The 137,881-nt window shown below is 51.0% G+C and overlaps 9 protein-coding genes and 3 long non-coding RNA genes across 13 annotated transcripts; 9 read left to right on the forward strand and 3 right to left on the reverse strand.

Moving 5' to 3' along the window:
• Nucleotides 1-7,726: 7,726 nt before the first annotated feature.
• Nucleotides 7,727-14,318, reverse strand: LOC123807702. Its single transcript, XR_006783687.1, has 3 exons — nucleotides 14,011-14,318; nucleotides 11,306-11,397; nucleotides 7,727-8,454 (listed from the first exon to the last, which is right to left on the reverse strand). It is a non-coding gene; the product is annotated as an uncharacterized LOC123807702 (long non-coding RNA).
• Nucleotides 14,319-17,094: 2,776 nt separating this feature from the next.
• Nucleotides 17,095-20,109, reverse strand: LOC123807625. The gene is made up of 3 exons (XR_006783678.1): nucleotides 20,047-20,109; nucleotides 19,493-19,584; nucleotides 17,095-17,317 (listed from the first exon to the last, which is right to left on the reverse strand). It is a non-coding gene; the product is annotated as an uncharacterized LOC123807625 (long non-coding RNA).
• A 5,462-nt stretch (nucleotides 20,110-25,571) lies between these two features.
• LOC123807619 lies at nucleotides 25,572-33,079 on the reverse strand. Of its 2 annotated transcripts, XR_006783676.1 has the most exons (4): nucleotides 31,291-33,079; nucleotides 26,813-26,896; nucleotides 26,449-26,584; nucleotides 25,572-26,091 (listed from the first exon to the last, which is right to left on the reverse strand). It is a non-coding gene; the product is annotated as an uncharacterized LOC123807619 (long non-coding RNA). The 2 variants fall into 2 exon arrangements; XR_006783677.1 differs by lacking the exon at nucleotides 26,449-26,584.
• A 3,809-nt stretch (nucleotides 33,080-36,888) lies between these two features.
• LOC123807636 (neutrophil defensin 6-like) lies at nucleotides 36,889-37,774 on the forward strand. Its single transcript, XM_045821647.1, has 2 exons — nucleotides 36,889-37,139; nucleotides 37,534-37,774. Exons 1-2 carry the CDS (start codon nucleotides 36,947-36,949, stop codon nucleotides 37,644-37,646), a joined length of 306 nt encoding a protein of 101 aa, XP_045677603.1. The 5' UTR covers nucleotides 36,889-36,946; the 3' UTR covers nucleotides 37,647-37,774.
• A 3,759-nt stretch (nucleotides 37,775-41,533) lies between these two features.
• LOC123807648 (defensin-5-like) lies at nucleotides 41,534-42,424 on the forward strand. Its single transcript, XM_045821685.1, has 2 exons — nucleotides 41,534-41,784; nucleotides 42,186-42,424. The coding sequence occupies exons 1-2, from the start codon at nucleotides 41,589-41,591 to the stop codon at nucleotides 42,299-42,301; spliced, it is 312 nt and encodes a 103-aa protein (XP_045677641.1). The 5' UTR covers nucleotides 41,534-41,588; the 3' UTR covers nucleotides 42,302-42,424.
• A 2,133-nt stretch (nucleotides 42,425-44,557) lies between these two features.
• On the forward strand, nucleotides 44,558-45,440 carry LOC123807643 (alpha-defensin 1-like). Its single transcript, XM_045821675.1, has 2 exons — nucleotides 44,558-44,815; nucleotides 45,214-45,440. The coding sequence occupies exons 1-2, from the start codon at nucleotides 44,620-44,622 to the stop codon at nucleotides 45,327-45,329; spliced, it is 312 nt and encodes a 103-aa protein (XP_045677631.1). The 5' UTR covers nucleotides 44,558-44,619; the 3' UTR covers nucleotides 45,330-45,440.
• Nucleotides 45,441-55,617: 10,177 nt separating this feature from the next.
• Nucleotides 55,618-56,289, forward strand: LOC123807450 (defensin-6-like). The gene is made up of 2 exons (XM_045821267.1): nucleotides 55,618-55,813; nucleotides 56,174-56,289. The coding sequence occupies exons 1-2, from the start codon at nucleotides 55,618-55,620 to the stop codon at nucleotides 56,287-56,289; spliced, it is 312 nt and encodes a 103-aa protein (XP_045677223.1).
• Nucleotides 56,290-75,263: 18,974 nt separating this feature from the next.
• Nucleotides 75,264-76,208, forward strand: LOC123807710 (alpha-defensin 1-like). The gene is made up of 2 exons (XM_045821771.1): nucleotides 75,264-75,489; nucleotides 75,882-76,208. The coding sequence occupies exons 1-2, from the start codon at nucleotides 75,294-75,296 to the stop codon at nucleotides 76,085-76,087; spliced, it is 402 nt and encodes a 133-aa protein (XP_045677727.1). The 5' UTR covers nucleotides 75,264-75,293; the 3' UTR covers nucleotides 76,088-76,208.
• A 4,923-nt stretch (nucleotides 76,209-81,131) lies between these two features.
• On the forward strand, nucleotides 81,132-82,104 carry LOC123807671 (alpha-defensin 1-like). The gene is made up of 2 exons (XM_045821717.1): nucleotides 81,132-81,389; nucleotides 81,781-82,104. The coding sequence occupies exons 1-2, from the start codon at nucleotides 81,179-81,181 to the stop codon at nucleotides 81,894-81,896; spliced, it is 327 nt and encodes a 108-aa protein (XP_045677673.1). The 5' UTR covers nucleotides 81,132-81,178; the 3' UTR covers nucleotides 81,897-82,104.
• Nucleotides 82,105-85,690: 3,586 nt separating this feature from the next.
• On the forward strand, nucleotides 85,691-86,604 carry LOC123807680 (alpha-defensin 1-like). The gene is made up of 2 exons (XM_045821722.1): nucleotides 85,691-85,932; nucleotides 86,325-86,604. Exons 1-2 carry the CDS (start codon nucleotides 85,737-85,739, stop codon nucleotides 86,480-86,482), a joined length of 354 nt encoding a protein of 117 aa, XP_045677678.1. The 5' UTR covers nucleotides 85,691-85,736; the 3' UTR covers nucleotides 86,483-86,604.
• Nucleotides 86,605-90,249: 3,645 nt separating this feature from the next.
• On the forward strand, nucleotides 90,250-91,140 carry LOC123807678 (alpha-defensin 1-like). Its single transcript, XM_045821720.1, has 2 exons — nucleotides 90,250-90,498; nucleotides 90,889-91,140. The coding sequence occupies exons 1-2, from the start codon at nucleotides 90,303-90,305 to the stop codon at nucleotides 91,020-91,022; spliced, it is 330 nt and encodes a 109-aa protein (XP_045677676.1). The 5' UTR covers nucleotides 90,250-90,302; the 3' UTR covers nucleotides 91,023-91,140.
• Nucleotides 91,141-113,581: 22,441 nt separating this feature from the next.
• DEFB1 (defensin beta 1) lies at nucleotides 113,582-124,676 on the forward strand. The gene is made up of 2 exons (XM_045821159.1): nucleotides 113,582-113,839; nucleotides 123,447-124,676. The coding sequence occupies exons 1-2, from the start codon at nucleotides 113,779-113,781 to the stop codon at nucleotides 123,587-123,589; spliced, it is 204 nt and encodes a 67-aa protein (XP_045677115.1). The 5' UTR covers nucleotides 113,582-113,778; the 3' UTR covers nucleotides 123,590-124,676.
• The last annotated feature ends 13,205 nt before the right edge of the window (nucleotides 124,677-137,881 follow it).

Below are 137,881 nucleotides of genomic sequence, written 5' to 3' on the forward strand. Positions count from 1 at the left end.
TTATTACAGAATGCTATGCTTGAAATTGATATAATCTTACTTAACCAATGTCACCCCAATTAATTTAATTGTTTAAACATTAACAAGAAAGAAGAAGAAGTATTGTCGTCTTCAAAGTCTCACCTGCTCGTGACCTCTGTGAGAGTTTGGCATGGTGAGAGCTTGTCTAGGATGCATCCACGCTCTTTGAAATAGGTAGCCAAAAATAAAAAAGACTGAATAAAAAGGAAAGATTATTTTCATTTACAAAATTTCGCCACTTTATTTACCTCCTAAAAAGGGAGATGCTGTTCATATTCATAAACAAGAAACTAACTTGTCATAAAGGGGTATAGATACCTGCCATAAAGATGAAATGGAAGACCAGATAATTTGCCGAACCAACTCAGTTTTTAAATTATTGTTCTTCTCAAGCAGAAAAAGTACCAAACCTCCAAGTCACAAGCAGAAGTGAGAATCAAGGAGGAAATGCTGACTTAGTCTCAAGGTGTTCCTTTTGGTCAGGCAGAAACATAGATCTGTCCCCATGCATCTCTGGACGAAACCTCCTCAAATTACAGCCGAGACTCAATTGAACACCTTCAGTAGGAAGACAGGTTTTTTTTGTCTCTGGCTGAATGTTTCAATGATGTGCACTGAACAAGGATCCACCACCAGACACTGCCAGTTCTTCCTGTAACCCAAGAATTCACTTCCCACCATGACACTCCTGTCCCTTCTCTTCCTCCTCCTCGTGTGTCTTACCCAGATGGCACCAGGTAAACTGTAGATCCAGCTGGTAGGATGAGCCAGTGGCTGACCTAGGAGCCCAGAGTAGAGGGGGCCAAAGTGTCTCTTAATCCACTGAGGCACTGAAATATGTGACAACCGATTAACATCGTAGCTGAGAGAGACATAGTGTGCACAACGCACTCCACCTGACAAATAAGGAAGGAGAAGCGTGAAGAACTTAAAAATGTTTTCCCAAGTTTGCCCACGACTGGTAATGATGATAAATGCACATTTTCCCAGAAAATAAATAAGCTTATTTCTTAAGTTGCATGTAAGCCCTGGCTGGTGTGGCTCAGTGGATTACACATCAGCCTGTGAACCTAAAGGTCGCAGGTTTGATGCCCAGTCAGGGCACATGCCTGGATTGGGGCCTACTTCCCAGTAAGGGGCACATGAGAGGCAACCAGACATGGATGTTTCTCTCCCACTCTTTCTCCTTCCTTTCCTCTCTCTCTAAAAGCAAATAAACAAAATATTTTTTAAAATGGTAAAATGGACTCTGGGTGATGATGGTTTGTCAGTTCGGGGTTGTCGGTTTTCATAAGTGTCCCTTCTGTCTGGAGGGCTATGGGGGCTGTGCAGGTGGGGGTGGAAGATACATTGGGAATTTCTGGACCTTCCCCTCAATTTTGTTGTTAACCTAAAACTGCCCTAAAAAGGCAAGTCTACTCTTAAGGGAAGCTATAAATTTCTAAACAGCAAAAAGAAATCTTAGAAAAATTCTCACCAGCAAAAACTGACACTATTTTTTAAAAATGAAGGAGCAGGAGTAAGAGGAGGAGAAAAAGAAGAAAGACGAGGAGGGGGAAGATAAGAAGAGGAAGAGGAGGAAGGGGAGAAGAGGAAGGAGAAGAAGAAGAAGAAGAATGAGAGGAGGAGGAGGAAAAAGAAGGAGGAGAAGAAGGGGAAGAAGAAGGGGAGGAAGAAGAACAAGGAGGAAGAGAGGAAGAAGGGAGGAGGAGAAGAAGAATTATTATTTCTTTAGGCAGAAGAAAAAATGAAGCCAGGTGGAATGTGGCTCTACATGGAGTAATGAATTCAGTTGCTAAGAGCCTAGGCACTCAGTCTTAAAGGGAAAGGTTGTAAAGCCAGTAAAGATGAGACTCAGATGGCCATTATTTATTTTTTAAAAATCACTTGAGATATCAAACATAAAGATATGGATTAAAGAAGAAAGGATAGAAATTGATACACTTTGAAAATATTAATCCAAAGAAAGGAAACAGGCTCTATACTCAGCTAATTCACTATAAATCATGTCGTAGATTTTGGGACAAAGCATTACCAGGACTAAACAGGCGGAGGACGGGGAGTAGTCTCCAGTCTTAAAGTGGTTCGTTCATTCACCAGGAACAGACAGTAATACTAACTCAGAATGTCCCTAATAACAGAATTGCAAACATTTTCAAGAAACACTGACAGAAATGAGAGAACAAACAAATTAATAATTGTAAGTGGGTATTTCAACATTTATCTGCCTGTAAGGAAAAAAGAAGCAGAAAACATATCAATATACCAGTAAAGATGTGTAAGAGTTGAAAAAACCTATCAGCCAATAGACCCAGTGGGAATTTATTAGACACCTCACCCAATAGGAGCAGAATACACTACAATGTCACACAATACAGCCTGCACTGAGCTACAAAGCAAGTCTCAAAGATCAAAGCAATTTAAAATCATCCAGTGTATGTCAGTATCTCCAGCAGAAATGAGAAGATATCAATAACATAAAAATATCTGGAAGGCTTCCAACTTTGCAGAAATTAACCAGCATGTTTCTAGTGCGTCAGGGACAAATCACAGAACAAATCAGAAAATCTTTTTAACAAATCAGAAATTAAAACACAACATACAAAACTGTAGCCAAGCCACATAAGTAGCGCTCAGAGAGATTTATAACATTGAATGCTTGTATGGCAGAAGTGAGAAATTGCTCCCAAATCAACAGGCTGACTTTCTACCACCAATAACCCACCATCGAAGGAGATAAACCCACAGGGAACACGGGAAGGGGAAGACAACGCACACACAGCAGGGAAGGAACAGCAAACGCTGGGTCCTGGAGAGGATGATGACCCCGGGAGTGCTCTCACTGGGTCACTGAGGACAAAGGAAGAACTCACAGGAGGCCTCAGCTGTAGCCCAAGCTTCAGGGAAGCAGGACCACAGCTCTGCATCTCAGGGGACACAGACAGAGAGCTGCCACCAGGTGGCAGTCGTCTGCACCCTCAACCCTGACCTCATGCAAGGTCACACCACACTCTGTCTTTAAAGGAGTTTGAGGTGTACCACCAGGAGCAACTACGAATTCAGGGCACTCGCTATCAACAGTCCAGTGACCACGTGTATGTCTTTGGCAAACTGCTCCTCAGGTCCTCTGCAAGTTTATCAGGGGTTCTTTGTTGTTGTTGTTACTGAGTTTGATGAGATCCTTTCTATTTCAGATGTTAACCCCTTGTCAGATACAGGGTTTGCAAATACTTCTCCCATTGTGTAAACTGCCTGTTCACGGTGTTAATGGTTTCCTTTGCCGTGCGTGGCCACCAGGTGTGTGCAAAGATGGTCAACATTACTAATCACCAAGGCAATGCAACTCTAAACCTCAGTATCCCCTCCTACCTGTCAGCATAGCTACTGAGGAAAATGGAAGATCAAAGATGGGGAGAAAGGGAGCCTTTTGCATGTTTGGAGGGACTGTAAACAGGCACGGCCACTGTGGACAACAGGATGGCCTTTCCCCCAAAACCTAAAAATACACCTACCACAGGATCCAGCAATCCCCTTCCAAATGTGCACCTAAAGGCAAAGAAATCAGGGCCTCAGAAAGATACCTGTCCTCCCCTGGTCCCTAGAGGAATATTCACAGTAGCTTTGATGCAAAACCAGCCTTCATGCTCACTGACAGACAGGTGAATACAGATCATGTGACATGTACCTGGGGGCCCAGGTCTAAGAGGGGCAACAAGTACAGAAGAACACTCATGCTAGAGGCAGGAGAACACTGCCCAGGACAGATATCTGCCCCCTGTGCCCCTGCAGCACACAGCAACCACCGAGGTTTCCCCCACGGGTGGATGAGTGAAGAAACACAGGCATATGGGCCAAGGCACATGACTGAACCAGGAAAAAGGAAACCTTGCCCTTTGCAACGCCATCCAGGAAACTCCAGGGCCTTGTGCTAAGTGGTGTAAGGCAGGCAGAGAAAGACAACCACTATCTAATCTCCTTGTGTGTGGAATCCTAAAAAACTGACTCAGATGCAGAGAACAGACTGGTGGTCTCCAGGGGAGGTGGGGGTGGGAGTGGTCTGAGACCCAACAAACTTCCAGTTATAAGGGCAACAACTCAGGGGATGCGGGGCAGAGCATGCTGAGTACAGTAATAATACAGGGTGTGCATCTGAAACCTGCTAAGCGAGTGGAGCTGACAAGTCCTCATTGTAAGGAAAAACCTATAATCTGGTAATGCATGTTAACTAGGCTTACTGGGAGAATCATTTTACAAAAGTTAAAAATAGGAGATCTTTATAATGGAACCTGGGGCTCATATACTGTGATATGCAAAGGGTATCTCAATGAAAATTCCTTTAAAATGCTCCTGTTGGCTCTCTGGCATTGGAAAATGGTTGCGGGGGAATCCTGCAATCCACCTCTTCCACGGTGGACTTCTGAATATCAGTATACCAGTATTCCTCTGATACTGGAAACTGTAGGCAGTAGGGGTTGGAACTGACACCAAACAGGAGAAGCCTGACAACCTCTAACTCGCTTCAACTTCCTCCAAGGCCCTGAGCAGCGCGTGGAATTTCCCCAAGGAACCTTCCTTAAAGCAACGCACACAGGGCACAGCCTCCTCCCATGGGGGTCCAGAGGGAAAACGGACGAGGAATGAAATCCACAGCTGTGAAGCTAATTCCTGGGACCCCTGGGGAATGACACTGTTCCCTACATCATAAGTGACATCAGTCTCACTTTGTAAAAATGACTGTCGTTATTTGGTGTCTGTAAATGGCACTGGGTCTTGAAAGGGGATCGTCCTCACTCTTCAGAGACACAGGATGAGATCAGCAGGGTGACCCGCACAATATTGGCCGAGTCCTTTCACCAAACCAGAGAAATATTTTGGAAACATGATGCGTTCAACAGAGTGCACAGAGACCCCCTTGCACACCCAGCTTTGCCAGAGTCTCCCTGGCCAGGAAGGGACAGGGTTAGGGTCAGGAAGGCGGTGACCAGGTCCCAGAGCCAACCTGGTTACCAAGAGGGGAAGAAAGTGACCACAGAGATGTGGCATGCCAGTGACAGGGTCTCCTTCACAACGTCCTTCCATGCCTCGCTGCGCCATCTCCAGGGCCCATCAGAAACTCCCTTGAGAAGACCACCCCCACCCTGACACCTGATGGGACCCACAGCTTCCGGTGAGCGCACCTCCACCCAGCCCGTCACTTGGGGCCTCTGAAGCTCGGCATTTTAGTGAGCACACAGCGTGGACCGTGACCACGTTCCACATCTCTCTCCAGCGTCTCCATAGAGCACTGGTCAAAAATGACCCTGGTTAATGGGTTTTTTCACCACCACATCTGAAACAAATGCATCGATACATTCTCTACAGAGGGTTATAATCTATGTGAGTAGATGTTTCTCTCAAACATCCTCCGACTGGAGAGGAAGGAATCGGGATGGATGCACCTTCCTTGGTCTCTGAACACGCTACCCCTGGGCATGGGGCACAGGGCTGTCCCTACTGGGACCACTGTTTACTCGGCTGGGTCTCAGAGCCTGAGGTCATGGGTGTATTCAGAACCGGGTGCCATCGAGGACAGAGAGGGTGTGGAGCTCCTGCCATTCCCTCCAAGAGTCCCCACTGGACCCAAATGACAGGGAGAGCCCAGTCTTGACATGTCTGAGGACAGGACAACTCACTGGCTCCCAGCACTGCTGTCAGGTACAGCTGCATGTCCCCTGAGTATCTGAGTGACCCTAAGCTACAAGGGCTGCCCTTGCTTTGTGATACAGAGACTCCGAGGAGACAGGTGGGGTCACCATTTCACCCTCCCTTTTACCTCTGAGTAAGAAAAACACAGCATGTATGTTGGGCGGACTCAGGCCAGCCGGGTCCTCCTTTTGTGGCTGAAAGAGAAAATAAACGCACAGACGACAGCAGTCCTGTGGAGGAAAGGGGACGGCACGGCTACTCTCTCAAGGGGAGCGTGTCTATGAGTGCCTCGGCCACTCCCTCAGAGGAGAGCGCCCCAACCCTTGCCTACGCAGGCTTTTATTGTTTCCTCGGGGCTTACATCGGAGAGACATTCATTATCTATTACACAGAATATTGTTGTCTACATTTTAGATACAACCAAGGAAGTGAAAATAACATACAGAGGGGAATGGCAGCAAGCTGATTAGCTCTGTCCTTGGGAGAATTCACACAGGCTTTGGAAACTACCTGGAAGATGGATGATACACATTTGTTGTTTCAGACCAGGGTGATGGAGTTTTAGGAAGAGCAAGCCATCACAGTCGGTATGCATTTTCTAGGCCTGATTCCCACGGGAAAAGTCGGTTTGAAGGTCTGGCTCCTGCCCACCACTTCGCTTCTGTAGGTTTCCCATACAGAGCCGAGTCACATCTGCCTGACTGAAACATACTGGTCCTCTACAGTACCAGTCTCATCACCTGCCACCTGGGATGATGGTAAATTTTGGACATTTTCCACTTGAATGTCACCATCCTTGATAGCCTCTGGAGGCTCAGGCCCACCTGTCTCTTGTCCCTCACAATTACTACAGAGAGACCTGGTTCCTAGTATGGCCTGAGACTGTACAGGAAACAGCATTGACAGATTCAAAGTTGCACGAGGCAAGCACATGAGTTCCAGAAAGTTTACTCCTGTGCGGAGACAGCCCCACCCTGCTTGTGTCCTTACCCCACCTGAAGGTTCTCTGAGAGTTTCCCCCTCCCAGTTTGCATACAGAGGAGTAGGTATACTTTGTGCTCTGAAGGACTTGCTCATGAGGAACAGGTGATTTGAACAATTTAGTTACTCTGAAGTCACCCAAGTTGCAGCCCCCGCTGAACTCTGCGGGAACCTGGAGCCTTATATAAGGGCAAGGCTCCGCTTCCCATCCACTCAGCTGCTCAGCTTCCCAGCCGCCAGCATGAGGATCCACCACCTTCTGCTTGCATTCCTCTCCGTGCTCCTGCTGTCTGTGCCAGGTGAGCAGGGCAGAGCCAGGGGGCCGCACAGGTGGGAAAGACAGGGCAGTCCCTCTCTGTGCCCTCATCTCCCTCCTTCACCTTCTCTCTCTCCCCTGTCTTCTTCTGTCTCCCCACCCCCATCCCTCCCTTCTCCGTCTTTTCTCTTCTACACACACTCTTAGACCAAAGAGAGTGTCTCCCTTGTTCCTGAGATCCGAGTGCCCTGCCCATCGCCGCAAGGGAAGGAGGTGCAGAACCTTCCCTGAGCCTCTCCGAAGGCCCTTTCCAGCTCGTAAACATCATCTACTCACCGAGCTCCAGGGTCAGATGCTGCTAACAGAGGTGGCCTCTGTTGGGTAGCTTTTCTTATTTAATACAAGCAAGAAATTGGACTTTGTCTAAGGTCAGACGCGTAGAGTGCCACTTTCTAAGTCTTATACTGAAGGGTGGAGTCTCCAGTAACCTAGACAATAACAAAGCCCATCCTGGACGTGGGCAGCCACTGTTTGGGGAGACATCTGTGCCTTTGCCTTCTCGACCTCAGGATCCATGACGACGCATGCCTGACAGGGCTGCTCTTGGCTCAGGGCTTGGAGCTCTGACAGCTGGCTGCCCACGCTTGACTTTGTCTTTGATGTTACGGAAATGGACTAGAAGGGGAAAGGAGGAATTGGGTAAGGAGGGGAAGAGAAGTGGGAGGCAGAGACGTTAAGTCACCGATTACCTTTCAAAAACTCTGTTGGAAAGTTGTGGTTTTATTCATTTGTCCATGGCTGTATTCCAACACAGAACAGTATCAGGGAGGGAGGAGGGAAGAGCAAGAAGAGGGGAAGGAAGGCAGAAAGACTGAAAAGGCCAGGAAGAGAGAATCGAGGAAGTGAGAGGTCTCCCATACTTCCCAGAGATGAGAAACACTCCTACAGAAGGAGTCCTAGAAGCGATCTTTATTTCCAATGGTCAGTTCCTCAGTCATTAGGCTCTCCTTCAACAATCCCTACCCCTAAGCTCTATCTCAGCTCCCATACTTCACTGAGGAAATGATTAGGAAAACAAAGGTTAAAAATAGACACCTGCTGGCTGTTTCTGATGCTGAAACCACTGGGCTGTGTGCAAACCTGACCTTGCAGGGCTTCCTGGTGACTCTCTGTTGGAGGTCCTCAACGGGCACAGGCTCTGTCTAGTCCCACCCGTCCCTAGGCCCCCAGCTCGGAGACTTTAAGCAGCTGGTTCTAGAAACGTAAGGAACCTCTTGAACCTCAGCAGTTCTCATCTGTCTGGAAAGGGGATCCTAACTTTGCAGACTCATCTGTTATTATCATAATGCAGTGACCACCACCTTGAGGATTCACTGTAGGACCCACAGACTCAGATTGCTTTCATTTCTGACACTCTTTGGCCCTTTTTATTTTCCTTCCAGGTTCTTCTAAGTTTCCACGTCTTGGTGTCTGCGGGAGGAGAGGAGGTCGATGCTTGCCATTCCGTTGCCCTGGAAATAGAAGAGCAATAGGCAATTGTTTCGTGCCTGGAGTAAAATGCTGCCTACGAAAGTAATTTGAAAACTAAGAACCAGTTGTCACAGAGAAGTCAGAAATGTGCCCTTTGCAAAGACATCAAATCCAAATAAAGTAGAACTGCTTGGTTCAAAAACCAAGAATCTTGCCCTTTTGTCATCCTAGTTACTGTGCAGAGATGGATTGCACCAGCCGATCCAAAATCCCTGGAGGGCCCCTTGGAAGCTCCCCTACTGACCTTCAGGGACCCCATGCTGCTCTCTTCTTCTGTTTTTCTGGTTCAGGGGCCCCTTTGGGTCACCTGAGCTCCCCAGTGACCCCTGTGCTTCCCTAGTATGCACACTTGCCTCTCGCTTCCTCCAGCCCCGTGAGCCCTCACCTGCCCCATCTCATCCTCCCAACAAGTGCCTCCTTCACCCAAGCCCCACAGAGCACCCTCTCCCCAAGGGCCCCACACCTGCTCCCCACTGGAAGGGACCCCTCCATCCTGTAGGCCACCCAAGTCCTCCCTTCTTTTTGGTTCCTGTGGGTCAACCTCCAATTCTCCCTTTGGCTATAAAACCTCTGCGGAGTGGACTTGGTCCACTTCATCTATGAACTGCTCTTTGAGGACAACATGGCTTTATTCATTGTGACCCATTTGGTGGCAATGAAGAGTCAGACACAGTGTGTCTCTCCAGGGGGACACAACATGGGGAAGGTCAGGGGTGTAGCACAGCAGTCCTTTTGGAGGTACATGTGCAGGAAGACGACCGAGCATGGGACACAGAACAGGGGAACAGACACCAGAAGGAAGACAACAGAGATGGCAGGGGGAGCACAGAGATGCTGGTCTCACCTGCCTCTTGTCTGTGCTTAGTTGTTTGAGCAACACCCTTTGGAGGGAGTGTCTACAGTCCCCACTTCCCACCTTCTCTTGGGAGGTGACATCACTCAAGTCTGACTCACCCCCACCTCTGCACCAAACTGACCCCTGTCCAGAGGAATCATAATGCATGCTGACCTCACTCAGCCCTTTCTCTGCCCACTGTGACGTGACATGACCCAACCCTAATTATGTGGCAATGGGCAGCTGCTCTTAGGTGTCCCTGCCTGGAAGGACAGCAGCAGACAGCCTGTGAAGGGTGCAGGAACCTATTGCAAGGTGGGTGTTCATGTGGGAGAAGAAGAGGTGGGAATAAATCATAATATTTAGGGAGTCAATAAAAATGATTGCTTTCAGTGTACAAGCATAGGGGGTAGGAAAGTGGACAAAAGCTTTCATTCTATACACTTTGTTCTATTAATATTATTATTACACTTATTATTTTGCTAGAGTCAAGGAAGTAAGTCCCTCAGAGCTACTGTGTAGAATTAAGTGTGACTTATTTAAACAGATTACCCCACTTACTCTATTTTTAAGTGAATATCACCAAACTAAAATTGGTCTCTATTTAGTGAAAAATTCAAATACTGATGAAAAGATTCAAAACTCTCCTTTCACCTTTGCTCCAGCAAGAAAGAAAATTTGGTCAAATTCAACTTTTAAATTGCAGTGTTTTTCTGAGACACTCTGTACCTTAATGGAAGGAACCAACCTCTTGTGTCATTTCTGAAACCCAGAGGTTGCCTGGGAAGCCCTTCTTGCATTGGAATGGCTCCCTGGCAGGAACCTCAGCTCCAGCACAGCTCTGCATGGAGAGGCACCAGCCAGCCACTGACTCCACTGATCTCCCAGTTTCTCACATGGGACACGGGAGTGTGGTACTTCATTCCTCATCAAAGATACAGGTAGAACTGGAGCTTCAAAAGGCTACTTCAAGATCACTCAGCTAATAAGTGGCAGATGAAGGACTGTGAACCAAGGTCAATCTGACCCCAAAGCTCTTTAACTATTAAGTGGAATTCCTTTTGTTTTCATTCCCCCAAAGGTTACTGCTTACTTCATTGCTCCGATGAGTTCTTTGACGTTTGTTTCTTAGTCATAATGTACCTTTCTCCTCCCTAGTATTACTGGCTGTTTTCAGATAAGTAGGGAAATCAGATTTTCTCTGTCTCCTTCTTTTCCTTTATTCCTTTCTTTCTTCCTTCCTCCTTCCTTCCCTCCTTCCTTTTTTCCCTTCCTTCCCTCCCAGATTATTTCCCCCATGCATCCATTTTTTGACTCACTCACAAATCAGTTCTGCTGTACTAGCACTCATTCATTTAAACAAATGTTTGACTACTTTTTCTATGCCAGGCACCCTGTTCAAGGTGCTGAGAATGTGAGATAGTAACAGGACTTGTTATTTTAGAAATTCGTGGCATAGTGAAAAAGGGAGACATATAACAAGGTAAAGTAGAACTGAGATAGAGAGGCAGAGATGGAGGAGAATTTCAATGCATCACCTGGGATTCTTCTGGGCTTTATCACAATAATGCATTGACGTAAAACCTGTATTAAAAAATACTGTCACTGGGATGACAGGGGTGGATCCTGAGAGGATCATGCTAAGTGAAATATGTGAGCTTCAAAAGGCAAGAACCACAGGATGTCACTCACACGTGGGATATAAAACACAAAGCAACAAACAAGCCGAGTCACAGACACAGACAACAGTGTGGTGGGCACCAGCGGGAAAGGGGGTTGGACAAAGGTTGAAGAGGGCAGAAGGGCTCAAACACATGGTGACAAAGGGACACTGCCCTCTGGGTGGTGAGCACACAATGTCATGTACAGATGATTTATTACAGAATGCTATGCTTGAAATTGATATAATCTTACTTAACCAATGTTACCCCAATTAATTTAATTGTTTAAACATTAACAAGAAAGAAGAAGAAGTATTGTGGTCCCCAAAGTCTTACCTGCTCGTGACCTCTGTGAGAGTTTGGCATGGTGAGAGCTTGTCTGGGATGCATCCACGCTCTTTGAAATAGGTAGCCAAAAGTAAAAAAGACTGAGTAAAAAAGGAGAGATTATTTTCATTTACAAAATTTCACCTCCTTATTTACCTCCTAAAAAGGGAGATGGTCATCATATTCATAAACAAGAAACTCACTTGCCATAAAGGGGTATAGACATCTGCCATAAAGATGAATGAATGACTGCATAATTTGCCGAATCAACTCAGTTTTTAAACTATTGTGTTTCTCAAGCAGAAAAAGTACCAAACCTCCAAGTCCTAAGCAGAAGTGAGAATCAAGGAGGAAATGCTGACTTACTCTCAAGGTCTTCCTTGTGGTCAGGCAGAAACTTGGGTCTGTACCCACGTGTCTATAGACGAAACCTCCTCAAATTACAGCCGAGCCTCAATTGAACACCTTCATTGGGAAGACAGGCTTCTTGTCTCTGGCTGAGCGGTTCAAACTCTTTCACAGATCACCTGCCTCCACTGATGTGCACTGAACAAGGAGCCACCACCAGACACGGCCAGTTCTTCCTGTAACCCAAGAACTCACTTCCCACCATGAGGCTCCTGTCCCTTCTCTTCCTCCTCCTCGTGTGTCTTACCCAGATGGCACCAGGTAAACTGTAGATCCATCTGGTAGGATGAGCCAGTGGCTGACCTAGGAGCCCAGAGTAGAGGGACCCAAAGTGTCTCTTAATCCACTGAGGCACTGAAATATGGAACAACCGACTAACATTGTAGCTGAGAGAGACATAGTGTGCACAACGCACTCCACCTGACAAATAAGGAAGGAAAAGCGTGAAGAACTTAAAAAGGTTTTCCCAAGTTTGCCCACCACTGATAATGATGATAGATTAACATTTTCCCAGAAAAAATAAACTTATTGTTTTAAATTACATGTAAGCCCTGGCTGGTGTGGCTTAGTGGATTGAGCATCTGCCTGGGAACCTAAAGGTCACAGGTTTGATTCCCAGTCAGGGTACCTGCCTGGATTGCGGGCCAGCCCCCCAGTAGCGGGCACAGGAGAGACAAGCACTCCCAATCTTTCTCCTTCCTTTCCTCTCTCTCTAAAAACAAACAAATAAAATCTTTAAATTTTTTTTAAATTACATGTAAAACAAGAACACTTTTTAGTATGACTATGATCCATGCAATACCTATTGGAACATAGTTATTATATTAAAAGTCTTGTTCTTGTGTATTTGACATTCAAACTTAAATGGGTGTCCTGCATTTCACTTGGCAACTTCATGCATTTGTTGACACGTGCCAGGTTGTGCCCTGGTGAGGGCAACGTCTGAACTTTGGCATCTCAGAGGAGCAAAGTTTTCGTTCTTGTCAGAGTACAAATTAATAGCGGCCAGAGAGGTGCTCTGCGCACTCCGGCTGCCCAGGCCCGGCTGCCCGAGCCGCCACCAGTGGGAACGTGGCTGGTTCCTGGGTTGGAGGTGAGGGCTCCCCGGAGTCCCACGCTGCACCTCCAGGCTCCAGAGGGCATGTCACTTCTGCTCCGAGCTGATGACCCAGGCACGTCCTGCGGCCCCACCCAGTCACTCAGAAAGTGAAGCCTACTCTGTGTCAGGAAAATGGATAGCCGGGCCTGTATGGTGGACAGCCTCATGGAAATAGGCACACAGTAGGTACAAACCTGGACACATAAGTGCAAATATAAGTATAGACATGGGCGTACGGGGTGGGCTTACAGGTGTCAGTATGCGGAACACCGTTCATTCTTGTATTATTCATTACTTATTGTATTATTTATTTCTATTACACCTGTAAACCTACTTTTGCCCGCCTCTGTACATGAATGTATATTCATATTTATATGATAATAGGAATGATATTAATTGTAAATGCATGTCCATAGGTGTAATATGGATATAAATACATCTGAATTGCATACATAATTAATCATTATTTTGACCTTGCCTCCTTATGAAAAATGAGGCGAGTCCGCGGCTTCCAGGGGAAAGCTGCAGTTGAGGCAGATCCAGACCTGGAAGCCAGGAATCCTAATCCCTGGCAGAGTTGGCTCCCCACCCCAACATGGGGCCTTTCCACAGCCACTGACTCGCCCAGAAACACTCCTTCTCCGTGGCTTCCTCGTGCCCGCCAGCCGGTCTCTCTCTCTTGCTCTCTCTAGTCCGGACTGAGACTCCGTCTCCTCCCCAGGATGCCTTCTGAACTGCTGGAGTGCCCCCCACCCCCACCAACCGGGCCCCTGCCGGTTCAGTTCGCCCGGAGCCGGAGCGCACGTGCGCACCACGGGCCGTGACCGCGGCCTCGCTGCACCCAGGAGTGAGGACGCACAATTCCCGTCTCACTCACCTGGGCTCCGTGCTTGTCGCACTTTGCCCTTTGGACCAAGAAAAAGGCACTTTAGGAAGCTTTTGTAGACGAACATGGAGAGTGGATCTCTGATCTAAAGTGTCTTCATCTGCAAAGGAAAGACCCTCCCTGCAGAGGTGGGCCAGCTGTCGGCGGGGAGGGCGGAGTGTAACCCACACGCTGGGCTTTGTGGGCCGCGGGTCACTGCCGCGACAGCTGGCCTGCGCGGCTGCGGACGGAAGGCCACCACCGGTGAGGTGGAGACGAAGGGGGCGCTTGTCTTCCTATGAAGTTAAGTTAGCCACAGGCACTAAAATCTGCATGCCATACCGTTTTCATGAATCGTCCGACATTCCTCTTCTTCTGTGTATTTCCCTGCCACGTAAAAACCGTGAAAGCCGTTCTCGGCCCCCAGGTCACGCCAGAGCAGGGAGAGGGTTAATTTTGTCCCGTGGCCAGTGGTTTTCAGATTCTCACCGCACAAGGGGAGTTCGTGGTTCGGGTTCAGCATGCCTTCATTTCTTTTTGGTGGTTTTTTGTTTTCACCTCTTCCTTTGCAGGACACAAGAAAGAAAACAAGAACCAGCAGTGTGAGAATATGGGCGGCGTCTGCAGGCACCAGAGAACCCACGGCTGCTCCATCCTGCCGGCCGAGTGCAGGAGCCGGAGCAAGCACTGCTGCAGAGTCTAGGGTTGGCCGGGCGACACCCCTCTTCCCCGCCCCCAGCACGAGCGACCGCCGCCACCGACTTCCAATAAAATCCCCTCCACTCACGTGGGGCCTGCGCCGGGTGTGTCTGAGAGCGTGCTTATTAGAGGGAACGGGAGGGGAACCCCTAGGTTCGAAGTGTGCTCACTCCGCTACTGAGCTGATTGACTGCGGACAGGACCTCTTGTCTCCTCCCGCTCTGAGTTTCTGCACCTGGACTATTGCAACTGTGGTTCTCCTCGCGGCCTGGGATCTGCTCACGTCTGTCTGTGCACCTCTGGACTGAGGAAAAGAGCTTTGAGGGGCAGAGGGGAATGTGCCTTGTATGTGGAAAGGTTCCTGAGATTATGTTCGCATTTTCATGTCCCTTAAAGACTCTTGGGTGTCAAGCAGTCCTGAAGAGCCAGGGAAACAAGTTAGTTGGAAGGCCCCAAGGAGCAGAAAGATTTCAGTGGGCACTTAGGCATCGGTCCCCAGAACCAGAACTCAGAGACGGCGGAAGTGACCGGAAGCCCAAACAAGGAGAAATTTGGCCCCGACACCCCCTTCCCTAGCTTGTGACGCTCTGTCCCCACCTCAGTCGAAGGTGGAGAGTTTACTTTTTGGAAATGCTGAACCAGGAAGGTGGTGGACTTGGAACCCTGGGTAGCACAAAGGGGTCGTGAGGCCGTGAGCTGAAAACAGATGCATTAAACGAAAACGTACAAGCGCCAAGGGGCAAGCACCAGCTTCCTTCCCCCACGCAGCCCTCAGGACCCCGCGCCTGCTCTGGCACCACCAGGCTGAGCAGAGTCAGAGACACGGACGGCCTCTCCCCCTGCCATCACAGAAGGCCTCTACTCGCTCTCGTAGTGACCGAGTGTGTGTCTCTGAAACATCAGCCCAACGTGGGATAGGAGAGGCTGCTGACTGACAAGCCAGGTGAACTTTGGAGCCCTACCTAACCTCACATGAAAAACATGGAGCTTAACAAGGAGGAGGGGACCTGAAGTTGGGACAGGGACATTTGGGTGGACTCTGATCCTTCTAATACCTTGAACTCCCAGATCTTAGCACCCCTTCCTGAGGGGTGCTTAGCCTCCTCTCGCCCAAAGTCTCTGCCGTGACCTCCCCTGACACAGAGGCCTCCAGGCCGTTTCTGCAGACACGCCTTGCCAATGTCTCATTGCTCCTGGATCATGGGGACAGCAATCTGAAAGACTGCAGAAGCTCTCCCCATGAAGACCTGCTGCGCACATCAAAGGAACTGTAAGGTTTTGCAAGTGTGGACCCCACTGATACATTTTTTTATTTCATCCTGAGGCTGTCGCAGCAGAAAGGAGATGAGAGACCATTGGATCGGGGCAGTATATGGGCACATGGAGTCAGTGATTCCGGGCTCAGTAGCTTTGCTCAAGCTGCTAGGAGTGCTCGGTCGGCTGGAACACTGACCTAGTGACACGGGAAAGAGAGCCGAGATGTCAGGACGTCTGAAACAGGGAGGGATGTTGGAACTGACGTATGACGCGTGACCACAGAGGCGTGTTCTGACCTCTGCCGGGGCCCGGAGCACGCTCCCCTCACAGACGAGGGCATGAAGCCACGCATCAGTGAGGGAGCCCCAGATGAGTGAGAAGTTGTACAATGCCTGTCCTCTGTAATCCAGGGACCACGGGGGAACCCCACCATCGATGTCACTGCAGAAGTTACACTATCAGAGGCCAAATGGTACTATTTAATGGGCCGGATAATGTAGTACTCTAATAAGTCGACTTCATCACTGAGTTAATAGGTGTAACAAACCTAATTAGTTATTAAGTTAGGCCTGACCCTTGCCATAGACATTGGGGCTGGACTGGTCCTCAGGAAAGGTTTAACCCCAGAGGCCTCAGGCCGTCCTGAGTTGGCGGCACTGTGGCTGGAATGGAACTAGGAGCTCGGTTTCCCGGAGTGGCCGCAGGTGCCGCTCCTCCAGGGTGCACCTCAACCTGCCATTCTCCTCGGCCCCTCCGCCGTCCAGCCCTCTGTCCTCTGTTGCCTGTCCATCTCTGCTGGAAGCCCAGCCTGGCGGCTGCCACAACAACCCATGCCAGCCCTGCGGTCAGAAATCACCCTCTCTCCTCCGAACTCTAGCCCAGAGGCCCTGCTCTGGGAGCTCCCCCTCTCCCAGCGAGTCCCACGTAGCTGCAACCTCCCTCCTCGCTCCTCACCCGCAGGGACCAACTCCTCCCGCTTCTCCTCCCAAGGAGCTTCTCGGTGACTGACCTCCAAGTCTTGTCTCCGGCAGTGTCTTCCTTCCTGCCCTCTCACCTCCCACTCGGACACTTCTGTGCTCGCATAATATCCTCAATGGCATCTAAAAGTCTTCCCTGTTTCCCCGTAGCTTAAACGATAAAGTAACATTCTCCCGAGAATCTCACGTCCCCCATCCGTGGGCCATGCCCCTGAGTCATGTGTGTGGCCGGGGATCCTCGTCTCCTTTGTTCTCTTCCTTCTGGCACCTCGCGCTCTCTCCTTCGGCTTTCCCTGGCTAACTCTTTCTCATCGTTTTAAGATTCAGCTCATATTCACTGGGGAAGATATTCTTGATCCGCCCAACTTGGAGAAGATGCCCGTGTCTGTGTGCATCTTCAAAGGGACCTTGAGCCTATCCCCCAGCCACCTCTACAGTTCCTAGCCCACAGCAGGTGGCCAACTGGTGTTGACAAAAGAATCGAATCAGTGAATGAAGAATTAACTCAGAGTGGACATGTTAAACATGAGCCCTTCAGTTTACTGAACACGGGGTCAGGGCATGAAACGTGAATTCTCGGGTTCACTTTATTCTCAAACAGCAGAAGCTTCTTCCAGGGCACATGCCAGGCATGCGCATGATGCAGTTTCTTTTCCTCTTCAGGCACACACTTACATCCCAGTCACACCAAGTATGCACTGTACCGTGCCCATAAGCTGTAGAAAGAACAAAAACACTTGTTTGGGAGAAGAAAGGTCCAAGCTCCCTGTGCAGGGGAAGAAACACTTCAGTACAACCAGGAAACCCCAAACTTCACTGCTCATTGCTCATGAGGGAATTAGGCACCTGCTCGTCCCCACCTTGTCCCTTGTCTGTTCAACAGGAGGACCATGCCCATGTCTGAGAGCTGGTTATGGACAGCAAAGTTTGTGCTGTTATTTGGAGGCTGGGATGAGACGCTTCCAATGTTCCTCATGGGTTGATATGCCACAGACCCCCGAGTGTCCCCGCAGGTGTCCTTCCAGAATTGTCAGATACTGTCCTTTAGAAGCAGACACTGAGGTTGAGGGGCTACATATGTGTTTATCCAAGCACGCAAACACACAGGACATGCCCCGAGGACTTTGAGGCATGTCAGCAACCCTCTGAATTTCACCCACAAGTTCATCCTGAAGTTTCCCAGGCTCAAGCCCCACCTTCAGGATTTGACAGCTGTGTCTTAAAAGTAAAATCAAAGACCTAAATTCAAGGCTCTAAAGGAAAAGACCCAGAAGACGCAGGGGCACCAGCTGAGGTGCTTACCCGACTCAAGGCCAGGCTTGAAAGAGACCCCCTTCCTGCTTCTTTGAAGGTGAGAGTCTGCACTCAGCCCCAAGAAGGAAGGGTCTATGCAGCCCCCTTCATCCAGCCTGTCCCCCAAGGTCATTAACAGAGGTGACTGACTTTGGAGCCCAGGCGGCAGAGCCCCCAGAGGCTGGCTGTCTGTCACTGGCCCCAGACTGGCCGTAGGGCCGTTCCTACCCCTAAGGAATCAACACCAAGGCTGGAGATGGGCTCACAACCCCCAACTCCACCCACCCATGGAGCTCAGCCCTGTGTCTGCTTTATTCAACCGGCCCATCCCGGCCACACCCTGCTGGAGAAGTGGGTGGACTGGGCTTCCAGTGGAGAGCTTCCCCAGACCCGCTGGTGAGGGCTTCTTGTGGCCCATCCTCACACCAGATGCCAAGGCTCTCGGGAGAGGGCCACCCGCCTTGTCCTCGGCTTCATCGGAGCCACTGCGCCCAAGGAGCTTGGACAGACAGGCCACCTGCCGCTGGGAATCCCTCCCATCCCTGTGCCCTGGGGCTGTGACCAGCAGGGTGTCCTGGGAGGCAACCTGCCAGCCCTCTCCCTGTGCTTCTCCATAGCACCCCCACCACCTGCCCTTCTGTTGCTTTGATAGAAAAGCAGCCCAGGGAGGCAATTGGCTGGGGCCACTGTTCTGAGGGTTGCAACCAAACGATCCTGACTCCCAGTGAGTCACAGTGAGCAGGCTCTTGTGAAGCCAAAGCAGAGAGGACAGTGGCTGGGGGAATCCCTCTGGGTCCAGCTCCTGTCCCCTTAGTGCTTACCTGTCAATTCGTGAAGGAGCGCAAGGAGCCCTGAGCCGGGAGACGGAGCGAAATGTCTGACTAGGTGAATGGATTTATCTTAACGCAGAATATCAGAGGAGGGAAGTAGTTGGGGTGGAGGGCGAGGACTAAGGTGGGTGAACACAAAGCAGACAGGAGAGTCACTGTGTGCGGGGGGCAGGTCCGGCCCCCTCCGTGCCCTGCCAGACCCCACAGGGCTCACCCTTACAAGCCACCTTTTCTCACCCCGATCCAAGTGTAAATAAAACCCTGAGCTGTTCTGTGACACCTGGCACTTCCATGACATAGGGAGAAGAACACACCTCTGCGTTTCTTCCAAACGCCATGGTTCTAAGTGCATGCATTGCAGCCTCCTATAAAATCTCTAAGCTTCTTCTTTTCCTGCTCCTATAGCCAGACATGAAACACAACACCCGTAGAATGAGGGAAAGGGTGAACTAGAAATTGCCACCTGGAGGTGGAAGCTTTACGAGAGGACAGTGCGTGTGTCAGGGCATCATCTGGTAGACAAGAAAGCGGGTTGGTTTTTCCCATTCCTGCTCTCAGGTCAGCAGGGGCCTCTCCACGCCTCAGGTGCAAACCTGAAGGGGCTAGCCCAGGGGCCCACTCGAGAAGTTTCCTTGTCTCATCGTTCCTGGGTGAGCATTCCTGCACGGGCTCCAGGGAACTGGGGGTCCTTGGGCAAGGGGAGCAGGTGAACGGGGGAAACAGCATTCAGAGAGGAGAAGGAGATGCTAAGGAGGAGGGTGGGTGTACCTGGCGTCACTTCAGACATGAGGAAGACGACGAAGAGGAGAATGTACAACAGCTTCATGGGGCTGGTTCCGTGGAGACCTCTTTGGAGACTTCTGGAAGGGAGAAAACAAATGGCTGAAGAATGCTGTTGAATGAAAAGTAGTTTCAGCCGTCATCTGGTAGGTCTTATCGGGGTGACTACCTGAGGGAGAGAATGTCCGACTGTGACGAGTTCTAGTTAAATCGTGTACTGAGCAGTGAATGCACAGGAAGTGGACGAGAACAATGGTGCATAGCTGGAGGAGTTTCTTTTGTTACCCTCAAAGACTCTGGGAAAAACTAGTGGGGACAATGGTAAAAGTAAGAGTGACTACAGTTGATGGACGTTCGATCTATGAAGAAAACCAAGAAGAGTTTATATGACTTTTTTCCTCACTTACTCTCATGTAACTTGCATTATGACCTGCTACTTGACCTCGGGTACACTCGCAGTCACAAAATAACCTTTCGTTTTTCCACTGATCACTCTAGCGCTGCGTAGAATGAAACCTAGTAGAATGGAAACCGTCACCTACCTCTTAGGACTCCCCTCCCCAGGCTCTGTTCCGTCTCCAGATGTCCAGAGCACGCTTCCAAAACCTCTTAAATGCACAGCCGTGGCTGCGTCACCAGGTCATGCGCTCTTACTGGGGACAGGTCCTGCCCGGTCTGACCAGTGAGATTTGCCTTCGGTTCTAGGGTGACCCTGCTGATTCAGGTCCCCGTCCAGGTCACAGTGCTGTCTCATGACTGATAAAACCCCCATGTTCTCGGCTCCACTGTGGGGTGACCAAACTGAACTCTGGTAGGTGACGCTGCGGGGCTTTCCTCTCTGGCCAAAGCTTGAATAAAAACAAGTCTTCTTCCCAAAGGAGGTCTGGTCTTCAGGCAGGGACTTCACCTGACGTTCCCCTCCTCTGTCACGGGGGTGTGGCCCGCCAACCCTAACTTACGGTCCCACAGAGCCTGGGGTGAGGTCTCTGTTTTTCCTCACTCTCCCAGATGATCTTAGGCTCCCATGAAAAATGACGCCCTTCACAATGAATGAACCATGAACTTGTCTACAACAAGCAGCTTCAGAAGAGGCCGACACAGGGATTTTTGTGCCTTTCCCTCTTATTTCTAGATGACAGTTGTGTCTTACGTTTTGGGAGTTAAGCAGGACCAACCGAGAAGAGCACACGGAGGTGATTAGTCTGGCCTTCCTTCAGCCAGAGGCAGATTAGTCTTACTTTGCGTAGGTCCTAACATTGCTCCCAAATGCACACACCAGGAAGATAAGTCAGGAGCCATCCAGCATGGTGATCAAGTTTGCACGTGGTGAAACCCAGATTAGAATTAGGAACCTGGAATTTAGGAGTTCTTCCCTCCTGTGGGATAGTCTCCGGACACAGGGATTGGCTGTTAGAATTTGGTGACTATCATGTCACATTTTAAAAGAATAGTACCTTGGCTAATGACATTCCACAGATCAGTGAGAATTTAGAAAGTTCAGGTTCAAAATACAGGTTTCTGTGATATCGGCTAGCTGATTTAAGCACTTACTGTACAGGGAAAATGGGCAAAAGCCAACAAGTCGTATAAAGAGCAGCCACCGTGACTTCCACTGCCAGTTATCATAACTGACAATGACGCTGACGCTCGAACTCTGCGGCGTTGGCCCAGGAAGAGAAGAAGCTCAAACGGGCCCCTGCAGGAACACCGGTAACCGGGCATCTGGGGAAAGTCCCCTCCGCTGGTTGCATCTTTCTGGGCGCACGCGTCCATGGGCAGGCCCCGGGGCAGGACTGGAGCATTCCTGGGGCAGGAGGCAGGTTCCCACAACCGTCCCCGCAACTGTTCCTCCGTGTCCCACCTGTCCTGTGCCCCAGGCACTAGTGACTTTGGTCCTTGCACTTTGTCTTGCTTCTGGTATCACTGAGCGGAGTCACGTAAGTACACAGGTGGATTTGAGGTACCTAAAAGTGGTGAATACCTGTGAACCAGAGGCCAGAGAATCAGTGGTCTGCCTCCTTAAACAGTTTCTTATTGGAGCGCAGAGCTCCCCACATGGCCTGCTGGGCCTCTGCCCACAGATGCCAGCAGCTAGTGTTTCCACGTGGGCGGCTGCCCCCAGAGCGCGACCGCAGTTGAGGAAGCCCCTGCGTCACCTGTGTCGTAGGAAAGAATTTAGCACAGATCCTTCTGAGTGGCTCAGAATGTCAGGGGGTCCCAGCAGATTCCAGAATCTACGAAATGCAGAAATAGAGGGAAGATGAAACTGGGATGCCGGCAGTAGGGGTTTAGTGAGTTATTTTAACCCATTGCCTCTGAGACTAAAAATGTCTACAACTGTCGCAGCAGGAGGCTGTGCTGGAGAGCTATCGGGCATTTCCGCTTAGTGAGGTGAGTGAGTCTAGAAGGCGGGAGGGGTGGGAGCAGCATGGAACACGGGCAGACGGGACCAGGCAAGACCACAGACCTCCGTGCCCCAGAAGCGGCCGCATGTTGTAAAAGCCCCAATAAGTCCCAGACACTCAAGGGTGAGCGCAGCCGGAGGCTCCCAGTAACAAAGCACGAACCCCGCACAGTCAGAGCTGGAGTCTGAAAAACAACCTGATGGCTCATGCCTGCCCCAGGAAGCCTTCCCTGGACACCCCACCCCATCCCACTCGAGGCTTCACATCCCTCCCCCCCAGTACCTTCTCTGCAAATGCGTTAAATTTTGTTAAATTTGTTGGGTGACACTGGTTAATAAGATTATATATGTTTCAAGAGTACAATTCTTTTTTAAATATATCTTATTGATTATGCTATTACAGTTGCTCCATTTTTCCTCCCTTCATTCCCCTATGCCCTGCACCCCAACTCCATCATTCCCCCACCTTAGTTCATGTCCATGGGTCATACATATAAGTTCTTTGGCTTCTACCTTTCCCATACTATTCTTAATCTCCCCCTGTCTATTTTCTACCTGCCATTTATGCTACTTATTCCCTACATGTTTTCCCCCATTCTCCCATCCTCCTCCCCTGCTGATAATCCTCCATGTGATCTCCATTTCTGTGAGTCCATTCCTCTTCTAGTTGTTTGCTTAGTTCATTTGTTCTTATTTTTAGGTTTGGTTGTTGATAGTTGTGATTTTGTTGTCATTTTACTGTTCATATTTTTTATCTTCTTTTTCTTAGATAAGTCCCTTTAACATTTCATATAATAAGGGCTTGATGGTGATGAACTCCTTTAGCTTTACCTAGCCTGGGAAGCAGTTTATCTGTCCTTCCATTCTAAATGATAGCTTTGCTAGATAAAGTAATCTTGGATGTAGGTCCTTACCTTTCACGACTTTGAATTCTTCTTTCCAGCCCCTTCTTGTCTGTAAGGTTTCTTTTGAGAAATCAGCTGATAGTCTTATGGGAACTCCTTTGTAGGTAACTGTCTCCTTTTCTTTTGCTGCTTTTAAGATTCTCTCCTTATCTTTAATCTTGGGTAATGTAATTATGATGTGCCTTGGTGTGTTCCTCCTTGGCTCCAACTTCTTTGGGGCTCTCTGAGCTTCCTGGACGTCCTGGAAGTCTATTTCCTTGGCCAGATTGGGGAAGTTCTCCTTCATTATGTTTTCAAAGAAGTTTTCAATTTCTTGCTCTTCCTCTTCTCCTTCTGGCACCCCTATGATTTGGATGTTGGAATATGTAAAGTTGTTCTGGAGGTTCCTAAGCCTCTCATCATTTTTCTGGATCCTTGTTTTTTCATTCTGTTCTGGTTGAATGTTTACTTCTTCCTTCGGGTTGAAACTGTTGATTTAAGTCCCAGTTTCCCTCACGTCACTGTTGGTTCCCTGTACATTTTTCTTTATTTCAGCTAGCATAGCCTTCATTTTTTCATCTATTTTGCAACCATACTCAACCATTTATGTGAACATCATAATGACCAGTGTCTTGAACTCTGCATCTGATAGGTTGGCTATCTCTTCATTGCTTAGTTGTATTTTTTCTGGAGCTTCAATCTGTTTTTTCATTTGGGCCATATTTTTTGTCTCAGTGCACCTGTTATGTAGTAAGGGGTGGAGCCTTAGGTATTCACCAGGGTGGGGTAACCCATGTTGCTGCTTGTGGTGCTGTCTGTGGGGGAGGGGACAGAGAGGAAATAGTGCCACTTGCTCAGCTCTCAGCTGGCTTTCAGTCACTTCCTCCACTATCCACAATCAAATTGGGCCCTTCTGGTACTGATTCCTGGGTGGTTTTGTGTACATTCTAGGACCCTGTGGGTCTCTCCAAGGAACTCTCCTATGAAGCTGGGAGTTTCCCCCACTGCCACAACCCCCACAGGTTTTTTCACTCAGAGGCTTTGAGACTTTATATCCCCGTGCTGGAACCCTGGGTTGTGTGGTCTGTCTCACTCCCCAGTTGTTCCTCTTGGTTTATCTGCATGCAAATGTGGGACTGCCCGCTCTGCCAGCCACTGGCTTGCCCACCCTGGTCCTCCAGCTGCTGCCTTGCCACATGTCCTCCCCACCCCAGCTGCCCATCTCCACCCCTCCTCCTGGTCTGGGTGAATGTTTCTTCTTTAACTCCTTGGTTGTGGGACTTCCATACAGTTCAATTTTCTGTCAGTTCTGGTTATTTTTTGTTTTTAAATTTGTTGCAGTCCTTCTTTTGGTTGTGTGAGGAGGCACAGTGTGTCTATCTATGCCTCCAACTTGGTCAGAAGTCCTCAAGCATACAATTCTATAATACATCACCCACATATTGCTTTTTGCACTTAATGTGTTTTGCATTTAGTGTATTAAATGTTACTTATCTATTGTTTTTCTCCTCCATTAGAATATATGCACCATGCAGTGAATTTTTTTCTGTTTGGTTCACAGCTCAATTCATAATTTATCGAGAAAAATATGAATGAATGAAAGTTGACATAATTGGTTAATTTTCTCAGACTCAAGCAACACAGGCATTCAAATCAGAGGGATGTGTCACTCTACTGATTCACCGTGACAAAGAGCTTCAGAGCTGGGGCCACAGCATAAGCCACGTTTATGCTCAGCGTCCCCACCTCTCCTCTGTCTTCACCCCTGACCACCAGGGCCCTTTCCCTCCCCTGCCTCCCCTCTGAGGTTTGCTCTGCTCATCACAAGCCAGGCCCCCATGTTTGGATCAGGAAGAAAAGGGAGGAAGAGGAAGACCTAGAGGCATGGGGGGCTGGTGCTGGGGTTTTCCAGAGACTTTAGAGGAGAGAGGTGTCAGCAAATCTGTGAATGCTGAGAGAATTATATGGGAAAGCAAAGATGGTTTTTTTCTTCGTGGTGAAGAAATACAAATGAGAACATAAATTGTGTTTAAATTACTCATCAGTTCCTAAGTTTGCCTGGCTTTGGGGGTAGACTGTGCCACCAAAGGACAGGGTCCCCTGCAGGCCCATAGCACAGACACCAGGAAGAGGCAAAACCCTGCGAGGGTCCCTGGACCCGGACTCTGGAGGATGACAGTGCTGATGAGGGACAGTGGAGAAATAGACACTCGTGTCTGTGTCCAGGGGGGAGCGCCCATAGTTCCTTTACTTACTCAGTGACGGGGACCCAGTCACACAGGTAGCCCTCATTGTCCCTCACGACAAAGCCAGCCAAGCTCTGTTCTCTTCCGTGGGTTTCTTTAGGTTTGGGAAGCATGTAAGCATATCTTACCTTTTCTCTTTGTCTCCCACCTTCCCGGGCACCTTGGACGACTTTCTGCCGCCTCCCTCCCCTCCCCTGACGTGCATTGTAAATCGCAGGAAGCAACGCTGATCTCTAGGCTGGCTCCTCCCCGCAAGGAAGGACAGTGACATCGTAGAGAGACCACTTACTGAGGAGACTCAGTGGGTGGCATGCCTGGACAGGAAAAGTGAGTGAGGAAGACACACAACGGCCTCTAGGACTCCAGCCCCATGCATAAGCCTTCTGACCTGCAATTGAAATTCCTTTCTGGATACTCTCCGAACACCTGTGCTTTCATCCTACATGTCCCCAACACCACCCTCCTTAGCCCTGTGCAGCCCCCATAGCTCCTCCCATTTGTACTTGACCCACAATGGTGGCAGGATCCAGGACCACACCCTGTCTTCATGGTGCCTCGCCCACTGTAGTGAATTCCTTCCTGTCCAGATGCCTGAGACTGTGAAGGGAACCATAACTCCCTGTCTGCACAGACAGAGAATTCTGGAACAGAACAAAGTTTTAGATTATGCTCCTTCTTCTATGACTGTGTCATCTTGGGGGAGCGGCTGAATCTAGCTGAGTTTTGGTTTCTACATCTGTGAAGTGGGTTTGATAGACCGGAGTGGTTCTAAGGGTGCAGTGTTATGTGCATGAAAGTGCTTTGCAAAAGTTAACGCGTAACATAAATTTAATTCTTGTCATTGTTCCCCTCTCACTACTACCCCTTCATGTGGCAGGTGCCTGAGCTGGGCTTCCTCCCCCGGGCGCCTTCATCAGCTCCTCTTTATCCGGCAGCAAATGGTGAATGCTCGGCAGGATCCTCGGTAGGGCTCACAGTTTGGTGTCCCTTGCTTCAGGCAGACTCCACCCCGAAGGTAGCAGGGTCTTTCAAAACTGAGTGCCCTAGTGCTGTCTGCAAAAAGGAAACGATGTTTGTTTGAGCTGGATGTCCATGAGGACAGCTGGAGACCTCAATATCGGGATGGGCCCCCATCTTTCCCAGCTAAACACCAACAGCAAAGTGGGTTTGATCCTCAGACTTCACCCTCTCGTCCTGCCCTAAGATGTCATTGCTGCTGATACAACCTCTAGCCAAATTGTCCTTCCTGCCAAGGGAACCACCGGGCATTCACTGGAGGGTGCGGTGTGCTCTATCAGTGACTATTGCCCAGTGTGTCTCCCCAATGCCCCACCTCTCTCCCCAATTGCCCCACCTCGCCACCACACAAGACCCACCCCAACTCTCGGTCTCAAGGGATGGAAGCCTCACCCATCTAAACTCTCGGTCACTCCCATGACATGAGTGGCAAGAGGTGTCTAGCCAGGGTCTCCATGACATTTGTCTCCACTCTGGGTTACACTAACCAGGTGATTCAGCTGCCTTGGTTCTCCAATCGTCCAGTTCACTTGCAGGAAAGGGAAGAGTGGAAGATCGCTGCACCACAAGACTTGCAACGACACACACACACACACCACCACCAGCTTTCAAAGGCACCTTCACCTCTCTGCGCCTGAAGCCGGGGTGTGGAGGGGACCCCTGAGCAGCTCCCTCCTGCTGTGCCTTTCAGCTACGGTTGACCGGGGGGAAGGAAACCCAAGGAGGCGGCGATAAAGGCAGCACGGCTGGTATTTACCGGGCAGGGCCTGGCAGATGGTGAGGAGGGCGGTAAGGAAGATGTGGAGGAGTCTCATCACGCCGCGGCGGAGGCTCGGGAGGCCTGGGGAAGAGTCAGAGGACAGAGTCAGAGGAGCCGGAGGTGCTCGGTCGGAGGACCGAGTCACTGCGCGGGGATGGGGATAGAGGTGGACGACTCCCTGCCCGAGGCCCTGCCCTTCGGTCCCGGAGGCAGGAGCCCTAACAGGCCCGTGCTCTCCTGCTCCCAGGCCACCGCCCCCACTGGCCTCGCCCTGCGGCCCCTGATGGGGTCACTGCACACCGAGGTGGCGTCAGGTGTAGCAGAGGCATCTGCAGGTGAGTGGGAGGCCCAGAGTCAGCTGTCCCAAAAGGAGGCCAGGACGGTCCCTCCCAGGCGAGGAAAAGGTTTTGAGGCAAGCTGACTGAAATTCCAGGGCTCCTTACAAGGAAGTTCAGGATAGCGGTGGGTTAGTTATAACCTTCCTACAGAATCCATGTTAAAGAGAGAAAAGGTGCACGGTGGTTAAAAATTACTGGAAAAAACTGACCTAGTTACCTGCAGCACTTGAATTTTCTCGTTTACTTACATTTAAATCTTATTTTTCTGAGGACACTTAGGCATTGGAAAATTTCAAATAATGAAGAAATGTAAGAGACAGAAGGCTAAAAAAACCCCGACTCTTTCGTTATAGCCACAATTCAGAGTAGTGCAGTTTTATTTCTTTACCAATAAATTTATGTAAATATTGCTTTTAAATTTAAAATATAGAATCATACTTTATAGCCAGCTCTATTGCATGTTTTCTCCCATCTAAACATTATCTTGGGAATTTTTAAGTAACTGTTCAAATATACTTGCCTGGTATATTTGTATGGCTATTCACATATGCTTAGAAATTTATATAACCCTGACCATATAACCATTTCTATAACCAATCTAGGAATTTCGCGTAAACTCCTAGAAGTGAAATGTCAACAGCCACGCACGTTCAAGTTGGAGTGGGTACCGCCCGACTGCCCACCGCAGAAACCGCTGGGCCCCTTCATGATCTTAGTGACGGGGCGAAAAGCGCCTTTGGACTGTTCACGTTCTCATCAGTGCTGCTTACTGTCAACTGTTTGAATGTTTGAAAATCATATAAAGGAATAATAATAGTTCCTGTTTGCTTTAATATATCTTTTTGAAATGATTCCTGAGGCTGGGCATTTTTAAAATTGTCAGCACAGACACTGCGCATGGCTTGCTTTTCACCTGGTGCTTGCTCATCCAGTGGACGGCGAAATTCACGGTCACTCGTGGTGATTACGCTTTGCTCTGCTCATGCTTGGTTTTCCTCAAAGACATGTGTCTTGTCTGTGTTTACCTCATTATGTCTGTGTTCGAGGTCGGTTTTGTGCTCAGTCCTTTCAGTCCCGGGGTGGCTGGCGTCTTCTCTGAAAAGCAGTGACAGCTCTGAGTTCCCAGCAGCGGCATGAAAACGGTTTCTTGCCTGGAAACGGTTTCCCCACCCAGAAATGCGCGTTTGCTGAGTCCGCAGAATTGCCCTCACTCTCTAAGCCTACCGTCTTTAAAAGCAGGCACATGACTGAGTTCATGTCTTTGTTCTCTTAAAAAAAATTATCTTACACAAGAAAGAAACAAAGTCGTGCATGACTGGAAGGAACCGGAAGGTGATCGGGCTTATCCTGATGCTTTGAGAACTGGACAATGTCTGAAGGGAACAGATGGGGCACTTTGCACACTCATCACAGTGTGCAAAGAGCCAACCTGTCAGGTCTGAAGGGCCCGGGTGGTCATAGGTGATAGCATGCATTCTCGTCGTGTGCGTGCTCTGAGCCCGCACAGCCGGGTTTGAGCGCACCCAGCTGCTAGCCCTCAGGCCGGGCAAAGCTCCCTCGCTGGCCTTTCCCAGCATTCGCTCACGACCCACTCTCACAAATGAACTTGAAGCGACTCCATTGAGTTAATAATAATTGCGCTGCTTGGTTAACTAACACTGCATACATAGACACCTCGGGTTTTACTTAAGAAAAACAATGACATGTGGATGATTAAGCCTTTCTAAAACTCAGATTTTACTTCACATATTTTTGTTCCCTTTTAACATCATGCTTTGTGTCCTTCAAGCAGCTTTATCATATAAATCCAGAGTGTGGTTTGTAACCCTATTCCTAGACATTTTGTGATTTTCTTTCTATCTGAGTCGCATTCCTCTTTCATTGTGTTACGACTGGCTACTGATTGCACAGAGAAAGGTTTTCTATAACCTATGTCACTCGCCCATGAGTTAAACTCTTGTATACATTTCTTGTGCTGACTTCTCAACGGTTTTTCTAACATGAAAATCCTAAACCTGTAATCATTGTTATTTAACCTCCTTGTTTCTGGCATAGAGGCCTATGATTCTCTTCTCTCATCAAACCGCACTGACTGATAACCACTGGCGAGCTCGGAGATCACATAACCCAACCTTCTCACTTTACAGAGGGAGAAACTACGGCCAAGCCAGAAAGGTTGCAATCATGTCACGAGGTAAGCCCATGGCAGAGGCCCCTCATTTTGCAGAACTCTGTTACCACAACACAAAAACTCCCTTATTTCCCTCCACGTCCCCTACTTTCTTCTTCCTGGTTCCTCTTGGTCCTCTCTCTTCCTGTCAAAGATTGACTTCCTTACCATCAAAAAAAAAAAAAAACAAGATTTTTCAAAAACAGTTTTAAAAGACAAATTTCTTTTTAAACAAACGCTTCAGTGGTTTTTCCTTAATGTGATTCCTTCCATAAAAACCTTTGATTTTTCTTCCAGGACGCGATGAAGGCTTTCAGCTCATGCATTAAGCACAGGCTGTAGCTTCAGCCCTGATGTCTCTGGGGCCCAGCAGCGAGTCTGTGTCCAGTGAACGACTTGAGAGAATTTTAATGACAATACAAAACCCCAGTGCCTCTGTGACCCTGGCACTGAGTCGGCCACACTTTCAGGGCCCCAAATCGACCCAACAGAATTCCAGTTAAGATTTTTGATTGGCAAGGTAGAGCCGGAGAAAACCCACTTCAGGTCAAGGAGTTGTGGCTACTACTGTTCGGAAGCCCTGAGAAAGAGCTCTGAGAGGTGCAGGGAAGGTGAGAAAAATTGCCAAATATAAGGATGGTTATGAGTAAGGATGGATGATACTTTTAAGGAACGAAAACAGGAATGAAGGGAGAAAGGGAAGCAGGAAGAGAGAGTGTGTGAAACTCTTGTAAAAATTCTCCCCACTTTTGGGGGCAACAGAGACCCTGCTGCCTGCTCCCCTGTCAGGGCGCAACCAGAAAGGCAGCCACCCCGCGAGCAGGTGGCCAGGTGGCCCTGGGTTGGCACGCCACCTCCCGTCTTCCCGAAGAGGCTGCTCTCTCCACGCCCGCTCTCTGGCCCAGGGAGAGCTCACTAACCCCGTCCCTGACAGACAGATGACGTGCACGGAATGGATCCCCTTCCTCCGACTAGGAAAACAGAATCGGCCCCTTGCCATCATGACCGCTTGGGTGCTCCGGCACCTGCCAGCCCGTCTCTCACCCGCGAGGTGACAAGGTCTGGAGAACCCCAGACTGGGTGTGTGTACGTACGCCTTGTCTCCTCGGCGTTGAGCCCTTCGGTACGAACAACTTCAGCCTAAAAATAGGAGGCACCTTCCGCAAAACCACGAACCCTGGAATTCTGAAGACACCGACCGAAGAGCCCCTGAGCTGCACTTCGCGGATGGGGCTCTGAGTCCCTCAGACACGATCGTCCGTATCTGACCCCAGCGCCGCCGTCCTGCTTCCAGGGAGAACCCACAGGGCATCCCCTGGGACTCTCAGTGTCTTACTTCAGGTCAGTTTAGGTGAACTCCTTCCTCTGACGTGCTCAGACACGTGGCGTCCGGCCCTCTGCAGCGCCCAACCATCAACCCCCAGTGCACCTGAGGGCCCGGGTCGGGCTCCGAGCCCTCCCCACGTGCGCAGCGTGCTGCCAAGTGCCCTACGCGGTCACTTCAGTTCATCCCCCAGGACGTCCTGAGAGGCAGGTCCACTCCGAGGAGCACTGTATGCTGTGGGTGAGGCCGCAGGGCCACCCGGTGGTCAAGCAGGAGCTGAACTCCAGCGGGAGTCGCGCCCTGGGCTCACAGCTCCCCTGCGACTTCGCCTCCTGAGCCTTGGCTCTGCCCCAGAAATAGTGTCAGGGAGCTCGAGGACATTATAAAGAAAAAAGTAAGGAGTGCATTGATTTTGGGTTCCTAGGTTCTAGCTCTGCCCCTGACTTACAAGTCAGGTCACCTGTCTGGGCCTCAGACCCCTCATCCGCAAAATGATAGGATGGGGTCAGGTGACATCCTGAAGTCCCCGCCTCAGTTCCCAGGTTTGTGGTTCGAGGTGCTTCTGACAGGGACTCCAGGCAGCTGGCCTTGACATCTGGCCAGCCCCAAACCAGCCCCTGTCTGCGTGCTGCCTGGTACTCACCTCCACTCCTGCCGTCCTGTGGGCAGCAGGCCGTTCACTCGGCCAATGCTCCATTCTCGGTCCTCGGTCCTGGAAGTGACACTGACGGCCTGCCCGTGCTCTGCTCACACCGCGGCTACTGAACCATAGAAACCACTGCGTGGGCAATTCAGATGAGCGGCATGCTCCTGGCAGCCGCCCAAGGACAAGGACAGGCACCCCACTGGCACTGGGAAATGGGCTCGGCTAGTAAGCAGGGGTCTGAAGGGGCAGGAGCCCACTGAGACGTCAGAGTGCGGAGCACGGCCCTGCCCCCCAGGGAAGGTCATGGGAAGTGACTCTCCCACCAAGAATGTGTCAGAGCAGTGACCAGAAGGGAGAGGGGAGGGAATTTCAGGGGAAAGGGGAAGGGTTTGCAGGAACAAGTATAAAGGACACATGGACAATAACAAGGGGGGGGAGGAAACAGGAGGGAGGTGTGGAGGGCTGTCGGGGTGGGCCGGGAGGGGAGTAAAAGGCAGAAAACTGTACTTGAACAACAATGAAAACTAAAAAAAAAAAAATATGTCAGAGAATCAGGTGCCACCTTAGACGGCACCCAGGTCCGCATCGTTTCGTGTCCCCAGGGCGGGGGACTGAGACCAGGAGAACTGGAAGACCTGGAGAAGATGAGAAGAATGGGGGAAATGTGTGGAACTCCGAAACTCTGCAACTGTGGGAACTTGCTGGGCCCGAGACGGTAAACTAACGAGAACTGTAAGATCCCTGTGCAGGAGGAGGTACAGCAGAAGGAAGCAGTCTAGCAGTCTAGGAACAAAAAGAAGCAAGATGTGTGCGGGGCACAGACACAAAGAAAGCACCGAGTGACAACGAGGCCTGGCCTTTCCCCGCGGAGCCAGCAGTGAGTTCAGAGGGCGGTGGAGAGGGAGGCGGGTCCCTCTGCTGGGAGGAGGGGCGGAGTGCTGTGGACAGACCCCGGAGGGTCCTCCATCAGAGTGCCTTTGACATCAGCGGCTCGGGCTGAAAACCCCACGTCTTGTTCAGAAATAAGATTAAACTGTGCTCACAAAAGCAAATAGCCCACTATTCCCTAACTACACGTTTTTATCTTCTATTTTCTAATTTTTCTTCTTATTTTTAACCAGACCTCTAGGAAAGAGGATGGTGGTTGAAGCGCCCCCCCCCTTCGTGAAAACAGAGGCCCACAGAAAAGCTGCATCTAACAAGGCTGCCTGCAGCCCTGTGGAGCTCGGAGCCCCACCCCCGAGGCTGCTTCTAATGGCCATGTGGCCATCAACGAGTTACTTAGCCACCCCCTGCTGTACCATGTTCGTTTCTAAAGTGCATGATGGAACCTACTCCACCAGGTCGACGCCAAGGTTAAAGGGGCTAAGCCAATAAGAGACGTGCTGGAAAAAGGAGGTGCTTGAAAACGTCAATTGGACCAATGGTGGAGGCTGGGCCGGGGTGCTGGGCCGTGCATGGCAGGGGAGGCCAGGGAGGGGACACTTTGGCAACCGCTGTGCCCCACGGTGCTCTCCGTGGGCATTGCCACCACGCTCCATTCACGGCCACGTCAAAGATCTGGCAAGGCACTTCCCGTTGCTCTCAGCTTCATCACTCAGACAAAACATCAGGGTCCTGGCCCTGCCCGGTGTGGCCCAGTGGTTGGAGCATTGTCCCACAAAGCGAAAGGCTGTTGGCTTGAGTCTGGGTCACAGGTGTGGTCCTTGGTCAGGTGCATGCAAGGGGCAACCAATCCATGGTTCCCTGTCACATCAGCGTTTCTCTCCCTTTCTTTCTCCCTCTCTTTCCTCTGTAAATAAATAAACGTGTGTTTTTTAAGAAGATATTGGTGTCCTAGAGTCCCTCTTTCTTGGGACTACCCCCAGCTAGCCAGAAGGAAGCCAGGAGGTAGTCAGAAAATAGAGTGCCAACCACTCCGTGGAAACGGCCACAATGCAAGCTAGCCATGTCATACAAAAAGTAAGGCAAAAAAGAGAAAATAAAGGAGAAGGGACATGCCCAGACACATGGAGTTTATGGTGGAAGCGTGATCTTGGAGATGGAAGACAAGGCACAAGGTACACGGAGGGAAATGCTTGTTCCAGGCCTTCCGGCTGAACCTTGCCCCGAGTCTCCCAGTGGGCTCCACGGAAGGCAGGGTCCCTGAGTGATGCTGGGTCACCCGGAACCTGAAGCCTGGGCTGCAGGAGCAGGTAGAGCTCACCTGAAGGCCCAGGGAAAGGAGGGGAGAGTTCGGGCATGTCAGGCACCAAGCCAGACTTGGGAGGAAAGGTGGTGGGACACAGCATCAGCAGCTTGAAGTCACCCAGAGGAGGAAAGTGTCTCCTCCCAGGTCCTCTCAGAGCAGAGCCAAGAAATCTTAACCAGCCACGTCCGGCCATTCAGCGTCTGGCTCCTTCTCTCACCTTGTCTACCATTTGCAGTGTCCAAGGCCCCCCTGCATGCACACACAGACACTTACACACAATACACCACAGAAAAACATCCATACACCTGCACCCATGTATGCAGAACGCACACACGCATGTGTGTGAGCACACACTCACCTTAAGCGTCACTCCAGGCTTGTCTAATAGACTCATTTCGTCTCTGCAGCCGAAGCTGCTGAGGTCCACATGCAGGGGCCATGAAACCAGAGTCTCTAGCACCCAAGGGGTCCTTGGAGAGACCAATCCAACGCCTTCAGTTTCCAGAAAAAAACTGAGACTGCAAAAAGCCACTTCCTAATGATTCCACGGCTAGTCTGTGGCACACCTGGGACACCTCTCCTGGAGTACATAGTGTGGATTCCCCGAAGAGGGACAGCCCCATCCCAGCCCTCGGCCCCCAGGCTGCTGCAGGGCTGGGAGCCAGTCGGCTCCTCCTCCGAGTATCCTAGAGACGAAGGCAGCCAGGGGCTCTTGGGCGCTTGTGAGGGGTGGCCTCCTGGGGGTCAGCCCCTGATGGACAGCAAGGGCCTGGGTGTCCGTGGGGACAGAGGAGACCCCAGCCCTGTGTGGGCGAGAGTCTGAGAAATGCAGAGTTGGAGTCAATGAGCTTTGGGAGAAGGGGGTGCCCTCAGGTGGGAGGTGCAGGTGTGTGCCGTGTGTGTGTGTGCCGTGTGTGCGCATGCCGGGTGTGCGTTGCTAGGGTGTGACAGCTCAGGCCTTTGATGATTCTGAGATCCAGCCGCTTCACTCAAATGCCGCTCTTCATGACGACAGAGGCCCACCTGGATGGCTCTCCCCGCTGCCCATCTGCCGGGCCATTATTAGCAGCAATAACCCAGGCACCCTCCGCGTCATCTGTTCTCTGGAACAACACGTAATACAGAACCGCTTGTCCAAAACCACACCTGCTGACATCCTAAGATATCCAGTCTTCCCTTCAGGCTAATTCCCTTGCACCACACTTCTCCGCACGGCCAAGTTCATTCCCAGGCTGAACTCTTAAATCCTAGGTCAGGGGATTCATGCCCCTCTTGGCAGAGTCCGTATTTCAGATGTCTGTGTCTTGTCTGTCCTGGCCCCAAGAGAGCAGAGGCTAGATCAGACTGGAGGGAAGGACAAGGAACATGTTCCCCCGGGTTGTGCTATAAATGACAGCAGATTGATGTCAGGACATTAGACAACACATGACTTGCTAGAGTAAAAAAAAAAAAGGCAATAGAAAAGACTTTTATTCTAAATTATCATTTACAAACACGTTATAAAACTACAATTGTTTTCCATAATGTCAGTCAGTAGAAATTTCCAGAAACAGTTCTCCCTGAGAGAAGTCGAGCGAAACGGTGCTCGGCTCCAGGGATGCCTAGTGTCCCGGGCTGAGCGGGCAGCCAGCGGAGCGGGGCCGGGCCGGGAGCACAGGAACGGGCTCCCCGGCCTGTTCGGGTTCGCGGGCAAAGCCCAGCCGAGCCTGTCTCGTCAGGGCCTGGCTGCTGATCCTTTAAACCGTGTGCTTCTCTTTCCGGATATGCCACTCCCCTTGCCCAACAAGGCCCACCAAGGATGAAGAGAGGCTGAAGATCAAATTTTCTCCAATAAATGGGGACTCCGGGTGACCAAGCCCACAGCGGAATCCGTGGGGAAAGGGTAAACCCAGAAAAAACCTTTCCTCAAACCCCCCGCAGTCGTCACCTCTAGAGATGCCGAGAGAAGACGCCAGACATGAGAACTGGGGAGCGGCACCAGGAGTCCAGGAGCAAAGCCCAGGGAGGGACTGCAGCGGGGGCGGGTAGAGAAGGTATAAAACCCCGAGAGCTGACATCGCCCACACAGCAAATTCAGCCCCAGGTCAGCCTGCTCCTTTGCCGGTTCCACGGGGATTGCTGCAAACCCGCCTCCAGCACTTACGTTGCCCCAACCACTCTTCCAAGTGCTTGGGTCGTGGTCATGATCCTGAAAATAATAAAATAACCACAACAATATTGACTGCGGTTTTGTCTCATGCCAGGCATCGCCCTAAGCACATGACATGGTTCTTGACCTTGTTTCCTCACAACAACACAATGAAGATGAAGAAAACGAGGGACAGAAAGGGGAGTTCTGTCCCCAGTGAGAAGGCACAAAGTGGGAACAAGAAGCCAGTCGAGCTAATGGCCTTCCTGACATTTTGGTGGCGTCTCCTATTCGTTACAATTCCTGACTTTGTCTTTCTCGTTGAAGAATAAATTCCCTTCCTCGTCATCTTCCTTCTACTGTGTCTGTCTTGTTTAGTGTTCTATGTATCTGCCCCTCACTGGGAAACATACCCATTAAACAGGTACTTAAACAAGTGTTTCCTTAGTAATAGGAAGAGTTAGTATTTGTCCATGATCCCACTTTCTTTCTTGATCATTTCCCATGTTTTGTTGAATTTATTGGGAATTTTGATTCCAAATGGCAACTCGTGTATTTTTTTTTAACTTTGTTCAGGAACCTTTTCTTAAAAACAACCTTAAAATGTATAGCCTTATCAAACATTAATGAAAACATGAATGAAAAGAATACAAATGTTTCACTAACTTGATTTCCAACTGTCTTTTTGATCTCATGTCTTCTTATTTGGGCCATTTTTTAAATTTTGTTGGCATGAGGGTTTGAAAAATATTTTTCAGAAGGGACTCGTGCAGATCAAATTTTCTGAGTTCGTGAACATATGAAAACAGACCATTTGTCCCTAAAAAATGTGAATTATAAAAAATAGCTCCGCATTCAAACAATTTCCTTCCAAAGTGTCAATTACACCATCCAGTAATTGGAGCCGGGCGACGGGTCATGCCCATCTGGTGGCAGCCCTGTCTGCCCCAGTTTTACAAGTTCACAGGCATGTCTGATGTCTTTGAGGCACTCTGGTGCCCGCACACGTATCTTCACAGGTAAACACTCAGGCAGACGAGAGACAGGGAAAGCTGCCATGTGCCGAATAGGCCTCCGTCATCACCTATGAACACCAGCATGAGCACCACGCAAACAGGTGAGACGTGGGAGAGAGCAGCCAGGTCAGCACATCAAAGAAACTCTGGGCAACAACAGGTGGAGCTGGGACAGGCCACCGGCCACCACCTGTTCACACACTGAGTGCACGCCTTCTTTCTTTCCTCCAGCTCGTCCATAAATACAGGCTGCCTGAGCCTTCCTCACCACTCCATTCTTTCCTCCCACCTGACTCAGACCTCCAGGGACCCTCAGCCATGAGGACTCTCGCTCTCCTCGCTGCCCTTCTCCTCTTGGCCTTCCAGGCCCGGGCTGAGACCCTGCCAGAGAAAGCTGACCAGGTTCCTGCTCAGGACCAGCCTGGGGCCGAGGACCAGGACCTGTTTGAGGATGAGGACCGGGAGGTGGCCATCTCCTTCCCAGAAGGGGGACGCCTAACTCGACAACTAGGTGAGACACTGCCCACATGCTATTGGGGTCTACACCCATTGCAGGGGCTTGTTAGAGGCTGAGTGGAATCTGGGCTCAAAAACGGGTGTGTGCATGAGGTGGGGTGAGCAGCAGGTACCAGAGTTAAAAAGGAGAATTGTAGAGTGTGGGTCAGGAAATGACCAGGGATGTGATAGTCGAGAATCAGAGAAAAAGCGTGACCCTGCATGAGCACACAGAGCCAGTAAGATGTCTCGGGACTTACGACAAACGCTGAATCCTTCCACCTGAACCAGGCAGGTACTGTCTACAATGAGTAGACTCCTTGCCTCTCAGAAGATCTCCATGAAGTCAGATGAGCCTCTCCTCCCCATCCCCTCCACCCCTGGGCCTGACCCTTCCCTTCCCTCTGCAGGATTACCGCCATTTGCCGTATGTAAGTGCCGATTCAGACTCTCCTGCAAGACCTTCGAGCGTAACCTGGGGAGTTGTGGAAAACTGGGTCTCTCCAAGCTTTGCTGTAAATGAGCTTTGTGGACCAAGACCCAGAGCACTGTGGGATTCCACTGAAGACCTGGACAAGCGTTTAATTTAGTCTTTCTATCTGTACCTTTTCTTCTTCGTCTCTCCAGAATAAACTTCAAGCATTAAACTTATTGTTTGGATTTTTTTTTGTCGTTCCATAAGGCTTCTTTGTGTGGTTCACTTGTACAGAGAATTCTGTCCTGAACAGTCTACACGAAGGGGACCGGCCTTTGTGTCCCACAATTCGAGCATCACACAGAAAAAAAAAACAAATAGGAAAAAATGAACATGATCATTGATTAATATAATTTTAACCTACAAAATTTGACCCATTCATAATAAAACAAAGAGGGAAGTTTCTATGGCGTGTCCAAAATATTTTGTGGGTTCCAGGAAAGGAAGACCCAATGGACCGTGGTACTTGTTCCTTGATTTTAAGACATGGGTGGGCATCCATATGTATTGATAGTTTCTCATAATAAGCAGGGGTTTCCATTACATATATATTTCTCTTAGCTATATGAACAAGATGGGGTGAACTGATGCTTCACTGTGCCACCAACAGAAAAAAGGAAGAACTATAAGGTCTGTCCAGAAGGTATCCAGTCATGTACTATGAAAAATAGAGACATTTATTGAAGAAGATACAAGAAACATTGTACACAGGACAATGATACCTCAGTCTCCTCCAAGGTAGGCACCTTGGGACCTCACACAGTTCTCCCAGTCACCATCAGCTACCCTGTTGTCTTTTCCTGAATCTCAGCAAAAGTCGGAAATCTCATCCCTTTCAAAGGTGATTTTAGTGTTGGGAAAAGCCAGAAGTCACAGGGCACCAAGTTTGGGCTATAGAGGTGGTGGGTCATCTGGGTGAGTTGGTGTTTCATCAAAAAACTGTGTAAGTGATACATAAGTGGGCGTGTTGTTGTAATGAAGGTGCCAATCACCAGTGGCCCATAGCTGTGGCCTTCTGAATCATGAAAATAGTTTCCACAGAGGAGTATTCGAGCTTAATGCAAAATTGGATACAGATTCATTGCTCTACTCACTCAGTCATTTTAAATGCAATGGCCACATACTACACATGCTCACTCAACGGTGTCTACCACCCCCACTGACTAGTACAATGAAGTAATCATTGTTCATGAATGCACAATCCAATCCACTCTGCTTGGCTGTCAGGTTATAGCAATGTCATGCAAACCATTCTTCTTATATTGACAATGGCTCAACTTTTTCCAGACATGCCTTGTACACCAAAAACAGAATACACTGACCAGTATCTGTGGCCTCAAATAACTACCAGACAAAAGAAGTTTCCAGAAGCTTCTCAGTATAGGTGGTCATGCCCAGTGACCAGTGAAATAAATGGTCCCCTCTAGACTACTCCTATGTCCAGTGAAATATTTTGGTCTCAACTTTTTCTCTAAACAGACCAAGTCTACTAGTTACAATAAACGGGTACTGACTTAAATAGAATTCTAGGAAGACATGATGTGCTTTTAATAATGCCAGTAACAGGCCTTTCACACCTGAATGGAAGGGAGTGTGCTATGAGTCAAATGAGACTCACAGGAGCCTGATTTCCGGGGGGCAAGCATCCCTCCATGCCCCTTTCATGGCCTCACAGTGGCCACAGACATCCTCACACCCACAACCTTGGGTTCTGCCCTGCAACAATGTTGTACTGAGGGCACCTTGGATTTGATCTTTGTCCTGTGGCCACTTCTATTTTGAGAACTTTCCCCTGAAAACACAAAGGATGTCAAATAGATTTATTTAAAGCTTTACTATCAACCTCCCTGAGACTCTCCCCTGTGCCACCAGGATACATGAGCACTACCCTTTCCAAATTTTAGTGGGAAAGAACACACAACCCAGAAATTACCCCCCCAAATTTGGCACTGCATAAAAATCCAAAGTATCTGGGTAAACAAGAAAAAGAACCAAAAGAGAAGTGACAATTTCTGGAAATAATTTGTGCTACTCGGACAAGAAGCTTATTTCCTGAGTTTAAAATTAAACCTTACTAATCAACAGTAAAAAATCAGCCAATGCTTTAGTTTCCCAAAGGGATGCTAACACAGAGAAGACACTCGGGGAGAATAACACCAGTCCACGTCAGCGATGAGCACCGACTGCCCCTGACACTTGAGAGAAACAGAGCCCGGACTCCACTGTGTTGCAGTTCTTCCCTGTCAGGATGGGAAAGACCTCAACCCTCACAGTCCAGGGCTCAGACTGCTTCCAGGCACCACCATGACCCAAGGACCCCCACCACAGTGGCTGTAGAAAGTCAGGAGCATGGGCATCCTGGGAGCTGGGTGGCATGGCTCATTCGTGACCTCAAGGGCAGGATGAGTCATGGACCTTCCTGCTCCACCACCCACATCAAGTCACTGCCCTCTTCATGGTGAAAATACAATGAGCCACATTGCCAACCGTTCCAAACCTCCAAGTACGAATGGAGAGGAAATATATATAATAATAGCATAGCACAAATGATTTAACAGTAAATCATTTTATTATTTAAAAATGCGGCCCTTCCCAGGGTTTACATTTTATTAGAACTCTGTTTGTTGGCCACCCTCACCTGCAAGAGAGTGTTAGAGCTCAAGTGCATTGCTCACAAAGCACACTGCTGCCCACATCCCAGACAGGAAGGAAGGATGAAGGAAGTTGGGGGCAATCACGGGGCCTTTGAAACACCTTCCACTGTCCATGGGACATGCTCGGGTTCCTGTATTCTGCTGAGTGATGTGGGAATGACCTCTACAGGGGACAATAAATTAATGTCTTTTAAATGTATGAGATGTTTTCTTCATCACCAAAATGTCTACATCTAGAAATTTATCTAAAACACAGTCACAAATACGCAAGATGCTGTACGTAAAAAGATACACATTGCCACTATGCTTGTAACTGCAAAAATTCATAAAGAAAGAAACTGTAAAAATTTAATAATGCTTTACAATAAGAAAAAGTTAAATGATGGCATATAAAATACTGAGATGTACAACACTGTAGCAGCCGTGAAGCTGTTCTGAATGTGCTGGAGTGATAGTGTTCCAGTTGGGCCCCAGCTGAGTGAGGAAACCCAGCACCTGGGGACCTGGTGGTTCCTGCGGGAGGAAGAGGTGCAGGGGCAGGAGGGACACTGGTATTTCCACTCCTCTCTAGGCTACACGCTGAATGTTGTTCTTTGTGAATGAATTTTGTTTAAAGACCAAGAATTCCAAAAAGGAGCAGCCACAACTTCATTGTGTTGGTTGTTTCTCCACAAGGACACAAGTGACAGGTGAGTGGGGCACACAATGTGCCCACGTCCCACTAACATCCTGAAACAAGCCCGTCCTTCACTTTACTCTGACCAGCTCCTTCCCTCTGTCCCACCTCACCTGAGCCCAAGTCACTGTCCCCTCCCCCCTAGGAGCCACCACCCAGGACCTGAAAAGCTCCCTCAAAGGGCAGTGATGCCCCTGAACATGTAGGAGGACCACCTTACTCCCTAGAACCACCTGGACCCAGGGTCGGGGCTTAGGAAATAAGGGCCCAGGAACAGGAAGAAAGGGCCTTCATCCCCTGATACACCCTCCAAGAGCACGGCTCCCTGTCCTCTTTGACCATCACAAGGTAAACACCCAGGCAGATGGGAAACAGACACCACACCAGGGCCCTTATCACCACTATCAACTTGAGTCAAGTGTGGACACTCAGCTCACACACGTGTGCTCTGATGAAGGGGCAGGAGCAGGAGCATCAAAGGGACGTTGAGGGTGACGGCAGCCTTGGCCCCAGGCCACCCAAAGGCACAGCCTCTCCCTCTCACTGGCTGAGAGTCTCCAAGACTCCTCCCATCCCACCTATAAGTACAGGCTGCCTGGGCCCTCCTCACCACTCCATTCTTTCCTCTCACAGGACCTGGACCTCCAGGGACCCTCAGCCATGAGGACCCTCGCTCTCCTTGCTGCCCTTCTCCTCCTGGCCTTCCAGGCCCAGGCTGAGACCCTGCAAGAGACAGCTGACCAGGTTCCCACCCAGGAGCAGCCTGAGGTCGAGCACCAGCACCAGCCCGGGGATGACGACCAGGATGTGGCCGTCTCCTTCGCAGAACATGAACGCTTTGCTCGACAGCTTGGAGGTGACACAGCTGCCCACATGTACCTGGGGTGGCAGCACATGACAGGGCCTTGTTGGTGTGGAATTGGGACAGAGGCACAGAATGAAGTATATGGATGAAGCTGAGGGGAGATAAGTACCCCAAGTTCAGGAGGAGCTTGAGGAACAAGACACAGGATAGAAGCATGTGGGACATAGACCAGGATCACAGAAAAATCACAATCCTGGATGACCACACACAGCCAGTAACATTTCCTGAGATTTAGGACAGACTTGTGAATCCCTTCACCCTGGCCAGGCAGGTACTGTCCACAGTGAGTAGACATGTCACCTCTCAGAAGATCTCCATCAGGCTGGCTGAGCCTCTGTTCCCTGTTTCCTTCCCCCATGAGCCTGACCCTGCCCTCCCTCTTCCCTCTGTAGGCCTTCGGAAGAAAACAATATACTGCTCATGTGTCCGTGGGGGCTGCGTACCCCCTAGCCGTCCCTCTGGAACCTGTACGATCTATGGCCGTCGATACACATTCTGCTGTCGCTGAGCTTTGTGGACTGAGACCCACAGTACAGCAAGACCCCACTGAAGACCTGGACACGCATTTAGTCTTTCTACCTGTGCCTTTTCTTCTCTCTCTCTCCATAATAAACTTCAAGCATTAAACTCACTGTTTGGCTTTTTTCTTTCATTCCATAAGACTAACCACGTGGTTCTCTTGCACAGAGAATTCTGTCCTCAATGGTCTACACTAAGGTGACCAGCCTTTGCATCTCAGGGATGCAGCACCTGGGCATCTCCTGGCAAAAACAAACCAGCAACGAGGAACAGAATTCTTAAGATGATTTTAATGGCCAAAGTTCAACCCATTCATAGTGGAACTCAAAAGAAGGAAGTTTCTTTGGAGAGTCCAAAATGTTTCATTGAATTTTGGGAAGGTGGATCCAATGAACCGTGGTACATGTTCTTTGATTCTAAGTTATGGGTGGGCATATGTACGTTGGTATATTTTCTCATTTTATGTAAGAATTGCAGTTACTTGAATGTTTTCCCTAGCTATATCAACAAGTTACTCTTTTCAGTAAATGGTGTTAAAGCAATTAGACAGATATGTGCAAGAAAATGAAACTAGGCAACCTTCTTATGCCAACACAAGAATAAACTCAAAATGGATTAAAGACTTACATATTAGACTCAAAACCTGACATTCCTACAAGAAAACATAGGCAGTAAAATATCAGACATTGCTCATAGTAATATTTTTTCTGGTGCATCTCCTTGGTCAAGGGAAACAAAAGAAAAGAATAACTGAGGGGGCTATATCCAACTAGAAACGCCTTGCACAGAAAAAGAACCATCTAAAAAATACAAGAATGACCCACTGAATGGGAACACATATTTCCTGATAACATCTGCTAAGAGGTTGATATTCAAAATATAGAAAGAAATTATAAAGCTCAATATAAAAAACACAAGCAATTAAAAAACAAACCAATGAAAAATGGGCAAAGGACCTAAAAAGACACTTCTCCAAAGAGGACATAGAGGGTCAACAGATACTTGAAAAGATGCTCAATGTCACTAATCATCAGAGAAAGGCACATTGAAACCACAATCAAGTCCATGGGTCACACGTGTAGGTTCTTTGGCTTCTACTTTTCCGATACTATTCTTAACATCCCTGTCTATTTTGTACCTACCACTTATGCTTCTTCTTCCCTGTCCCTTTTTCCCCATTCTCTCCTCTCCGCCTCCCTGCTAATACCTCTCCATGTGATCTCCATTTCTGTGATCCTGTTCCTGTTCCAGTTGTTTGCTTAGTTTGTTTAGTTCTTGCTTTTTTAGGTTTGGTTGCTGATAGTTGTGAGTTGTTTTCATTTTACTGTTCATATTTTTTATCATTTTTTTGGAACTAAAGGGGTGGATTGCTGGTGGGAGGGGGGATGCCGGGTGGAGGGTAGTAAAGGGTGTATGGGAGTGGGGAAATGGGACAACTGTAGTAGCTCCAGGTGAGTGAGGAAACACAGGACACGGTGACCTGGTGATTTCTGCAGAAAAGATGGGGGACAGGGACAGAGGGGAGACTGGTGTCTCCACTCCTCTCTCTTCTACATTTAGAATTCTGTGGTTTGGGCACAAATCATTTCCAGTTTTAAAAAATGAACACTTTCAGAAGGGAGCTGCAGGGATGTAGTTGTCTTTGCTTTCTCCAAAAGGGACACAAGTGACCGCTGAGTGGGTTACACAATGTGCACACGTCCCACTGACGTCCTGAAACAAGCCTGTCCTTCACTTTGCACTGACCAGCTCCTTCCCTCTGTCCCACCTCACCTGAGCCCAAGTCACTGTCCCCTCCCCCACAGGAGCCACCACCCAAGACCTGAAAAGCTCCCTTACAGGGCAATGAGGCCCCTGACCATGCAGAGGGACCCCCAACCCCATTGGGAAGGTCTGGGCTCAGACGAGAAGGGCCCAGCAGCAGGAAGAAAGGGTCTTCATCCCCTGACTCACTCACCAAGAGCACGGTTCCTTGATCTCTTTGACCATCACAAGGTAAACATCCAGGCAGATGGGAAACAGACACCACACCAGGGCCCTTATCACCACTGTCAACTTGAGTCAAGTGTGGACACTCAGCTCACACACGTGTGCTCTGATGAAGGGGCAGGAGCAGGAGCATCAAAGGGGCTTTGAGGGTGACGGCCGCCTTGGCCCCAGGCCACCCAAAGGCACAGCCTCTCCCTCTCACTGCCCAGGAGTCTCCAAGACTCCTCCCATCCCACCTATAAGTACAGGCTGCCTGGGCCCTCCTCACCACTCCATTCTTTCCTCTCACAAAACCCAGACCTCCAGTGACCCTCAGCCATGAGGACCCTCGTTCTCTTCGCTGCCCTTCTCCTCCTGGCCTTCCAGGCCCAGGCTGGGACCCTGCAAGAGACAACTGACCAGGTTCCCACCCAGGACCAGCCTGAGGTCGAGCACCAGCACCAGCCCGGGGATGAGGACCAGGATGTGGCCGTCTCCTTTACAGGAGAGGAACGCATCACTCGGGAGGCTGCAGGTGAGATACCCACACATATGCTATTAGAGTCTCTGGGCCGTTGGAGAGGCTTGTCAGAGGGGACATGGATTCTGGGTTCAAAATGGACTGTGTGATGAGTTGGAGTGAGGAGGAGGTTAACCATGCTCAGGAGGAACTTGTTGGGCAAGGCAGAGGATCCAACAATGTACATGATACCCTAGGATCAGAGAAAGTCATTATCCTGCATGTCCACAACACAGAGCCAGTAAGATGTCTTGGGATTCATGACAGACACTGAATCTATTCACCCAAACCAGGCAGGTACCATGTACAGTGAGTAGACCCTTCTCCTCTTAGAAGATCTCCAAGAGGCGGACTGAGCCTCTACTCCCTGTCCCCCTTCCACCTTGAGCCTGACCCTTCTCTTCCCTTTGCAGGCCTTCCCGTACTAAGAATCTGCAGATGCCAACGGGGACTCTTCTGCAAGCCTACAGAACGTCCCTCTGGAAAGTGTTCAATCCGTCACCGGAGATACACACGATGCTGTCGATGAGCTCTTGGGAAGGGGTCCAAAACACTGCATTGTTCACGGAAGACCTTTAGTCTTGTACCTGTACCTTTTCTTTTCCCTAGCTCCAAAATAAACCTCAGGCATTACACTGTTTAAGGTGGTTTTCCATAAGGGTTATTTGCGTGGTTCACTTGTACAGAGAATTCTTTCCTGATGGTCTACATGAGGGTGACCAACCAGCTTTTGCGTCTCAGGGATGCAACATGGGAGCATCTCACGGCAACAGCAAGCCAGCAAAAATGAACGTCACTCTTTATTAGGACAATTTTAACCTGCAAAGTTACATCCATTCATAGTGAAACTCAAAAGAGACAGGTTTCTGGGGAGCGCCCAAAATGAATTGTTGATGCCCTGAAAGGGGGATCCGATGGCCTGTGTCATTTGTTCTTTGATATGAAGATAAAGTGTGGGCATTGATACAAATGGATATTTTCTCATGACAAGCAGGCATTAGAGTTACCTACATATTTCTCTTAGTTGCATTAACAAGATAATGGGAACTAATGCTTCAGTATGTCAGCAACAAGGAAAATGTAAGAACTACCCCCAAAACAGAATATTCTGTCCAGTGCCAGTGGCCTCAAAAATGACCAGAGAAAGGGGGAGTCCAGAAGCTGTTCTATATAGATGGTCATGCACAATGACCAGTGAAAATCGGGTCCCCATTTGGCCTTAAAAGATAGTTGCAATGTCAACTAAAAAAGAAATTGTTCTAGCCCTGGCTGTTGTAGCTCAGTGGATCGAACCAAAGTGTTGCAGGTTCGATTCCCAGTCGGGGTACATGCCTGGGTTGCAGGCCATGACCCCAGCAACCACACATTGATGTTTTTTTCTCTCTCTCTCTTTCTCCCTCCCTTTCATCTCTAAAAAATAAATAAATAAAATCTTTTTTAAAAAATGTGACTTCTAAAAAAAAGTTGTTCTCAACTCTCTCTCTCTCGATTGAATCTACTAGTCATAATAAACCACTACTAATTTTAACAAAGTTTTAGCAATAAATGGTATGTTTTTCCTAGCAAAGGTCTTTAGATCCTTGGTTAAATTTTTTATTGGGTATTTTATTCTTTTCAAAGAAATTATAATTGGGATTGTTTTCTTCGTTTCCCTTTCTGAGAGTTCCTTATTGGTGTAAAATAATACAACTGATTTGTGGACCTTTATTTATATCCTGCTACTTCACTGACTTCATGTATCAGTCCTAGTAGTTTTTGTTGCAATCTTTGGGGTTCTCTATTTACAGTATCAGGTCATCAGCAAATAATGCCAATTTTCCAAAATTGGTTGCCTTGTATCACTTTCTTCGTATCTGATTGCCGTAGTGAGCACTTCCAGTAAGAGAGGTGAAAGTGGACATCCTGTGTGTCCCCATTCTTAAGGGGAACGCTTGTAGTTTTGGCCCATAGAGTATGATGTGGGCTGTGGGTTTGTCATTACGGCCTTTATTATGCTGAGGTGTGTTCCCACTATTTCCACTTGGCTGAGAGTTTTTATCAGAAATGGTTGCTGGATTTTACCAAATGCTTTCTCTGCATCTACTGATATGACCAAGTGGTTTTTGTCCTTCATTTGGTTTGTGTGGTGCACCAAGTTGATTGATTTGCAGATGTTGTATCAACCTTGCATCCCTGGAATAAACCCCACTCAGTCATGCTGCATGTTCTTTTTCATGTATCACTGCGTTTTGTTGCTATTATTGAGTTCAGGTTTTAGCACCTACATTCATCAGAAATACTGGGCTATAGTTTTCTTTCTTTGTAGTGTCTTTATCTGTTTTGGAATTAGGATAATGCTGGCCTCAGAAAATGAGCATGGGAGTCATCCCTCCTCTTGAATCTTTGGAAGAATTTGAGAAGGATAGGTGTTAGCTCTTCTTTGAGTATTTAATAAAATTCACCTGTGAAGCATTCTGGCCCAGGGCTTTTGTTTGTTGCCAGTTTTTTTTTATCACTTCTTCAGTTTCACTGTAATCTTTCTATTCAGATTCTCTGATTCTTCCTGATTTAGTTTTGGCATACTATATGTTTCTAGGAATTATCCATTTCATCCAGATTGCCCAATTTGTTGGCATGTAGTGGTTGATAATATTTTCTTACAATCCTTTGTATTTCTTTGGTGTCAGGTGTTACATCTCCTCTTTCATTGCTAATTTTATTTATCTGGGTCCTCTCTCTTTTTTATGAGTCTGGTTAAATGTTTTGTCAACCTTGTTTATATTAAGACACTGAAGAATATACAAATATGTGGAAGCATGTACAGTGTACATGGATAGGAAGAATTAACATCACTAAAATGTCCATACTAACCAAAGCCATCTACAGATTCAAGCAGGTCCTATCAAGATACCACTGGCATGTTCCATAGAACTAAAACAAATGTTCAATAAATTCATATAGAATCACAAAAGACCCTGAATCACCACAGCAATCTTTAGAAAGAACAACAAAGTTGGAAGAATCACACAACTAATATCAAACTATGCCACAAGACAAGGGTAATCAAAACAGCATACTGGCATAAAGACAGACCTAAAGATGAATGGAACATAATAGAGGGCCCAGAGACACACCCACATCATATTATATTCAATTAATATTGGGCAAACGAAGCAAAACCCTGAATGGACTAAACATAGTCTACTCAATAAACAGTGTTGGGGAAATTGGAAAGATATGTGCAAAAAAAAAAAACTAAACCACTTTCTATGGACACAAAAAATAAACTTAAAATGGATTAAAGGCTTAAATGTTAGACTCAAAATTATAAAAATCCTAGAAGAAAACATAGGCAGTACAATCTCAGACACTTCTCATAGTGATATTTGTTTTGGTAAACCTTCTCGGCCAAGGGAAACAAAAGAAAAAATGACAAAGGGGACTGTGTCCAGCTAGAAATGTTTTGCACAGAAAAGGAAACCATCTACAAAATACAAAGACAACCTACCGGATGGAAGCACGTATTTCCCAACAACATCTGGTAAGAGATCGATATCCAAAATTTATAAAGAACTTACAAAACTCAATAGCAAAAACACAAACAACCCAATTACAAATAGGCAAAGGACCTGAATAGACTCTTCTCCAAAGAGGACATACAGATGGCCAACAGACATATGAAAAGATGCCCAACGTCACTAGTCATCAGAGAGATGCCAATAAAAACCACAATGAGATATCGCCTCATATCTGTCAGAATGGCCAGCACTAATAAATCAACAAACATCAAATGCTGGTAAGGCTATGTATGGAGAAAAAGGGAACGCCAGTGAACTGTTGGTATTAATACAGACTGTTGCAACCTCTCCGGAAAGATGAATGGAGCTTCCCCCCAGAATAAAAATGGAACTGCCCATTGACTCAGCAATCCCACTTCTGGGAATGTAATCAAAGAAATCCAAAACACTAGCTCAAAAGAATATACACAACCCATGTTCATAGCAGTGTTATTTACAATAACTAAGATATGGAAACATCCTAAGTGCTCATCAGTAGATGAGTGGGTAAGAAAATAAACAAACTGTCGTACATTTACACAATGGAACACAACCGAGCAGTAGAAGGAAGGAATTCTTACCTTTTTTGACACCATGGATGGAACTGGACTAGATTAGCCTAAATTGAATAAGCCAGTCAATGAAAGACAAATACCACATGATCTCACTTATAAGTGGCATCTAATGAACAAAATAAACGAACGACCAAAACAGAATGGGAGGCATAGAACGCAGTACAAGCTGATAGCTGTAACAGAGGACAGGGAGGAGAGGAAAGAGAGGATCTGCGAAAGAACATGTGTGCAGGGCTCACGGACAGGAACGACATCGGGGGACTGAAGTGAGGGGTGGGCAGCGTGGAGGGGAGTAAAGGGGGAAATACCGAGGTAAAAGTAACAGCACAAACAATGAAAGACTTAAAGAAAAAAGAAATAATGAAACTTCAGATTTCATGAGCAATACCAATAGTTCAATGAGGACGTGTATCAAACACTATGATAGGAGAATGCTAACAAAATGGAGGAGAGGTTCTGTACGTGCTGGTGTGACAGTGTTCGAGTTAGAGTCCAGGATGCGTGAGGAAACTGGGGACACAGGGACCTGGTGGTTCCCACACAAAGGGCGGGGGGCAGGGACACGACGGAGATGGTATTTCCACTCTTCTCTCGTCTACATTTAGAACTCAGTGCTTTGTGCATGAATCATTTCCACTTTTGAAAATGAGCACCTTCATAAGGGAGACCCAGGAACTTGGTTGTATTTGCTGTTTCTCCAAAGGGGACACAAGTGACCGCTGAGTGGGTTACACAATGTGCACATGTCCCACTGATGTCCTGAAACAAGCCTGTCCTTCACTTTGTTCCGACCAGCTCCTTCCCTCTGCCCCACCTCACCTGAGCCCAAGTCACTGTCCCCTCCCCCATAGGAGCCACCACCCAAGACCTGAAAAGCTCCTTCATAGGGTGGTGATGCCCCTCAACCTGCAAGTGGACCCCCCAATGCATAGGATAGTCTGCGCCCAGGGTCTGGGCTCAGATGAGAAGGGCCCAGCAGCAGGAAGAAAGGGTCTTCATCCCCTGACTCACTCACCAAGAGCACACCTCCCTGTCCTCTTTGACCATCACAAGGTAAACACCCAGGCAGCTGGGAAACAGACACCACACCTGGGTCCTTATCACCACTATCAACTTGAATCAAGGGTGGACACTCAGCTAATGCACCTGTGCTCTGATGAAGGGGCAGGAGCAGGAGCATCAAAGGGGCTTTGAGGGTGACGGCAGCCTTGGCCCCAGGCCACCCAAAGGCACAGCCTCTCCCTCTCACTGGCTGGGAGTCTCCAAGCCTCCTCCCATCCCACCTGTAAGTACAGGCTGCCTGGGCCCTCCTCACCACTCCATTCTTTCCTCACACCTGACCCAGACCTCCAGTGACCCTCAGCCATGAGGACCCTCGTTCTCCTCGCTGCCCTTCTCCTCCTGGCCTTCCAGGCCCAGGCTGAGACCCTGCAAGAGACAGCTGACCAGGTTCCCGCCCAGGACCAACCTGAGGTCGAGCACCAGCACCAGCCCGGGGATGACAGCCAGGACGTGGCCGTCTCCTTCACAGAACATGAACGCTTTGCTCGACAGCTTGGAGGTGACACAGCAGCCCACATGTAACTGGGGTGGCAGCACATGACAGGGGCTTGTTGGTGTGGAATTGGGACAGAGGCACAGAATGAAGTATATGGATGAAGCTGGGGGGAGATAAGTACCCCAAGTTCAGGAGGAGCTTGAGGAGCAAGACACAGGATAGAAGCATGTGGGACATAGACCAGGATCACAGAAAAATCACGATCCTGGATGACCACACACAGCCAGTAACATTTCCTGGGATTTAGGACAGACTTGTGAATCCCTTCACCCTGGCCAGGCAGGTACTGTCCACAGTGAGTGGACATGTCACCTCTCAGAAGGTTTCCATCAGGCTGGCTGAGCCTCTGTCCCCTGTTTCCTTCCCCCACGAGCCTGACCCTGCCCTCCCTCTTCCCTCTGTAGGCCTTCGGAAGAAAACATACTGTTCATGTGTCCGTGGGGGCTGCCTACCCCCTAGCCGTCCCTCTGGAACCTGTACGATCTTGAGCCAAGTATTCACACTCTGCTGTCGCTGAGCTTTGTGGACTGAGACCCACAGTACAGCAAGACCCCACTGAAGACCTGGACACGCATTTAGTCTTTCTACCTGTGCCTTTTCTTCTTTCTCTTTCCATAATCAACTTCAAGCATTAAACTCACTGTTTGGCTTTTTTTCTTTCATTCCATAAGACTAACCACGTGGTTCTCTTGCACAGAGAATTCTGTCCTCAATGGTCTACACTAAGGTGACCAGCCTTTGCATCTCAGGGATGCAGCACCTGGGCATCTCCTGGCAAAAACAAACCAGCAACGAGGAACAGAATTCTTAAGATGATTTTAATGGTCAAAGTTCAACCCATTCATAGTGAAACTCAAAAGAAGGAAGTTTCTTTGGAGAGTCCAAAATGTTTCATTGAATTTTGGGAAGGTGGATCCAATGAACCGTGGTACATGTTCTTTGATTCTAAGTTATGGGTGGGCATATGTACGTTGGTATATTTTCTCATTTTATGTAAGAATTGCAGTTACTTGAATGTTTTTCCCTAGCTATATCAACAAGTTACTCTTTTCAGTAAATGGTGTTAAAGCAATTAGACAGATATGTGCAAGAAAATGAAACTAGGCAACCTTCTTATGCCAACACAAGAATAAACTCAAAATGGATTAAAGACTTACATATTAGACTCAAAACCTGACATTCCTACAAGAAAACATAGGCAATAAAATATCAGACATTGCTCATAGTAATATTTTTTCTGGTGCATCTCCTTGGTCAAGGGAAACAAAAGAAAAAATAACTGAGGGGGCTATATCCAACTAGAAACATTTTGCACAGAAAAAGAAACTGTCTACAATATACAAGGATGACCCACTGAACAGGAACATATATTTACTGACAACTGGTAAGAGGTTAATATCCAAAATATATAAAGAATTTATAAAGCTCAAAATCAAAAACATAACCAGTTAATAGACAAACCAGTGAAAAATGGACAAAGGACCTGAATAGACACTTCTCCAAAGAGAACATACAGATGGCCAACAGACACTTGCAAAGATACTCGATGTCACTAATCATCAGAGAAAGGCACATTAAAACCACAATCAAGTCCACGGGTGGTACATGTAGGTTCTTTGGCTCCTACTTTTCCTATACTATTCTTCACCTCCCCTATCTATTTTCCACCTACCATTTCTGCCTCGTCTTCCCTGTGCCTTTTCTCCCATTCTCCCCTCTCTGCCACCCGCTGATAACCCTCCTGTGATCTCCATTTCTATTCCAGTGTTTGCTTAGTTTGTTTTAGTTCTTGTTTTTTTTTTTTAGGTTTGGTTATTCATAGTTGTGAGTTGTTGTCATTTTACTGTTCATATTTTTCATAATCTTTTTTGAGCTAAGTAGTGGATTGGTGGTGGGAGGGGGGATAAAGGGTGGAGGGGCATAAAGAGGTGGAAAATGGGACAACTGTAATAGCATAACCAATAAAATATTTTTTAAAAACCACAATCATATGACACTTCACACCTGTCAGAATGGCCATAAACAATGTATCAACACACAACCATTGCTGAGGTTGTGGAAAAGAGGAAACCCATGGATTGTTGGGGGAATACAAATTGTTGCAGCCACTCAAGGAGACTGTATGGGGTACTTCACAAAATTACATATGGCTCTGCCTTACAACCCAGGAATTCCACTTCTGAGACTGAGCCAAAGAAGCCAGAAGACCACATGGTAGGATATATGCACCCCAGTGTTCATTGCAGCATTATCACAACAGCCAGGATGTGGAAGCCGCCCAAGTGTCCATCAGTAGATACGAGGATAAAATACATTCAACATTTATACGATAGAATACTGCTGGGCCATAAAAAGAAGGAAAAACATTAGACTTTGCAACAGCACACATGGACCTGGAGAACATTATGCTAAGTGAAATGAACAGGTCACACAAAGAGAAATACCATATGATCTCATTTGTGTGTGGAATCTAATGAACAAACTGAACTAACAAGCAGAAGAGACACAGACTCACAGATGGAGAACAGGTGGACAGCTCCAGGAAAAGGGGTGGTGGATGGGGCAAAAAGGAAAAAGAAAGAAAGAGCTCAAGGAAATGAACGGTGTGGTGATTGCAAAGGACAGAGGGGATAAGCGAAGGTGGAAGATTTATGGAGGGAAATGGGGATGGAAAATAAATTACAAAAGTAAATTTTAAAAGCAAATAATATGTTTTAATGATGCCAAGGACAGGCCCTGCACTCCTGGGCTAAAAGGCGGGCTGCTATGTACCAGCTGAGATGCACAGGGGCCTGGTTTCTAGAACACAGGCATCTCTCTCCCCTCCCCCTCCCACGTCCACAGGGGCCACCAGCATCCATACAGCCAGGACCCCGAGTTCTACCCTGCAACTGTGCTGTATGCAGAGTGACTGCAGTGTGATTGTGGCCCTGCAGCTACTTATGTTATGAGAGCTTTTCCCTAAAAAACATCTGAGAATGCCAAACAGTTTTATTTTACTCCTTTAAGATCAATCTCCTTGGTCCCACTCCACTTCGACATCTAGGACACCAAAGCTCTAACACGTGGAAGATGGAGCTTTACAAACTTCAGTGGGAAAGACACAACACTCAGAAATTGCCAAGAACAGTTTTAAAAACTACATAAAATGCCAAAATCTCTATGTAGACAAGAAGTGAAAACAATGATAAACTCTGCAAACAATTGGCAGTACATGGGACAAAAAGGCAAGGTCCAAAACTGATTAATGAATCTTTAAAATCTATAGAAAGGAATCAGCCAAACACTCCATTTCCCAGACAGAAAGGGCACTCAGAGAGAATAAACGCCGTACATCTTAGATATGAAGATACAGTGTACCTGATCCTTCAGAGAAACACAGCCAGAACTCCAGTGGGGTTCAGTGCTTACCTGTCAGGTTGGAAAAGACCCAAAACCTCATGGTCCAGGGCTCAGACTGCTTCCAGCCACCACCCGGACCAGGGCCCCGGCCACCAGTGGCTGTAGAAAGTCAAGAGTGTGTTTTCCCCACGTCACAGCATCTGAGCACAGGCAGCCCAGGAGGTGGGTGACATGGCTCAGCCTTGACCTCGAGGGCAGGCACCTCGCATCTTCCTGCTCCACTGTCTACCTCGAGTCACTGTTCTCTTCACGGTCACAGGACAGCCGCACATTTGAGCGGCTCCCATCCTCCAGGCAAAAATGGGGGAGAAAAATGTAAAGCATTAGCATAGCAGAAATGTGAGGCAGCGGCAGAATTGATTTTATTATTTAAATACAGTGTCCTTCCCAAGGGGGTGGGCTGTACAAGGACTCCATGCATTGGCCACTCTCAGCTGCAAGAGACACACAGACATCAAGGGCTTTGTAGCAAAGCACATTGCTGCCCACACCCCAGGGAGGGAGGGAGGAGGACAATATTGGAAATTCACGGGGTCTTTTAAACACCTTCCACTGTGTGGGGGATGCATCAGGCTCCTATATTCTGGTGAGTGATGTCAAAAGAGCACCCACAGAGAATAATAAATTAGAGTTTGTTAAATATATAAAATAAAGTCTTCGTTCCCTCAATGTACTTCTAGAAATCTACCTGAAACACAGTCACAAATAAACAAGATGATGTAGGTAAAAAGGTACTCTTTGCCATTATGCTGCTAACTGCAAACACTGAGAAATAAGCAAATTTTAAGAATTTCATGAACAATACCAAAGAGTTAAATGATGGCAGAGAAATCACCGGGAGTGGATAACCCTGCAGAAACAGTGGGCCCGTTCTGCATGTGCTGGTGTGATCGTGTTCAAGTCAGAGCCCAAGCTGAGTAAGCAAACACCCCACAGGGGGGCCAAGTGGTTCCTACAGAAAGGAAGAGTCAGAGACAGGAGGGAGACTGGGATATCCACTGTTTTCTCTTCTACATTTAGAATTTAATCTTTTGTGAGATGAGAAATTTCAGAAGGGGATGCAGGAATGTTGTCGTGTTTGCTGTTTCCCCACAAGGACACAAGTGACCGCTGAGCAGGGCACACAGTGTGCACACGTCCCACTGACGTCCTGAAACAAGCCTGTCCTTCACTTTGCTCTGACCAGCTCCTTCCCTCTGTCCCACCTCACCTGAGCCCCAGTCACTGTCCCCTCCCCCATGGGAACCACCACCCAGGACCTGAAAAGCTCCCTCACAGGGTGGTGATGCCCCTGACCATGCAGGGGGACCCCCAACCCCATTGGGAAGGTCTGGACCCCAGGTCGGGCCTCAGACGAGAAGGGCCCAGCATCAGGAAGACAGGGCCTTTGTCCCCTGACTCACTCACCAAGAGCACGGCTCCTTGTCCTCCTTGACCATCAGAAGGTAAACACCCAGGTAGATGGGAAACACACCAGACCAGGGCCCTTATCACCACTATCAACTGAGTCAAGTGTGGACACTCAGCTCACACACGTGTGCTCTGATAAAGGGGCAGGAGCATCAAAGGGCTTTGAGGGTGACAAGGGCCTTGGCCCCAGGCCACCCAAAGGCACAGCCCCTCCCTCTTACTGCCCAGGAGTCTCGGAACCTCCTCCCATATGACCTATAAGTACAGGATGCTGGGCCCTCCCCACCACTCCATTCTTTCCTCCCACAGGACCCGGACCTCCAGTGACCCTCAGCCATGAGGACCCTCACTCTCCCCGCTGCCCTTCTCCTCCTGGCCTTCCAGGCCCAGGCTCAGACCAAGCATAGAATGGATGAACAGGACCAGGACCATTACCAGGCTAAGGCCAAGGGCCAAGGCCAGTCTGGGACTGAGGACCAGGGTGTGGTCATCAGGTTCCTAGTAGAGGACCGCCGCAATAAAGAGGCTGCAGGTGAGACACCCACCGACATGCAGTTAGGGTTGGCGGCCCTTTACAGAGGTTGTGGAGGGGATGTGGAATCAAGGCTCATTTTGGGCTGTGTGATTAGGGGGGTAGAGTAGGCGCCCCAAGTTCAGAAGAAGGGTGTTGGACAAGGCACAGAGTATAAGCTTTTACATCACAGACTAGGGTCAGAGAAAATCACAATCCTGCTGAACACAGCCAGTAAGGTTCCTGGTAAGTTACGACAGACTTGTGAATCCCTTCACCCAAGCCAGGCAGGTGCTGTCTGCTGTGAGCAGACAGGTCTCCTCTCGGGAGATCTGCACGAGGCCGGCTGAGCCTCTGCTCCCTGTCCTCATCCCTCTCCAGGCTATTTCAGAAAACAGACTTGCACATGCCGACAAGGACAGTCCTGCCGGGTGCAGGAGACACAGTATGGGAGCTGCAAGGTGTATGGCAATAAATCCAAGCTTTGCTGTCCCTGAGCTTTGTGGACTGAGACCCGAGGCACTGTGAGATTCCACTGAAGACCAACCTTGTCTTTTACCTGTACCTTTCCTTCTTTCTCTCCCCATAATAAACTGCAAGTGTTAAACTCACTGTTGGGCTTTTTGTCCTCTGTTGTGCATGGTTTATTTGTGTGGTTCACTTGCACAGAGAATTCTGTCCTGAATGGTCTACACCAAGGTGACCAGCCTTTGCGTCTCAGGGATGCAACAGGGGAGCATCTCACAGCAACAACAAATGATCAAAAAGGAACATGGTTCTTCATTAAGACAATTTAATCTTCAAAATACAACCCATTCATAATGAAACTCAAAAAAGAACTGTGTCTATGGAGTGTCCGAGATGTTTTGTTGTTAGGAGGAAAGGTGGATCCATAGGGCTGTGTTATTCTCTCCTTAATGTGAAGTGGAAGAATATTGACATGTATAGACATGTTGTCATCATAAGCAGGGGTTTTAGTGACCTATAGATTTTTCCTAGCTGTATGGACAAAATACAGTGAACTAATGCTTCATTGTGCCACCATTAAGAAAAAATAAGAACTACAACAAAAACAGAATACACTGACCAGCATCGATGGTCTTCTAAAATGACCAGAGAAAAAGGGGAGTCCAGAAGCTGGTCACTATAGGTGGTCATGCCCAGTGACCAGTAAAATAAATGGTCCCTGTTTTGAGCATTTTGTGTCCAGTGAAAGGTTTGGTATCAACCTTTTCTCTTTAAAGAGATCGATTCTACTAATTACAATTAACCTGCTCTAAATTTAGTAATATTCTCCTAAGAACTAGGCTTTTCATGAGGCTAATGACAGGCCCTGCCCTCGTGGCCTGAAAGGCAGGCTGCTGTGTACCAGCTGAGATGCACAGGGGCCTGGTTTCCAGAACACGGGCATCTCTCTCCCCTCCCCCTCCCACGTCCACAGGGGCCACCTGCATCCGTACGGCCATGACCCCATGTTCTACCCTGAAACTGTGCTGTGCTGGTAATGACATTGACTTGATCTCTGTCCTGTGGCCTTTCTATTCTGAAAAATTTTTCCTTGAAAAGACCAAGAACAACGAAGAGTTTCCGTTAAGTCTTTAGAATCAAAGAGGCCCTCTTAGGTTCCACCACGAAGAGACAAGCACTAACTTTTACAAACTGAGAGGGAAAGACACAAAGTGAAAAAAAAATAACTAAAAAGGAATTTTAAAACTACGTAAAAATCCAAAGTATCTCTGTAGAAAAGGGACAAAGCCAAAAGAGAAATGATAAAATCTGGAAATGATTTGAAGTACTTGGGACAAAGAGCTAATAGCCTAAATTTATAATTATATCTTAAGAATCAGTATGAATAAATTGGCCAACTATTACATCTCCCAAACAAATGCCAAATGGAAAGGACACTCAGAGAGAGTAAAATACAGGACCATCTTAGTGATGAACACGCACTGCTCCTGACACCTGAGAGAAACAGTCAGGACTCCGCTGGGGCTCATGTGGAAGACGGTGCAACTCTTACCTGTCAGGTTGGGAAAGACCCAAACGCTCATGGTCCAGGGCTCAGGCTGCTTCCAGCCACCACCAGGACCCAGCCCCTCAACCACCAGTGGCTGTGGAAACTCAGGAGCACTTTCTTTCCCACATCACAACAATCTCAATGTGGGCATCTCGGGAGGCGGGTGACATGGCTCAGCCTTGACCTCAAGGGCAGGCATCTCGCATCTTCCTCATCCACCATCCACATGGAGTCACTGTTCTCTTCACGGTCACAGTACAGCCGCCCATTTGAACTCCTCCCGTCCTCCAGGCAAAAATGGGGAGAAAAATGTAAAACAATAACGTAGCGCAGTTGTGAGGCAGTGGCAGTCATTGATTTAATGATGTAACTGCGGTGCCCTTCCCTGGGGTTACATAGTATTAAAACTCTATTTATTGGCCACACTCAGCTGCAAGAGAGTGTGAGAGATCTAGTGTGTTTTTTTAAAGATTTTACTTATTTATTTTTAGACAGAGGGGAAGGGAGCGAGAAAGAGAGGGAGAGAAACATCCATGCGTGGTTGCCTCTCACGTGGCCCCTACAGGGGACCTGGCCTGCAACCCAGGCCTGTGCCCTGACTGGGGATCAAACTGGCAACCCTTTGGTTTGCAGGATGGCACTCAGTCCACTGAGCCGCACCAGTCAGGCCTCAAGTGTGTTTTTAACAAAGCACATTGCTGCCCAGAACCTAGTCAGTTAAAAAGAATGACGGATTTGGGAAATCATCCAGTCTTTTAAACACCTTTGGCTGTGCATGGGACACTCTTGGGCTCGTTTTATTTTGATGAGTGTTGGGGTGGGGGGCGACCTCTGCAGAGGACAATAAATTGATGTCTGTTAAATGTATAAGATGTGTTCTTCGTCGGCACAATCTACATCTAGGAATCATCTAAATCACTGTCACGAATAATAAAGATGATGTAGGTAGAAAAACACTCATTGCCATTATGCTAGTTACTGTAAGTGTTCAGAAATAACTAAACTTGAAGAACTTAATGAGCAATACAAAATAGTTCAATGAGGACCGGTAAAGGGCTAGGACAGTGTGACGGACGCCATACAAACAGTGAGGCCGTTCTGTACGTGCCGGCGTGGCCGTGTTCGAGATGAAGCCCGGGCTGAGTGAGCACACACAGGACCGGGGGTGGGGGGCGGGGGGTACCATAAGGGTTCCTGCAGAAAAGATGGGGGGCTGGCACTGGGAAAGGAGACTGTTATTTCCACTCTTCTCTCTGCTACATTTAGAAGTTAGTCTTTCCTGCATGATTTGTTTTTAAGATGACAGATTTCGGAAGGAGCTGCAGGAACATGGGGGGTGTGTTTGCTGTTTCCCCACAAGGACGCAGGTGACTGCTGAGCGGGTACACGATTTGCACACGTCCCACTGACGTCCTGAAACAAACCTGTCCGTCACTTTGCTCTGACCAGATCCTTCCCTCTGCCCCACTTCACCTGAGCCCAAGTCACTGTCCCCTCCCACATAGGAGCCACCACCCAAGACATGAAAAGTTCCCTCACAGGGCAGTGATGCCCCTGAACATGCAGGGGGACCCCCAACTCCACTGGGAAGGTCTGCGCCCAGGGTCAGGCCTCAGATGAGCAGAGCCCAGCAGCAGGAAGAAGGGGCCTTTGTCCCCTGAGGCACTCACCAAGAGCACAGATTCTTGTCCCTTTTGACCATGAGAAAGTAAACACCCAGGCAAATGGGAACAGACGCCATACCTGGGTCCTTATCACCACTATCAACGTGAAACAAGTGTGGACACTCAGCTCACACAGGCATGCTCTGATGAAGGGGCAGGAGCAGGAGGATCTAGAGACGCTGATGGTGACGACAGCTTTGGCTCCCAGCCAGCCGAAGGCCCGGCCTCTCGCTCTCACTGCCCAGGAAGCTCCGAGCTTCCTCCCACCTGACATATAAGTTCAGGCTGCCTGGGCCCTCCCCACCACTCTGTTCTTTCCTCCCACACGACCTGGACCTCCAGGGACCCTCAGCCATGAGGACTCTTGTTCTCCTCGCTGCCCTTCTCTTGGCCTTCCTGGCTCAGGCTCAGACCATGGAAAAGAGAGATGACATGGGTTCCACTGAGGACGAAGATGAGGACATGGCCATCGCCTTCCCGGAAATGGACCGCTACGCTCGGGCAGCTACAAGTGAGACACCAGCCCCCATGCTGTTGGGTCGGGACCTTAAAGGAGACTGTGAGAGGGCATGTAAAGTTGGAGCTCAGAATGGAATGTGTCAATGAGCTAGGGTGAAGAGTAGGTACCCCAAGTTTAGGAGGAAGTTATGTGGCAAGACTAAGGATATCAGCATATGTGTCATAGACTAGGATCAGAGAAAGTCACGGTCCTGCATGACCGCACAGAGCCAGTGAGCTGTCTCATGATTTACGACAAATTTGGGAATCCCTTCACCTTAACCAGGCAGGTCCTCGTTACTGTTAGTAGACAGGTGGGTGACCTTCAGAAGATCCTCTGGAGGTCGGGTATGCCTCTTCCCTGTCCCCATTCCCCCTGAGCCTGACCCTCCTCTTCTCTCTGCAGAACTAGGTGGAAGAAAAATCTGCAGGTGCGCCCGTGGTCTCTCCTGCAGGTCCCAAGAGCGAGAGACAGGACGCTGTACTGTCGGTAAACGAATATACAAGCTTTGCTGTAGATGAGCTTGCTGGACCAAGACCCTGAACACGGCAACACTTACTGAGGGCTTGGACAAGGGTTTGGACTTCGCAGCAGTGCCTTTCCTCCTTTCTCTTTCATAATAAACTTTAAGTTTGAAATTTCTTGCTTGGATATCTTTCTTTCATTTCATAAGGCTCATTTGTTTGGTTCACTTTTGTAGGGAATTCGGGGCTGAGTGGTGTGCCTTAAGTTCTCGGGGATGCAACCGGGGAGCATCACGTGGCAAAAACAAACCAGCAAAAAGGAACATAGTTCTTAATGGAGATCATTTTCACCTACAAAATTCAACCCATTCATAATGTCACTCAGAAGAGGGAAGTTTCTATGGAGGGTCCAAAATGTTTCGTTGATAGTTGGGAAGGTGGATCCACGGGACTGTGGTCCTTGTTCTTTGATTTAGAGACATGGGTGGGCACTGATATGAATGGATATTTTCTCATGATGAACAGACATTACAGTTGCCTATGGATTTTTCCTAGCTGCATCAGCAAGATAAAATGAGACAATGCTTCAGTGTACCAACAACAAGGAAAATGTGTGACTACCCCCAAAACAAAATAGTCTCTCCATTATTTGAGGTCACTGACCAGAGAAAAGGAGAGTCCAGAAGCTGTTTGGTAAAGGTGGTCATGCACAGTGACCAGTGAAATATATGGGGTCCCTTTGGACCCCAAAAGATAGATTACTGCAATGTCCAATAAAAACAAATTGATCTCTCTCAATCTCTCTCTCTCTCTCCCTCTCTCTCTCTCCCCCCACCAAGTGCTTGAATCTACTATTTATAATAAACCACTACCAATTTTAAGAAAATTCTGGCAAGAAATAATATGTTTTTCTGAGCACAGGTTTTTTACACCCTTGGTTACATTTATTCCAAGGTATTTTATTCTCTTTTTGAAGCCTTTGTGATTGTTTTCTCAATTTCCCTTTCTCATAGTTCTTTATCCGTGTTTCATAATGCAACTGAGTTCTGCATATTTATTTTGTATCCTGCTATTTACTGAATTCCTGTGTCAGTTCTAATTGTTTTGGGGTGGAACCTTTAGGATTTTCTATATACAGTATCAGGTCATCTTCAAATAATGCCAGTTTTCCTCCTTTTCCAAACTGGTTGTCTTTTATCACTTTCTTCATGTGTGGTTGCTGTAGTGAGCACTTCCAGTACTGTACTGAATAAGAGAGGTAAAAGTGGACATCCTGTGTGTCCCCATTCTTAAGGGGAATGCTTGTAGTTTTGGCCCATAGAGTATGACATGGGCTGTGGGTTTGTCATTACGGCCTTTATTATACTGAGGTGTGTTCCCACTATTTCCACTTGGCTGAGAGTTTTTTATCAGAAATGGTTGCTGGATTTTATCAAATGCTTTTCTGCATCTATTGATATGATCATGTGGTTTTATTCTTCATTTGGTTTATGTGTTGTGCCAAGTTTATTGATTTGTGGATATTATATCAACCTTGCATCTCTGGAATAAATCCCACTTGATCATGCTGTATAATCTTTTTAATGTATTGCTGGGTACAGTTTGCAAATATTTTGTTCTGGATTTGTGCATCTATGTTCATCAGGGATATTGGCCTATAATTTTCTTTCTTTGAAGTGTATCTATCTAGTTTCAGAATTATGATAATGCAGGCCTCATGAAATGAGCTTGGGAGTCTTCCTTTCCCTTGGATCATTGGAATTGTTTGAGAAGGATAGGTGTTAGTTCTTCTCTGAATATTTAGTAAAACTCACCCATGAAGCATTCTGGCCCAGAGCTTTTGACTGCTGTGAGTTGTTTTTTTTTAATTACTGCTTCAGTTTCACTAGCTGTACTCTGTCTTTTCAGATTCTCTGATTCTTCCTGGTGTAGGTTTGGAAGATGGTGTGTTTTTAGGGATGTACTCATTTCATCCAGATTGCCCAGTTTGTTGTTGGCATGTGGTTGTTGGTATTTTCTTACAATCCTTTGTATTTCTTTGGTGTCCGTGGTTACTGCTCCTCTTTCACTTATAACTTTTTAAAAACACTTTCTTACTTATATTTAGAGAGATGGAAAGAGGGGAAGAAACGGAGGAAAGAAACATCCATGTGCAAGAGATACACTGATCGGTGGCCTCTCACAAGACCCTTTTCAGGGGCCTCGCCCTCAACACAGGCATGTGCCCTGACCAGTAATCACACCGGTGACCTCTCATTTCACAGGCTGGTGTCAGTTCACTGAGCCACACAGGTCAGTGCTCTTTCCCTTCTGACTGAATGTATTTGGGTCCTCTCTTCTTTTTCCTTGATGAGCCTGGTTAAAGTTTTGTCAATCTTGTCCATCTTTAAGACACCGAAAAATGAAAGCAGACAAGATGCAAATAAGTGGAAGCAGATACCATGCTCATAGAGAGGAAGAATTAACATTATTAAAGGTCCATGCCAACCAACCAGAGCAATCTCCACATTCAGTGCAATTGTTATCAAGATACCAAGGGCATATTTCACAGAAGTAGAACAAGTAGTCCATTAATTTTTATGGAATCACAAAAGGCCCTGAAGAGCAGGAGCAGTCATGAGAGAGAAGAACAAAGTTGGAGGAATCATACTACCTGATGTCAAACTATACTGTAAGACCATAGTAATCAAAAAAGAATGGCCCTGGCATAAAAACGGACACACAGATCAATGGCACAGGATAGAGAGCCTTATTTTAGGCCCACATCTTTACAGTCAGTTAATATTTCACAAAAGATGCAAGAACATATGATGGGCTGAAGATAGCCTATTTCATAAGTCGTTTGGGGGAATTTGGACATATGTGTGCAAAAAAAATGAAACTAGACCACCTTCTGACACCACACACAAGAATAAATTCAAAGTGGCTTAAAGACTTATAAATGTTATACTCAAAACCACAAAAGTCCTAGAAGAAAACATGGGCAGTAAAATCTCAGGTATTTCTCATAGTAACATTTTTCTGGTTTATCTCCTCAAGCACGGTAAACAAAAGAAAAATAAACAAATGAGACTACCTCAAACTAGAATGTTTCCCACAGCAAAGGAAATCATAAATAAAATACAAAACAACCCAGTGTATGGGAGAACATATTTGCCAATAACACCTGATAAGGGGTTAATATCCAAAATGTATAAAGAATTTATAAAGCTCAACACACACACAAAACAATCCAATTAAACATAGGCAAAGGACCTGAATAGTCCGTTCTCAAAAGGACACACAGATAGCCAACATACATATGAAAAGATGCTCAACATCACTAATCATCAGAGAAATGCACATTAAATCCACAATGAGATGACACGTCACACCTGTCGGAATGGTTATTATCCTCAATAAGTCAACAAACAAGTGTGGGCAAGGATGTGGAGAAAAGGGAACCCTCGTGCCCTGTGGGTGGGAATGCAGACTGGTGCAACCACTTTGGAAAGCAGTATGGAGGTTCCTCAAAAAATTAAACGTGGGACTGCTTTAGGACCCAGCAATCCTACCTCAGGGAATCCATCAGAATAAACCCCAAGCACTAATTGGAAGGAATATATGCACCCTTATGTTCATTGCAGCATTATTTACAATCGCCATGATTTGGAAGCAGCCATGTGTCCATTAGGTGAGGAGTGGATAAAACAACTACAAGACATTTATATACGGAATAGTACTTGGCTGTAAAAAAGAAGAAAATTTTACCCTTGGCAACAGTGTGGATGGACCTGGAGAACATTATGCTAAGTGAGATTAGCCAGTCAGAGAAGGACAAATATGTTGGCTTCGCTCATAGGTGGAATCTAATGAACAAACTGAACTAACAAGCAAAATAGAGACAGACTCGTAGATGGAGAGCAGGAGGAGAGTTCTGGAGGATGGTTGTGGGTGGAGGGATCCAGCACAAAGGGAAAAGGACTCATGGTCATGGACAGTGGTATGGTGATTGTGGGGGCCCGTGTCTCTTTTATTATCAATCTCCTTGGGCCCCACTCCTCCACTTCCACATCCAGGACACAAAAGCACTAACACGTGGGAGACAGAGCTCAACAGACTTCAGTGGGAAAGACGCCACGCTCAGAAATTACCAAGAAAGTTTTCAAAACCACATAAAACTCCACCAAAGTATCGACGTAGATAAGAGAAATGGCCAAAAAAGGTGACAACCTCTTCAAAGGATTTGCAGCACATGGGACAAGAAACTAACTTCCTGAATTTATCAATTCTACAGGAACATCTTGGGGATGAACACACGTTGCCCCTGATGCCTGCGAGAAACAGAGTCAGGACTCCGCTGGGGCTCAGTGCTTACCTGTCAAGTTGGGAAAGACTCCAGCCACTACCCGGACCCCAGGGTCCCGGCCACCGGTGGCTGCAGAAAGTCAGGAGCAGGGGTGGCCTGGGAGGTGGGTGACATGGCTCAGCCGTGACCACAAGGACAGGCATCTGCACCTTCCCACTCCACCATCCACATGGAGTCACTCTTCTCTTCACAGTCAAAATACAATGAGCCACATCACCAAACCTTCCAAGCCTCCAAGCAAAAATGGGGGAAAACTATAAAATAATATCATAGCGCAAATGTGAAGCAGTAACACAAGTTCATTTTATTATTTAATATCGTGTCCTTCCTTGGGTTTTCGTATTATGCTCAGAACTCTGTTTAGTTGCCACTCTGAGGTACAAGAGACTGTCAGAGAGCAAGTTTTTTTTTTTTAACAAAGCACACTGCTGCCCTGATCCCAGGCAGGGAGTAAGGATGAAGAAACTGGGGATAATCACCAGGCCTTTTACACACCTTCCACTGCGCATGGACAGCAGGTAGGCGTGAATGTTGTGGTGAGTGACATGGAAATAACATCTGCAGAGGACAACAAATTCATGTCTGTTACAATGATAAGACATGGTCTTCAATCCCACAGTCTGCTTCGGGACAGTAACTGAAAAACGCTCAAATATATGCAAGATGATGTAGGTAAAAAAGATACTCATTATCACTATGCTTTTAACTGCAAACATTTAGAAAAACACAAAATGTAAAAATTTAATGAGCAATACAAAAATAGTTAAATGGTGACATAGAAAACACTAGGAGGGGATAACCCTGCAGAAACAGTGGGCCCGTTCTGCACGTCTGGTATGATTGTGTTTGAGTCAGAGCCCCAGCTGGGGGAGCAAACACCGCACAGGGGGACCGGGTGGTCCCTGCAGAAAGGAAGGGGGCAGTGACAGGAAGGACACTGGTGTTTCTACTCTTCTCTCTTCTATATTTAGAATTTAATCTTTTGTACATGGTTTGTTTTTAAAGTAACAAATTTCGGAAGGGAGCTGCAGGAAAGTGGTCATGTTTGCTGTTTCCCCACAAGGACACAAGTCACTGCTGAGCAGGGCACACAGTGTGCACACGTCACACTGACATCCTGAAACAAACATGTCCTTCACTTTACTCTAACGAGATCCTTCCTTCTGTCCCACCTCACCTGAGCCCAAGTCACTGTCCCCTCCCCAATAGGAACCACCACCAAAGACCTGAAAAGCTCCCTCACAGTGTGGTGATACCCCTGAACATTCAGGGAGACCCCCAACTCTATTGGGAAGGTCTGGCCCCGGGTCGGGCCTCAGATGAGCAGGGCCCAGCAGCAGGAAGAAGGGGCCTTTGTCCCTTGATTCACTCTCCAAGAGCACGGCTCCTTGTCCCCCTTGACCATCAGAAGGTAAACACCTAGGCAGATGGGAAACACACCACTCCTAAGTCCTTATCACCACTATCAACTGAGTCAAGTGTGGACACTCAGCACAAACACACCAGCTCTGATGAAGGGGCAGGAGCAGGAGCATCAAAGGGGCTTTGAGGGTGACGGCCGCCTTGGTCCCAGGCCACCCAAAGGCACAGCCTCTCCCTCTCACTGGTTGAGAGTCTCCAAGACTCCTCCCATCCCACCTATAAGTACAGGCTGCCTGGACCCTCCTCACCACTTCATTCTTTCCTCCCACTCAACCTGGACCTCCAGGGACCCTCAGCCATGAGGACTCTCGCTCTCCTCACTGCCCTCCTCCTCTTGGCCTTCCAGGCCCAGGCTGAGACCCTGCAAGAGACCACTGACCAGGTTCCCTCCCAGGACCAGCCTGGGACCAAGGACCAGGACCAGCTTGGGGTCGAGGACCTGAACCTGCTTGCAGATGAGATCCAGGACCTACTTGAGGCTGAGGACATGGTCAACCCTGTCACGGGAGAGGAACGTCTCACTTGAGAGGCTTCTGGTGAGACACCCGCCATAAGCTGTTGGGGTTGGTAGCCCATTTGAGGGACTTTTAGAGGAGTCATGGGGTCTGGGCTCAAAACAGAGTGTGTGGTTGAGGTGGGGTGAGGAGTAGGTGTGCTGAGTCGGAGAGGAGGGTTGTTAGGACCCTGGGTGCAAGCATGTGCATCACACCCTAGGATCAGAGAGCGGTCACGATGCTGCTTGACCACACAGGGCCAGCAGGGCTTCTGGTAATGTATGACAGGCTCGAGAGTCCCTTCACCTGAACCAGGCAGGGACTGTCGACAGTGAGTCGGCATGTGTCCTTTCAGACGACCTCCATGAGGCCGGTCTCTCCTCTCCTCCCTGGCCCCTCCCCGCCAGAGCCTGACCCTCATCTTCCCTCTGCAGGACGTCTTATAGAAAAGTTGTGCAAATGTCAACACGCCCACTGCAATTTAATACAGTCTGTCTTGAGGGCTTCAGGCTTGGAATCCAAGATTTGTGGTCGCTGAGCTTTGTGGACCAAGACCCAGAGCACAGAAAGATTCCACTGAAGACCTGGACAAGGGTTGAGTCTTCACGCTTGGCCCTTTTCTTCTCTTTCTCTCCATAATAAACTTCAGGCATTAAATTCACTGTTTAAGACTTGTTTTTTCATAAACCTTATTTGAGTGGTTCGCTTGTATAGAGAATTCTGTCCTGAATGGTCTACACTAAGGTGACCGGCCTCTGTGTCTCAGGGATGCAACAGGGGAGCATCTCATGGCAACAACCAGCAAAAATGAACATCATTTTTTTCAAGATGTTGTTAACCTACAAAATTCAATCCATTCACAATGAAACTCAAAATAAAAAAAATGTTGATGTAGCGTCCAAATGTCTTGGTGACTCCAGGAATGGTGGATCCAGTGGACAATGTTACTTGTTCTTCAATTTTAAGTGGAAGGCCATTGATCAGTATGGATAATTTCTCATGATAGGCAGGGGTTTTAGTGACCTATAGATTTTGCCTAATCGTATGAACAACAAAGAGTGAACTAATGCTTCACTGTGCCACCATTAAGAAAAATACCAAAAACAGAACACACTGACCAGCATCAATGGTCTGAGATAACAACCAGAGAAGAGGGGAGTCCAGAAGCTGGTCATTTTAGGTGGTCATGCACAGTGACCAGTGAAATAAATGGTCCCCCTTTGGACACACCAGTGGCTAGTGAAAGATTTAATATCAACTCTCTCTCGCCTTAAAGAGATTCGAGTCTACAAGTTAAAGTAAACCCATAGTAATTTTAACAATATTCTGAAAGAAATATGTATTTAATAATGCCCATGACAGGTCCTTCATCCTGGGCTGAAAGGCGGGCTGCTGTGTACCAGCTGAGATGCACAGGGGCCTGGTTTCCAGAACACAGGCATCTCTCTCTCCTCCCCCTCCCACGTCCACAAGGGCCGCCAGCATCCGCATAGTCATGACCCGTGTTCTACCCTGAAACTGTGCTGTACTCATGGCACCTTTAAATTTACCTTTGCCCTGTGGCCACCTCTATTTTAAGAGCTTTTTACCCTGAGAAGACTGAAGATGCAAAACAGTTTCATTTTACTCCTTTATGATCAATCTCCCTGGGCCCCACTCCAGTCCACATCCAGGACACCAAACCTCTAGCACATGGAAGACAGAGCTTTACAAACTTCAGTGGGAAAGACACAACACTCAGAAATTACAAGAAAAAGAGTTGTAAAGACTACATAAAACCCCAAAGTCTCTGTGTAGGCAAGAGAAAAAGCCAAAAAAGACAAAACTCTACAAATAATTGACACTACATGGCACAAAAAGCCAACGTCTTAAATTGATAAATGAATCCATATAACCTATAGAACTAAATCAGCCAGGACAATGGTGTTCCTGACATGGGAGAAACAGAGCCAGGACTCCACAGGGGTTGCAGTTCTTACCTGTCAGCTTGGGAAAGATCTATAACCTCACAGACCAAGGCTCAGACTGCTTCCAGCCACCACCAGAATCCCAGGGACTCAGCCACCAGAGGCTGTAGAAAGTCAGGAGTGCATTTTTCCCACATCACAACCATCTAAATGCATGCAGCCCAGAAGGTGGGTGACTTGCCTCAGCCTTGACCTCAAGGGCCAGCATCTCCCACCTTCCTGCTCCACCATCCACATTGAGTCATGCTACTCATTACACTCAAAATACAGCAGTACATTCCAACTGATCCTGTCTTCCAAGCAGAAATGGGAAGAAAAATACAAAACAACAGCATGGTGAAATGAGACCCAATAGCAATAATTGATTCAATTATCTAAGTACATTGTCTTTTCCAAGGTTACATTGCATTATTATGCCATTTGTTGGCCATTCTCAGCTGCAAGAAGAATCAAATGTATTTTTTAACAAAGCAGAATGCTGCCCTTAGTAGTGGAAGGAAGACAGAATGATGAAATCGGGGGATAATCACAGGACTTATAAATGCCTTCAATATGCATGGGACACAGTTCGGCTCATATATTTTAGTGGGTGACAATGAATATATGTTAAATGTATATGATGTGGGTTTTGTCCCTATAGTCTATGCCTAGAAATTTACCTAAAAGACACTCATATATAAGCAAGATAATGTAGGGAAAAAGAGACTCTCTGCCATTATGCTTCTAACTGCAAATCTTTAGGAAAAACCTAGTTGTAAAATTTAATGAGCAAAAACAAATAGTTGAAGGAAGACACATAAAGCACTGGGATAGCATCACTATTATGATGCTATCAAAACAGTGAAGCCTATTTAAAAAATTAAAATTAAAAAAAATTTAAAAAACAACAGTGAATCCATTCTGTGCAAGTCAGTATAATAGTGTTCAAGTCAGAGCCTGGGCTGAGTAGGGCAAACAGAACGCGGGGACTGTGGTAGGTCCCCCAGAAAGTATGGGGGGCTGGCAAGGGGAGCATGTTGTTATTTTTCATTCATCACAGAGCTACCCTTTGTATTTTCTCCTTTGGACATGAATTAACTTCTTTATTTTAAAGAAGACAAATTACAGAAGGCAGCAGCAAGAACTTGGCTTGCTACCACCAAACCAGTATTGCAAGAAATGTTAAAGGGCCAGCTTGAAGGGGAAGAAAAAGGAAGAGGAGGAGAAGGAAAGGAAGGAACAGAGGAACATACTTAAAAGAATAAAGTTGTCATAAATACATATCTATAAATAACCACTTTAAATGTAAAAGGCTTAATGCTCCCATCAAAAGACATAGGTGGCTGAATGGCTCAGAAAACAAACCGTATGCATGCTGTCTGTGGCAGACCTACCTCAGATCAAAAGACACACACAGACTGAAAGTAAAGGGATGGAGAAAGATATTTCATGCAAATAGAAATAAAGAGAGAAGCTGGAAACACAATGCTTAGAGCTGACCAAATAGACTTTAAAACAAAGGCTACATATAGTGAGAGACAAAGAAGGACACTACACAATGATAAAAGGGGAAATCTGAAAAGAGGATATAACCCTTGTAAACATTTATGCACCCTACACAGGAGCACCTAAACATTTAAAGCAAATCTCGATGTATATAGATGGAGAGACTGACAGAAATACAGTCTTCGTAGGGGATTTTTAACATTCCATCCACATCAATGGATGAACCTTCCAGATAGAAAATCAACTAGGGAAAGACAGCCTTACATAAGCCAATGGATCACATGGTAACTTGACCGCATTTCACCCCAAAGCAGCAGAATACACATTCTTCTCAAGGGCACGTGGAACATTTTCTGGGATTAAACCACATGCTAGGCTACAAAACTAGACTTAATAAACTGAAGAAGATTGAAATCGTATTGAGCATCTTCTCTGGCCATAATGATATCAAAACAGAAATCAACCACAGGAAAAAAATTTAAGGCAGGAGGCTAAATAACATGTTACTAAAACATGAATAAGTTAACAGTGAGATCAAGAAAGAAATCAAAAGACACCTGGAAACAAATGAAAATAAGGACACAACAATCCAAAATCTGCGGGACACTGCAAAAGCAGTCCTAAGAGGGAAATGCATAGAATTACAGGCCTGTCTCAAGAAACAAGAAATCACTCAAACAATCTAACTTCACACTTAAAGGAACCATGGAAAAAACAACAAAGCTGAAAGTCAATACAGGGAGGAAAATAATAAATATCAGAGCAGAAATAAATGAGAGTCTAAAAAAATAAAAAAGATTAATGAAACAAAAAGCTGGTTCTTTGAAAACATAAAAAAAATGATTGATAAACCTTCAGCCAGACTCATCAACAACAAAGAGAGAGGACCCAAAGAAGTAAAATCAGAAATTGAGCAGGAAAAGTAACAAAAATACCAAAAAATATAAAGGATTGTAAGAAAATATTATGAACAAGTATATGCCAATAAATTGGACAGTCTGGAAAAAATGGATAAAGTCCTAGGAACATACAACCTTTCAAAACTAAAGCAGGAGGAATCAGAGAATCTGAATAGAAAGATTACAGCTAGTGAAACTAAAACAGTAATCCAAACTCCCACCAGAAAGTTCTAGACCAGATGGCCCCAAGGGAGATTTTACAGAATTTTCAGAGAAGAACTAACACCAATCTTTCTTAACCTATCCCAAAAAATTCAAGAGGAGGGAACTCTCCCAAGCTCATTTTACGAAGCCAACATTATCCCAATTCTGAAACCAGGTAGAGACACGGCACAATTATCAGTCAATATCCCTCATGAGCATAGATGCTAATATCCTCAACAAAATGTTAGGAAACCAGGTCCAGCGATACATTAAAAAGATCATATATTGTTATCAAGCGGGATTTATTTCAAGGATGCAAGATTGGTACAATACCTGCAAGTCAATAAGTGTGATACACCACATAAAGAAAATGAAGGATTAAAACCACATGATCATATCAATAGACTCAGAAAAAGCATTTGATAAAGCCAGCACCCATTTATTGGAAAAATTTGCAGCCAAGTGGAAATAGAGAGAACAAACCTCAATATAATAAAGGCCACATGACAAACCCACCCCCAACATCATACTCAATGGGCAAAAACTGAAAGTGTTTCCCTTAAGCTAGGAACAAGACAGGGGTGTCTGCTTTCACCCCTCTTACTCAATATAGTACTGGAAGTCTTAGCCACAGTGATAAGGCAGAAAAGGAAATGAAAGGCATACAAATTGGAAAGGAAGAAGTAAAGCTCTCATTATTTGCAGATGACATGATACTGTATATATAGAACCCTAAAGATTTCACATAAAAATATAGGAACTGATAAATGAACTAAGTAGCAAGATACAAAATAAATATTCAGAAATCAGTTGCATTTCTATATACCAATAATGAACTATCAGAAGAGAAACTAAGAAAACAATCCCATTCACAATTGCTTCAGAAAGAATAAAAGATCTACAAAGAAATATAGCACAGAATGTAAAAGACCTGTCTGCAGAAAATTATAAGACACTGAAGAAAGAAATGGAAGAACAAAAAATTAATGGGAGTATATACCGTGTTCTGGATAGGAAGGACTAACATTATTAAAATATCCACACAACCCAAAGCAATACATACATTCAACACAATTCCCATCAATATACCAATGGCTTATTTCACTGAACTAGAACAAATATTTCAAAAAATTATGGAACCACAAAAACAACCCAAATAGCAAGAGCCATCCTGAGAAAGAAGAATAAAATGGGAGGAATAACACCACCTGGTATCAGACTATACTACAAGGCCGTAGTAATCAAAACTGCCTGGTACTGGCAAAAGACATAGACATCAACAGAACAGAATAGAGACCTCAGAAATAAGCCCATGTCCTAATGGTCAAATAATAATTGACCAAAAAGGCAGAAAACATAAAACATGGTAAATATAGTTTATTCAATAATGGTGCTGGGAAAGTTCAACAGACACGTGCAAAAAATGACATGACTCAACCTTCTTACACCATGTGTGAGATTAAAGACTTAAATCGTAGACTCCAAACAATAAAAATCCCACAAGAAAACATAAGCAGTAAAATCTCAAACATTTCTCATAGTAATATTTTTTATGTAACTCTTCAAGCAAGGGAATCAAAAGAAAAAAATAAACAAATGGGACTACATCAAACTAAAAGGTTTTTGCACGGCAAGTAGTCAGTCAACAGAACGGAAAGAGGACACACTGCGTGGGAGACCTTATGTGCCAATCCTACATCTGATAAGGGGTTAAGGTCCCAAATTTATAAAGAACTTACAAAGCTCAACACACACACACACACACACACACACACACACACACACACACACAATCCTATTTAAAAATGGACAAAGGACCTGAATAGACACTTCTCCAGAGAGGACATACAGATGGCCAACACACACAGGAAAAGATGCTCAGCGTCCCTGGAATCGTCAGAGAAAGGCAAATTAAAGCCCCACGGAGATATCATCCCACACCTGTCAGAATAGCTATCATCAATAAATCCACAAACAAGGGCTGGCGAGGATGTGAAGAAAAGGGAACTCTCGGGCACTGTTGGTGGGGACGCAGATTGGTGCAGCCGCTACGGAAAACAGTACAGATGCCCTGGCTGGCGTGGCTCAGTTACCTGGGTGCCATCCCGCAAACTAAAATGTCAACAGTTTGATTCCCGGTCAGGCCACGCACCTGGGTTGCAGAGTCTATGCTCTGCACACGCCAGAGCCCCGTCGGAAGGCAGAAGGCACTCAGTTGACGTGCCTCCTTCACACCCATCTCTCTCTCCCTCTCCTTCTCCCCCCTTCCCCGCTCTCTAAAATAAAATGAAAAGTTAAAACAAAGTGAGAAGACAACAGTATGGAGTGTTCTCAAAAATTAGAAATGAAGCTGCCTTCTGACCCAGTGATTCCCTTCTGGGAATATAACCAAAGAAACCCAAAACACTAATCTGAAAACATGTAACACCCATATGTTCACTGCAGCGGTATTTACAATCACCAATATTTGGAAACCGCACAAGTGCCCCTCAGTAGAGGAGTGGAGAAAAAGGCTGTGGTACAATATTGTACACAGTGAAACACTGCTTGGCCATAAAAAAAAGGGAACCTCGCCATTTGCGACAGCATGGACACACCGAGAAGACACTATCCTGAGTGAAATAAGCTGGTCAGAGAAAGACAGGTACCACGTGGTTTCACTCACATGTGCAATCTAATGAACAAACTGAACTGACCAGCAAAATAGAGACAGACTCACAGATGGAGAGCAGGCTGACAGCTACGGGCAGGGCAGTCTAGTGAGGAGAAGGATCAAGGGAAGAGGGAAAAGGACTCAAGGACATGGACAACAGTGAGGTGACTGCACAGAGCAGGCGGGTAGAAGAGGGCTAAATAGCCATGAAAAAGAAATAGAATAACAAAACATGAATAAATAAAATATATAGTCATTTATGAGCAAGATGATATATCCAAATTATACTTATTGTGCTATGCTTGTAACTGCAAATGTTTCAAAATGACCAAACTGGAAGAATTTAACCTTGTATTATCAATGAAAATCCTTGTTGAAGGACGACCTATAAAGACAGTCATCAGTACGACAGTCATCGTACTGAGACAGCATGATGCTATGAAACAGTGAGGCCATTCTGTACATGCCAGTGTGATCGTGTTCGAGATGAAGCCCAGGCTGAGTGAGGAAACACAGCACATGGGGGGGGGGGGCCGGACCTGGTGGTTTCTGCAGAAAAAATGGGGGTCTGGGACAATGGGAGACTGGGGTTTCCACTCTTCTGTCTGCTACATTTTGAGTTTTTCCTTTGTGCATGACTAAACTGTTTTTATTTTAAACAGTGACCAAGTTCAGAAGGGGCTGCAGGCACATGGTTGTGTTTGCTATTTCCCGACAAAGACACAACAAGTGACAGCTGAGTGGGGTACGCAATGTGCCCACATCCCACTGACATCCTGAAATAAACCTGTCCTTGGCTTTACTCTGACTAGATCCTTCTCTCTGTCCTACCTCACCTGAGCCCAAGTCACTGTCCCCTCCCCCATAGGAACCACCACCCAGGACCTGAAGGTCTCCTGCACAAGGCACTGATGTCCCTGAACATACAGGGAGACCCCCCACCCCTTTGGGAAGGTGTGTGCCCAGGGTCACGTCTCCAGGGAGCAGGGCCCAGCAGCAGGAAGACGGGGCCTTTGTCCCCTGACTCACTCACCAAGAGCACGGTTCCTTGTCTTCTGTGACCATCACAAGGTAAACACCCAGGCAGCTGGGAAACAGACACCACACGAGGGTCCTTATCACCACTATCAACTTGAATCAAGTGTGGATACTCAGCTCATGCACACGTGTGCTCTGATGAAGGGGCAGGAGCAGGAGCATCAAAGGGGCTTTGAGGGCCATGGCTGCCTTGGCCCCAGGCCACCCAAAGGCACAGCCTCTCCCTCTCCCTGCCTGGGAGTCTCCAAGACTCCTCCCATCCCACCTATAAGTACAGGCTGCCTGGGCCCTCCCCACCACTCCGTTCTTTCCTCCCACCCAACCTGGACCTCTATTCACCACCAGCCATGAGGAGCCTCACTCTCCTTGCTGCCCTTCTCCTCTTGGTTTTCCAGGTCCGGGCTCAGACCCTGCAAGAGACAGCTGACCAGGTTCCTGCCCAGGACCAGCCTGGGGAGGAGGACCAGGACCTGCTTGGAGATGAGGACCAGGATGTGGCCGTCTCCTTCACAGGAGAGGAACGCTTCTCTCGACAACTTACAGGTGAGACAACCACCCACATTCTATTGGAGTCTCCACACATTAGAGGGGTTTTTTGGAGGCTGCATGGGGTCTCCGCTCAAAAATGGAGTATGTGGGTGAGGAGGGTGAGAAGAACGTACCACCAAACAGGGAAGATGTTTGGGACAAGGCACAGGATATAAGCACGAGTTTGATCACTAGGATCAGGGGACATCATCATCCTGCATGAGCACTCAGACCCAGTAAGAGTTCTTGGGATTCACGACAAACACTGAATCCTTTCACCCCACCCGGGCAGGGACTATCTGTGTTACGTAGACTTGTTGCCTCTCAGCAGGTCTCCATGAGGCTGGCTGAGCCTCTCCTCCCAGTCTGCGTGCCCCCTCAGCCTGCCCCCTCTCTTCCCTCTGCAGGACTTGGTACACGTCAGAAAACAGAAATGATCAATCCAAACATCTTCACAAAGATTATAGCAAGTATTGGAACAACTATCCTACTGAGGAAATGCCACTGCCGACAACAAGACCAGTGCCCACACACCAAGGTCAACAAAGTGCTGCGGCATGTCTCCTGGGCTTGTAGACCCTTTGGCCGTGGGTACGAGCTTTGCTGTAAATGAGCTTTGTGGACTGAGATCCCAAAGCACCGCGGGGTTCCAATGAAGACCTAGACAAGCAATAATCTTTGTACCTGTACCTCTTCTTCTTTTAGCTCCAAAATAAACCCAAGCATTAAACTCACTCTTTGGGTTTGTTTGCTTGTTTGTTTGTTTTTGTTGTTTCTCATGAGGGCTATTTGTGCGGTTGAGTTGTACAGGGAACTCTGTCCCAAATGGTCTACATTAAGGTGAGCAGCCTTTGCATCCCACATTTGACCATCACAGGGCAACAACAAGCAAGCAAAAACGAACATAATTCTTAAATAAGATGATTTTCACCTGCAAAATCTAACCCATTTATAATGAAACTAGAAAGAGAGAGGTTTCCATGGCATGTCGAAATGTTTTCTTGCTGCCAGAAAAAGTGGATCTGATGGACTATAATACTTGTTCTTCAAATTTAAGACATGGGTGGGCATCCACATGTATTGATAGTTTCTCATGATAAGCAGGGGTTTCACTAGATATGTACTTCTCCTAGCTTGAACAGCAAGATAGGGTGAACTGACGCTTCACTGTGCCACCAACAGAGAAAAGGAAGAACTACTCCCAATGAATACACTGACCAGCACCAGTGGTCTCAAATCATGAGCAGAGAAAAGGGGAGGTGAGAAGCCAGTCAGTATAGGTTCACGCCCAATGACCCGTGCAGTGGATGCTCCCCCTTTAAACCCCTTAAAGGTACATTAAAGCCATGTCCAATGAAAGGTTTGGTCTCAAGTTTCTCTCTCTTTAAAGAAATGGAGCCTACTAGTTATAACAAACCTGTACTGATTTTAAGAATATTCTACTAAGAAATATTCTATGCAGCAGAAAGAAGGAAGGAGCTCCTACCCTTCACAGCAGCATGGATGGAGCTGGACAGCATTATGCTAAGCGAATAAGCCAGGTGGTAGAAGACAGATACCATATGATCTCACCTATGAGTGCAACCTAATCAACAAAACAAACAAGCGAGCAACATATAACCAGAGGCACTGAAATAAAGAACGAATTCACAGTAACCACAGGGTGGGGGGAGAGGGATAATGGGAGGAAATAGAGGAAGGGCCATCCACGAACATGTATAGAGGACACATGGACAAAGCCAAAGGGGGTAGGTTCCAGGGTGGGAGGCAGGGGTGGGTGGGGCAGGGAGATGTGGTCATGTGAAAATGGAGACAACTGTACTTCAACAACAATAGAAAAATAAATTTAAAAAAAGAGATAGGCTTTTAATAATGCCCATGACAGGTCCTAGATAGAAGCTAATATCCTCAACAAAATGTTAGGCAACCAGATCCAGCGATACATTAAAAAGATCATACATTGTGATCAAGCGGGATTTATTTCAAGGATGCAAGATTGGTACAATACCTGCAAGTCAATAAGTGTGATACACCACATAAAGAAAATGAAGCATTAAAACCACATGATCATATCAATAGACTCAGAAAAAGCATTTGATAAAACCAGCAACCATTTATTGGAAAAATTTGCAGCCAAGTGGAAATAGAGAGAACAAACCTCAATATAATAAAGGCCATGACAAACCCACCCCCAACATCATACTCAATGGGCAAAAACTAAAAGTGTTTCCCTTAAGTTAGGAACAAGACAGGGGTGTCTGCTTTCACCACTCTTACTCGATATAGTACTGGAAGTCTTAGCCACAGTGATAAGACAGAAGAGGAAATGAAAGGCACACAAATTGGAAAGGAAGAAGTAAAGCTCTCATTATTTGCAGATGACATGATACTGTATATATAGAACCCTAAAGATTTCACATAAAAATATAGGAACTGATAAATGAACTTAGAAAAGTAGCAAGATACAAAATAAATATTCAGAAATCAGTTGCATTTCTATATACCAATAATGAACTATCAGAAGAGAAACTAAGAAAACAATCCCATTCACAATCGCTTCAGAAAGAATAAAAGATCTACGAAGAAATATAGCACAGAATGTAAAACACTTGTCTGCAGAAAATTATAAGACACTGAAGAAAGAAATGGAAGAACAAAAAATTAGTGGGTGTGTATACCGTGTTCATGGATAGGAAGGACTAACATTATTAAAATGTCCACACAACCCAAAGCAATACATACATTCAATGCAATTCCCATCAATATACCAATGGCTTATTTCACTGACCTAGAACAAATATTTCAAAAACTTATGGAACCACAAAAACAACCCAAATAGCAAGAGCCATCCTGAGAAAGAATAAAATGGGAGGAATAACACCACGTGGAATCAGACTATACTACAAGGCCGTAGTAATCAAAACTGCCTGGTACTGGCTAAAGACATAGACATCAACAGAACAGAATAGAGACCTCAGAAATAAACCCATATCCTAATGGTCAAATAATAATTGACAAAAAAGGCAGAAAATATAAAACATGGTAAATATAGTTTACTCAATAATGGTGCTGGGAAAGTTCAACAGACACGTGCAAAAAATGACATGACTCAACCTTCTTACACCATATGTGAGATTAAAGACTTAAATCTTAGACTCCAAACAATAAAAATCCCACAAGAAAACATAAGCAGTAAAATCTCAAACATTTCTCATAGTAATATTTTTATGTAACTCTTCAAGCAAGGGAATCAAAAGAAAAAAATAAACAAATGGGACTACATCAAACTAAAAGTTTTTGCACGGCAAGTAGTCAGTCAACAGAATGGAAAGAGGACCACTGCATGGGAGACCTTATGTGCCAATCCTACATCTGATAAGGGGTTAAGGTCCAAAATTTATAAAGAACTTACAAAGCTCAACACACACACACACACACACACACACACACACACACACAGATACACAATCCTATTTAAAAATGGACAAAGGACCTGAATAGACACTTCTCCAGAGAGGACATACAGATGGCCAACACACACAGGAAAAGATGCTCAGCGTCCCTGGAATCGTCAGAGAAAGGCAAATTAAAGCCCCACGGAGATATCATCCCACACCTGTCAGAATAGCTATCATCAATAAATCCACAAACAAGGGCTGGCGAGGATGTGAAGAAAAGGGAACTCTCGGGCACTGTTGGTGGGGACGCAGATTGGTGCAGCCACTACGGAAAACAGTACAGATGCCCTGGCTGGCGTGGCTCAGTTAGCTGGGTGCCATCCCGCAAACTAAAATGTCAACAGTTTGATTCCCGGTCAGGCCACGCACCTGGGTTGCAGAGTCTATGCTCTGCACACGCCAGAGCCCCGTCGGAAGGCAGAAGGCACTCAGTTGACGTGCCTCCTTCACACCCATCTCTCTCTCCCTCTCCTCCTCCCTCCTTCCCCGCTCTCTAAAATAAAATGAAAAGTTAAAACAAAGTGAGAAGACAACAGTATGGAGTGTTCTCAAAAATTAGAAATGAAGCTGCCTTCTGACCCAGTGATTCCCTTCTGGGAATATAACCAAAGAAACCCAAAACACTAATCCGAAAACATGTAACACCCATATGTTCACTGCAGCGTTATTTACAATCACCAATATTTGGGAACCGCACAAGTGCCCCTCAGTAGAGGAGTGGAGAAAAAGGCTGTGGTACAATATTGTACACAGTGAAACACTGCTTGGCCATAAAAAAAAGGGAACCTCGCCATTTGCGACAGCATGGACACACCGAGAAGACACTATCCTGAGTGAAATAAGCTGGTCAGAGAAAGACAGGTACCACGTGGTTTCACTCACATGTGCAATCTAATGAACAAACTGAACTGACCAGCAAAATAGAGACAGACTCACAGATGGAGAGCAGGCTGACAGCTACGGGCAGGGCAGTCTAGTGAGGAGAAGGATCAAGGGAAGAGGGAAAAGGACTCAAGGACATGGACAACAGTGAGGTGACTGCACAGAGCAGGCGGGTAGAAGAGGGCTAAATAGCCATGAAAAAGAAATAGAATAACAAAACATGAATAAATAAAATATATAGTCATTTATGAGCAAGATGATATATCCAAATTATACTTATTGTGCTATGCTTGTAACTGCAAATGTTTCAAAATGACCAAACTGGAAGAATTTAACCTTGTATTATCAATGAAAATCCTTGTTGAAGGACGACCTATAAAGACAGTCATCAGTACGACAGTCATCGTACTGAGACAGCACGATGCTATGAAACAGTGAGGCCGCTCTGTACGTGCCGGTGTGATCGTGTTCGAGATGAAGCCTGGGCTGAGTGAGGAAACAGAGGGCATGGGTGGGGGGGTCTGGTGGTTCCTGCAGAAAAGATGGGGGGGCTAGGACAGCGGGAGACTGGGGTTTCCACTCTTCTGTCTGCTACATTTTGAGTTTTGTCTATTTTACATGACTAAACTTTTTTATGGTAAAAGGTGACCAATTTCCGAAGGGGCTGCAGGCACATGGTTGTGTTTGCTATTTCCCGACAAAGACACAAGTGACAGCTGAGTGGGGTACGCAATGTGCCCACATCCCACTGTCATCCTGAAACAAACCTGTCCTTGGCTTTACTCTGACTAGATCCTTCTCTCTGTCCTACCTCACCTGAGCCCAAGTCACTGTCCCCTCCCCCATAGGAACCACCACCCAGGACCTGAAGGTCTTCTGCACAAGGCACTGATGTCCCTGAACATACAGGGAGACCCCCCACCCCTTTGGGAAGGTGTGTGCCCAGGGTCACGTCTCAGGGGAACAGGGCCCAGCAGCAGGAAGACGGGGCCTTTGTCCCCTGACTCACTCACCAAGAGCACGGTTCCTTGTCTTCTGTGACCATCACAAGGTAAACACCCAGACAGCTGGGAAACAGAAACCACACGAGGGTCCTTATCACCACTATCAACTTGAAACAAGTGTGGACACTCAGCTCATGCACACACCTGCTCTGATGAAGGGGCAGGAGCAGGAGCATCAAAGGGGCTTTGAGGGTGATGGCCGCCTTGGCCCCAGGCCACCCAAAGGCACAGCCTCTCCCTCTCACTGCCCAGGACTCTCCAAGACTCCTCCCATCCCACCTATAAGTACAGGATGCTGGGCCCTCCTCACCACTCCATTCTTTCCTCCCACAGGACCCGGACTTCCAGGGACCCTCAGCCATGAGGACCCTCACTCTCCTCGCTGCCCTTCTACTCCTGGCCTTCCAGGCCCAGGCTGGGACCCTGCAAGAGACAGCTGACCAGGTTCCCGCCCAGGACCAACCTGGGGTCAAGGACCAGGACCTACTTGGGGATGAGGACCAGGATGTGGCCGTCTCCTTCACAAGAGAGGAACGCTCCCTTAAAAAATTTCTACGGAAACGCCCACTACGTGAGACACCCACCCACATCCTATTGGGGTCTGACCTATTAGAGGGGCTTTTTGGAGGCTGTGTGGAGTCTGGGCTCAAAAACGGAGTATGTGGGTGAGGAGGGTGAGAAGAACGTACCCCCAAATAGGGAAGATGTTTGGGACAAGGCACAGGATATAAGCACGAGTTTGATCACTAGGATCAGGGAACATCATCATCCTGCATGAGCACTCAGACCCAGTAAGAGTGCTTGGGATTCACGACAAACACTGAATCCTTTCACCCGACCCGGGCAGGGACTGTCTGTGTTAAGTAGACTTGTTGCCTCTCAGCAGGTCTCCAAGAGGCTGGCTGAGCCTCTCCTTCCAGTCTGCGTGCCCCTTCAGCCTGCCCCTTCTCCTCCCTCTGCAGCACCTGATTTGCGTAAGAAAATACAGAAGGTAAAAGAGGTATTAAAAGGGATCGTTGAAAAGACCCCCATAAGGATCCCTTTGGAGGGCTGCCGCTGCCGACCACAGGACCAGTGACCATACAGCAAGGTCAGCAAGGTGCTGGAGCGTGCTTCCAGGGCTTGTAGACCCTTTGGCCATGAGTACAAGCTTTGCTGTAAATGAGCTTGCTGGACCGAGACCCCAAAGCACCGAGGGATTCCAATGAAGACCCAGACAAGCAATAGTCTTTGTACCTCTACCTTTTCTTCTTCTAGCTCCGAAGTAAACCTAGGCATTAAACTCACTATTTGCATTTGTTTTGTTTTGTTTTTCCCAAGAGGGCTATTTGTGCGGTTGAGTTGTACAGGGAGTTCTGTCCCGAATGGTCTACACTAAGGTGAGCAGCCTTTGCATCCCACATTTGACCAACACAGGGCAACAACAAGCAAGCAAAAGCGAACATAATTCTTAAATAAGATGATTTCCACCTGCAAAATCTAACCCATTCCTAATGAAACTAAAAAGAGAGAGGTTTCTATGGAGTGTAGAAATGTTCTATTGCTCCAGGAAAGGTGGATCTGATGGAGTATAATACTTGTTCTTCAAATTTAAGACATGTGTGGGCATCCATATGTATTGATAGCTTCTCATGATAAGCAGGGGTTTCAGTTACATATGTATTTCTCCTACCTGGATCAGCAAGAGAGGGTGGCCTGATCCTTCACTGTGCCACTAACAGAGAAAAGGAAGAACTACTCCCAATGAATACACTGACCAGCACCGGTGGTCTCAAATCATGAGCAGAGAAAAGGGGAGGTGAGAAGCCAGTAGGTATAGGGTCATCATGCCCAACGACCTATGCAGTAGATGCTCCCGCTTAAAACCCCAAAAGGTAGATTATACCCATGCTCAATGAAAGACTTGATCTCAAGTTTCTCTCTCTTTAAAGAAATGGAGCCTACTAGTTATAATAAACCTGTACTGATTTTAAGAATATTCTACCAAGAAATATTCTATGCAGCAGAAAGAAGGAAGGAGCTCCTACCCTTCACAGCAGCATGGATGGATCTGGACAGCATTATGCTAAGTGAATTAAGCCAGGTGGTGAAAGACAAATACCATATGATCTCACCTATGAGTGCAACCTAATCAACAAAACAAACAAGCAAGCAACATATAACCAGAGGCACTGAAATAAAGAACGAACTCACAGTAACCCAGGGGAGGGAGGAGAGGGATAATGGAGGGAAATAGAGGAAGGGCCATCCACGAACATCTATAAAGGACACATGGACAAAGCCACAGGGGGTAGGTTCCAGGGTAGGAGGCAGGGATGGGTGGGGCAGGGACACGTGGTCATGTGAAAATGGTGACAACTGTACTTCAACAACAATAAAAAAATAAATTTAAAAAAAGAGATAGGCTTTTCATGATGCCAAGGACAGGTCCTCCATCCTGGGCTGAAAGGCAGGCTGCTGTGTACCAGCTGAGAGGCACGGGGGCCTGGTTTCCAGAACACAGGCATCTCTCTCCCCTCCCCCTCCCACATCCACGGGGGCCGCCCGCATCCATACAGCCATGACCCCGAGTTCTACCCTGAAACTGTGCTGTACTCTTGGCACCTTTGAATTTACCTTTGCCCTGTGGCCACCTCTGTTTTGAGAGCTTTTTACCCTGAGAAGACTGAAGATTCAGAACAGTTTTATTTTACTCCTTTATGATCAATCTCCCTGGGCCCCACTCCACTTCCACATCCAGGACACCAAAGCTCTAGCACATGGAAGACAGAGCGTTACAAACTTCAGTGGGAAAGACACAACACTGAGTAATTACAAGAAAAAAGTTTTAAAAATTACATAAAACTCCAAAGTCTCTGTGTAGACAAGAGACAAAAAGAGAAATTACAAACTCTAGAAATGATTTGCAGTACTTGGGAAAAGGAGCAACTTTTATGAATTTAAGTATAAATCTAAAACTCCACAGAAATGAATCAGCCAACTTTCTACTTCCCAAAGCAGATTCCAAAGGGAAAGGACAGTCGGAGAGAATAAATACAAGTACATGACAGCGATGAACACACGTTGCCCTGACACCTGAGAGAAACAGAGTCAGGACTCCACTGGGGCTCAGTGCTTACCTGTCAGGTTGGGAAAGACCCAAACCCTCCCAGTCCAGGGCTCAGACTGCTTCCAGCCACCACCCGGACCAGGGCCCCGGCCACCAGTGGCTGTACAAAGTCAAGAGTGTGTTCTCCCCCACATCACAGCATCTGAACGCAGGCAGCCCAGGAGGCGGGTGACATGGCTCAGCCTTGACCTCAAGGGCAGGCATCTCGCATCTTCCTCATCCACCGTCCACATCGAGTCACTGTTCTCTTCACAGTCACAGTACAGCCGCACATTTGAACTGCTCCCATCCTCCAGGCAAAAATGGGGAGGCAAATGTGAAACAATTATGTAGCACAAATGTGAGGGGGGGGCAGTCATTGATTTAACTGTCTAACTGTGGTGCCCTTCCCAGGCTTATCGGAACTCCATTCATTGGCCACTCTCAGCTGCAAGAGACTCTGGGACATCAAGTGTTATCACCACATAATGAATCCGTGCCAGGGTCATAAGCAGGAAGGAAGGATGACGGAATTGGGGATAATCATGGGATATTTTAACACCTTCCACTGTGCGTGAGACGCAGCAGGCTCACATATTGCAGTGAGTGATGTGAGAACAGCAACTGCAGAGAATAATAAATTAGGGTTCGTTAAATATACAAAACGCGGTCTTCGTCCCCACAATCTAATTCTAGAAATCTGTTTGAAACACACTCACAAGTAAGCAAGGTGATGTGGGTAAAACAATACTCAGTACATTTATGATTGTAACTGCACACATTAATAATAACCAAATTGTCACAGTTTAATGATGTTTTCTTGATGAGAACATAGTTAAATGATGACATAGAAAACACTGAGATGTAGAACACTGCAAAAACAGTGAGGCCGTTCTGCACGTGCTGGTGTGATCGTGTTCGAGATGAAGCCTGGGCTGAGTGAGCAAACACAGGACATGGCGGGGGGGCGGGGAGCTGGTGGGTCCTGCAGAAAAGATGGGGGGCTGGGACAGCGGGAGACTGGGGTTTCCACTCTTCTGTCTGCTACATTTTGAGTTTTGTCCTTTGTGCATGACTAAACTGTTTCTATTGTAAACGGTGACCAATTTCGGAAGGGGCTGCAGGAAGGTGGTCATGTTTGCTGCTTCCCCACAAGGACACAAGTGACTGCTGAACGGGGTACACAATGTGCACATGTCACACTGACGTCCTGAAACAAGACTGTCCTTCACTCTGGTTTGACCAGCTCCTTCCCTCGGTCCTACCTCGCCTGAGCCCAAGTCACTGTCCCCTCCCCCACAGGAGCCAGCACCCAGGATCTGCAAGTCTCCCTCACTGCGCACTGATGCCCCTGAACCTGCAAGTGGACATCCCCCCCACCACCACCGCCGCTGCATAGGACTGTGTGGGCCCCGGGTCGGGCCTCAGATGTTCAGGGCCCAGCAGCAGAGAGAAGGGGCCTTTGTCCCTGATGCACTCAGTGAGGCCCCGCTCCTTGTCCTGTGTGACCGTCACAAGGTAAACACCCAGGCAGCTGGGAAACAGACACCACACCAGGGCCCTTATCTCCACTGTCAACTTGAAACAAGTGTGGACACTCAGCTGTCACACCTGTGTTCTGATGAAGGGGCAGGAGCAGGAGCATCAAAGGGGCTTTGAGGGCCATGGCCACCTTGGCCCCAGGCCAGCCACAGGCACAGCCTCTCCCTCTCCCTGCCTGGGAGTCTCCAAGACTCCTCCCATCCCACCTATAAGTACAGGCTGCCTGGGCCCTCCCCACTATTCCGTTCTTTCCTCCCACCCAACCCTAACTTCCAGGGACCCTCAGCCATGAGGACCCTCACTCTCCTCGCTGCCCTTCTCCTCTTGGCCTTCCAGGCCCACGCTGAGACCCTGCAAGAGACAGCTGACAAGGTTCCCGCCCAGGACCAGCCTGGGGAGGACGACCTGGACCTATTTGGGGATGAGGACCAGGATGTGGCCGTCTCCTTCACAGGAGAGGAACGCTTCTCTCGACAACTTACAGGTGAGACAACCACCCACATTTTACTGGGGTCTACACCCATTAGAAGGGCTTTTTGGAGGCTGCGTGGAGTCTGGGCTCAAAAATGGAGTATGTGGATGAGGAGGATGAGAGGAACATACCCCCAAACATGGAAGATGTTTGGGACAAGGCACAGGATATAAGCACGTGTTTGATCACTAGGATCAGGGAACACCATCATCCTGCATGAGCACTCAGAGCCAGTAAGAGTGCTTGGGATTCACGACAAACACTGAATCCTTTCACCCGACCCGGGCAGGGACTGTCTGTGTTAAGTAGACTTGTTGCCTCTCAGCAGGTCTCCATGAGGCTGGCTGAGCCTCTCCTTCCAGTCTGCGTGCCCCTTCAGCCTGCCCCTTCTCTTCCCTCTGCAGGAGGTGAGCTAGGAATGACCATAGCAAAGGCTGTAGTAACGCGATGCCGGTGCCGACGACGACGCCGGTGCCGACGCAACAAGGTCAACAAGGTGCTGGAGCGTGCCTCTGGGGTTTGTAAAATCTTCGGCCGTCGGTACAAGCTTTGCTGTAAATGAGCTTTTTGGACTGAGACCCCAAAGCACCAAGGGATTCCAATGAAGACCTAGACAAGCAATAATCTTTGTACCTCTACCTTTTCATCTTCTAGCTCCAAAATAAACCCAGGCATTAAACTCGCTGTTTGCGTTTGCTTGTTTTCTGATGAGGGCTATTTGTGCGGTTGAGTTGTACAGGGAGTTCTGTCCCGAATGGTTTACACTAAGGTGAGCAGCCTTTGCATCCCACATTTGACCAGCATAGGGTAACAACAAGCAAGCAAAAATGAACATAATTCTTAATTAAGATGATTTTCACCTGCAAAATCTAATCCATTCCTAATGAAACTAAAAAGAGAGAGGTTTCTATGGAGTGTAGAAATGTTCTCTTGCTCCCAGGAAAGGTGGATCTGATGGACTATAATACTTGTTCTTTAAATTTAAGATATAGGTGGGCATCCATAAGTATTGATAGTTTATCATGATAAGCAGGGGTTTCAGTTACATATGTATTTCTCCTACCTGGATCAGCAAGATAAGATGAACTGATCCTTCACTGCTCCACTAACAGAGAAAAGGAAGTACTACTCCCAAATGAATTGGGGTCTACACCCATTAGAGGGCCTTTTTGGAGGCTGTGTGGACTCTGGGCTCAAAAGTGGAGTATGTGGGTGAGGAGGATGAGACCACTCTGACCAGCACTGGTGGTCTCAAATCATGACCAGAGAAAAGGGGAGGTGAGAAGCCAGTAGGTATAGGGTCATCATGCCCGATGACCCGTGCAGTAGATGCTCCCCCTTTTAACCCCAAAGGTACTTTAAACCCATGTCCAGTGAAAGATTTGGTCTCAAGTTTCTCTCTCTTTAAAGAAATTAGGCCTACTAGTTATAATAAACCTGTACTGATTTTAAGAATATTCTACCAAGAAATATTCTATGCAGCAGAAAGAAGGAAGGAGCTCCTACCCTTCACAGCAGCATGGATGGATCTGGACAGCATTATGCTAAGCGAATTAAGCCAGGTGGTAGAAGACAGATACCATATGATCTCATCTATGAGTGCAACCTAATCAACAAAACAAACAAGCAAGTAAAATATAACCAAAGGCACTGAAATAAAGAACAAACTGATAGTAACCACAAGAGAGGGAGGAGAGGGATAATGGAGGGAAATAGAGGAAGGGCCATCCACGAACATCTATAAAGGACACATGGACAAAGCCAAAGGGGGTAGGTTCCAGGGTGGGAGGCAGGGATGGGTGGGACACGTGGTCATGTGAAAATGGTGACAACTGTACTTCAACAACAATAAAAAAATAAATTTAAAAAAAGAGATAGGCTTTTCATGATGCCAAGGACAGGTCCTCCATCCTGGGCTGAAAGGCAGGCTGCTGTGTACCAGCTGAGAGGCACGGGGGCCTGGTTTCCAGAACACAGGCATCTCTCCCCCCTCCCCCTCCCACATCCACGGGGGCCGCCTGCATCCATACAGCCATGACCCCGAGTTCTACCCTGAAACTATGCTGTACTCTTGGCACCTTTGAATTTACCTTTGCCCTGTGGCCACCTCTATTTTGAGAACTTTTTACTCTTACAAGACTGAAGATTCAGAACAGTTTTAGTTTACTCCTTTATGATCAATCTCCTTGGTCCCACTCTACTTGCACATCCAGGACACCAAAGCTCTAACACAAATAGGACAGAGATTTACAAACTTTCACAAAGGAGACACAAAACTCAGAAATTAGCAAAACATGTTTTAAAAATTACATAAAACCCCTGTCTCTGTGTAGACAAGAGACAAAAAGAGAAATTACAAACTCCAAATGATTTGCAGTACTTGGGAAAAGGAGCAACTTTTATGAATTTAAGTATAAATCTAAAACTCCACAGAAATGAATCAGCCAACTTTCTACTTCCCAAAGCAGATTCCAAAGGGAAAGGACAGTCGGAGAGAATAAATACAAGTACATGACAGCGATGAACACACGTTGCCCTGACACCTGAGAGAAACAGAGTCAGGACTCCACTGGGGCTCAGTGCTTACCTGTCAGGTTGGGAAAGACCCAAACCCTCCCAGTCCAGGGCTCAGACTGCTTCCAGCCACCACCCGGACCAGGGCCCCGGCCACCAGTGGCTGTACAAAGTCAAGAGTGTGTTCTCCCCACATCACAGCATCTGAACGCAGGCAGCCCAGGAGGCGGGTGACATGGCTCAGCCTTGACCTCAAGGGCAGGCATCTCGCATCTTCCTCATCCACCGTCCACATCGAGTCACTGTTCTCTTCACAGTCACAGTACAGCCGCACATTTGAACTGCTCCCATCCTCCAGGCAAAAATGGGGAGGCAAATGTGAAACAATTATGTAGCACAAATGTGAGGGGGGGCAGTCATTGATTTAACTGTCTAACTGTGGTGCCCTTCCCAGGTTTATCGGAACTCCATTCATTGGCCACTCTCAGCTGCAAGAGACTCTGGGACATCAAGTGTTATCACCACATAATGAATCCGTGCCAGGGTCATAAGCAGGAAGGAAAGGTGACGGAATTGGGGATAATCATGGGATATTTTAACACCTTCCACTGTGCGTGAGACGCAGCAGGCTCACATATTGCAGTGAGTGATGTGAGAACAGCAACTGCAGAGAATAATAAATTAGGGTTCGTTAAATATATAAACTGAGGTCTTCGTCCCCACAATCTAATTCTAGAAATCTGTTTGAAACACACTCACAAGTAAGCAAGGTGATGTGGGTAAAACAATACTCAGTACATTTATGATTATAACTGCACACATTAATAATAACCAAATTGTCACAGTTTAATGATGTTTTCTTGATGAGAACATACTAAAACGATGACATAGAAAACACTGAGATGTAGAACACTGCAAAAACAGTGAGGCCGTTCTGCACGTGCTGGTGTGATCGTGTTCGAGATGAAGCCCGGGCTGAGTGAGCAAACACAGGACATGGGGGGGGGGGGGGTGGAGCTGGTGGGTCCTGCAGGAAAGATGGGGGGTTGGGACAGGGGGAGACTGGGGTTTCCACTCTTCTGTCTGCTACATTTTGAGTTTTGTCCTTTGTGCATGACTAAACTGTTTCTATTGTAAACGGTGACCAATTTCGGAAGGGGCTGCAGGAAGGTGGTCATGTTTGCTGCTTCCCCACGAGGACACAAGTGACTGCTGAACGGGGTACACAATGTGCACATGTCACACTGACGTCCTGAAACAAGACTGTCCTTCACTCTGGTTTGACCAGCTCCTTCCCTCGGTCCTACCTCGCCTGAGCCCAAGTCACTGTCCCCTCCCCCACAGGAGCCAGCACCCAGGATCTGCAAGTCTCCCTCACTGCGCACTGATGCCCCTGAACCTGCAAGTGGACACCCCCCCTCCCGCCGCTGCATAGGACTGTGTGGGCCCCGGGTCGGGCCTCAGATGAGCAGGGCCCCGCAGCAGAGAGAAGGGGCCTTTGTCCCTGATGCACTCAGTGAGGCCCCGCCCCTTGTCCTCTGTGACCATCACAAGGTAAACACCCAGGCAGCTGGGAAACAGACACCACACCAGGGCCCTTATCACCACTATCAACTTGAAACAAGTGTGGACACTCAGCTCATGCACACATGTGTTCTGATGAAGGGGCAGGAGCAGGAGCATCAAAGGGGCTTTGAGGGTGACGGCCGCCTTGGCCCCAAGCCAGCCACAGGCACAGCCTCTCCCTCTCCCTGCCCAGGAGTCTCCAACCCTCCTCCCATCCCACCTATAAGTACAGGCTGCCTGGACCCTCCTCACTACTCCATTCTTTCCTCCCACACAACCCGGACATCCAGGGACCCTCAGCCATGAGGACCCTCACTCTCCTCACTGCCCTTCTCCTCCTGGCCTTCCAGGCCCGGGCTGAGACCCTGCAAGAGACCGCTGACCAGGTTCCCGCCCAGGGCCAGCCTGAGGTTGAGGACCAGGACCAGCCCGAGGATGAGGACCAGGACGTGGCCGTCTCCTTCACTGGAGGGGAACGCTCCCCTCAAGGGGCTGCAGGTGAGACACCTGCCCACATGCAGCTGGGGTGGCAGCACATTGCAGGGGCTTGTTGGAATGGACATGGAGTCGAGGCTCAGAATGGAGTCTCACCTGAGTGGCGGGAGGAATAAGTACCCCAAGTTCAGGAGGAGCTTGAGGGATAAGACACAGGAGATAAGCACATGAGTCATAGATCAGGATCACACAAAAATCTCGATCCTGCATGACCACACGGAGCCAGTGAGATCACTTGTGGTTTGTGACGGACTCGTGGATCCCCAACCCCGACCAGGCAGACACTGTCTGCAGTGAGTGGGCCTGCCGCCTGTCAGAAGGCCCCCCTCAGGCTGGCTGAGCCTCCGCCCTGTCCCCTCCCCGCCGAGCCTGACCCTGCCCTTCCCCCCACAGGCCTTCAGAGAGCAGCCAGAGAGGTCTGCTACTGCCGAGTCAAGTGCAGACTTACCATCTTCAGCAAGTTTTCTGAGCGTCCCTCTGGAAGGTGTAAGGCCTATGGCCACCGATACAAGCTCTGCTGTAAGTGAGCCCTGTGGCCCGAGACCCCGAGCACGACCAGATCCCACCGACGACCTGGACGGGCGCCTAATGTTCGCACCCGCATTTTGCTCCGTTGTCTCCCCGCAATACACCTGAAGCACTCAACTCGTGCTTGGGCGTTTTTCCTTTGCGTCTTTGTATTTGTGTGGTTTCCTTTCCAGAGAGTTCTGCCCCGAACATCCTGTAGGAGCTGCACCCGCTATGGTTTTCCCTGAGCACGCTGCTCCGGCCGGCGGTGGAGGGCGCAGAACCGCGTTGTGCGTTTCCCTTGAAGACCCGGGGAAAGGAGCTCTTGCTCCTGGTACCTTGGGGCTCATTCCTTTCACGTCCCCAGTGCAGCCCTCGCGGCATTGCCAGGTCTCTGCCCTGGAGCTGCTCTGAAGTTTGACACGTCAGGACTCTGCCGAGGCCAAAGCAACAACCCACGTCTTCTTTCAAAATGCAGACTCCCACCTGTGACCCTACACTCGGGCTCAGTACGAGTCAAAAGCTCAAAGGACACATCCAATATGTCTCCTATTCCCTCCACGTTTTAACTCTGCTGGGTTAGTGCCCGTGTCTGGTCTGTTCATGCTCACCCCGTGTGGCAGGGCTGGCAGCCCTGGGCTCGCCTAGCTGTAGTTTTAGTGACCCCTGAGAAAAGGCCAGTCTTTTTGTGAAATTTCATCAAACCTCCAAGAATGGACACCGGTCTATTGGGACTTGGGTCTATCCCTCAGTCAGTCGGTTTGACCGTAGGCTCAAACGTCCTGCGTGTTGAGCAGAGTCCCCGCCTTCCCGCTTATTGCTGGCGGCTGAGTCAGACTCATCGGGCTCGGGAGACGAGAGGGCCACTCCGCAGAGCTGGGCTGGGTGCACAGCACAGGGGCCCGGTCTCTGGTTTCCCTCTGCTGCTGAACATAGAGCCACAGACCTGCCTTTTGTCACAACGGGAAAGCAAAGCCTTGCTTACTGTCTTGTTTACTACTGACCCCGGGAGGGTCAGTCCCCTCCACAGTCAGCAAGGCCAGCTGCCCAAGCGTCAGACACAGAAAGGAGAAAACGGGGTGATCACAGTCCATTTCAAATGTGCGTGGGGGGCGCACGTTCCTCCTTCGTTCCACCTTCCACAGCGGCGGCCGCCTCACGGGAGCCTACACATTGCCCTACTCACTGCCAGGGCCCACACCCGCCCCCCACCTGGGCTCAGCACCGCCACACTCCAGTGTGCCGTCCAGGAGACGCCGGGGCCCCGGCTCGCGCCCCCAGAGAGGCGACATGTACACTCTGACCCACTCGATGACACCCCTTGGTCCTTCTCTATGACTCTGTGGGCACTGACTCAGCACAAGTTGTCGAGCCCCTGCTCTGGGCAAGCACCAGCGCGGTCGCTGGCCCGGTCCCCTCACCCTGTGAGGATCAGGAGCAAAGTACCGTATCCTCCAGCGGCCTAGCACCCCCGGTTCAGCCGGAGCACCCGGGGAATATGCCTTTGAAACAAACTACAGCGGAAAGCCGTGTGAGCTGAACTGTGGGAATGCAAAGCCCGGGTCCTTCCCCTGCTAGGACCCTGCCGAGACCTCACCCCCCAGACTGAGCAGGGCTGTGCCGGGGTGGGGGGCGGGAACGGCTGGGGGAGTGGGGAGGGGAACAGGTAACCCTGGGGCTGGAGGGAGCGTCCCACACCCCGATGGGGACGTGGGCTCCTCAGCTGACCGTGTTCGTCAGTACTCGTCCAAGTGGACACTCGGGGTCTGGGCTTCCCACGCTACCCCAGCTACACTTCGGTGAAAAACCGGCAGCACCAAGTGTCAGCTTTGCGAACAGTCGTTAGGTCTAGGACTGAAAAGTGAATAAGTAACCAGACCAAACGGGGAGGAGGGAGTAGAGAGGACCTGCGTTTGCCCGGTCACCTGGTACTTCCGGGAGGTACGTAACACTCTGAAGTGCACCGTGAACTTGAGGTCCACAATGGCTCTGCTTTGCCTGGCAGGACACGCCCGTCACCACAGACCTGCTGCACTCGGGCTGGGCCGTTGGGGCATCTTTGCTGCAGCCCTCTCCTCTGGGTCTCTGCTCAGGAGGGCCATCGAGCACGTGCCCCTTCCTGCTCGCCGGGGCCTGAACCCAGACCACTGATGGAGCCCACGTCAGCCCCGCAACCCCGGGGCACCCTGGGAACAGAAACAGAGGAGACAGTGGCGCTGGTCTCCACGCGCCTGCCAGCCACAGCTGCAGGGGATGATGTGTTGCGCGTGGGTCCCCAGCCAGCAGTGACCACGGAACGCTGTGGATGGCTCGACGATAAACACGCGAGAAATAACAACATGCACAGAGACAGACCAGTTTCTGTGGGGAAGTAGGGACGAAATGGCCACCCCCCCTAGTGGGGAGCGCCGATTTACCATCCATACCTGCTTTTATTAGGCTCATTCTGCATAATAATTCAGGTAAAGTACAGTACTCATTAGGGGGAAGTAAGGAACCATAGAAAACAAAGAACTCTGCCGGTCTATTGAGTTGGGGGTCAAAGAGCTGTAAGACTGAGGAACAAAATAACTTCCTCCTAAGACCCTTCTCATTCAACTGAGAGCATTCTAAACAAAGAAGGTTTCACAGTAATTTACATGTTCTTTCTTAGGCCTGATCACCCCGGGGAATCCGCACTTCTCAGTACCGAGCTGCACCACCCTGTCATTGTTTCAGGCTTAGGTGGAGCAAGGGAACTAGGTAACCAAGAGATAAGGAGATTTTCTTCCAGACGCTGAGAACTCAGACTTTGTCAAAGCCGAGGAGCGAGGGTCCATCACCCCCTTTTGCTGCAGCCCCCCCAAGTCCTTCTTTTTGGGGGGCCTCCCAAAAGTGATCGTGCCTGCCTTAGGTCGTTCCCCCGTGGGGAATCTTACCCGTCTTTGGCTAACCGACCAAGCTTTTTGGGGGTTCAGTCATGAATAAAGCAGCAGAAGCAGCATTCCTGCCAGAAAGATAAGCTTTTGTCTCCTTGCTGGCTTACAGTTCCAAGGGCGTTCCCTTAGCCTTAGCCTAGGTGGGGGTTTCAGCTTCTGATACCAGTCAGGGCGGTTCCCAACAATGATGGCCTGCAGGGCGCCCTGGACCCCGGGATGAGTGGGCGGGGCAGAGGCCGCAGCAAAGGCACAGGCTGCAGGCTGCCCCGTGACGCCCCTGAGGCCAACAAGCCTGAATGAACACAGGGGCGCCCCTGCACCCCACCGTGCTTCACCACTTCCCCTGTGCGTGATCGCAAGCCCGTGAGAGAAGTGTCGCTCCTCCCAGTGTTCAGTACCCAGGGCTTGTGAGAGCGGAATGCTCTCCTAATGCGGCGAAGTCGCCGAGCGTGAATAGGGCGCCGGCGCCCAGACTTGAGACCAGAGCCCCCGGGACTGCAGAGCACCAGGGCATGACTGGCGTTCCCAGAAGACCTCAAACGCTGTCCGTCTCGGGGCTTTGCGTTGCTGGAGACCCACACGTGAGGGTAAAGGAGAGCGCAGCTTTGGGCGGGGGGGGGGGCCATCGAATGACAGAGAACACGTAAACCCAAGAGACGCCTTGTGATGGTTAATCTTCTGTGTCCACTCGGCTGGGCTACACGCCCAGGTATTTCATCAGACATCCTTCCGGAGGTTTCCGTGCGAGTGTATTTTGGATGAGGTTGACCTTTATATCAGTGACCTTTGAGTACATCAGATTACCCTCCACAATGTGCTTGGGCCCCGTCCAATCAGTTGAAGGCCTGGCGGGAACAAAGGCTGACCGCACGGCGCAGGAGGGAGTCTGCCAGCAACTGGCCCCTGGACTTGAAACACAACATCGGCTCTTCCTTGAGTGTCCAGCCTGCGGTCCACCCCCTCAGGGGTGTTTTGGGCTTGCCAAGGCTCCAGAGTCACATGAGCCAATTCCTGAAGATAAAGAAACTGGTTCTGTCTCTCTGGGGAACACTAGCTGATATCCACGCGAATCTGAGCAGGTGATGGGGAGGAGGCTGGGGCGCCCCCACTCACCCCCACGGGCATGGGCTGTGGTCGTGTACGCCCTGGAGCACCACTGTCAGGGCTCCTGCACCTTCTGACGGAGCCCCCGTGCAAGGCAGTCCTGGACCCAGCCCCTTCCTGAAACTCGGCCACCAGCTGCCGCTGAGCGCGGGTTGGCGTGATGCGGACCGTGTGGCCCAGGACCCTGCACACAGCGGACTAGCCCACAGACACACGGACACGAGGAGAAACACGTGGAAGTGAAGAAAACACTGGGAGGAGGCGGCGGCCCAGGCTGCGTCAGGGAAGCAGGGGTGGCCCGAGGGGAGCGAGTCGGCCGAGGAGACGGAGAGGACTGAGGGGGACCTCGGGAGGCGGGACCCGTGGGCACTGCAGGTGACCCAGGGAAGAGCCCCACAGGCCTCCTGAGCACCAAGGGAGCCGGCCATGAACGTCAGGGTCACGCCGAGGCCTGGCAGGCCGGAGGCTGCATGGTTCCCTGCGCTCCCTTCCCTCCAAAGACCCGTCATCAGAGAGTCCCATGCCCTGAGCTCACCTGAGCTCACCTGAGCCCACCTGAGCAGCGTGAATGACCTCCCTTCTGTGAGAATTTACCCTCTGCCTGAGGTAGGTGAGTGACATGACTGAGGTGACACAGGTAACTTGCCTGTACGAATGTTGAAAAAAAATAAAAAGAAAGACCTACAAAGAAAAGCTCCTGGTTGCTAAATGGGGCGGGATGGCGGGGGGAGCAGGACCTAGCAGCCATTTCTGCACGGGGACTCTCTCACAAACCGCACTTCACAGCGTCTCGGGCACTGGACTGCCTGCCTGCGCCGGGTTCCTGCCGGCTGAACAGCCCTTATAAGGGGGTTCCTGGGGTCCTATTTCAACCAGTAGGACCGAGGCGTCCCCATCTGACCACAGCTGCACAGCTCTGACCAATCAGAGCAACTCCATTCTGATCAATCACGACAGCGCCTTTGGGATCAATCGAACTACAGGGATGTGGAGTCCTCATTTGCATGAAGATAAACCAATCAGAAAGCAGGGGGACTTCTGGGTTTTTGGTTTTGGTTTTGGTTTTTTTAGATTTTACTCATTTTTTCTTTAGAGAGAGGAGAAGGGAGGGAGAAAGAGAGGGAGAGAAACATCATTGCGTGATTGCCTCTCCCGTGGCCCCTACTGGGGACCTGGCCTGCAAGCCAGGCATGTGCCCTGACTGGGAATCAACCAGTGACCCTCTGGTTTGCAGGCCGGCGCTGAGTCCCCTGAGCCCCACGAGCCGGGGCAGGACTTCTCTCCTCACAAGCCAGCTCCCTTCTGGCTCAGGGGGCGTGCTTCCCCGCTGCTCCACCAAAGCCTGAGGACGGCGTCCCCCCAGCGGGAGCTGAGACCAAACCTGAGCAGGTCCCTCCAGAGCCCTGCTGGCTTCCCAACCCCGCCGCACCACCACAGAGCTGTCTGCACCGAATCAAGTTCCCTTCTTCGCCGCACCCCTCACTGGGGACTCCTGCTGGCGTTGAGGTGGCACCAACCACCACTGGCTGGCACCGGAAACCAGTCCACCCACGTGCAGGGCTGGACGGTCACCGTTCACACCGTTTTCCCTGCACGAGACAGGACAGGCTGGGGAGAAGACGCAGAGGGAGAGGTGGGGTGCAGGGAGGTGGGTGGGAGCAGCTGGGGCAATGGGTGCTGGCTCCCAGGTCCTACCCACCGCCTTGCTTTTGAGGAACACGCAGTTTAAAACTATGAGAGAATGTCAGGGGATCTTCAGCTTGAGCTAAAGTTCCGATCATCAAATCGAAGGTTTGCTCTCCGAGGGGGCAAGAGAACCTCCCAGAGGTGAGGGTGACTGTTCACACAGGCCTATCCAGCTACGGCAGGCCAAGGGAAAAACAGAACATCATTGTCGACGAGCCTCAAGAAAGACCGGACCAAATCTCAGCTGACGAAAATGAAGAGCAGATTCAATGATTCCCAAACAGGCTCCCTTAAGAATCTCTGCTTGGCAGAGGGGAAGGGTCATTGTGGGGTTTTCGTGTTAATCAAAGGGACTGGAGGTTTTGGAGTTGTTGTTCTTTTTAATTACTTTATTGTTGTTCAATTACAGTTGTCTGCATTTTCTCCACACCATTCCCCCCCCCCGCCCCAGCCAAACCCACCTCCCTTCCTTGCTCCCACCCGCCCCCTTGGTTTTGTCCACGTGTCCTTTACAGTAGTTCCTGAAAACCCTTCTGCCCACTGTCCCCCCCCTCCCGTCTGGCTATTGTTAGATTGTTCTTAATTTCAGTGTCTCCGGTTATATTTTGTTTGCTCTTTTCTTTTGTTGATTATGTTCCAGTTAAAGGTGAGATCATATGGTATTTGTCCCTCACCACCTGGCTTATGGGACTGGAGGGGTTTTATTTACTTATTTATTTATGTATATTTAATCATTGTTCAAGTGAAGTTTTCTTTTACTCCCATCCCAGCCAATCCCCCCAGCCCTCTCCATCTCCCTCCCATTTCCATCCCCCCTAGTTTTTGTCCATGTGTCCTTTATACTTGTTCCTGTAAACCCTTCCCCTTTTCCCCTGAAATTCCCTCCTCTCTCCCCTCTGGTCACTGTCAGCCTGTTCTCTATTTCAGTGTCTTTGGTTATATTTTGCTTGTTTGTTTTTTTTGTTGATTAGGTTCCTGTCAAAGGTGAGATCATATGGTATTTGTCCCTCACCACCTGGCTTGTTTCACTCAGCATAATGCTTTCCTGCTCCATCCACGCTGCTGCAAAGGGTAGGAGCTCCTTCTTTCTCTCTGCTGCATAGAGTTCCATTGTGTGAATGCACCATAGTTTTTTGATCCATTCATTTACTGATGGGCACCTAGGTTGCTTCCAGCACTTGGCTATTGTAAATTGTGCTGCTATGAACATCGGGGTGCAAAGGTTCTTTTGGATTGGTGTTTCAGGGTTCTTAGAATATAGTCCCAGCAGTGGAATTGCAGGGTCAAAAGGCAGATCCATTTTTAGTTTACTGGTACAACCACTATGGAAAACAGCATGGAATTTTCTCAGAAAACTAAAAATGGGGCTGGAGGTTTTAAAGGCTGGAGAACAATGAGAGCTGGTCCAGCCTGCTGGTGGGTAAGTGCGGGCAGCTCTCCGTCCCTCCACCAGAGGGCGACAGCGTGCCTCCACCTGTGTCCAGGTCCCGTACTGGGGAGGGCAGCTTGCTTGCTGTGGAAATTGTTCCTTCTGTGCACCACGCCAGGAGTGCCAGGGTTTTCACCCTCATCCCACTGAAGAGAAAGCAGTTTAGGAGAAAACCAGGGAATGCAAGTCCGTAGGGAAACCGAAGCCAAGCAGAGCTACCACACAGACCGGGCTACGCCGCCCCACCTCTCCTGCCAACAGGACCCCGGCTCCGCCCGCCACCCGCCCCTGGCAGCCACACCGCCCGGAGCAAAGCTTCCCCGGCGTTCTGCGGTGAAAAACATTTAGTGTGTGCGTGCACCCGCCCGCCAATTGTATTTAAAGACATATAAATAGTCTCGTTTAAATTAGATTCAACACACATGAAATTACATTTCAATAAACAGGACCAGGACGAACATGCCACGGAAGACAAGGAAGAGCACTCCACCCACGTTGCTCACGAGGAGTGTGTGAGTAGGCACTGGACGCCGCCCGCCGCGGGTGTGCTCGGTACGGCTGTCCCTCCTCTGCCGGTGTCGCACAGAGGGTGCAGGTGCAACAGCGACGGGCCGGAAACAAGGCCTGCGACTGACCCTGAGTGACCCCCGACTCGCTCCCAAGTGAACATTTCCTCTTCGCTGGGTCAGGTGTCCCAATCAGCCTGACGAAGGTATTGCAGGCAGGGGACACTGCGTGTGTGAACGACTGCTGTGCTTTGTCTCAGTGACACTCATAGGACAGGCTCACAGGGGTGCTTGAGAAGCGCTAAAAACCAGCCAGTCTGTGGGGGGGCAATGGGGGAAGAAGGGGAAGGGTCATCTCAAGGAACACGTGTAAAGGGCCCATGGACGAGGACAACGGGGGGTTGAATGGGGGGTGGGCAGAGCAGAGGAGAGTAATGGGGGAAATGGGGACCACCGTAATTGAACAACAATAACTTTTTTTAATGAGCAAGCCCATCAGCGGACCCGGCAACTTTCATGCAAAAGCAAGACAGCGAGGCTGTGCGTGGGGTCTTGTCTTCAGCCCTCCCTCAGGCCCCACAGCGGTGGCTCCATGCCGATTCCCTTTCCACCAAAGACCTGGGCTCTGGGCCTGCGTTTCCGACGCACGGGTCTGACAACGGGAAGGACCCTCCAGCCCGAAGGCTGGCCCTCCGTCCTGGCCGCTCAGGGACCGCTCTGCGACAATGCACAGTTAACTCTGAAGCGCGTCGCCGCCGCCTGGACAGCTCCGCTCTCCCGAGCGTTCTGCTGTCCTCCTGCCCTCTGTCCTCCCGGCGTCCTGCCCACCCCAGGACCGTGCGCCGTCCTGGCTGGTCCGTCAGAAGTCCTAGCACGCGGTGACCAGCTTTGCTTTCTAACCCACAGAAAGGTCCGGCGCGTGCGGGCCGAGCGTTCCTGAGCGGCTGTCCCCGGCCGTCTCCGAGTCTCATGTCGCAAACGTGACAATCCGAAGCACCCACGTCGGCCCCTCAGCAGCTGCACCCCAGGGGAGGCGGCGTAAGTTCTCCTCGAGGGTGGGGGCCACCCTTCCTTCCCGGCAGAAAGAACAGCGACTTCTGCCACTTCGCAGAGGATGGTGTTACGTCTCAGAGACTGAAGAGGAATGCCGTGACAGTCTCCCACTAGGAAAAAGCTAGTTTAATTTTTTAAATGTAACATTATTCACTCTGAAAAAATAATATCAAGTTGGCGCTTTTCTTGGATGGGTCTGAGGTAAAAAACACATACCTTACAGACAAGATTCCAGAACTCAGGGCTTTAATTTCCTATTAATTTCTTCATTACATAAGGTTTCTTAGGACCTTCCCAGGTTGGTTGCTTTTTTTTTCTTCAATAACAAGAAAATTTTGAACCATAATCACCATTTTTCTTTTCTATAATCCTGCATGAAATCCAGCCAACACTTTCCTTTGCTAAACTGAGCTTTCTAATTCGCTCTTATGTTTGTCTGCACAGAAACACGGGCAGTGAGCTTCACCGTCGTCTCTCAGGTGCTCTGGATACCTGGCCCTGTGGCCAAAGGGCGTGTGTCCCTGAACAGGGACCACGGAACATGCACCATCAAACATGGGTCCCTGAACAGGGACCACAGAACACGGACCATCAAACATGGGTCCATGAGCATGGACCACAGAACACGGACCATCAAACATGGGTCCCTGAACAGGGACCACAGAGCATGGACCATCAAACATGGGTCCATGAGCATGGACCACAGAACACGGACCATCAAACATGGGTCCCTCAACATGGACCACAGAACACGGACCATCAAACATGGGTCCCTCAACATGGACCACAGAACACGGACCATCAAACATGGGTCCCTCAACATGGACAATCAAACACGGGAGTTCACAGGGGCTGGACTGGTGCAGATGGGGGCCACTAAAGGGGTGTCCCCTGTGTGGCTCAGCCCAGAGCACAGAACCCTCCGCACTCCCCAGAGTCACCGCCTCCTGCTTCCTGTCGCCACCGCTTCCCAGACCTCACATGGGCTCCCCACATTGACAAAGTCCCACTCGGACCCACACGTGAAGGGCACAGGCGTGGTGGTTCAGGGGCCCCCAACGGCCAGCACCCCCTGCTCACGCAGAGCAGATTAAAAAGTCGTGCCTTCCAACACCTAAAAGTTGTGTCTGGCTTTTTGAGGGGAATGCAGGGCACGTCCCTAAAAACAGGAAAGCTGCGCATTGCCCCAGCAGCAGGGCCATCTCCCTCTGCACAACTCGCCGTGGGGCTGGCGTGTGGAGCCGGTTGTTGACCTGCACTTGCAGGGAACACCGTGCACCTCACCTCCCGGGGCCCTTATCTCGCTCCGCGGCGGCCAAACCTTGTTTCCCGCCCCTGCCACCCGCAGGGTTCGGCTGTCCCGGAGCTGAACACCTAGCCTCAGCACAGCCTGGCACGTACCCGGAGCTCGGCGACTGTTTGCCCAATGAGTCAGAGGGAAGAAATCCGTGCGCGGTCGGCTCCCGGACCAGGCCCTCTGATAAGATCTGCCCACACCACGCCCCACGGCTCCCACGGATTGTCAGTGAGAGCACATGGCCCTGGAACCAAGGCGTGCCACCGCTCAGACAGCAGGCGCCATGGCCCTGACACGTGGGACAAGGCAGTAAATTACATTGTTCTCCCCCTGGGTTTCTCAGCCTCAGCACTGTTGGCACCGCAGGCCCGGTGGCCCTTTGTCACAGGGGCTGGTCTGTGCCCTGCAGGACTCTCGGCAGCATCCGTGGCCTCCGGGTGCTGCTAGCTACCAGTACAGCTGCCGGTAACACCTCCAGAAGTGGTGACAGAAATGTCGCCGGAACTGGCCGCACGCCCCCTGCGAGGCACAACACACCCCAGCTGGAAGCCGCTGTGCTAACCCGGCACGAGAAGGCCGAGTCCAGTACTCAGACGGAACGCCGGACGCTGGTGCGCAGCAGGCCCTTCCAGCAGGGCACATCCCGCAACGGCGTCGAACTTCCCAGAGAACCAGAACAGCCACGCTCCCAGGAAGCTGGGGACAGGCACCGCGGGAAGGGCTTTGCAGGCGCTGGCTGGTCACTCCTTCTGCCACCCACACTGTGGCTTCCCATCTTCAAGAAGAGGAGGCTGGGGGGCAGCCAGCCCCAGGGTGTAGACCTGGGGGGCGCTGGGCAGCCGGCTCCTGCTTGCGTTCCTGCCCCCCCCCCGGCCTGTGCCAGCAGGTTCCTGTAATCAGCGCGTTTCTGCAGCCAGACCAGAAGAGCACCCAGTGAGGCACCGAAGTGCATGGAGAGAAGTCCCCTCCCCCTGCCCTTCTGAAAGCCCCGAGTTCTCCCCCTCAGCATCAGGAGTGTTTTCCACCCCCTAGAAGGTCCTGTCTCCTCCACAGGCTGCTAAAATGATGATAGTTCCCACTCTCACCAGAACTGGGACAGAAAGAAACCTTTGCCTGCAGGAGGGACTTCCCATCCACTGATGGGATGACCACCCAAGCCAGTGGCCCATCCCAGGACCTCAAATGCTCCGTTAGGTGAGACCCCCAGTTTAACTACCATAATATACACTAACACTTATGGACAATTTAGAGCCTACTGGTTCAATAATAATATAGTCTGACAGGACGAAGGGAGCATGAACTTGGTAATCAAACAGCCTCAGCCTGAGTCCTAGCCCCACTGTGCTCCCACGGGCAGGGGAGACACTGCTTCACAGCTCTGGACCACCCAGGGGTAGCTGGCTGGTACCACCTGCTCTGCTGGGTTGTCCTAAGGTGTCTGCAAAAGCAGGTGGCACAGTATTGGGGAGGTTATGGAGAAACCGGAACCCTTGTGCACTGTTAGTGGTGACCCTGAGTGTCCTTAGGACTTCAGATTTGGTTTTAAATCCTCGCTCTGGAAATCATGTTTCTCTGCCTATTCCCCCCTGAGTCCCAGCCTTTCCCCCAGATAACCAGCAACCCCCGAGGCAGGGGGAGAAGGTCTCCGACCTGGCTAACGGTCACAGGGTCCGGACCTCCGGCAGACTGAAGGTCACATCTTGACCTAAGTGACGTGTCAGCTCCTGAGCTCTAAGGTGCAACGACCCCCCCAGCTACGTGCCCAGGAGACAGGACAGAGAGACACCAGCGCAGCCCTCAGCACTGTCCCGGAGACCTGAAGCAATGATGCATCACCTTTACCTCCCCTCCAACCCAACAGCCCCAGCAGGACCCCCAAACCCCGACCCACGGTGTCTGTGATCTTGTCCCGTACAATCTGTAACCTACACGCCATCGGGGAGTTCGGGCTTTTGAGCATTAGCTTCCCGTTGTCCGGGATGGAGCCGTCCGTCAGTAAAATGGCCAATCTTTCTCCACCGCACGTCTCGGTGTTCGCGTCTGGCTCTGGCCGCGCTGGGTTCTTCCTGTTCTAGAACAGTGGGAACATAAAGTGGTTCGGCCACTGTGGAAAGCAGTGTGAACGTGCCTCAAAAAATTCGATGTAGAGTTGCCGTGCGGTCCAGCAGCTCCACTTCCGGACACATATCCGAAATCACGGACAGCAGGCTCACGACAAGTATCTACAAACCCATGGTCATAGCAACGTGATTCCCAACGTCAAAAGCAGCCCACGTCCCCATCAGAGGATGAGTGGGCAGACTTGAGTCTTTTTCTGAAACGTCCTCGGCCAATCGGTAAGAACGAGATCTCCTGGGAGAGGACACAGGCACAAAGTCTCCAGACCCGTGGTCCGCCCTGCGCCCCACAAGCTGGCGAGCTGTGGATTTCACCAGAGCAGCGTCCGTTTAAACACGGGACCTGGGGCTTTTGAGGAATGTCTGTCCGCTTGTCTTTCTGTCTGGCTGTGGCAGCTTCCAGGGGACTTTGTCATTGACGTGGGCTCTTTGTCCTCTAAAAGTTCCCGAGTTTGTAGCTGGTTATGCAACGCAGTGAACTGCTTGGCGTCTGTGGCTCTCCTTTGATTCTACCCTGCATTTGCCCACGGCCTTCAGGCTGTAGCCCCTGCTGCAGACATGCCCATTGCGGCCATGCTGGTTGAGGCTTGAGCTTTGGCAAGAACAGACCCTTGTCAGAAGGCGCCTCTCCCCAAGAAGTGGGGAACTACGCACAAGACTGTGTAATACCGACTGTTCATCAAAGATGTGCAGGACCCTCAAAACCGGATGCGGATCGGCACCGCGAGAGAAAAGAGGAGCTCACCCAAATCTGTACTAAGTGAATTGCAGGAAAAGTCTGACAGCAAGTCCTTGCCTGGGTTTTTCCGGCCTCAAGAGGCCTTTGAAAAATTTCTCCTAAGAATCCTGAAACACCAATCCAAAAGAACCTATGCACCCCAATGTTCATAGCAGCACAATTTACAATAGCTAGGTGCTGGAAGCAACCTAGATGCCCATCAGTAAATGAGTGGATCAAAAAACTATGGTGCATTTACACAATGGAATTCTGTGCAGCAGAGAGAAAGAAGGAGCTCCTACCCTTTGCGACAGCATGGATGGAGCTGGAGAGCATTATGCTAAGGGAAACAAGCCAGGCAGTGAAAGACAAATACCATGTGATCTCACCTTTAACAGGAACCTAATCAACAAAACAAAGAAACAAGCAAAATATAACCAGTCACTGAAATAGAGGACAGACGGACAGTGACCACAAGGGAGAGAGGAGGGAATTTCAGGGGAGAATGGGAAGGGTTTACAGGGACAAGTATAAAGGACACATGGACAAAAACTAGGGGGTGGGTGGAAATGGGAGGGAGGTGGGGAGAGTTGGGAGGGGGGCTGGATTGGGAGTAAAAGGGAGAAAACTGTACTTGAACAATGATTAAAATAAAATTTTAAAAAAAGAAAGTGTCAAAGGCCAAAAAAAAAGAAAAAAGTTAAAAAGAAAAAGAAAAATTTAGCCTGGAGATTCCTTAGGAAAAATTCCGACAAAACAGACTTGGAAGAGCCTATGTGTTAGTTACCATTCTGGCTGCTCCTGTGTAAACAGCATGCCAAGTTTCTTGAAGCTAGACCTACTTCGTAAATTAATTTGGCTATTTTTGGTAAACAGGGAGAGTTATTTTAGAGAGGAAGGTGAAGTTTCAATCATCCGAGTACACCTTTGTGGATATTGGAGTCTAGTGCCATGCACTGTCTTTTGAGGATTTGCTCCTACCTGCACTGGGCTGGATCCTGATTCTTCTAATTCCGCCCCCACCCCACCCCCCCCCCATGTCAGGCTGGCTCTCCAAACCAGCACGTCCAGTTTCGCTCCCATCCTGTGACCTGGACTCGTTGGAAGCTAAAGCTGCCTTTTCCCAAAGCCATACAAGGTGAGCGGGGACAACCTGATGGACGACCCCTCAGGGGAGTCACCGCACCACTCATCTGGGGGCCATCTTCAGGCCTGCTGCGGGAAAGCTGGACACGCCCCGGCTGCACACCGGGAGCGACCGTCAGAGTGCCCCTGGCGGCCCTCGCTGCGCCTGAGGAGGCTGCGAGCCAGGCGTCCAGAGCTCTCCCTGCCCGCCTGGCCGCAGGGTTCAGCAACGGGACCACAGTCTGCTCCGGCCATTTGCTGTCCATCGCTTGCTCCAAGGCCTCACTCTGGGGGCCGCCTGCGTCGAGAGACAGCAGCTTAAGTGCACGGCCCGATCCTCAGGACTGAGCCCGGGGTCTGAAACGGGTCACAGTAATGAGGCCTTAATTGGCGCTTTCCTGGCGCTTCAGCTGAAAGGGGAGCACAGACGGAGCTGGTCGTCAGACCCATAGATGCAAACACGTCTCTAACCCGTGCCCCCCTCCCAGGGACCTGCGGGACCCAGGAGAGACTCTGCCCCGACCCCGGCAACAAGGGGCATTAAAATGTTTGGGTTGATTTGACGTTTCCTGATCAAAGGGGGAAAGGGGGAAAGGGAAGACAGGGGACATGCAAACGGAACGCACACGAACCACGCTGCTGCAGTCACCGACATTTGGAGGCTGAGGATGAGGAAACGGTTCTGTTCTGACTGTAACTGGCCTGGGAACACAAAGGCTTGAACTTTCCCGTCCTGCGTCAATGCCCAGATAACGCATCGGCCCGTTGTGTGACAACGCCAGACCTCCAGATGACCCTCAGATTACCCCCGAAGGACTCACATTGCCAGGCCACCTGACACCCATTCTCCGGGTCATCGGACATGACCAAACCTCCTGATGTCCACCACCCTGGCTCCTTTCAAGTTCATGCCCCAAGTCCAAAATGTCAGAAGGGCTGCCTGAGCATGCAAAACCCCGCCTTGGAGCCAAAGGTTTTGTGCCTCCACAGTGGCCCCAGAACCCTCCTTTGGACACGTCCCTCTGGGCCAACACCCCCCCCACACACTGGCAGTGCCCCCACAGGTGTGGGCTGGCCAGGTCCCTGGGCTTGGCCCGGCGGGAGGTGATGAGACCGGGAGTAGGAGCAGGGTGACCCAAGGGAGCAGGGTCCTGCCAGTCGTCTAGCTTTCTCTGGAAGCACACACCCTGACTGAGGACTACAGGGGACAGGAGAGCCACCTGGAAAAAGGTGTCGCAGACTCAGCTCACCTTAATCTGGGAGGAAATGCCTGGACAAAAACCCTCCCAGAGCCAGCCTCCCCGCAGACACCGGCCCTTCCTTGTGCCCCGCGTGGGGAAGGCCGGGCAAAACCCCCAGGTGAGCCGCCGCGCGAGGCCATCGCAGTGCATCAGGCGCGGCCCAGCGCCAGAACACTCTCCGCGACGCACGCCAGCTGACGAAGCCCCTCCCTGAGAAGGTGCCGCCGGAGCACGTGTGTGCGGGAAAGAAGGAAAGGAGAATGGAAACGTGTCTGCACATTCACATATGTAAATGCAGAGATAAAAAGCCCAAAACCTAAAAAGAAAGTTACTAGACGTTAACAGTGTTTACCTCTGGGGAAAAGAAGGGGCTGGGTGGGAGGGGGGTGAGTAAATCCCTCCTGTGCTCATTCCGTACACGCGCGCTCTGCTGGGTTTTCGGCTATGCGTAGCATCACGTGTTATCCTTCATTTTAATGCACATACATGGCTTTTGATACACTGGGCTCAGCTGTTTGACTAATGTTCGTGGTAGGAAATTCCATGAGCATACACAAGCAAAAAAAGTCTGTAGTGGTATTTGCATTTGGCATGTAACCATGTTTGTTTGTGCAATGAGAGTAAATCGAAGTTACCCGAAGCCAGGAATGGGATCACACATCTTCCTGGGATCCACTGCAGCCCCGTCCCCGGTCCCAGAGGGCACAGCCTTTCCTCCTGAGACGGGGTGCTCAGGGCCGGGGACAGAACAGGGCCAGGGGCCTCGACTCAGGAGAACGATGCCGAGAGCGTGGCGGTGGCGGGGCCACACCGCATGCGGGCGGTGGGAGCCCAAGTGGAGTCCGGTGCGGTCCCACCGTCCAGGGGCACGAGGAGGCCAGGCACCAGCACGAGCAACTGAAACACCCTCAGCACTCACCGGGTGCCGAGCTGCGCTCTAATTCGGAAAGAACGGGTCAGTCTCCCAGCAATCTGAGACGGTGGGCGCAGTCAGCATCGCCATTTTACATCTGGGGAAACGGAGCCACAGGAAGGAAGTCGCGCCGGGCCGGTTCCTTGGGGTGGGTAACGGGATCTCAACCTCCGGAGCCCGCAGGCGCACACGCGGCACCACACTGCCGGTCCCGTTACCCCGTCAGGCGGGGCGGACTGTGCTCAGTCCCTTGTTGGAGAGTCCAGCTTGGCTCCCCAGAGTGCGGTCAGCTTGGGCAGTAGCCACTGGTGTGGACTCGCGGGGAGGACACGGCAGCTCCCTGTGGTTAGAAAGCCTGGCTCACCTGGCTGGCGTAGCTCAGTGGATTGAGCGCGGGCTGTGAACCAAAGCGTCGCAGGTTCGATTCCCAGTCGGGCCACATACCTGGGTTGCAGGCCATGAACCCCAGCAACCGCACATTCATGTTTCTCTCTCTCTCTCTCTCCCTCCCTTCCCTCTCTAAAAATAAATAAATAAAATCTTAAAAAAAAAAAAGAAAGAAAGCAAGCCGGGCTCAGAGCCAGCGCCCCACTGCAGTGGAAATGATTCCCCGAGGGGCGGAGACCCAGACTCAGAGTTCAGCGCCCAGCCAGGCCTTCCGCTGGCTTGGCAAACGGCAGGGAAGCTGTGCGGCACGGCGGGGGTCCCCGGAGAGGGAGCGAATCCCCCTTTTTCCTGCTAACACGACTGTTCCTACAGCATTCTGAACATTCCACTCTTGATCCTGTTAAAATAAAACCAGCCTCGACACTGAATGCTGTTCAAGGAAGTTGGATGTTGAGGTCCGCAGGTGGAGGTGGGCTGGGACTGCGGGGAGGCAGGTGGTCTCGGCCTGGGCCTGGTCCCGGTGCCCAGCGCAGAGGGGCCGGCCGGCCCAGGAGCCGTCTGTGGCAGCGTGAGCTCAGGGTCGAGAGCAAACGCCACCTTCACGTTGCCACCCTGGTGGAGCTGCGGAAGCCACAGGGACACAAGACACGGGAGAGCTCAGAGCACGTGGCCTTGGGTGAGTTGCGGTCCCTCCCGGAATGTGTGAGAAAGACAGACCCCAGAGCCCCAGTCCCGGCGATTCCGACTCAGGAGCTGTTGGGGGAAGGTGCCGGCGATGCTGATGGGCTGCCCGCTTTGGAAGCTGGTCCTTCAGCAAAAACAAACTGTGAGGCTCCTCAAAAACTGCAAAGTCATGCCCTGGCTGGAGTAGCTCAGTGGGTTGAGCTCGGGCCTGCAAACCAAGGGGTTGCCAGTTCGATTCCTAGTCAGAGCACATGCCTGGGTTGCAGGCCCGGTCCCCAGTGTGGGACACACATGGGAGGCAACCACACATTGATGCTTCTCTTCCTCTCTTCCTCCCTCCCTTCCCTGCTCTCTAAAAATAAATGAATAAAATCTTTAAAAAAGAATACCTTAACTAAGATGATACAAAATAAAGATTAAACAAAAAAAAAAAAAACATGTTTAAATGCTCCTGGCATTTCTTTAAAAAAATAGCAAAAACATGTTTAAATGCTCCTGGCATTTCTTAAAAAAAATAGCAAAGTCATGACAGACTAAACAGGCTGGGAAAATGCTTTCAAAGACGAAAGAAGAGACTAGAGTCTTGGGCACGAACCCCATGATACCTGAACCCTGTTTGGATTTGGGGCTTTTAAAAAGTCATAAAGAAATTCAGGGTTAACTAGCAAAAGTTGAATTTGAGCTGCTAAATGTCTTCGGTGCAATGAGAGTTGGTGGGTTTTTTGGGGGGTGTGGGTGATGGGGCTGCTCTATGCTCCGATGGTGGTGGTGGTGGTCCCACAAATTTATATGTCTATTCCCTTACAGGACTGTACACCAAGACGTTAATTTTATTGGATGATGACTGTGAAATAAAAATTAAAATTACTTTTGAAGATCCATCAAACTCCCCGTTCTTTCACTCGACGGGACGCCGAGGGTGGCCGGGAGCCTGTGACCTTGTCTGCGGCTGCGCAAGGCCAGGGGCCCTGAGTCAGCCCCGACCTCCCCGCCCGTCCCAGGCTTTCCCAGACCCAGATGACTGACAGCTCCAGACTCCCAAAGCGTGAGGCGCCCTCCTTTCTGGAAAGTCGGTGGGTGGGACGGGTTACGGCAAGGAGCGACGGGGGCCTTGCTGATGGGAATAGAGTAGCCACAGAAACTGGTTTTTCTTCTTCAGGGTCTCGCCTCTCTCCTGCTCCACGCCCAACAGGGATTGGGCGAGTGACTCATCATTCCCTTCAGCTTCTGAAATGTTCCCAGCTGCCTTTGTTTTCCACGCTGCTAGCCCTGAACATCCCACCCGCAGGCATCCAGCGTGGGGCCGAGAAACGCAGGTCCCCTGAATCCAGGAGCTCAGAGAGCCCCGCGCAAGCTCGGATTCTGGGATTCTGGGAAAGGGAGGCAGAGCACTGGGCAGCGCAGCTCCCTCTGGGCACACGGGACAGTCCAGGCCCCAGTGCTGGGCAAGGTGCCGGCCTGGGGGCCAGGGACCCCAGTTGTCCTCTTTGCCTCTTGTCCTGTGACTCGGATGGAACACCTCCCTCCACCCTCCACAGCTAGTTTCTGCTCCTGGCATTTCTGTAAAACCTCTGACCGTGTGGGGCCGGGGGATGGGGGGGAGGAAGTGTCTGATGGGCAGGCAGCAGGCTTCACCTTGGAAAGACCACTCGGGTCTGCGGAGGGGAGAGCTCAGCACCGCTACGCTGCACACTGAAGGCGGCCGAGTGGGGGAACTGTGTTAGTTCTGTGTATCTAACCGCAGCTCCCCCAAATCAATCATTTTCTCAAAAGCATTCTGCTGTAGCTGGAATCCAGACACGCCCCAAATGCATTCTCTAACTGAAGAGGGTCCAGAGAGACTGAAAGATGCCCGAAAGCACGGGAGGGGGGCAGCGAGCTGCTGGGTCCACGGCTCCCGCCCCGGCCGGCGTGCTCTGCCCATCCAGGCGCGTCGCCCAGGGAGACGGGCCGCGGTGCTCCCGCGGTGACACTCAGAACGAAACGAGAACGGCACGAGCCGGCCCTTCCTGGGCAGCGCCGGCTGTCAGCCGCTGCCGAGGCATGAACGCACTAAACCCCACCAACGCCCTGGGGTTGTGGCCGCTTCTCTTTCCTGCTTCGCACAAGGGCAGCTCAATGCCATGTCCAAGCTGACCCTCTCGGGTGAAGCACAGGACAGAAGTCCAGTCTTCCTGACTCAGGGGCTCCCTGGGTGGCCTTCCCGAGTTCTGGGGTCACAGATCTGAAAGTCCCCGCATGGTACCCGGCATGAAGGGGTGCTCAGCCGGCCTGTGCTCCTCCTCATTCCCCTCTGTCCTGGCTCGGAGGAGCCGGCCCCGACATACAGAACAGAGGCGGACTCTTAGGAGAGCGCCCGACCGGGGCCTGGAACTGGCTCACGCCCACAATGAAAGGAATGTGTCTCCTTTGAACTTCAGCAGGTGGGGCGCCCTGACAGGTGCTGCCAGCACCGCCCGCTGCTCCCCCTCTCCCCGGCCCACTGCACCCAGGTCTCGTGCCCCAGGGAACACCTGACCCAAGCAGCTCTTGCCTCTGGGCAGCGCCAGCCGTGTGGCCGGGGAGACGTGACCTACAGACCAGCCGGCCAAGGACGCGACCTAGACAGATGGTCGTCAAGGTCTGGTGCGAGCGAGAGAACGAGGAGAAGTGTCGGAAGCCATGCCCGCTGTTGCCAGGCCTCGAAACACAGCGTGACCCTCACAGTCCAATAGAGTGAAAGCATACCGAGTGGAATCCGGTGAGACCCCCTCACCGCCGCCCCTGCCCTTTCCCGGAGGGCCATTCACGGGGTGCTTTTCCCCTTGGCCTCTCAGCTTCTCTCTGTGCCACACCTGCGAGTGTGCACACACACCTAGCCTGTGACGAGCGACTGGCCCCTGCTGTCCCATCGTAAAATGTGTCACTGGTTGCTGCTCTCCGGAAATCGGTGCAGCGTCGGGGGGCTGTCCTCCGGGTGGGCGCTGCGGCCTGGCGTTGGCTGTCAGATGCAGCAGCGTGGACACAGACGGGAGTGGCAACCTCCTAGAGCGGGACATCGCCCAGCTGCGGGGAGGGGGTGGCCTGAGTGGTAGCTGCCAGGGTGGAAGTCCAGCAGCGATGGTGTCCGTGAGGACAGGAAGGGTCACCCCAACGTGTAAGCAGCGCAGGTCTCGCTCGGCTGCGGCTGCTGTAACTGGCGCCACGGCCTGGAGGCGCTTCCTGGCCCGGCCGGCAGGGATTTCTCAGCCCTGGAAGCTGGAGGCCCCAGCGCGGTGCCAGCGGACTCAGTGTGGGGTAATGGCCTCTTCTTCTCGGGCAGACGGCACCTCCTCCCACGGCTGAGAAGCCTCCTCTCTTCCCTTCTAGAGGCCTGAGGGCTCCGGCCCCCCCTCAGGACCTCGGGGAGGCTTAGTCACCTGCTCTCCCGGCCCCTTCTCCGAATCCGGGCACAGCGGGCCGTGGGCAGCGGAAAGAAGGAGACCCTAACCCCGAGCGAGGCTCAGGGAGGCTCAGCCCAGGTCGGAACCCGGCCTCCTGACTCCTAGGGGCCAGGCGCGCAGCCCAGGCTGTGGGGAGCTAGCTGGGAACGCGCTGGGAGCTAGCTGGGAACGCGCTGGGAGCTAGCTGGGAACGCGCTGGGAGCTAGCTGGGAACGCGCTGGGAACGCCCTGGGAACGCGGGACTAGCAGGAGAAAAGAACGGCTGGACATGAAGAGACGCCCCAAGTCACAGGTCGCCCAGGAAGTGCCAACCAAAACAGCAAGGAGACGCCACTACACGCCTATCGGAGCGGCCGAAACCCAGACCCAGACAGCCCCCCGTGCTGGCGCGGACGGGGAGCGGTAAGGACTCTCGTTTACTGCTGCTGGCAACGCAAATCGGTGCCGCCACTTCGGAAGACAGTGGGGCAGTTTCTTCCCAAAGTAAACGGGCCGTTGGGGTCGGATCCGGCAATCGTGCTCCTTGGCCTTCGCCCGAAGCAGGTGAACACCGTGTCCACGCAAACACCTGCACTGGGGCGTGTACAGCGGCTCCGTTCTTGATCGCCACGATTCGGGAACAGCGAAGATGCCCCTCAGGAGCTGAAAGGGCAAACCAGCTGTGGCTCATCCACACAGCGGATTATCCTCAGAGCCTCCGTGTCACGGAAAGGGAAGAAGGAGCCTCACCGGCACGTCACAGCGCGAAAGAAGGCGCACTGAGCAGGCGGTGCGGTTCCAGCTCTGAGACCCCCTGGGGAAGGCGAAGCTGCGGAGACAGGGGCAGACCAGCGGCTGCCGGGGGGTTTGGGTGACAGGGAGGGGCGAACGGGCACAGCACAGAGGACGCTGAGCGCGGTGGATCTGCTCTGTGTGACGCGGTAGTGATGGACACCTGTCCCCGTATGTGTCTGCAAACCCACAGCACGTGCAACACGAGAGTGACCCTGATGTCGCTGTGGGCTCTGGGTGACGACACCGTGTCAGTGCAGGCTCATCAGTTGTGACAAAGGTCCCGTCTGGTGGGGCGTGTTGATGGTGGGAGGCTGTGGAAGGGGTGGGGAGCCGGGGCAGGAGGTATACGGAAAATCTCGGTACCTTCCCCTCAATTTTGCTGCGCATCTGAAACTGCCTTTTAAAAAATAAAGTCTTGATGCAATGTAAGTGGTAGAAGCGGCTTGTAGTTCAAAACTAGTTTGAGAGGCATATTAACTCAAAAGGAAGGGAGGGAAGGAGGAAGGGAGGGAGGAAGGAAGGGAGGGAGGGAGGGAGGAAGGAAGGAAGGAAGGGAGGAAGGAAAGGAGGGGAAGGAGAGACTGGAAGGCTGGCTGGTGCTGGCGTCCGGGAGAAAGTCCCGCGGCAGCAGGGAGGGTGCAAGCAGCCTGGCTGAGGATAGCTGCCTCCCGGCAGGCTGAAGGAAACAGCTGGCTGTCTGTGTCGGGGAAGCAGTGAAGTCTGAGCCCGGGAAACACAGTTCAGCTAAAGAGGCTGACTCAGGCTTCCAGGCGGGTGGCCCCTGGCTGTTGGCGCCCGGTGGCCACTTCTCGGGCTCTCCGGGTCTGTCCTCACTCCTCAGGGGCCGCCCTCTCCAGGAACCTCGTCGGAACTGCCCGCGAGGGGGGGCGGAAAGAGAGAAAGAGCTGCAGGACAAGCCAGCTGCAGGTTTCCAAGCTGAAAGCTCAATCCAGCAGAAGGCGTCAGGGGGGAGGGAGTGGGGGACCGGATGAAAGACAGTGAAAGGATTAGCCAAGGAACATTTGTGCACAACCTGTGGACACAGACAAGGGTCGGCTTGGGATGGGGAGAGGGCGGGGCCGGGTGAAGGAGGCGAAGGAAGGGGAGAAAACTGGGAAGGACTGTCATGGCTTAAACAATCATAAAAAGTAAATAAACAAATCAATCCAGCTGCAGCTGGTCGGGGACTCGCAGGCTGCTGGGAGTGGGGGGAAGGACGGGGCAGCGGTGGCGGGGGGTTCACTTATCAGAGTTTCCCTCTGAGGATTGCGACAGCGGCTGCCCGATTGTGCAACCCTCCAGCCCTATAAATACGGAGGCGCTGCAGCCCGGGGAAGCTGTCAGCTCAGCCTCCAAGGAGCCGCGCCTCCTCCCGCCGCCCCGGCCCAGCCTGGCCGCCACCATGAAGGTTTTGTACTTGCTGCTGCTGCCTCTCTGCCTCCTCTTCTCCCAGATAGCCCCAGGTGAGCTCAGGGGCCGGGGCTCCGGGGGCACGGGAGCTGGGAGGACAGCCGGCTCTTGCACCCTCAGGGCGGAGCGGCCGGACAGCATCCCCAAGGCTGAGGGGGCCGTGCGTCTGCGGTGGTGGGCAGACAGCAGGGAACCTGCTGAGCCGCAGGTCTGCGCAGCCCCTGACCGGCTGGGAAGGAGCCTGCGGGGAGCGTGTGCAGGTTCTCGTCCCGGCACCCACCCCGGGGCCGCCCAGCTGCAGGACTGGCAGGCTCGTGCCTGCTGCCTGGCCATCCCGAAGGCCCCGTGCCCTCCGCACCTGGCAGGGACATGGGGCCGGGCCCTGGCAGCTGCCAGCACCCCCCAGCCCCATCAGGTCTTGGGCATCTAGCAAAAACACGCTGTTGGGGGGTCACCTACTCCACCTGCAAGACAGCCCCTCACACAGGGCGGCCAGCTTCCTATTCAGCTGACAGGGTGTAGGCTGTCAGCCCTGGGTCACCGGGCGGGGCCTCCCAGGTGCCCTGCTGCAAGCAGGTGCCGCCCGCCCCTCCCACGGAGCCAGCTCACCAGTGGCTTTGACTCACCTGTGTGCAGGTGCTCCAGGCCCACGGGCGGTCTGAGACCCTCCCTCCCTGAGGAGCCCGCTCACATTCTCCCCAGTGTGCGTTCCCGGTCCGGGCGGGCTGCCCCAGCTCCTCTGGGTCAGAGCAGCCAAGTTTCTGGTGTGAGAGCAGGCGGGGCCTCCAGGAGGATTTGGGGAACACGTTTCACCCCGGCCCTGGCCCATTCTCTCCCTCGGGGCCTTGAGCAAGTCCCACTTTCTGGGTGTCAGTGCCCTCCCCTGCAGGAGAGCAGCAGCTGCCTCCGATGCACCCCAGCTCTGAATTGCTCCCCAAGGTTCAAACGCATCCTTCCCAGGCCATCACTGGCGCAGGCAGATAAGCCTCCTTCACTCCAGTTGTGCCTCAGTTTCCCCATCGGAACACAGGAACAAAAGTATTCTAACACAGCATTTTTAGTGTTTGCGGCCGGTACCCTTTAGAGAACTGGAGAAACTGACTGAGCTGCAGCCGGTTTTTTCAAAAGCGTGCTTCCACTCTGTCCTGCCACGTGTGTAAGCGTGCACGCTGTTCTAGTGCATGCGGGTTTGGGTTGTGTGTGCACGTGTGTGCGCATCGAGTAGCCGTGCGCCGTCAGAAAGTTGGAATGCCGCTTTGGGACCCTGAAGAGTCCTCTTCCTCCCTTACGTCTGAGTGGGGTTATTATGAGCATCCCATTCCGGGCACAGGAGACACAGGTGTTTCCAAGGACACGCAGGAGCAGCTGCACTGGCCAATCATCCGTGGAAAAAACACGAGCTGACACTGGGGAGCACTTAGTAAACACGGGGCGAGCTCGAGTGCTCCTGGGGTGGGGGCGGCTCTGCCCTGTGCTTGCACAGCACACCTGCCCAAACCTACCAGGCTGGGGGTTCTCCGTATGGGGACCAGGACACCTCAGGAAGGCGTGTCCCTTGGTTGGGGGGGGGGGGCTGTTCTGGAATGGGGAGATCTGTGCCCACCACCACCCCCGGGCTGAGCCTGGGTGGGTGGGGGGACTCAGATCGCCCCAGAGGCTCCGTTAAGTTACTGCCGCTGGGTGAGGTGTTCAGGTCGTGAGCCTGGCCACAGGAAAGGCCGTTTGTAACACACACATCCTGCACCAGGGTTTTCTGTGTTTTCTGGACATGGTTGTCGGGGGGAGGGGGCAGGGACAGCTATGCCCTCCACCCTGTCTTCTGCCACAGGACTCCCACAGAGTCTCTGCCTCACTTTCCGGGCTCCAGCTTAGGGTGTCTGCTGCAGCTGTTCTCGCCACGGCCACAGTCGTGCGGTTGCTCTGGTGGCTGCTGCCCGCTGGCTCCGCAGACTGCTGTGTGTGGTCGGCGTGATCCCAGGTCCAAGTTCAGTGCAGGGGGTGGGGGGTGCTGTCCCAGGCCAGCTTGCTCCCACCTCGCCCCCTCACTCACCTGAGCCCTGACATGGGATCGGCCCACTCCTTTTCTGGAAGGGTCCTTAGAGCTCCTTAGGCTGACTCAGTCGGTTCACGGGTGGGGAAACCGAGGCACACAGGAGCCGGGGTGAACGAGGGTCACACGGTCACTGCCAGAAGTCATGACACTCTCTGCGGCAGTCCCCATCTCTGACCAGAGCTGCCCACACCTGTCCCCTACAAATGCTCTTCCCGAGAGGACCGGCGATGTCAAAACGGCCCGGTGACTCAGGTCCCTGAGTCAGCAGGTCCAGGGCCCCGCCGAGGTGTTTGGAAATCAAGGCGGTTTGAGGCGGTCCACTCCCCGCGCCCGCAGACATTCACCGTATTTTTAGGACTGTAAGACACACCGGACCTTAAGACACACCTAGGCTTTAGAGGAGGGAAATAGGAAAAAAAATTTTTAAAGCAAAAAATGTGGTAAAATATTTAATAACCTGTGGCCCTGTTCCACCACCACCCACCCCCGCCACAGCAAGCCAGGTAAGCTACATTCTGACTATGAGATGCACCCCACTTTTCCTCCCAAATTTGGGGGGCAGTACATCTTATCATCTGAAAATACGGTAGTTTGCAGCTCCTATGCCCGGGCGCTGCCCAGGACTGGGGAGAGTCAGGGACGCAGCCACGTGAGTTCAAATTCTAGGAGCAGAGCCCGGCAAGAAACCCGCGTATGTAACAAATACCCCTAGGGTCGATCGTGCTGGGGGTGCCGGCAGGGCAGGGTGCACAGGGCAGGTGTGACTGCGGGAGGTGACCCAGCCTCGAGGGGCCAGGGCGGCTGAGAAGTGAAGGGAAAACGGGAGTCATGTGGTGTTCGTGGTATTTTAAGAAGATAAAAGTTAATTCCTCCTTAGCCTTTAACGATCAGGACATGCCACAGAAAACGTAGGTTTTCACCTTCTCTTACAAACACATAAAACGTGGCAGCAGTGAGCCACCCCGGAGTAGCAGCTGCTGGTCCAGGCCGCCTGCTCCCCGCTGGCCGCAGCCCCCACCGCCGCCCACCGCCCCTCCCCGGCCCACGCCACAGATTTACGGCAGCTGCCGGCCGGCCGCTGTGGGCACCCGAGGTGACAGCCCTGAATCAGATGAGTGAGAGACAGCAGCAGGCCTCGGGGAACAGGGACAGTCCAGACAGAAAGGGCAGCGGGTCGGAAAGACCAGAAGGTGATGAGGAATAAAAACGAGAGCTCTCACTGTTATCGCACACCTCACAGAGCCCCGATGGAGGAGGAGTGACCGCTACCCCCACCCTGTGGGTAAATAACGTGGCCAGAGTCACGTGACTGGCCCCGAGTGCGCAGGGACTGTAGGGATGGGGCATCAGCCTGCAGGCCAGCCTGCCTGCCTCTCGGCCCCGAGGGCACCGGGAGCTGAGCAGACTCGGGGGGGCCAGACCCGGGGCAGGCCAGTCGAGACCTCAGGTGACCCCCCGGGTTCGGGCGAGCCCCGAAAGGCTCACACACTGGGAGGGTGGCAGGACCAGGGACGGCGTGAGAGGCTGGTCGGAGGCTGAGCAGATGAGAGCGTGGGGAGGGGCGGGCGGCGGCGAGGACAGCGCTCCCCTGAACAGGGCCACCCCCTCCAGCGGAGCTTCTCCCCGGGTGACCAGCAGCTCAGCCTGCCCTGCCAGATTAGCCAGGCCCATGGTAAAGCACCGGCCATCCCTCCTCCATGCTCCCCTCTTCTTCCCTGGGGACACCGTGTGCATCCCTGGGAGCTTGGGCCTCAGTTTCCTCGCCTGGAAAACGAGAGCATTCAGCAAAACGACTCCCAGCTGCCACGTTCCAGGACCCTCCATCTCCGCCCACGTGCCCACACCTGAGTGTCGCGTGCCGCCATCCCCACCCCCGCCCGCTGACCCGAATTCCCTGCGCCCGTCGGACCTCGGGCGACTGCCGGCAGGCATGTGCCTGCTGTGTGACCTCTGAACCCCCGGGAAGAACGTGCGCCCTCGGCCCGTCCCAGGCGGACGGAGGGCGCTGATGGGCCACACGCGGGGAGGAAAGGGTCCGCACCCACACCAGAGGCCGCAAACCCCTGTGGGCGTCACCGCACCGAGTGTCCCCGGCATCTCTACTGGGCGGGGACTCCTCGGAGTGGTCGTCCTTATTTTAGACTTTATCCCCACGTCGTAGACTAGGTTTCAATCATGAATCTCACAGAGGTCGACTCCTCAAACGCCCGGCCCGCGAACACCCCAACCCGGCCCCCACTCCGAACGCCACGTTCTGCCTGTCACCTCCCGAGGCCCCCTGGACGCGCCGCTGGGCCCGCAGAGCTTCGTCAGGAGCAGCCCAGACAGGAAGGCCAGCTCCCAAGCTTCCATGAACTTAGCGAGGGGCGTCGCTGACCACCCACGAGCAGCAAGAGGCCACAGTGGACAAGGACTTCCTGGGCTACTCGTCGGCAGGGAGGGCCTCGGGCCTGGGTTATGTCCCGCTTTGTGGGTTTGATTTCTGTCCCCACTGAGTTTAACGGAGTCATAGGAATGCAGGGCGACCCTCTCCGGCCCCTGCTGCACGCTGGGTCAGCATGGCCCCTAAGTCGGCCAGCAGCCTCTACCTCAGTGACCGCAGTGGGAGGGGGCCGTGCTCGTGGGCAGTGCTTCCCCCACCTGGTCCTGACCAGGGGCAGAGCCTCGGCTGACTTGCCGAGGCCCAGGGGGCTCCGACGAGCTGACTCCTCGCCTCTGACCAGCCCCGGCCCACGTGGGGTCCGCCGAGGGGTGGACCCCTGCGGCAGGCGCCGCGAACAGCTGGCCAGCACGCTCCGCTCCTGTGCATGTGCCTCTGCGTCTGCCCCTCCCCCGCGCCACCCGACGGGCCACGTCAGCCTTGTGCCAGCCCTGACCTCCTCCCGGTCTCCGCTCTTCGCAGTCCTGGGAGGAGACGGGGGCGTGGGTCCTGGCCGTGGCGGAGTGCGGCCTCCTCTTCCCCAACACCCACGTCACCCGCGCCGTTCTCTTCCGCCTCGGCCGGTAGTCTTTTAGAGCAAGACACCGACAAGTTGGCCAACGGCTCTCCAGCTGTCCCTCCTCCCATTGTTCCGCACGGTCCCATTGTTCTCGTTGTGTAACAGGGAGCGGCCACATTTCGGAGTGGGATGGCAGAGGGCGACGTGCATTTTCAGCAGCCTGATCACCACGCTCCCCTCCCCTCCCCTCCCTGGCTCGGCCCCTGAAAGGCTCTCCTTCTCCTGCCTCTTCTCTGTCAAGTCCAAAGACTGCGCTCTGAGTATCCAACACGTCTTCTTGGCCGTGTCTCTCTCCTGCTACGGACCCTGGACCGCCACCCCCGACCTGTGCAGACCATGGTTGGGCTCAGTGGCATTGAAAGGGGACCGTTCCGCCTTCCCGAACACTTTTATTTTCTGATGGCTCTAGAACCCACCCGCCTGCGCCCGCTGCCGTAACCCCTCTCCCTGCCTCCCGTGTTTGTTCCCGGCCGGTCCGCCGGCACAGGTTTCCCAGTTCGCTGCCTGCTGCTTCGTCACAACTACCCTCAGTCGCCCAACACACAGTATTGCGCTCGACTAGGAAAACAGTTGGTGTGGCAGCTGTGCCTGGGCAGGAATTTTGTTTTCGCCTTGGCAGGATTGTTGACTGGCCTCACTGACGTACACTGGAAAGAGCCCCTCTTCCAGCTGCAAGCAGAGAAACTCGGGCATCTTTTGGGAAGGGCCTGTTTGCCTTCTGCCCATGTTTTCTCTCAGAGATCTGGCTCTTCTTAGTGATTTGTAGCAGTTCCTTACACAGCGCGCGTACAAGCCCTTTGTCGGTTGTGGGCATTCCAAGCCGCTCCTGGCTTGTGCCTGGATTTGCGCTGTCCTGAAGGAGGCTCTCCTTCGGGGTTTGCATCGCTGTTTTCATGAGGCTCGTAAATGCGTCACGGCTTCTGCTTCAGGGTTCAGGTTCTTTCTGCACCTTAGGGTATATTTTTTAAGCCAGAGGCATGAGGAAAATCTTCAGTATTGTCTTCTGTGAGCTTATTGTTGTCTTTTTAAAATTTTTATTTATTTATTTTTATGGAGAGAGGAAGGGATGGAGAAAGAGAAGGAGAGAAACATCAATGTACCGTTGCCTCTCATGTGGCCCCCACTGGGGACCTGGCCCACAACCCAGACATATGCCCTGACTGGGAATCGAACTGGAGACCCTTTGGTTCACAGGCCATGCTCAGTCCACTGAGCTGCACCAGCCAGGTTATTGTTGTCTTTTACAGGTAGGCTTGTAAAGGGGTGTGTGTGTGTGTGTGTGTGTGTGTGTGTGTGTGTGTGTGTACGGTCAGGTAAAGGTGAAAGTTCCTTCCATACGAACATCCAGGTGTCCCCAAGCCAGCCCGGGGGAGGCCCACTTCCCCCGCTGCTGCGCCGACCTGCGGTTGTTCTCCAGCAACGCCCCACGCGTGCCCGGGGCTCGTTCCGCACTCTCTGTCCTGTTCCATCCCCATGTTGTCCTGGTGCCCCCCCGCACGGTCGGACTCCCGTGGCTCTATAATTAGTCTTGGCATCTGGTAAAGCCCGTCTTTCTGCCTTCCTCTCCCAGAGCGTCTCGGCTACTCTTGGCCCTTTACATTTCCGTGCAAGTGTTAGGTTCGCTTGGCAAGTTTCGCTGAAACAGTCTCCTAGGATTTCCACAGCATTGGGTCAAATCTGTAGATTAATTTGAGGAAAATTGACATTTTAAGAATAATTAATCTTCCAATGCTTAAACAGCCGTTTCACTCATTTAGATGTTCTTTAATTTAACAAAAATATTTTATTCCTTATAGATAGAGGTATTGCACATATTTTCTTAGATTTATAAGTAGAAACTGGCTGTTTTGTGCTATTCTAAATGGTGTTTTATTTTAATTTTATTTTTTCTATCGGTTGGTAGTATACAGAAGTAAAATTATTTTTTTCCTTTTTTTTGTCTGCTGATCTTATACAGCAAACTTGCTCAATTTGCTTATTGATTCCTCCTGGGCTGTCCACATAGAATCATAATGCCTGCAAATACTGAGAATTTTATTTCTTCCTTTACAACACTCATCCACTTTATTTATTTCCTCATTTGTTATCTTATTCCCCTGGCTAGTGCCTCAAGTACAGTGTTGAACGAATGGATGATGGCAGCCATGCTGGTCTTGTGGCCAGTCTCAGACGGCAAGTGTTCAGTGTTTGCCCTCTAAGCGTGCTGCTTGTTGTAGGCTTCTGTAAGCATTCTGTGTCGCATGAAGAAAGTTCCCTCTAGCTCCTCATGTGCTAGGAGTTTTTTATAAGTCAATGTTGAATTTTCTCCCGCATTTTCCTGCATCTGTGGAGAAAACCATATGCTTTTACCCCTTTATTCTTTTTTTTAAAGATTTTATTCATTTATTTTTAGAGAGGGAAGAGAGGAAGAGAGAAAGAGAGAGAGAGAGAAACATCAATGTGTGGTTGCTGGGGGTCATGGCCTGCAACCCAGGTATGTGCCCTGACTGGGAATCGAACCTGTGATGCCTGGTTCACAGCCCACACTCAATCCACTGAGCTACGCCAGCCAGGGCTCCCCCTTTATTCTTTTTTTTTTTTTAAAGATTTTTATTTATTTATTTTTAGAGAGGGAAGGTGGGGAGAGAGAGAGAGAGAGAGAAACATCAATGTGCGGTTGCTGGGGGTTCTGGCCTGCAACCCAGGAATGTACCCTGGCTGGGAATCGAACCTGGGACACTTTGGTTCCCAGTCCGTGCTCAATCCACTGAGCTATGCCAGTCAGGGCTCTCCCCCTTTATTCTTAATAGGCATTGACTGATGTTCACATGTTAAATGACACAGCCAAATGGGAAATGAAAGCTGAACCTGGTTTTGCTTTGTCCACTGAGAATGTATGTAGGACCTTTGCCTCTGCTGACCAGGGAGGCTGACCTGCGAGTTTCCCTCCCTTTCCTGCTATGACTAATCCTGTCCGATTTTGGTATGTAGACCATCCTGACATCCCATTGTGAACTGGTGAGCATTCTTCCTCTTTTATTCTGAGAAACAGCAGGTGTTGACACTGCTCCTTATTTGTCCCCTGGGAGGGTGTGCCGGTGAAGCCACCTTGGCCTGGGGGGTTATTTCTGGACTCGAGTTCTTGGACAGTTACGGGGGCTATTTAGATTTTGACATCCTCGTTTGTTTATTTTAGTAAGTTGTGTTTTTCTGAGAATTTCTCTATGTCAACAAAACTTTCAAGCTTGTCCAAGTGAATATTCTATTTTTCTATAGGAGTGCATACGTAGAAAATTATTATTATTGCAACTAACTGTTCCTGTTTTTCACGTGCTGCCCTTGCCCCCACCCCTGGCTGCCCCCAAATCTTGCCCCCGAAATTCTTGAGTTCTCTGGCCAAATGTGAAAACCAGCGGTCCAGAAGTTCTCAAGCCTTTCCTGCATGTTAAATTTATCTGAGGAGTTCTTTAAAAAAAAAAAAAAAAAGACCAGCCCATAGACTGCGCCCCGGAACGAGTGTATCGACACTCGGGCGGGCATCACAGCTGAGTTTCACGTGGGTGCAGCAGGAAGGGCCACCGGTCTGGGCCGCGCCGTGCCCACCTGGGCGCTGCTGACCCTGGGCCCAGACAGCTCTGCTCTGAGGGCTGTTTCGGGCCCTGCAGGCATGTAGCTGCATCTCTGCCTCTACCCGCCTAGCACCTCCCACGCCCTCCCAAACAAGGTGTCCCCAAACAATGTGTCGACCAGCAATGTCCCCACACATTGCCCAATGTCTAGTCACCAGACACCCACAGTTGTAGGGTGGGTGCTACGGATTGAATAAGAGAACCATCTCAGTCAGTACAAGGGACAGTTCCCAACGAGCAGAGGTGTGTGACGTCAGAGTGCACCGTTTTCCAGGGAGAGGACGGGCTCTTGCATCAGCCAGCTGGGGCGGCCGTGACGAAATACCCCCGCGTGGGCCCCTCAGACAACCAAGATTTATGTTCTTGCAGCTCTGGAGGCTGAAGTTCAGGTGCAGGTTGCAGACAGGACGGTCTTCTCCTGAAACCTCCCTCCCTGGCTTGCAGACAGTGGCCTGTGCGGCGGCCGCACGGGGCCTGCCCTGTGTGTGCACGCAGCCCCCACGTGTGTGTGTGTGTGTGTGTGTGTGTGTCTCTCTCTCTCTCTGTGTCCAAATCTCCTCTTCTTGCCGGGGCGCCCGTCGTGTCGGATTAGGACTGACTCGTAGGACCTTGTTGAACCTCAGTCACCTCTTCAAAGGCCCGGTCTGCAAACACAACCACACTCTGAGGCCATGGCTGGCTAGGGCTTCAACACAAGCACTGGGGGCGCTGAGGGGGCACAGTTCAACCCGTAACACCTATGGGTGCGGAGCCGTGGCTTGAGTGTCGCTCCCCCAGGATACCCACTGCAGGGGCCGCTTTGTTCTCATCTGCCTGCAGCTGCCGGACCGTGAGTCTGGAGATGGTATAACTGGGACGCTCTGAGATTCTGGGAGGAAGGCAGGGTACATCCCGGCGGAAGGAACAGCTTTAGGGGCAGCCTGTCCTGCTTCACCAGATGTCCCAAAGGCCCGTGGGCCGCCAGCCCCGAGCCTGACGTGTGCTCTCTCCCCGCTTCCAGGTGCGGGCCTCCTGACCCTGTTCCACAGGTACCCGGAATACGTGTGCGTCAAGAAGGGGGGAACCTGCAACTTCTCCCCCTGCCCGCGCTTCACCAGGGCTGAGGGCGGCTGCTACCAGGGGCGAGCCAAGTGCTGCATCTGAGCCGGCCGCCGCGAGCCTGCGGGCACTCTCTGTAAGCGTTGTTTTAGTGAAAGAAAAAGCCCTTTCTTTTTTTTTCTTCAACATCCCTCTTTCGGACCAAAATGAATCTTGTGTCTCCTTTTGGAAGAGGTGAGGAGGCAGGGGGACTAGGAGGGAGGCACGCCAGGCTGCCAAGCCCGTGAGCCCGGGACGGGGGCGCTCTCCTCATCACCTCCTCCTCGTTTCGTGACCAAACCGACACGTGAGCCATGCAAGGAGTCCGCGCGCCGTCGAGAAGACGTGACGAGGGGACAGGCGACTTCAGGCCCCGCTGGGCCGGGCAGGAGCCCACCCCAAATCCGGTGCTCGCAGGGGCCCGGCCCCTCCGCAGAGCTACAGCTGCCACCTGCCTCCTTCCTGGGCCTGGGGCCGCGGGGCCGTCCAGCTTAGCAGCTGAGAAGTTCCAGTCTGACCGTGAAACGATTCGGCTTCAATGCTCCGCTCTCCAGGCCTAACGTCTGGGTTCCCAGGGGATGGTTTCTGGCTCTTCTGCCAAGTCACAGGCCTCTCACGAGCCCCCGCTGGGAGCCCCGCCCCCGACGCAGCGCGCGTGCCTGCCTGCCTGTCTGCAGAGCACCTGAGCCCGCGGCCACGCGTGGGCAGAGAGACGGTCCGCCTTCCCTTTCTCCCAATAAATGTTTTGCAGCTGGTGAAGCATCCGTCGTCCCTGGTCGGCTACGGGCCCCCTCGTTCTCCCCACGTCGCCAGAGTGTAAACGCACCGATGAGTGTCAACCGTTGCAAGAACCGTCGCCCCAGGGGGCGCCTTAGACACAGCGCCCCCCTTGGGTGAGCAGAGGAGCGGCCGACGGGGGCGGCCGGTTCCGGCTGAGAACTCCGGCGCTGGCGGCGGCCCACCCGCAGCGTGGGGCTGCACGACGACGGAAAAGCCAGGAGGGGCTAGGAGCGGTGCCGGGTGGGGACTGGAAGCATCGGGGGAACCCTCTGTGAAGTTCGGGATGGCCTGACCAGTGTGCTGTGCGCCTGAAACTAACACAAAATAAAACTGACTGTAAACTGTCTATGAAAAAATTCTTTTGAAAATACAATAAAAGTTGTCTAAGTTGTTTTTTTTAAAAAAAAAACCCGCTAAGGAATCCTCCAGGGCCACTCTGCCCTGAGAAGCGGCTGCAGGGACGCCGCCCACCCCTAGAGGCGGAGCGAAAGGCGGATCCGGGGGGCGGAGCCTCCCACCGGCCCGCTGGCCGGTTGCCACCCCCCCCCCCCCGCCACGCCCCAGCCTCACTGCAGCAGCGGCAGAGGGAAGCCCTTGCTTTACCAGGCGGCTTCGGTTCACGGGGTCGTGGTGACGTGGCCGCCCTGCCAGGAGCTCCTCAAGGACATTTTTATGAACCCTCAGCCACCGACCGAGACGTCACTGCCCATGCCAGGAACACGGTGGGAGGACACCAACAGCGCTGTCCCCAGAACCAGGCTCAGAACCGGACGGACTAGAGGACCCCTGCGGCCCTCCCCGTCCCGGTGACAGGTGGTCCCAGGGCTCACGCCCCCCTCCCCTGGGCAGCCGTTCCTGCCCGCAAGGTTTAAAGGGAGGGCAGCAGATACATCTGTGGCCTCCTCTGGCCCCACCCCCCGCCCCTCACGCCTCTGTCCTCCGCCCAAAGCTCAAGCCTGCAGCTTAGGAGCCCCCACCCCACCCAGCCCCACTGTCCTGGGACTCTGACCCTGACACCGTCTCACTGGGTCCCCTCGGAAGGAGCCGCCCCACTTCTCCCCGAGGGTGGCCTCTGATCACTTAACAATCAACTGTCCCCGGGACACACCTCCACCCCCTGTCACCACCACCCTCTCTCTGTCAGCCTGAAACACAAAGGTATGGCCTGGGCCCTCCTCCCCCCCCGGGGGAGCTCGGCTTGGAAACGAAGGGCTTTGCGTAGAGCTGTCCTCGACCCACTGCACTGCGCCCCCGCATGGGCGCAAGGCCCCAGCCCACGGTCCCTACGACTGCACCTGCTTAGGTGAAGGAGAGTGAGCAGGCGTGGGGTGCCCGCTCGCACCCTTGGGGACTGTGGTCCTCCCTCCGGCGTCACGGGCTCCCCCGCCTGCCAGTCCCTGCACGTGCTGACTGCCCTGCATGAGAAAGGCGTCCTCGGGGTGGATGGGTTTGCCAGGCTGCCCTTGGCCGGCGTCTGCCCCCACCCCTACTCCCCAGAACGCCTGCCTGCCCGGTGCCAGTGCGGTGGTAGATGGCCCAGCTTACAGCCCGCAGAAACAGGACATACCTGGCTACTTTGGTCAGATGTTACTTGAACGCCAACTCTAACGACCTGCAGGGGCCGCTGCCACCTCTACAGCGTCGGACATAGCAGTGGCCTAAACCTTCCCCCCACTCTGGCCTCCTGCCTCCCTGCCCCCGTGTGGCCTGTCGCCGGGGACCTGGGAATGTAGTCAACAGGCTTCCGGGGCCCCTCCTCCGTCTCCTGGAGGCCACACCTGACTGACCATCCCAGGGAGGAACACAGAACACCGGGCAATAAGAACAGCAGTGTAGCAGCAGGTGACAGGGGACTTCGGAGACGCCCCCTGCAACCTGGCTGGCTGCGGGGCTGCCCTGGGGCCTCGATGGCCGCGGAAGTGTGGTGGGGGGGAGGCAGGTGCCCCACAGATCAGAGCTGGTGACACAGAACAGGGCCTTGTGGACCCTCAGACGAAATAGTTCATTTGGCCCAATGTAATTCGAAACCAAGACTTTCTTATTTTTAGTTATTTTATTGTTGTTCACATACAGCTGTCTGCATTTACCCCTGCTCTCCCTCCCCCACCCCAGCCATCCCCACCTCCCTCCCCTGACTCCACCCCGCCTTGGTTTTGTCCGTGTGTCCTTTATAGTTGTTCCCGAAAACCCTTCCCCCTTTCCCCCCATTATCCCCTCCCACCTCCCCTCTGGTCACAATTTCAATGTCTCTGGTTATATTTTGCTTGCTTGCTTGTTCATTGTGTTGGTTAGATTCCTGTTACAGGTGAGATCCTGTGGTATTTGTCCCTCACCGCCTGGCTTACTGCACTCAGCATGATGCTCTCCAGCTCCACCCACGCTGCCTCGAAGGGCAGGAGGAACCAAGACTTAGAGCTTGTGATATAAAACTGAACTCATGAGGGGTGACCGTGCCCGCTGCTTCTCCACGTGGTGGCCCAGTCCTGCCTGCTCTGAAATCTGGATCAACTAAAGGCACCTCCTGGTGGGCCGGCACGACCTTGAGACTACGGTTCCAGCCGTCGGGGCCCCCAGTCACCAGTGTCACTAAAATCGCTAATTCTGCTCAGCCGGCGCCCGGTGAATACTGTGCTCTCCTGGACTGGGCTAACCCGTTCTGCTCAGGGCCCACATCAAAGGCCTCTCGTCAGTGGTCCCCTTCTCCAGCCCCCCCACGGGGCCCTCAGCGGTTCCACAGTCCCTCCCCGTCCTGGCAGATGACACCTTTGCTGCCCCTGCCTTGCTCCAGGAGCACAGGCGTGACACCACCTGGACGACATCCTCCTCCAAGGAGAGTCACCGGACACTCTAAGGACACGTGAATCTAACGTCTCTCAGTCCATCTGGGGTCCTGGTGGCCACAACCCTCACTTCCCAACTTCACTGCCCAGTTAAAACCAGCTGTCACTCCCGATGGCACTCAGAGACGCTGCCCCTGCAGAGGCCTCCGCAACCTCTTCTCAGGCCCCCGGGGCTTTCTGGGCCACCGGTGACGGCCTCTGCTTGCCCGGGGGCTCCTCCCACTGCCCCTGACGCTATCTGCCTTGGGCCACACACGGTTAAAACCACAAGCGACTGGACGCCCGCCTGCCAGGTGCCACTGGCTTCAGGGCGCTCGCGGACCCTGAGCCTGCAACCCTCCGTGCCCAGCTCCCCAGTGTGCTTTCCGTCACAGAGGCAGGCACTGCCGTTGTGGGCACCCCGTGCTCGAGAGACACACGGGGAACTGAACCGTCGTGGTGTCTGCAGCGACCTCTCAAGCAGCTGGACGCAAAGATGGGCGGCGAAGCCATGGCGGCGGGTGCGTCCAGGGCAGCGTGCACTGGGGCTCGTGGCGTGGGATCTGCATGAACGTGGAGGTCTGATATGCTCCCCATGAAAGTCGGGGGTGGAAACATCTAAGAACCAAGGTACGCAGCACAAGAGAGGATTCAAATGAAGGGAAACGTCGCATTACGATCCTCTACTCTCTGGCCTGCGAACCAAAGGGTCGCCGGTTCAATTCCCTGTCAGGGCACATGCCTGGGTTGCGGGCCAGGTCCCCAGTAAGAGGCATGCAAGAGGCCACCACACATTGATGTTTCTCTCCCTCTCTGCCTCCCTTCCCCTCTCTCTAAAAAATAAATAAGTAAAATCCTCTATGCTTACATTTGCATTGGAACAATCGCTATAAATCATGGTGCTCCCCTCCCCCCACAAATAAGGAGTATTTCTTAGCCTCTGCCCCTGGTGACACAGTGACCGGCAGCAATGGTGCAGGCCCCTCGGGCTCGGGCTCGGACCACAGTCGTCCCCACTGGGAAGACCAGGGCTATTGGGGGAAAGAGCAGAGCCCCGTCTGACCCAGGACACGTACAGGCGGCACCTCCTGGTGCCGGGGAGGAGGGAAGGCGGTGAGAATGGACGGGTCCGAGGAATGCGGCTCCAAGCCGGAGGGGGCCCGGGGGCGAGGACGGGGCGTCTGCCATCGGGGCAGAGAGAGCGATGGCCGCGGTCGACTGAAACGTCAAACATCTACCCATCCCCGCGTTCCCAACGGCACGTGCACAACAAAATTGCCTGTGGCTGGAGTTTTTCAGGGGCAGCAACACGTCCGTCTGGATACTGGGAGACAGAAACGAGGAAGCTCTCATTCTGCCTCGCTGGTCCAAACGGTAGTTTAACAGCAATAATAGTTATTTGAAGGAAACACCTTCTCATAGAAAGTCTCCAGCGTCCCCGAACGAAACCACAGGCGCGAATCCTCTGTCAGTAGATTTAAAAGCGCCCGGGCGAAGCGTGGCGGGGATGTGACGATCGGGGGAGGCTGCCGCCGGCCGGGCTCGGTGGCCGACCTTCACCGGGAGGGAGAGACGGGCGTTCACAGGGCTTCTGCGGCCCCGTGGCAGGAGGCACCCAGCACCACCTGTGGAGTACTCGGGCCAAAAGCCGTTGAACCTGAACCTAATCGAGGCTGTAGATCTAACGACCCCTTTGCAAGAAACACAGAAGTTGGAGACACAAGGAAAGCAACAGCTCGAGGGGGCCGTCAATCTGTCAGGCCCGGAACGTGAGCCACGCCGCAGGGCCGGCGACCTGGGTCGCCCCGCGTCCAGCAGCGAGAGGGACACGGCAGGGTGCTGCTGTGGAAGGAGGAGGAACGGAGACCAAGCAGCCCTGCGGGTTGGGTTTGGACCCTGCGCTGCGGGGACCAGCTGCACAAAGAAATGTCTGAGACGGTCCCGCAGGCTTCAGTGTGCACCGGGCAACAGCACAGGCGTGTTGTGGGTTCCAGGAGGTGTGGCTGCAGGCGGTGGGGCAGGTGTTGGCAGAGAAACAACCCCTCGGTCACAGTTGCCTGTGAAGGGTTGAGACCAACGTGACGTGCTGTCCTGTCCGCTAAGCTGGTCGGTGCCCGAGAACTCGGAGCGCCCCCCCGTGACAGCGACCCCGGCACACTCCCTTCTGACCCCTGCAGTGTGGCAGGTTTAAACCACGGCCGGCTCTGGCCTCCTGGCCCCGGCCCAGACTGCAGGCCTTCGTCACATGTCACCTCCCGGACACATTAACCCCTGAGCTTCCCCCTCGCGGCCACGCAGCGACCCCGCTCATTGGTGTATGTTCCCTGACCGGCAGGAAAATGGGCTCAGGGAGGGCAAACCCGCCGGGAGCCGAGGGGGCCCCTCCCCCGGCCTATGGCAGCATCCCCACGTGCCCAGGGGGAGGGGCGGAGGGTGGCTGCCCTCCTCAAAGTCCGAGCTTGGCGCTTTGGGACCGGCCGAGCCGCTCCGCTCGGTGAAAACCAGGGTGCCGCGTGGGCAGGGCCTTCCTGCCGCCCAGGCATCCGAAACCTGCCTGCGGACAGCGGTCCCCTGGGCGGCTGCCCTTTCACCACCTCCCCCGCGCGCCCCCCAAGGCTGCTCCTGCCCCTGCCTTGGCCACACTTTCCAGTCCGGTTTCCCCCCTGTGCCCGCATTCCCGTGCTCCTCTCCTCCTCCGCTCCGTGCTCAGGGGGTCCATCTCCTCTCCGACCCGCTCTCTCCGGCCACCGGGTGTCTGCTCCCTGCATCCAGGACCCGCCCCCAAAGCAGGGCACGCGGGGTGCAGGTGGACACGCAGATTTCCAGGTCGCACAGACCCGGGGCTCTGCACAGCGCCGTACCTTCTCTGACCCTTGGCTTTCTCCGGAACACAGTGAGAGTAGAACACATGTTCCCCGGGGCGATGTGGGGGTTTGGAAAATGCGTGGGTGCTGCTGACGCAAGCAGCGATGGACCCCGGGGATGCACCTCACCCTTGCAGTAGCCGTGGGCAGGACAGTGCTGGTCAGTGGCATGGAGCCCAATGGCCACCTGCCCGCGGCTCCCCCAGCCCCTGGTCAGCCCGTGGCACTGCCAGGCTGGTTCTGCTGCTTCTGGGGGTGGAAGCGCCTCCAGCCTGTGACTCAGGGCTGACGCAGAGTCCACACACGGGGAGGAGCCGCCACCAGCTCAGACTCGGAGACCGGGGAGCCGGGGAGAGCCAGCCCGGCTGAACCCGAAAACACCTTGGACACCTTAGTGGTCTGGGCTCCGGGACCCCAGCGGGGCGCCGCCCCGCCCTCCCAGCACGCCTCCTGGGACAGGTTCCTTCAAGCTCGCCGGCTCTTGCCTCGCCCTCCCTTAAAGTGACGGCACTCGTGGTAAAGAGACCGTGACGTGTTTACAAGATTCACTCAGTAACCGGAATCAGCTCCCCTCAGTGGGTCACAAGCTTGACACGGTTTCTTCTTCCAAAAGCCGCCAACAAACAGCCTCTCAGTTTGCTTCTGTGATGTTCCGGCAACTTTTAGATCTTTAGTTGAAGATCTCCTTCTGGTTCTTCAGATGTAGACTCGCCTATTTTCCAACTTCAACCGCACGTCCTGATCCAGGCCCTTCTCCTGCCCCTGTGGTCTGGACCTGAGCTTCGGTGGCTGGGGGGGCTGGGGGGCTGGGGGAGCTGGGAAGAGGGGTGCCCCACTGGCCCATCGTTCTTCCTCGTATTTAGTCCTTTGGGCGGGGAGGAGGGTTGCTTAGCGTTCGCTCTCTCAGAAGAACCACCCTTCGCCAGGTCAGCAGGGTCTCTGACAGGCGCTTTTCTAATTAGCCCTGACGCCTCCCCTGGGGTGCGGGTTCCTGAGCCAGCCCTCTCATGGGCTGCATCTGCTGGGTCTCCACACGGCCCTCTGGGGTGCCCCCCCCACCCAGTCACTGGTGTGAGACCTCCCTCCAGGTTCCAAGACTCTCCACAGGCCCCCTTCCGAGGCACAGCCCCAGCCTCTACCTTCTGAGGTCCTTTTTCACCCAGTAGGTGGCCCACGTGGAAGGTGCCGAGGCGGCCTCAGCCCAGCCACGGCCTCAGCCCAGCCACGGCCACAGCGTTCGGACCAGACCCTCAATGTCAAAACCGCCAGCGCTCAGGACACCCACCACCGTGGCTCCGCAGCTCGGAGCCTCTCCCCGGGCACAGCCTGCGCTCCACCCACTCAAACCTCAGCAACGGCCACACACAGAAACGTCACCTCCGCACCTGTGGGAAGGGGGGAGGACACTCATAGGAGAGGACAGGGGTGGGCAGGGCAGGGCCGTGCAGCCCCCCAGAAGGCTGGCCCTGGAAACACCACAAAGAGGGCAGGACGCCAAGTTCACCGGGAACGCGGCTGCCGCTGGGCACCGGGACCTGGAGGGTGCGGAGGGAAGAGTAATTGTGCACGAAGCAGCGTGGACGAACACAACACTGAAAACTACGTGTAATTCATGACGACTTTGCAGCGCGTGAGGAGGTGATGGAGTCCTTGTCCGAAGTGATGGACAAGAGGGAAGAAAACGAGAGGGGGAGGGAGGGAGGAGGCACGGATTTCACAATCGCACCTGCTCCTGTGGGCGATGACTACTGCTTTTACGAGGAACAAAATAACCGAGCATGAACCACAACAAAGGAAAACTCAGAGAGGCCCCTGCATCGATGGGGTCACTGACTCTCTCTGCTTTCACTCTCAAGGACGACTCTGAAAGTGAGGCTCTCCAAACATTCGTGCACACACCTGTGCCACAAAGGTAAGTCACTCCTGTGTGTGGCGATGGGAATCTCTTAAAATCCTCTCCCCTCCGCACTCACCAGGGGACAGCCCGGCCACCTCCCCTCCAGGCAAAGGAGCAGAAGCGGCAGCACTGCGAGGAGGGCCCGCGGCTGTCCCTGGGCCGCGTGGCTGGGGGCTGGCCGTCCTTAGCTGAGGGGACGCCTCCCGCCCCGCCGCTGCCCACCCGACCTGCCCGACCTGCCCGCATGAGATGGACCGTGAGCTGACCCCCGCGGCGACTCTTCTTTACATGGCGTTTCTACAGGAGGAAGCCCCAGGTCTCCGGCCCCATCACTCACTGACGGGCACCTGCGTGTCACTCGTCAACCGCAGGTTCAAGGGCAGGTTCAAGGGCAGGTTCAGGCCCTCTGCAAAGGGTCGGTGTAAAGGTCCCTTCCGCCCGATCCCAGGGAAAGTGGGGTGAGCACTTTACCTTCTCAGCGCGCCATCTAGTGGCAAACTGTCGTAACATGGGCTCTTTCGGACGCCAGGAGTTTGTGTTATCTCAAAGCCAAAAACCGCGCAATGATCAACTCTGCATCATCTAATTTTCCAGAGCCAACTCCCTCTCTGAATACAGGCTCCCTAGTGGCCTATTGTCCTGCAACCTGAAGTTGTGTCTCAAACAATGCGACAGATTCCTTTCACCACCAGGGGCAAAGGATGGGGTGTGTTGGGCACCGGGACTGAGGGGGGTGGGGGGGGAGGGGGGGTCAGACACTGTGCAGGAACAGAAGTCGGGGTCCAGGCAAGCCTCACCTGCAAAAACGGAGGTCACGACCTTCGTTGAAGGGCCACCATCCATCCATACGGACATACGAAATCCAGCATTCGACGAGTTCCTGATTTAAATATAAACAAGACACGTGGGGAAGTGGCAGCAGCGACATTAAAATGATCAAGACATGGTGCAACTGGAATTTGTGAAAAATTCCTCTATTCAGCACATTGGTAACTGGGTGACTCCACCTTCAGCGAACTCGTCACGTGGTACAAGATAGGAGGTCGTGTGATGGTTTTCAGGGGGTCGGCTGCTTTCTGGCATTCGGGCTTTAAGATGCGCCAGGCACAGGAGCCAACCCGATGAAATCATTCTGTCGGGGTTCTAAGCCCCGAAGGACTATGAACTGAATGCAAATTCGAAAACCGAAGTTCTTTACCGGTGTTCAGCTTTAGTGACTGGGTAAGGAAGAGCTGATCGCCCCTCACACAGCGCCCCCGTGTGGCAGCTCTCCATGAGCACTCATCAAACACATGAATAAATGAACAAATCTGCCTGGACTGAAATAAGGTTATAATAAAGCGTAGATTATCCTCAACATAAAAATATAAAATGTAATATTCTTGGAGGCTTTGGCCTTCAGCGGCTGCCTGCCGAGCCTGCCACCCTTCCCTGAGGTCCAAAGATCCCGGTACCAACAAGGGCCCCTGCCCTGGATTTTCTCAGCCCCCTGGACCCGAACGGGGGGGGGCGGCGGGGGCCGGGGAGCGAGTCCCTCTCTGTGTTCTCTCTTTTCAACACTTCATTAGCAATTCTATTCTGCTTAATTAGTTCTGGATGCTTTCAGAGTCTTATTTTTAAGTTCCAATTTTCTTTTTCTGTTTTACTAATCCATATGTCCATTTTAGAAGAAAGGTCATTTCCCCAATATTCAGCTTTCCCATGGAGAAACGCGACTTGCCTGCCCATGGGCTCAGTGTGGCTGGGTCTCTTTCAGTGTCTCTATAGAAGTCTATGTTCTCTGACAAGAATCTTTATAGGGATTTTATGCAAGCTTTGTTTCAGCTTTTTCCTGATTGTGAAAGAAATATTTTTTACATGTTATCTTATTTACAAAAAGTTTTCTGGCTATATGGTCAGAAAACTTTTCTGGCTATATGGACTCTGTGGTAACTGAAAATATGTAACAAAGAAGAATGTAAAGAAACAATAAAATGCCAGTAATCCCATAACCCAGAGAAAACCAACATGAACTCAACCAAACCAAAATATACTCAACACTTGAGTATATTTTCCCTTTCTGTGTATTTTTACATAGGTGCATTTCGCTCTATTTCTCATTTCACATGTCATGTATATTTACAAGGGTGCCATTGGTACTTCAAGTTCATGAATACAATTCCAGTGATTCCGTAATACTTAATCCTATGGCCACCCTACAATGTGCTGTGTTTGTTGGGGTGGATTTAACCAAAAAAGTCTTAATTTGAACTCAACCCAGGTAACCCTAGCCTCCAGCTTCAGGGTCAAGTCACTCGATATTTCTTTTTAATTTTTCCCCAAGGAAAAGTTGCTGTAGAAAGTCACAGAGGTTGAAGCAGTGAGCGTGGAAGCAGCGAGCCAGCCGGACGGTGTGGGCTCAGGAAGCAAGTTACAGAGGCAGAAGAGGGGCCCTTGGAGCGTAGGGGAGAGAGAGGCAAAGCACACACACCTGGGGGAGGAGCGGAGGGGGGGGGCGCAGGTGTGCCCCAGAGAGAGGGAGTCACCCCGGGAAAGGAGGGGGTGGGGACGGCACGGGCATGCACAGGACAGAGCAGGAGCACGTGCTGGGTCCTTGTCTTTAGGGAGTTTAACTGGGGGTCTCGGGAGGATCTTCACGGCTGCGCATGGCTCCAGGTGTGTCCCCTCAGGACCGTGGTCTCCGCTGATTGATCCAGCCAGGGCTATGGTCTCTGCTGATTGGGCCAGCAGGACCGTGGTCTCCACTGATTGGTCTAGCCAGGACCGTGGTCTCCGCTGATTGGTCCAGCAGGACTGTGGTCTCCACTGATTGGTCCAGCCAGGGCAGGCCTCACTAGTCAGCGCAGCTGGCCCAGAGTTCAGCCCTAGTCGCCCCACCTGGCCCTCGTCTGGGCCGAGATGTTATCTCTGGGGCTTCAGGCTTGGAGGAGGGGTCATGTGGGGGTCGTAGGAGGCTGTTCCCCAGAGCCCCCCAACTCGATATTTCAAATTATAGACACAGTTGAGTTAGCTCCAGCTCACCCCACCATTGCCAAGTACTTTACCTGCGCCATTATTTCATATCCTTGTCCCACGGAAAGGGACTATCTCTCTCAGTGGTTTACCTCTTGCGTTTCTTAAATGTGTGGAGGGCTAATTTGTTGACAGTGGTCTCTTTTTCTTAGAATGTTTGTGCAGTTTTGTTTCCGATGCCTGTGTTTCACAACCTGGCATCTACAGGTATTTAAAATGAGGTCATCGGGGCGGGCCTTAATCCAGTGTAAGGATGTATAGAAGAATATAGATTCCTTTTCTGGAGAGGAAACTTGGACACAGAGACAGACTCCTGAGAGGGAAGACGGCCTGAAGACACAGGGTGGGGGCGGGGGGACACGGCCATGGGACTACCGTCGTGAAGCCACAAGCCAAGGATTTCCGGTGAACACCAGACAAGGTGACAGACGAGGATGAACCCAGCATCACGTCTCAGCACTAACCTGAGGGCCTGGGAGGAGCGGGGACCCAGTATCTGCACTGACCGCCTTTTGCTGCAACAGCAAACATCCCCAGGTCTCAGCTTGCAAGGACGACAAGCACGCTGGCAGGTGGCCTCTGCTCTGGGAGCTGGGCGGGGCCCAGGTCCGCGGGGTGTGTCACCCATCCCGAGTGCCTGCTTCACGGACCGTGGCTGCCACTGGCCTGCTCTCCTCCCGGAAACCGAGGGCCGAGCTGGAGACCTGTCGCTGCCACTTCTTCCCACCGGCACCGTGGAGCCCCGAGGCAGATGGATGCGGAACAAAGGTTCCAGGTCTCCACTCTCCGGAACAGTGCGAGTGGCCGACCCCCGTGGCAAGGGCAGGTGTTTACTGATTGGCTGTCCTTGCTGCACCTCGGGTTTGCTATTGGTGCGCTGCACTCGGACGCCATGGACAATCTAACCTACCACTGCGACCTCCGAATCCCCTATCCCCCGTGACACGCCCAACCCCATGTCCCAGGTGAACTGACGCCGACTCCCACTCAGGATTTCTGCACCTCCCAGCCCCGCCGCCATCTGTACTGTCTGCCACTGTTTCACCCCCGCTGTGATTTGGGGTGGGAACCGCTGTTTTCTGAGTTCGGGCTCATGCAAGGACAATCACCCCTTCCTCCATGATGTTTTCTACGGTTCAACGACCTTCCCGTAGCTCAGGACAACGTCCACTGTAGCTCTTATTCACACTGCTACTGTCCCAGGAGAAAGACCCCGTTCCAAACTTTTTTTAACTTCTTTTTAGAGAGAGGGGAAGGGAAGGAGAAAGAGGGAGAGAAGCATGATGTGTGGTTGCCTCTCACACGCCCCCTACTGGGGACCTGGCCCACAACCCAGGCATGTGCCCTGACTGGGAATGGAACCTGCAACCCTTTGGTTCACAGGGCCAAGCTCAATCCACTGAACCACGCCAGCCAGGGCACCTTCCGAACTTTTAATTCAATGGATTCTTTTTTAACCTATGAGGTATGGGATGCTGTATATGTTTCAAGAAATACCTAGAAATCAGGGGGACATTTTTTTCTAAACTGGAAATGTAGCAGAAAGTATGGAATACAATGATCCCTCCCTGACCATAGACACCCGCTACTCCCAACCCTCATCTGCACGTGACTCCAGTTTCTTACCGTTTCTACTAGACGAGAGCCCTGCTCTGAACACCTACAAACTGTGACGTGCGCCCTCTGCAGGGCGACCAGAAAAGTAGGATGTCGACAGAAAGGGAGGTTGTGGCACTTGGACAGGGAGGTTTTGGGGGGAAGAGAAGCTGAAGGACTGGACACCCAGGCCTCAGAAGTGCACCCTCCTGCCTACCCATCGGTTAGAGGAAAGAGACTCAGAAGGGTCGCAGAGGGTCACGTCATCTGTGTTTCCGAGGGGAGTCCCAGGTCAGAACCCACCGTTCCGGTGAGAAAACCAAAACCACATTGAGAAGTCCATGGAGAACCGGGGTGGGGGGTGCTCTCGGGATAAACAAACACTACCTCCAACCAGATGAAGCATTTTAGAACCACGCTGGAACTACAGAGGGAAAAAACGGAGGTGTTGGCACCTTGGTTTCATTCTGGTGAATGGAAAATAATCATAAGCGTTTCACAGGTTCACCCCAGCGCCCTGCTCCCGCTTGTCCCTCTGAGGGTGCGGGTCTCCTCCTGGGACTTATCTGCGTCGGGGCTTCAGCAGGAAAATTAGACCATGGGACAGTGCGGCCAGCTCCGGTGGGGAAGCGGCAGAGGCCCTGACTCAAGGACAGTGGCCGGAAAACGTCCCCAAAATAAAAAGCAGGACTAGTTTGGCTAATTGACTGCTTTGGGAGTTACAGACCCCAGATTCATCATCACCTTCACCGCACCCAAATAAAACCCTTAACTCAGACGACACATGCCTGTGCATACAGACACATCACGTGTGTACTCATCACACACAGGGTCGGGCAGAAGTCAGGCCTGCTTCAGTGTGGTCGGTAAGGTAATATTATCGGTGTCATAACTGAGAGTTTTAATTTGACTATTTCATCTAAAATCCCATATGGTATGCTTGAGTGTGATGTGGTGATGTTACAGAATTGCTTGTGATTTGGGAATAAAAGAATTCGGAATAAAAGAGTCTAATAAAAGAGGGGGCGTTATTTGTGCCGGGCCCTACACATACGCGCGCTCTGGAGAGAATGTCTCCCAGGGCACGGTTACTTCTCGCAGACCGGAGCCTTGGGTTGCCCTCCAGCCGACCTAGGGCTACAAAAGGCCGTTGTGAGGCCGAAGACAGGGGTGAATTTGAGGGCGGTTTGCAGAGAAAGAACCAGCTGGCATCCTCTGTGCGATTCCCAGAGGACCCACTGAGGGCTCCACTGCATGCCCACCCCCTCCACAGACCGCACTCCCCGGCCAGTCCACCGCCTCGCGACAGCCACCCGCAGTCCCGACACCTCCGCGCGCTTCTCCAGGTCTAGGGAACAGCGAGGAGACGCCCCCGCCCCCTTCCAGAGGC

Source organism: Phyllostomus hastatus, unplaced genomic scaffold (genome assembly GCF_019186645.2).
Source record: "Phyllostomus hastatus isolate PE091 unplaced genomic scaffold, TTU_PhHast_1.1 phas_scaffold_46, whole genome shotgun sequence".
Taxonomy (NCBI): Eukaryota; Metazoa; Chordata; class Mammalia; order Chiroptera; family Phyllostomidae; genus Phyllostomus; species Phyllostomus hastatus.

What these genes read in the sequence shown, in the direction of transcription:
- DEFB1 (XM_045821159.1), top strand. Translation starts at nt 113,779, where the DNA reads ATGAAGGTTTTGTACTTGCTGCTGCTGCCTCTCTGCCTCCTCTTCTCC. An exon ending in CTTCTCCCAGATAGCCCCAG is followed by an intron (nt 113,840 to 123,446) that starts GTGAGCTCAGGG and finishes CCCCGCTTCCAG; the next exon opens with GTGCGGGCCTCCTGACCCTG.
- LOC123807680 (XM_045821722.1), top strand. Translation starts at nt 85,737, where the DNA reads ATGAGGACCCTCACTCTCCTCGCTGCCCTTCTCCTCTTGGCCTTCCAG. An exon ending in CTTCTCTCGACAACTTACAG is followed by an intron (nt 85,933 to 86,324) that starts GTGAGACAACCA and finishes TTCCCTCTGCAG; the next exon opens with GAGGTGAGCTAGGAATGACC.
- LOC123807648 (XM_045821685.1), top strand. Translation starts at nt 41,589, where the DNA reads ATGAGGACCCTCGCTCTCCTTGCTGCCCTTCTCCTCCTGGCCTTCCAG. An exon ending in CTTTGCTCGACAGCTTGGAG is followed by an intron (nt 41,785 to 42,185) that starts GTGACACAGCTG and finishes TTCCCTCTGTAG; the next exon opens with GCCTTCGGAAGAAAACAATA.
- LOC123807671 (XM_045821717.1), top strand. Translation starts at nt 81,179, where the DNA reads ATGAGGACCCTCACTCTCCTCGCTGCCCTTCTACTCCTGGCCTTCCAG. An exon ending in TCTACGGAAACGCCCACTAC is followed by an intron (nt 81,390 to 81,780) that starts GTGAGACACCCA and finishes CTCCCTCTGCAG; the next exon opens with CACCTGATTTGCGTAAGAAA.
- LOC123807450 (XM_045821267.1), top strand. Translation starts at nt 55,618, where the DNA reads ATGAGGACCCTCACTCTCCCCGCTGCCCTTCTCCTCCTGGCCTTCCAG. An exon ending in CCGCAATAAAGAGGCTGCAG is followed by an intron (nt 55,814 to 56,173) that starts GTGAGACACCCA and finishes ATCCCTCTCCAG; the next exon opens with GCTATTTCAGAAAACAGACT.
- LOC123807636 (XM_045821647.1), top strand. Translation starts at nt 36,947, where the DNA reads ATGAGGACTCTCGCTCTCCTCGCTGCCCTTCTCCTCTTGGCCTTCCAG. An exon ending in ACGCCTAACTCGACAACTAG is followed by an intron (nt 37,140 to 37,533) that starts GTGAGACACTGC and finishes TTCCCTCTGCAG; the next exon opens with GATTACCGCCATTTGCCGTA.
- LOC123807643 (XM_045821675.1), top strand. Translation starts at nt 44,620, where the DNA reads ATGAGGACCCTCGTTCTCTTCGCTGCCCTTCTCCTCCTGGCCTTCCAG. An exon ending in CATCACTCGGGAGGCTGCAG is followed by an intron (nt 44,816 to 45,213) that starts GTGAGATACCCA and finishes TTCCCTTTGCAG; the next exon opens with GCCTTCCCGTACTAAGAATC.
- LOC123807710 (XM_045821771.1), top strand. Translation starts at nt 75,294, where the DNA reads ATGAGGAGCCTCACTCTCCTTGCTGCCCTTCTCCTCTTGGTTTTCCAG. An exon ending in CTTCTCTCGACAACTTACAG is followed by an intron (nt 75,490 to 75,881) that starts GTGAGACAACCA and finishes TTCCCTCTGCAG; the next exon opens with GACTTGGTACACGTCAGAAA.
- LOC123807678 (XM_045821720.1), top strand. Translation starts at nt 90,303, where the DNA reads ATGAGGACCCTCACTCTCCTCACTGCCCTTCTCCTCCTGGCCTTCCAG. An exon ending in CTCCCCTCAAGGGGCTGCAG is followed by an intron (nt 90,499 to 90,888) that starts GTGAGACACCTG and finishes TTCCCCCCACAG; the next exon opens with GCCTTCAGAGAGCAGCCAGA.